This window comes from Heloderma suspectum, chromosome 13 (genome assembly GCF_057233095.1).
Source record: "Heloderma suspectum isolate Gila_16-S chromosome 13, 16-S_ref, whole genome shotgun sequence".
NCBI lineage: Eukaryota > Metazoa > Chordata > Lepidosauria > Squamata > Helodermatidae > Heloderma > Heloderma suspectum.
Genome location: NC_139470.1, coordinates 30,310,271 through 30,425,249, shown reverse-complemented (window position 1 = coordinate 30,425,249; position 114,979 = coordinate 30,310,271). Strand labels below are relative to the sequence as shown.

At 52.3% G+C, this 114,979-nt stretch overlaps 2 protein-coding genes across 3 annotated transcripts; both read right to left on the bottom strand.

Annotated features, from left to right (window-relative positions):
• Window positions 1-340: 340 nt before the first annotated feature.
• On the bottom strand, window positions 341-70,476 carry SCARF2 (scavenger receptor class F member 2). 2 transcript variants are annotated; one of them, XM_084819705.1, is made up of 11 exons: window positions 70,139-70,476; window positions 57,223-57,275; window positions 49,542-49,643; window positions 44,914-45,433; window positions 42,519-42,737; window positions 40,449-40,577; window positions 26,304-26,407; window positions 25,992-26,109; window positions 23,962-24,074; window positions 7,126-7,278; window positions 341-3,297 (listed from the first exon to the last, which is right to left on the bottom strand). In XM_084819705.1, exons 1-11 carry the CDS (start codon window positions 70,474-70,476, stop codon window positions 2,108-2,110), a joined length of 3,039 nt encoding a protein of 1,012 aa, XP_084675831.1. In that variant the 3' UTR covers window positions 341-2,107. The 2 variants fall into 2 exon arrangements, with proteins under 2 accessions (XP_084675831.1, XP_084675832.1); XM_084819706.1 differs by lacking the exons at window positions 57,223-57,275; window positions 70,139-70,476 and adding exons at window positions 51,389-51,689; window positions 52,546-52,619.
• Window positions 70,477-79,807: 9,331 nt separating this feature from the next.
• PRODH (proline dehydrogenase 1) lies at window positions 79,808-107,606 on the bottom strand. The gene is made up of 14 exons (XM_084819704.1): window positions 106,973-107,606; window positions 104,468-104,676; window positions 97,070-97,104; window positions 95,795-95,938; window positions 93,660-93,724; window positions 91,961-92,077; window positions 90,791-90,870; window positions 89,786-89,867; window positions 87,578-87,670; window positions 85,863-86,009; window positions 84,387-84,562; window positions 83,879-83,977; window positions 83,616-83,704; window positions 79,808-81,826 (listed from the first exon to the last, which is right to left on the bottom strand). The coding sequence occupies exons 1-14, from the start codon at window positions 107,294-107,296 to the stop codon at window positions 81,633-81,635; spliced, it is 1,854 nt and encodes a 617-aa protein (XP_084675830.1). The 5' UTR covers window positions 107,297-107,606; the 3' UTR covers window positions 79,808-81,632.
• Between the last annotated feature and the right edge of the window lie 7,373 nt (window positions 107,607-114,979).

Below are 114,979 nucleotides of genomic sequence, written 5' to 3'. Positions count from 1 at the left end.
GCCGAACAACGACGACTGCTTTATTCCGCTAGTGTTGCTGACAGACCCCACTAAGGAAAGCTTCTCTTCCCTCAGCTATCACCACTGTAACGGAGGGAGATGGGAGGGGAAGCAGGCCCATCCCACCAGCCCTGCTGAAAGGCTGCTCCATTTCCTCCCCCTTTTCTCCCCAACCTTTTCTTCCTTTAGTGTCGTGTCGTAAGCTTGCAGGCAGGGACCACTCTGGGAGCCTTTTTGGCTGAGGAGCGGCATAAAAACACTTGAAATAAATAAATATGGCACCCTGCAAAGGATCGTGTACATTTAAGCAGCTGTAAGAAGCGACTGAATACCAATTCATGCCTTCAAGATTATGTAAAATTTATGGGGGGGGGGAGGAAATCTCTCTTCGATTGCTGAAAGAACCGATGCAGCCCTTCTATGAGGCGGAGATCAGGTGCTGTTAAAGGTGGCAGAGTTGGAGACTGTCCCAACCTGACTCGAGGGACCAAAACCCACTAGGACGTTCTCCTGCACAAGGGACACTGAAATCCGTGGGAGCTACACCATTCTGGTTGATTTCAGTGGCCACTGTGCAAGAGAACTTCCCGGTGGACTGTGGCTCATGTCAGCGAGAGGAAAGGAAGCGCATACCCCGCCTTTTCCTTGAAAACCCTCCCTTCCGTGAAGACTCTGGCCTAACCCTTCACCCCTACAGAAACTCACCCTATGTTTAATTACGTGCACACATTTTCATGGTGTCACTGTTGCCTTGCTTCTCCTCCCTCTGGCAAATTAAGATTACAGCCTCCTCAAGGCAGAGACCTGCCCATTTGTGTTACTCTGTAAGGCACAGGAGGGGGAAATACAGATCAGTTTCTGCTGGGGGTGGAGATGGCCGAGTTGCTTGCTGTTTCTTTGAATGAAGGCAACTTTCGCAAACGCGTCTCCTTGAAGGCAGAGCTGGCTCTGGGTTGAGGGGCCTCGGCAAAGTGCTCTCTGGGGGCCCCTTCCTGGCCACAGGGCTCGCCTGGCAGTGGCGGTGGGCAGCTGTGAGGCTCCATTTTAAGCTTCCCCAAATGCCCCCGACACGCTGTCCCCCAGAGCCCTGTGGGGAATTTAAAATGGCAGCTCACCAACCCAGGCGGCCGGCCCGGAGGACTCAAGGCACACTGCGGAGGGTACCAGGTGCCCACGCCTGGCTGACGCGAAGGCCAGCAGGCTCTGTTCGGGTCAGGACACAGAGCAGGGCCCTGGTGCCTTGGAGGGGAGCAGGATCGGTGGGGACAGGGGATAGCGGTCAAAAGGCAAACAGCAACGAGGAAAGGCGCAGAAACCACACACAATCCGAGATAGAAATACATTTTTTTCTAATTGAGGGAGCTTTCAGTGGAGATGCTAGACTTGCGTACCAAACTGCCCTTGTCACAGCCAGGACCTGTGGGCTCCGTGGCGGCCATCCCGCCAGTGCCCAAAGGGGCATCTGTCGGAGCCAGCTCAAGGCAGCGCGGCTGCTTGGGAGGACAGTGCCCACACCTCCACCACAGGGAGAGGCTCTGGCCTAGGCGGGCCTGTCCGCTATGGGCTGGCAGGTGAGGCCTGGTGTGCTGGCTCTCCAGCCCAGGGCAAGGCCGGAACATGTGGGCCGGCGACAAAGCGCGGTCACCTCGCACCTCGAGGCGTATGGAGCCATTGCCACGGCCTGTTGCGGCCCCAGACTTGACAAGGACATAGACATCCAGCTAACTCCATTCTGCGGATTTTAACAATTCGGACATTCCTAGGGAGAGAAGCATGGTGTATGCAATTATAATACTGGTACAAATAAGGCCCAACCCGCCTGCTAATCCCTCCCCCGCCCCCCCGCCCACGCCCAGGCGCCAGCGCTTGGTCCACAAAATCCCCTGCCCACCCCACTCCATAAAGGGGGAATGAAACCAGAAGTGCTTTGGGTCTTTCGTTGGGGGAGAAGGCCTCCTTTGGCATCAAGGCCCATGTCTCAGTGTGGGAGACACACTCTCGGTCTTCTCCAGAGCCTGGCCTTGCGCCCAGATGGATCCTGCCCTTCCCTCTCCATCCCGTGGGCCCATTTCCTCTTCGTAGGACTCTGTCCCCTACGAGTCCCCCCTTACGGCACAGTCTGACTTGGCGTCATGGCTGCTTTGGGCTGGTCCATGGCGACCTCTCTGGTCTTCTTTCTGGGTGGCTTTTTAATGGGAGTTTTCTTGACCACTTGGTCACCGGTGACGGGTGCTGGCTCTTGGCCACTAGGGGAATTCGGCTTCTCCAGCCTTCTGGGGTCACCAGCTGGGGCCTCTGCAATGGGGCTGATCAGTTTCTGCAGGTTGGGGGAGGTGGGCAGCACTGGCTTGCTGGACTTCTGGCTGCTGGTTGCCACAGAGCGCTTGGCCTTCTGCGGGGGTGTCGGTTTCTCCCTCTGGGCTGGCAGGGAGCTCACCCCATTCTGCCTCACCCCCCCGTCAGCCCTGTTAAGGCTCTGAGTCTTTTCCTTCAGTTGCGCAGCCAGCAGTGTGGCTGCTTCCAAAGACAAGTGCGGGTGGATGACTTCGGAGCGGGGCTTGCTGTGACTGGGGCTCTTGGGGGCCTCGCCCCCTTTCCTGTCTGGGGGATAGCTTCCCATCTTTTTGATCACGTTCTGGACAGCCCCGTTGATGTTCTCCATGTGCTCGGAGCCGTTCTTGTGCCTCTGCTTGGGCTTGGATGGTGACGGCTGGTCCCCAGAGGTGGAGCAGGCCTTGCCTTCAGGGGAGCTCGGCTCTTTCGGGTGCTTTGGGGCCTTCTCTTTGCCCCGCAGGGCTGCCTTGTCATCGCATTTGCCATGAAGCCCGGCCGACGTCTCACTGGGACTCCTCTTCCTCTTGGCCAGGCCTTGCTTGTGCTCGGACAGATCGGCCATTCCAATGGCAGGTAAAGAGTTGGATTGGTTTGAGTTGTATCTGCTGTGGATCCAAGAGATCTTGGGCTTTGTTGAGGGGTCTGGAGGGGGGGGCTTGGCTCTCTCCGGGGACGGGGGCTTGGCACTCTTGCTTTCCACAGCACTTTCATCATCATCTCTGGGCTGTTTGGAGAGGCGAGCAATCCTGGCGTAGAGAGCCCCGCTGACGGAGCCTGAGCCGCATGAGGAGTGCTCGCTGTCGGAGGACTTCAGTAAGGGCACCTCGCTGCTGTCGGCCTGGATGGAGCTGCTCTCTTTTAAGACGGTGTACTCCCCAGCTTCCTCCTCGCTAATGGGTGGTGCCACCTTCTCCACTGGGTTGCAAGGGGCAGAGACTCTGTCTTTGCTGTCGTTTACGCTCTCTGGAGAGGGAAAGCAGACAGATCCGTTGCGTAGTAAGAACAGGATTTGACGGCAAGCCCACATTTCAGAATGCCGTAATGCGGTAAACAAAGCCAAGCGCAAGAGATGGAGAAGTCAGACACCTCCCCGCACATCCACTTGAGTAAATGGGTCCTCGAGCCACCTGACCATATTGCCGGATGGGTCAATGTGTCACAGTCTTTCATCAGAAGCTTAACAGGATCTATAGAAAGACTGGGACCATCTCATTTAGAAATGCATTCCCTTTGGCTGGCTTGCCATTTTGGTTATCAGTAATCCACGGGGATCCTGATGCTCTTTGCTTCACCAGTTAGCATTTAGTAGCCCTTAACAGCAACCCTGTTGGGTAGGTCAGTATAATCATCGCCCTATGCAATATGGGACTGAGGTTGAAAAAGAGCGGTTGTCCACGTCACACCGTGTGGGACTGAGTGCATCCTGTGATTCTGTGGAAATGTTTTCAAAAAGCACAGAATGTGATGCTAGGTGCATAATTTACTTTCCTGAGAATCTTAACTTTCATTAAAAAAAAGGGTAGGGGCTTGAAGGTGTGTGACCAATACCTGTTGAAATCTTAAGAGATGGCCTGCATAAAGTTTTGAGGGATTATGGGTCTTATGCCTTGTTTTTTTTTTTTTTAAGAGATTTTGCTTCTCTGCCTAGCAAAAACAAGACTTTGCAAAATAGCAAATGCTGCATAATAAATTATGCAGAATAAGGGAGCTGGGACCAATCTGGACAATGCGTACAGAACAAAGAATTTAGCCTACACTGGCATTAAACAGAATAAATAGAATGTATTGTCCCCCCTGCACTCATGGCTCTCAAGGCGTCTTATAGATGAAAATGTAAAACACAATGACATCTACAAAAGACAAATCAGACAGTCATGGAGCATAGAGATAATGCTTACATATTTCCCAAAATTGGCCATGTTCACATAGAACTGTAAGCTGATATTCCTGGAGTATCATGAGCTAGCTGTGTGCTGGTGAATGCTCCTGTTTGGTTCCTCCCACTAGTGCAAGCAAACCAGAAATTATTTGTTTAATGTGTCATCAAACCAGGGATCCTTGTTCGGCTCCCAGACAAGCCCAGAACTGTAAACCAAGAAAAATCCTTGGTCTACGATCTTGGCTTGTAAGTGGCATAACAAACCAGGATCCCCAGTTCCAAGGGGGTTTGTTTCTGGTTTGCTTAGACACTTGTGTTTGCAGGAAGAGCTAAGTGTGAGCAAACAGACTGCATGCATTAGCATGCAGTTCATTCACAGGAATCCTGGCTTACCATTCCATGCGAATACGGCCTGTCCGTTTTGGATTGTGACCTCTGCTTTTTCTTTTCACAGGAAAATTATTGCGTATTTTCATGCGTATTTTTCTAAATGTATGCATCAGTTGTGCATATCCTTGAAATATCTCCCTTTGATTAAAGCATATTTGTACACATTTTTTTAAAAGCACACATTTTTCAAATGTACACATGCTGTTGAACTCATTTGCTTTGGTCCAAAAGTCATAATGCAAGCTCAGAAATGTATGGACCTCAACTACAGTTGCGTTCAAGTCCACGTTTGGTCTGTGAACTGTGAACTGGGTAAATCCTGATCCAAACTGAATTGAAATGAATTTCTCATACATCTGTAGGTGCCATGTGCATTAGATTCAGTACCGCAATCATGGAATACCAAAACCATGTGGCTATGGAGCCCAGGTCACCAACTAGTTTTCCCAGGGGGCTTCTGAAGGGTGGTGCCTCAAAGTTCCAGCCCCAACATGGACTACCAGCTCTCTTACCGCAAATGTTCCCTTCTCCACATCTCTTTTGCCTCTAACTTGGCACTTGGGGGTTGCACACAGTACCTCTTGGGGGCCATATTTGTCCAGTTGCTGACAGAACTGAATGGATTTCGTAGTGAATTTACAAATAAGAGGGTTTGGGGGTTTTTTGTTTGCTTTTTCCACCTGTGGAAATAATACACTGGGATTACAGGAGTTAACTTCCAGCGGTGGGAGACTTTCTGCATCATAATTATGGTTTTGTTTTTTTCTTTCAGAGTCATGCATGTGTGGCCTTAGAATTCTTTAGTCATTACAGGGCTATTTTGCGAAAGCCTGTTATTTGCTACAGAGGGGTTGTGGTGCAGCTGGGTTTGCGCCAAATTCCTTTGCTCCGTAATGATTGCCAGAAGTACAGAAGAGGAGGAATAAGGAGCCGAACTGCTGCGACAGCTTTTACCGCATGGCTGCAATCAGTCCGCAAAATGGAAACTCCGGCTTCCAGCACTGCAACTGCTGATGCCTGACAAATCTAATCCCTGACAACCCCAGCGTTCATTTCTTTAAGTGTTCTAGTCCTCAGTGTTGCAAATGAATGCTTACAGGTGACAGCAGTTTCTGCAGAAGACAGGATTTTTGGGAGGATCTTTCAGTAGTCCAAGTGAGAGACTTCTTTTCACTCTGCCTGATCTCAAATGAAATGCCTATAGACCAGGGTTGGTTGGGTGATTTGTGGCCCTCCAGATGTTTTGGCATACAACTCCCATCATCCCTCCCCATTGGCTGTGCTAGCTAGGACTGATGGGAGTTGTATGTCAAACATCTGGAGGGCCAAAAGTGGCCCATCCCTGCAACAGAACAAGGCCCTGATCCAGCCATTTGTGCATGCAGAAGAAGTCTGCCTACCTATTATCACGCACATCATAAAAAATGGCCTTGCTGGATCAGACTAATGTGACTCCATCTGCACTGAGTGTGGGGAACCAGTGGCCCCCAAGATGTCGTGGGACTCCAGCTCCTGTCAGGCCCAGCCGGCATGGCCAATAGTCATGGATGACGGGGACTGTAGTCCAACAACTTCTTGAGGGCCAAAAGTTCCCCACCCTGATTTGGTCCAGTGTTCCACTTCCAGCGACTGCTGTCAACAGGTCAGGGAATGGAAGTGACAGCCATCCCCTGCTTGATCTTAGCATCTGTATCCTCAGGTACACTGCTTCTGAGCATGGAAGCTCCATTTTGCTATTGTAGTTAAGAGGCATGGATAAACCTCCATGGATTTTATCATTGGCAAATAGAGGATTGACACTCTTGAGTACCCCGGTTCCCAACAGGCAATTTGTGCTATCAGCATGTGCACTCTAATCCTGGCTTCCTGAACTTGGTGCCCTCTGGATGTGTTGGACTGCAATTCCCATAATCCCTAGTTGCGGTCCCGCACATCTGGAGGGCACCAGGTTGGGGAAGGCTGCTCTGATGCATGTGGAACTCAAACCCAGAAGCATGAGATGCAGACATAGCTCACATGAAAGTTGGCTGCTAAACCTCAGTGGTGGAGCCTCTGTTTTGCATGCAGAAAGTCCCTGGCAACATCTCCAGGTAGGGCTGAAAAAACTCCTGCCTGAAACCCTGGAGAACCCTTGCTGCCGGTCAGCGTCAGCACTACTGTGCTAGATGGAGTTGGACTCGATGGCCTTGTGGGCCCCTTCCAACCCTACTATTCTATGATGGGCAGAGGCCTGACTCGGTACAAAGCAGCTTCCTATCTTCCTAGTCTAAGCTCTTTTATGTGACTACTTGACTGTTGCTGGTGTAGTTGTTTTCTCCTGTGCTGTTGAATTGTTAACTGCTATGTTTTCATTGCTTTAATCTGGCTTTATCATGTATGTCATGTAAAAGTGATGAACGCTAATAAAACAGTAAATAAAGATAAAAATGCTGTGTAGGTCTGCGGGGAAGACATGCCCTTGAGGCTAGGAAGCCCAGACTGCAGCTCTGGTGGGTTCACCGGACCTTGCTGTTCCCACTGACCTTCGTGCGGTACGCAGTAAACGGGCCCCTCGTCTGTGGTGTCGAAGGAGGAGAAGGAACCCCGGGAGGACCAGGAGGGGGACGGCTGCTCCACCACGGAAGGGGGCTCGATGAAGCTGCAGTTCATAGTGTTCTCCAGGTCATGGTGGGCTACTGCAAGACACAAAGCGGGCTAAGAACGCAGGCCTGTCTGCGGGGATGAGCCATGCCGGTGCAAGGGGAGCTCTGTGCCCGGGGGCACAGTGCCAGTTGCTGGAAAGGGGTCTGGATTTCACGGGCTGCTTGTGGGGCCCCTGGTCAGCCGCTGTGAGAAACAGAATGCTATACTAGATGGCCTGAATTTGGTCCAATTCAGAAGGGTTGCTCTGTTGGCTGGGGATGATGGGAGGCTCATTCCAGCACATTGGTGTGGGGGATCAGGTTGGGGAGGCTACCTTGAAGCAACTGAGATATGGAGTAACTGCACTGCATGAACCACAGCATGAGGTCAAATCAGACAGAGCGAGAACCTCTTTCAACTCGTTTGCCTCCTTCCCCTTCTAAAGCCAATTAAGCACATCGCCATCACCAGGTGGGGTGGCAGTGAATTCATTACCAGTTGTGTGAGGAAGTTCTTTTTTCTTTCTTTTGAGCTGTCATAGAATCAGAGTTGGAAGGGATCTTGGAGGTCATGTAGTCTAACCCCCCTCCGCCCAGTCAGTGCAGGGCCAGCTCCTTTAGAGTTCTGACTGGTTCGGACTAAAACTTGGAGCGGATTCACCGTCCCACCGGCATCGGAACTGCACTGCAGGGTGAAGCTACAGCGTCTGTGACAGATGGCTGTCCAACCTCTGCTCAAACACCTCCAGCAAAAGACAGCCCCTTTCTTCCGCTGTCAAACATCCCCTCCGCAGGACGTTTTTCCTAACCATTAGCCAAAATTTGCGTTCTCTGCAACCCATCTGTCCTGAATGTTGCGATTGATTTCAACAGGTGAGCCCATATTCTAGTGTTAGGGAGTGAAACCTTGAGCACACTATGCATGATTTTATGAGCCCCCACCACTTGTCATCACCCCCTAAACCAAAAAATTCCAAATGGTGCTGGGCAAAGACGCTTTTGCTGCCTGAAGTGAAGACCAAATTGGGATCTTCCCTCCCAGGGACAGCACATGAAGGTTCTTGCTACATAATTCAGAAATCAATTCCCACCCTCTTCTATTTCCTCCACCCCACAGAAGCCACCTGAACCTGGCTGGGGACGACAGGAGTTGTAGTCCAAAGGTCAGGGAAGGCTGCCCTACTGCATGGCAGGGCTGGCCCTGGGCCCAAACGTGGCAGCTTTCATAGAGGAAGGTGCTCTAACCTCCCCTAACTTTGGCTGCCCTTCTCTGCACCCTTTTTCAAGTTGGCAATACCATTTTTGTGATGGGTGATCCAAACTGTATACAGCATTGCAAAAGCAGCCACACTGGGTTTATTCCTTCCCTGTACTGTGCACTAAGAAGTACAGGGCTGTTCTATTTGAGGCTGAGGTGAGAGGGAGAGCAGGGCCACTCCACCAGCCCTGCTGAAAGAATATTTTTTTTCCTTTTCCCTCTCCATTCCCTTTTCCTCATGTGTTGTGTCTTTTCAGATTGTAAGCCTGTCTGCAGGGGATGTCTTGTTTTAATTGGTCATATGTAAGCTGGTCTGGGAGGCTTTTTTGAGCGGCATAAAAATACTTCAAATAAATAAATAAATATTCCAAACTCACAGGAACTATGGCATATGCTGTGCTTGATAAAAATGCAAGTGGCTATTAAAAATTAATAGCCCACAACAATCTCCAGAAGCTCACCCCCCACCCCTCGTGTAATGCATCTGGGGCGGATCAATAGCCAGAGCGAGAGAGCGCTAGTGTGCACCCAATATACAAAAAAACAAAACACAAACCCTAACCCTCCCTTGCTCGTCTGGAGGCAATTGTCAGACACCACAGGCGAGCAACTCGTTTGGATCTCCCAGCAGTTAACAGCACAGACAATAGTTTTTAAGAGAGTTGAAAGTGGTTCAAGAGACGCCTGGTTTACCATAGTGTGGTCAAACACAGACCCATTTCTTTTGTCCGCTGTTGCTTCTGATCAAACAGGTTTTGCAGATTTTTGAAACAATACTTAAACCTATTTAAACAGAGGCAGAAGAGAGACAAGTGTACCTAATACCATGAATAGCAATCTGTCTTTCAAACTGCTGGGAAAAAACAAAGCAAACTACTTTTGTCTCCAGCTAAAACTGGATTTAACAAGCACTGGAAACTCGGTGTTTCTGGCTAAAGAGGATATAGAAATTAGAAGCAGAAAGTGGGGTCCAATAGGTTTTTAATTATTACAGTTATATCCCACCTTTTTCCCCCTTGCAAGGGAATCCAAGGCGGCTTACATTATCCTCCTCCTCTCCATTCTATCCTCACAACAACCCTGTGAGGTAGGTTAGGCTGCACGTCAGTGACTGGCCCAAAGTCACCCAGTGAGCTTCATGGCCAAGTGGGGACTAGGACCCGGGTCTACTGCGTTCCAGTCTAACGCTCCAACTACTACATCACACTGGCTCTTTTTAAAGGCCATTTTGTCCCTTTCACCTTACACCAGCAATTATTCCCAGCAATGTTCTCTGGGTCTCGCCCTCCTTCCTACACCGTAAGAGACAAAACTCATCCCTTGATGAAACTGATGAAAAGAGGCCCAGCAGGCTCCAGAAAGAAAGAAAGAAAGAAAGAAAGAAAGAAAGAAAGAACAAATGAAAGGAACAGCAAAATAAAAAAATGAGTTAATTTCTTCTAACAGCAGAGGGTGCCCAGTCTCTTCCGGGCTAAAGATCACCTCAAGAGGTTTGCGTTGCCTTTTGGAACAGATGGAAGGAAGAGGCCGAGGAAGGGATGAACCATGAATGAAACAAGGCAGGCTAGAGAGTGAGGGATCCTGCCAGTGCAACGGAATGTTTGGACTGGGGAGACCGGGTTCAAATCTCCCCTCAGCCATGAATCTCCCTACGTGACCTTGGGCCAGACACCCTCTCTCTCAGCCTAACCTACCTCACAGGGTTGTTGTGAGCATAAAATGAGATGAGTTTCATGAGCTCCTTGGATAAAGGACAAGATACAAACACAAGTAGGTTGCAAATTTGCAAACAGGGCTGGGAATCTTTGTTTTTTAAAACTGCATATACACCCTTGTTGTGCAGACAAAAATAATTATGTAGCTAGCCATGTTGGTCCTTGAGAAAATAGAATCACAAGCCACAGTATGGCAATACTTTTACCAGGACTAACAAAAATATCACCCCCAAAGTGAGCAAGATTTTGAATTCTCCAAAACGCTTCATCGGGTTGGACATTAAGTGAAACAACACGAAAAAGAGGCAAGGCGGGGCAGGGCGAAACAGCACGCATGGCATGCTCAAAACGCCAGAGCAGCCTTCCGTGCCTGCAATTCCCAGAATGCTGGATGGGGGATTCTGGGAATTGTAGTCCAACACCTCTGGAGGGCACCAGGTTAGGGAAGGCTACTCTAGGGTCTGCAATCTTTCACAGCCTTAAAATGGAGTGCAGGTGGTTTGGGGAAGACTTAGATTAGATCAGGCCCATTCACTGACTTGTTTGGTAATCATATTTTCATGTTTTGTTTGATTGTCATCTAAGATACTGATGTGTATGCATCATACCCTTATCACGATTTGCTTTTTGTATTTGTCTGTATCAGGGTGGGCAACCTGTGGTCCTCCAGATGTTGTTGGACTGCAAATCCCATCAGCCCCAGCCAGCATAGGCAATGGTGAGGGATGATAGGCATTGCTGCCCAACATCAATGGAGCTGCCTAGCCCAGTTCTCTCTGTATATTACGATATTGCAGATTCATTGATTTTGCTGTTGATTTTTGTACTACTGTTGTATTTTGTCAGTTTTTTTCAGGAACCTCCCTTGAGCATTCTATGGAAAGGCAGGATATAAATAAATTGCCATTGACTCTCATAGGTGCAAATTTCAGTTAAAAGCAGCTAGCAATAATAACTATGATGACTGTATAAAATTAACGATAATCAGTTGTTGCCAGGAACTCAGCGTCCACACACTCTCTTCTCTCTCCTACTTTAGGAATACCTATGCTACAGCCGCATGCAGTCAAGGCTGAAGGCTACGATGTCAGTGGGGTGGCGAATCCCCTTCGGGTTTCAGTCAGAACTCTAAAGGAGCTATCCAAGGTGCAGAGCAACTTTAGAGTTCTGACTGAAACCCGGAGGGGATTCGCCGCCCCACTGACATCGCAGCCACCAGCCTCCACTGGCCTTATGTAGATTTGATGTCTCTTCCTTCCATACAGTCCTGAGGACTGTAGCTTGGGGGTGGGGGCACCGAAACTCAGTTAGGGAACCATTGTCCCTCAGGGCAGCATTACACGTTCAGACTGGCACAGTTAGGCAATTTTTAGACCCTGGACTTAAATGGTCTCATGGGATCCTGTGGCCAGCTGTGTGCGAAGCTTCAGTTGCGGAGCGCACAACTCGCCTCTCTTCCTCCCCTGCCCCGACCACCATGCCAGGCTTTACAACGGCTGCTATGCTGTTGACATCGGAATGCTTGCCAACCCTGATGACAGTAATACTCTGATCATGTGCACGTGTGCGTTTTGGGGGGCCAGACCCTTGTCCCCAGGCTCCGGTCCTGGCTGCGCCACTCCAGGTGCCCCCGGCAAGTGTGTTCCTGATGTATATCTAGGAGGGGGATTTTCAGGGAAGCAATGGCAGATGCGAGGGGGTGCCTAGGATGCCCCAAGCCGGATGATTCCCCCTGACCCCGCGGGCCAACGCTCGTCTTCCTGCACAGGCAGGTTTCTTTTTGTCTTGGAGCCAGCTGGGCGGAAAACAGTGCAAAACAACTCCCCCTCAGCCTCTCGCAAAAACATAGAGCCGAGGGGGCCGTGCATGTGTGTGTCGGGTGTGTGTGTGTCCATGACAATCCCCCCTGCAAATACTGCTCCCTCCCACGTAAGGAGGGAATCAGAGTCTGGAAACACCGAGTTTGTTCTGTACGGTGATTTTGCATTTCCCTGTTTTAGTATTTACAATTTTTATAACATGCGAAAGACATGTTACTTTTAAAGAAAACTCTATCCAAGTGTCTTTTACCAACGCCCTCCCCACCCGCCCCAGCACACGAAGCCAAGCAAGCCCCAAATACTTGCCAATTTAGAGAGGTACCGTTTCCAGGATCCCTCAGGAAGAAGGAATGGTGGTTCCACCAGGTTTAAGCCTGCAGGGTGAGCTTGCATTGCTCCCCCAGCAGCCCCTGCTTGACAGTGTGTCTGCTGCTCCCCATGAGAGAGGCCAAAATCAGGAATCCTCTCTTCAGCTGGAACAAAGCTTTTTTGAAATGCAAATAGCTGTTGCATCACGCTCTGTGGGGCAGCTGAGTTTAACCCTTTCTCCCTCTGCTGTGGCCGGACGAGGACCCTGCCTCGGCCTTCCAGCCCCTCCGCAAGCTGCTGTTTGCACTGGGAAGGAGGCTCCCATTGGTGCCAAGCGCCCTGCGCCACACGTTCGTGTCAGGTGCAGATGTGTGATGCAATCAGGAATGGTCAAACGGTTGTCTGTATCCACCTGGTCTGTATCCCCCTTTGCCAGGTGCTCTTTGCTGCAGGAGGGAGGGAGGGCTAGAGTATTCCCATCCACAGGTGGGAGGATGGAGCTGGCTTCTTTGCCTGCCACCCAGCACCAGCTTCCGAGCTGGCTTTTGAAAACAGCAGCTCAGCCACACGACTTGGGCCTGCAGTCCAGGGTTTGGAAGTGCCCTGGCTGATGGACTCGGCCCTTCTGCCTGGAGCTGGCGCCAGGTTTCAGAGGGCCCTTGGCCAAGGCCCCCTCCCGCAGCGAGCCGATCTTCTCACTGCCCTTGTCACCGCCCGCATCTCCTCCTCCTCCTCACCACTGCTGTCTGGGCCAGCGCGAGGGGCAGGCGAACAAGCAGCTGCGGTGGAGAAGAGGGGGAGCAAGCCTGGGGGGCTTTTGTCTGTGGGCCTGGGCGGGGGCGGGGGCCCTCAGCAGCTGCCCGGCCATGCCTGCCTTTGAGGCTGGCCTTGCTGCCGGTGTCTGCTTCCAAAGGCTCCATGCCTCAGGCTGGAGCCATGGTGCATGTCTGGAGTCCCTCTCCCTTTTGAGAGGGAGCAACTTTAAAATCAATATAAGGACAGAATGCCTTTGATGATGTGCAGAGTAGCAACTGTGAACCAGCACATTTTTTTTAATTTCCTCTAGAAAGCCCACACAACATTTTACACAACATGGGAAAATAACCACAAAGTCACTAGCACACATTGTATTCTCCTGCCACCCCCATGGGGCAAAGACCTGTTAATTCCTCCCCTCCCCCACTGAGGAGGGCAATTTTGATCTGGACAATAGTGTGGGCCAGAGGTTCAAATACCCCCTCACCCAGCACTGCTGCTCTGATAAAATTCAGAGCACCCCCCCCCCCCATGGCTGCCTTGAAGTAAAACATTGGGAGACCAAGTCTCCGAATATCCAGTGTAACGTGTCACAGTTTAGCTTTCAGCCGCCCCAGAATGCACTGCAAAAGGGGCTGGGGACTGCTGGTTTGGCAGCCCAGGGCCAAGAAGACCCCCAAACAGGATAGCTTCTGTGCAGAGCAAACCTCAAGGGATGCTGTGTTTCCTGTAGCTGCTCTACGCTCAGACATCTGGTTCTGGGTGATTCGTTGCCAAATAAATCACGCCAAGAGCGACTGCGAGAAAGCTGGGCCACTTCCTGTGGGCCTCTTGCTTTCCCCCTCCTCACCGGAGAGTTTCTGTCCCTGCTGCTCCACGTTCTCAATGGCCTGCCTTGTGGACCAGCTCTCATCAGGGAAGCCCCAGCCCTCGCTCCCTAGCGCTAGAGAAGGAGGCCAGACAACAGGGTGGAATGAAGAACCAAGGCTGTGGGTTGTGCACCTTTTGGGACAGCAAAAAATGCAGCTTGGTGGAATTGAGGCTCGGGGTGGGTAGATGGGGGGTCTCGGTGGAAAAATCATCATCTAGGAAGAATCCTCCAGTATTTCACAGATTAAAAGAGAGACACGTGTGTCTTGGACATCTGTGTTTGCACCTTGGGGAACTCCAGATTCACCACCCCACTGGCATGGAGCCACCAGCCTCCACTGCAAAAGACACTTCTGTGCCTCCTCTATGTGGTATTCATTACCCTGTAAAAGTCCAATTTAAAAGCCAAAGAGAGCCCTTTTCTGCTTGCATACATTAGAACAAGAGGACTGTCACAGAAGGTTGACAGCCATTCAAAAGGAACTTCAGCATACATGGTCCAGAGAGTTCATGCGCATGCATGCGCACTAGAGACAAGATGCTTGGAGATTTAACTTTTGAGATGGTGAGAAGGGGAAAAAGAATGGCAGCTCTCTAGAAATGCACTGCAGCAGCATTTTTGAAAGCCCCTTTCCCCAAATCTCCTTAACCCAGGGGCAGGGAACCTTTTTCAGCCCAAGGGCACAGTTGCAAAGGGAAAAGGTCTTGGGAGCCAAAGGCGGAGGGTGTGGGCCCAAGTGTGATTACCACCATTTAACGGTCCTTTCAGAAGCAGGCAGAGCTACATTGCTTGGCAGCACTTCCAAACAGCATCCTAAATATCAAGCCTCTGCATGTCTACTCACAAGTAAACAAAATGCTCAGCTCTAAATCTTTGCAACAGCTGGATCCTTTGTAGGGCATTTAAAGGTTAATTGCCTTTTAAATACTCTCTTACCTCATCGGAGATAACTGCACAAGTAGCTTGTTGGTGGATGGGGAACCCTGGAGGTGGGTCTCATCCAGCCCATGGGTTGGAGGTTCCTCATCCCCACCTTAAGGGATGAAACAAGGACAGCCTTTTCCCACGGACAAGGACAACCAGAGGTAAGAGGGAGCCATAATGGCAGCACATGAGAAAACCAGTGAATGAGCATTTTGCCTGGGCGAAGGGCCGTAGCTCAGGGGTGGAGCACGTGCTGTGCATGCAGAAGATCTCAGGTTCCATCCCCAGCATCTCCTGGTAGGGCTGGAAAAGACTTTTGTGTCACTTAGTGTAGAGCTAGATAGACTCTTTGACACGGCATATGGCAGCTTCTGATCTGTGACTTGGAAGGGTGAATGCAAGCCAGAAATGAGGGCTGGGGAGCCCAGTGCAAAAGAGGCCAGCAAGCGTGAGGCTCTGTAGAACCCCAGCACAAGGGGGAGAGAATTCCAACCGTGCAATGCAAAACCCAAAGTGGTTTTTTAGTGTTTGGTGAGACACAGGGATGGAAATGTTTGAAATGGACAACATCCAAATGCAAGGTTGCTCATTTGAAATTAATGATTCAAAAATTCTCCGACAAGTCTGGTACTAGCCTGTTTTAGTCTGGCACTAAACATCAAGCACAAAGCTGCATTTTGAGGTCAGCTGACAAAATGCAAGTCAAGATGAATTGTCTCTGTTTGCAGAATGTATTCTGACTTCGACGGCCACAAGGAACATAACAGCAGCCCTGCTGGACCAGACCAAAAGTTCCATCTAGCCTGGTATCCTGTTTCCAAGAGCACCCAGCCAGGTGCTTCCAGGAAGCCCAAAAGCTGGGTATAAGGGCAGGATCCCTTTCCTTCTGGTGGTTCCCAGCATCTGGTATTCAAGACACACTGCCTCTGTACATGGGGGCTCCATTTGGCTATGATGGTTAACAGCTACTGATAGGCTCACTTTCGCTACAAATGTAAGAAGAGCTCTGCTCGATCAGACCAGAGGCCCATCTAGTTTCCTGCTTCCAAGCGTGGCCAGTCAGGTGCCTCTGAGAAACCCACAAGTAGGGCATGAAGCCAAAGAGAGAGGGTCAAGGAGTTATGTGGCACACTGACACACACGCCCCGGGCCCACTGCACTGGGAATCTTGTTTGGCCACCCCTTTGGCTTCTCAGATCTCAGCAGGCATGGTCCACATGCTTTGAACCATATCTACAAAGCCATTAAGGAAACTAGAAACTGGTGTTTTTCAGAACGGATGTTGAGATTGTCAGGAAGTGGAATTCTGCGCCCAATACAAGATCGTGCACCTATTTCCCCGGCAGACCCCATGAAAAGAGAGGCTGGCTTGTCAAGATCATTAGTGTGCCTGATATCCCTGTCCAGTGTGGAGGGTACAGACAGACAGAGGCACGTGTGAGAGGCAAAGGGATCTAGGAAGACATAGAGTCATGGCAGCATCCGACCAGGCTAAGGTAGAGCAGTTGCCAGGGGAAGGGCCCACCCAAGGGTGCTGGCACTTCTCAGCACTGGGTCCCTGGCCCAACAGAAAGGGAGCCCTGGCAAGCCCTGCAATGGTGCAAGGGACCTGGGGGCAGCTCCCTAGTTCAAGAGCCCCCCTGCTTTCCACCACTCACTGGCCAGGTTACTCTTCCCTCCACCTCCAGATAGTAACCAATTCTGCTTGGAGGATGCTGGGAGTTGTAGTCCAACACCTCCAGAGGGCACCTGGTTGGAGGAGGCTGATATAGAGAGGAAAGGCGGCATCTGCATGGAGCCGGGGAGCTGCAGTATTGGCCAAAGGCGCTGGCCGCTCCCAGCCATGGAGAGCAGTTCCGCACTGCTCGCTCCCGAGACAGCTGGAGGGAAAGCCAGGGCCGGGAGGGGATCTGCCTCGCTCCTCATTTCCCTTGAGGCAGGATGGGAGCGGTGGGCTCTGGCCCACCGAGACGAACCTTCCGCCACCTGCAAGGAGGCTGCGACAGTCAGGCAGCTGCCATGGAAGGAATCGCTGGCCCGCTGCTGCCAGCCTGGTCCTGAGGCCTCACTGCTGCAGGAGCTCCTTGGGATTGCTGTGAAGACACGGGACGTGCCTTCGCCTCCCCTTCCTATTCAGGAGGAGGAGCTGGAGAGGGCCCAGGCGCCTTTCTCCTCCTGGGGAAGCCAAAATGCCTTGGCAGCAAGGAGGGCAGAGATCCCCATAGATCAAAAGGCGCTTGAACGGCCACAGAGGAGCCGGACGTCCCAGTGCAGAATGAATGACTTCCTCAGCTACTGCATAAACAGCGCCTTCTGCAGCCCGGAACAGAAAGGTTACGCCTGCTCAGAACCCCTGCTCGAGCCAGGGCGGGCAGGCGCGAGGGCCGGCAAGGAGTCCGGAAAAGAGCTCCCGTGCTCTGGGGCCAAGTCAAAATTGGCCTGGAGATTAAGCGCCTGTGCACGGGGCTATATTTAGCCCCCAGGTGCTTGCATGTCACACCTTTCTGCTTCCTACAAGCAATGGGGACCCCCCCACACACACACACTGATAGTTAACTGGAACCTCCATGGGCAGAAGCAATCTACCCCTAAGCCCCAGGTGCTGGGGGCAGACAACTGGGGCAGGGGAATCTGTTGCTTTTATCCTGTTTGTAGGCATCCTAGAGGATCTGGCTGGATGCGAAATTGCGCCCTTCTTTGCTGTGCTCACAAACACACTGAAAACCCACTTTCCCCGGCCTTGTGCCCTCCAGGTGTGTTGGACTACACTTCTCATCATGGCCACGCTGGCTGGGGGTGATGGGACTTGTAGTTCAGCACATCTGGTGGGCGCCACATTGGGGAAAGGTGCTGAAAGCGCACAGGCCCTGGGAGGCTGGCTTTCTCTATAATGCACCAGCACCTAGAACGAAAGAAAGTGAGTCAGACAGACAGACAGACAGACAACGGAAACCAAGACAGGAGGAGAGGGCACGCTGCCCTGGTTTGCTAACGGCTCCAGCCTGGGTCCCCCCCCTTTTCTCGCTGTGGCCGCGCAGGGCCCCAGCCCTCCGCAGCAAGGGCCGGATAATCAGAAGAACATATGGCAAGGCCTGCGTGCCAAGCCAAACAAAGGGGCCTGTGACCAAAGCATTTCATTCCAGTGAAATAACAGCCCTCTGGCAGTGGAGGAAGGCGGCGCAAGGCCTGCCTCCGAGGGGGCGCGCGCAGGCGGGAGAGCGCGCCCCGGCAAGAGCGCTAATCAGCTGCTTCACGGCACAGGCTGGGGCTGCCAAGTGTCGTCCTGGGGTGTGGGACCCGCTGAGGACGGCCTGCAAGGGCCTTTTGTGGGAGGCGGTGGCCAACGCGGGACGCTGCCACGCTGCTGTCAGATCGCCGGGCCATTGAGCCCTGGAGGGCCCACTCGGAGTGGTGGCAGCTGCCCAAGGCCTGGGGCGGGAAAAGGCCTTTCCCACCTTGCAGCGCGAGGTCAACCCACCGGAGGTCGAATCTGGGACCCTTCTGCAGGAAAACCAAGTGCCCCACCACTGAGTTATGTGCCCTGCTGGCCCCAAAACGCAGGGCTGGGCCGATGCCCCTTTCCTCCGCTGGAACCCCCGGGGCATCCCTGCCCCTGCTGCTGTGCCACTGAATTTGCTGCAGAAATGCAACGATGCAGCGCAGGGGCAGCCCCTCCCCCCATAAACTGCTTTGAAACAGGGTACGCGCTCCTGTTATGCCAGGTCTTTGCCACTGCTGCAGTAAATTTACCACCAGCAGCAGAGAAGTCCACAAAGAAGGCCAGGAGGGCCGCATCCAGCCCAGGGGGCACGTGTCGCTTACCGTGCCGTATCATGACGGGGCGGAGGCTACAGTTCTGCGTCCCGCTGATTACTGTCTGCAGGAGACGGTCAGGCCCTGCAGCCACCTGAGCGGGAACCCTTAATCCCACATCTAGCTGCGAGGAACAGGGCACTCTGCGCAGGGCTCAGAAGCACAGTTATCGCTGAGGCGCCAAGACCTGGGACCTGACATGCAATTCAGGTTCTGGGTCTGGGATCTGGCCTAATTTACTCATCAACCATCGGGCCAAACTGTACATTACATGCCAGATCTGTGATTAGATGTCCCGATACGTACATACTTATTTATTTATTTATTGAATGTCTTAATCACCCATCTGGCCGGTCACCCGGCCACTCTGGGCGATGTACAGCAATACAAACAGTTTTAAAACAATAAAATTCTACTTTAAAACATCATATTTCTAAAAATACCCTAACCCACCCCAAATGCCTGCCTGAACAACCATGTTTTAATGCATGGCGGAAGCTCATTAAAGAAGGGGCATGGCGGAGTTCCCTAGGGAGGGATTTCCACAGAGTGGGGGCCACCACAGAGAAGGCCCTCTCCCTTGTCCTCACCAGTCTAGCTGTCCTGCCTGATGGGACAGAGGGAAGGCCATCTGAGGCTTCTTTTTTCTTTGCCAAAAAGCAGACACAGGGGCCCAAACATGGACTGGTGCTGAGGCATGGGGGAAAGAGGGGGTTCATCCTTTCCGCCACTCTGCTCCGAGCTATTAGCCCCAGAGTGGAAAACATACAGGCACAGTCCAGGTGCCCATAGGTTTTGCCCTGTGCGACTAACAGCAACTCTTGGGGTGGGGTGTGTGTGTGGGGAGAGCTGTTCAGCCCCGATTTCCCCCTCCTTCCCCCCTTCCATGACTGCTGTAAGGAGACAGCTTATTCTTCTTTTTGTTGGGATGTTATCAGTGGTTAAAGGGAGGAGAAAATAACATACAACAACATGAATTACTTATGATAACGTATGCTGACAGTCAGCTAGACAGATGTATTTCTGTCTCTTTCAGTGTACTTGACCTGATCCTTGTTCTCTTTAGTTTTTGTTGCTTTTCATAAAAAAAATCAAAACAAAACAAAAAGAAATACATCGGGAGACCTTCCAGTCACGGATTCCCACGTAACGTGCAATTTTGCCCTTGCATAGCTTTTTTGGAACGTTGAAAATTCTTCACATTATTTCGGTAATCCTTGCAATGACATTGAAAGGTATGCCAGTGTTATTATCCCACAACTGCAGATTGAGGTTGTGGAGGCTGAGAGAGAGAGGGAGGGAGAGAAGGCATGGCTTACCTACGGCCACCTACTGAGGCGAGATTTGAACTGGCATCTTTCCAGCTATGCTGGGCAGCAACCCTACATCAGCTCTGAGTTTAAAGGTTCAATAGGCCCTCAGCTCAGGGGGACCCCCAAATGACATTTATCTCTCAAGGAACACTGAAATACAGCATCACACACACACACACACACACACACACAGCCTGCATGTAAGTGGAAAACGTATGCAGCAAGTTTAAAGTTTATTTTTGTTCATATTTTATATTTTTATTTTGTACTGTAGTTTTAAACTTCTATATTGTATCTTATCATGCTGTATTTCATAGTTTAAATTGTTGTGAACCGTCTGGAGAGCTTCGGCTATTGGGCTGGATAGAAATGCAATCAATCAATCAATCAATCATGTGCTCGGGGGGGGGGGGGGCTGCCTTCGGTGCAAAGCAAGGGCCACCTTTTCCAGAAAGCGACTTAGGGCCAAACTACAAATATCACATATAGCTGCATAAGTCTTTAAAAAAATCTGCATACAGTGCAATCTGGATTAGGACCATGGCATTTAACCCTTTCCGCCTGTGTCATGGCCTTGGCAAGACTGCCCCTCCCAAGAGCTCCTGCTTAGCACCGGGGAAAGGTTTCACTGGCACTAATGGGAGCGTCCCACGCATGCCAAATCGGAGCCGGGGGAGGGGACTTCGGGGGGTGCAGTGTGGGAGGAAAGTTTAAACTCCCTGCCCCCCCGCCCACCATGATCCAATCCTGATTGCTCCCCTGGCTGCGCTTTGCAGGTAGGAAAAGGATCCATGCAACGATACGTGAGATGTTAGTGTCATGAATAGTTTGGTCCTAATCCAGGGGTGGGCAACTTATGGCCCTCCAGATGTTGTTGGACTGCAGTGCCCATCAGCCAGCATAGCCATTGGTGAAGGATGATGGGAAGTGCAGTCCAACAACTTCTGGAAGGGCTCATGGCGCCCACCTCTGCCCTAAGTCATTACACAATGATTCTGGAAAGAAGAAGAGACGGGCGTGTTATTGTGCAAACCAGCAAAACACGAGATGTGGCCATGCCCTCTGGCTCAGATAGCCTTGGGCCGTTATTCACGCTCGGGGTTCCCGTTTGGATTCTTGCAATGTGTGATATGCGGGGCTGCCTTTGAAAACAGTCTGGAAACTTCTGTAAGTTCAAAATCGGGTGGCTAGACTGTGAACTGGGACTAGTCAATATGATCCTATTGTGCCAGTACATCTCCATCCGCATTGGCTGCCAGTCCGTTTCAGGGACCAATTCAAAGTGCTGTTTTTAAGCTTTACAGCCCTAAACAGCTTAGAGCCACGACATGATCTGATGGAGCATCTCCCCCTATATTTACCTACCCAGACAGTAAGGTCCAGGTGCCCCTGCCAAATGAGGAGAGGTGGGTGGCTACTAAGGAGAGGGCCTTTTCGGTGGCAGCACCATGGTTGTGGAGTGCCCTCCCCAGAGAGGCTTGCCTGGCCACTGCCAGGTGAAGACCTTTTTATTCTCCCCGGCTTTTAAATAACTATTCTAGTACTTTTAGAACACTGCATGTTTTGCTGCTAGTTTTACTTTGGTCTTACGTGCCGGAGTGTTTTTACTCTTTGCCGTTCATTTTACCTTGGTTGTATTATGTGCTGTTTTTATTCATTGCTTGCATTTTATGTTTTTAGTGTATTGTACACTGCCCAGAGACTTGGAGGTTTAAAAGTATAGTGAGTAGTTAATGAAGCAAGTCAATAAATAAGTGTCTTTAAAAAGGAATTAGCCAAATTAATGGGGGAGGAGGGGTGGCGGAGGTCTCTCCATGGGTATGAGTCATGACAACTAAAATGAACTCTTGTGTACAGTATGGTTCGGGGTCCTAGGAGATGCCTGGAGACCCAGCCACAGGGAACCGTTGGTGGCTGTGAGTTTCCCCAACGGGGCATCTGGCTAGTAGGCACTGTCGGAAACAGGATCGTGGACTCTGGTCTGATCCTGCAATCTTATTTTCTTCCATGTGTCAGTCTGGAGGGGCAGGGGAAAGAGACAGCGTTATGAATGAGGACCCTGAATTTTCTCCTACGGCCCTGAGTGACTGTGCGAAGTACACACCGCACAACGCGCCCTCCTCTTCGGCACCCCCCGAGGAGGGAGCTGCCCGCCTCGGCCTTTAAGGCAACAGCGGCCAAGGGGAGAGCTCTCGCCACCCCTGTTTACATAAAACCTCCACGCAGCGGCAAGTGCCAGGAAACGGCCCATACACAGACCCATTCAGTCGGTGCCTTCGCTTCACAGAAGGAGCCTCTATTCTACGAGGGGAAAAACCCACTACCCAGCATGCTTCTGTAAACACAGCACTTGTTATTGTTTCATTGGGAAAACGGTTCCCGTTGCTCTCAGCTGCACTTTTCAGGGTCAGGGACGGACCCCCGTGCTTCGCCAGCCGGAGGGAGAGGAGGGAGTTGGAGAAGCTGAGCGCTAAAAATGCTGGCCACATCACAAATGCGTAACGAGAGAATGGCCTGGAATCAAGACTCCATTAGTGCTGCATAAAATTCTTCATGAAGTTTGGGATTTGGAGCACAGGCTGCAGGGCAGGTCTGCAAACCCCCATTATACTCTTTTGCCTATTTTTCTTCGCGGTTTTTGATTCCCCGATGTGCTGTTTTGTTGCCATTTTTTAAAACAACAACCCTGAAAGGACTTCTTCACTGGTAATCCCAGCCAATCAGGGATCACTCATTGATCATGATGACATCATGGTGCCATGCAGCCAATCAGTTTTTGCTCTATGACGTCACTGAGGGCAAAAAAGCATTTGCCTTCACTCAAAAGGGGGTGGGGAGGAAAAGACCTAGAGCCCTGTTAACCTTTCTGTTAGGAAGGATCCGGTCGCACCATGAAATCTGCATCGTCGTGACTAGAATTCTGAATCTTTGGCACATACATATCACCCATCCGTCTACAACAGCAACTTGATGTCATACAATTGGTGGGCAGCGATACAGACAAAGACTAGTGATGCTTCTCCTTTGGAAAGTCTTTCTGGGGGCTTCCCGCTCCCCCTCTGCTTTTTATCACTCAGGCCAGGTTAAGGCCACAAGAAAAGCCTCTCTAGTCCAGCATTCTGTTCCCACCATGGCCAACCAGATGCCCCAATGAGAAGCTCACAAGGATAGGAGTGCAACAGCACCCTCCTGCACATTTCCCCCAGCAAGCGGAATCCCTCTGATACTGGAAGCAGAGGTGTCACCAGGGTCAGACCACTGGGCAGAGGTTTGGGCCCTGCAGTCCAGGGGCCCCACAAAGGCAGCCCCCCCCAGTGCTTCATCCCCCCCCGGTGCTCCACTCGCTCTCCTCCCACCAGTGCTCTGCTCACTCGCTCTCTTTGGGCTGGCTTTCCTGGCAGACAGCGGCACCTTCTCTCTCTCTCTCTCTCCCTTTCACTTTTAGAAGAAGAGGTCAGGCGTACTGCAGAGGAAGATGCAGTTGCACGCAGCACCTTCGTTTCGCCAGATGATCTCCAGGCTGCCTGACATGGGCCCAGAGGCATGCTGGGACTGGGGAAATCAAGATGCAGGATGCAACTACAGCTTTGCGCTGCAGCACACCCACGCTCTTCTAGAAGTTAAAAGAGAGAAAGAGAGAGAGAAAGCGATGTTGCCTCGTAAAGGTGGGAGGGGAAAAGAAAGAGCAAAGAAAGAGCAAAAAGAGAGAAAGAGTGTGAAGGGGAGAGAAACTGGGAGATGGAAGTGCCCAGGCGTGGAGGGGGCCAGAGGGCATCTTTCTCAGTGCCCCCTCAACCCTGGCCATGCCAGTGACTGGAGATAATACCTAGCCATCGTGACTAGTAGCCACTGATAGCCTTGTCCTCCATGAATTTGTCTAATCCCCCATTAAAGCCACCCAAGCAGTCATTCACAGGATGGGCCCAGGACAGGGCTTGTGGGGAGGCATCTTCCTTACCTACAACTTTTGGCAGTTTCTGACGGCGAAGAGGAATCCGTGGCAGCTTCATACTGATGCGGCTGAACCTGCCGCAGAGACATCTTGGGGACTTCTTGTGGGCTGAGCTTGCGCTGCAAAAGAGGCCAGGCGCCCCGTTAAGACTTCGGGCGAGAGCAGGAGCATGGACGGGGAGCCTGTGGCCGGGGGCTGCGCGGTGGAGGTCATGCCACTCCTCTTTTCTGCCCCCTCCCCTCTTTCCCCCTGCCTTTGGCCTGGTCAGCAGAATGAGGTGGTAGAGTCTGGAAGTGGTGGGATGCACTGTTAGCACCTGCAGCTGAAGTGGGAGGGAACAGAGCTTTGAATGCCCCCCGTGTGAGATGTCCCGCAGGTAGGACTGGTGGAGGGATGCCGGAGAAATCCGCAACGGAATCAAATGGATTTGGATTTCCATGAATCCGACCCATGGATTCCGCAGCAGACTGCCTTTTCCCGAGTCTCATGAAGTCCATGGACTTGCAGACCTTTTTTTTTTTACTTTCCGGAATTTTACGCAAATTTTGGTGTAGAAATATGCATTAAAAAAACAAACACTGGTTGAAAATGCACATTTCCCCATAGGCTAGAGCATGAAAATGCATGGGTATGGCAGGCTGGTGTGGATCTATGCATTTTCGCAAGTGCAAATTTGTGCAAATTTGTGTAAATTTAGGCAGTTGGAAAAAATCCGATTCCACCCATGAGCAGACGATGGAATGAAAGGCACCTGCCTTTCCGCAGAAGGCAGGCGGAACGGATTTCACAAAATCCGTACATCTCTACTCTGGAGTGGTAGTCCTGTTTTGTTTTTATATGGGGAAACGTTAAAAAATGGCATCTCCCAACAGCTGCTTGGCTCTGAAGTGGGGCAGCCCATGTCGCCCTCTCACGCTGCTGCAGGTGAGTCCGAGCACCCCCTTGTCGGCATTTCAGGCCTCCCGTCTCTTGTGCCCACTTCTCTACCTGCTCTGCTCTCTGCCCCCCATGCCCCTTGGCTCTCTCTTTGCTCCTTTGGGACCCTTGTCCTCTGAAACACAAAACGACATCCTCTTGTCCCTAGACTGGTGCCCCAGCACCGGAACGCTGGCACTCTAGACCCCCGGCACTCGGCCTTCTTCCATTGGTGTGCTGAGACATCTGCTAAAAACCTGCCTCTTCCCTCTGGCAGTCCACGACTGATCTCCCCACCATCCCTCCTGCCCCTTCCATACTCGTAGACGGTAAGGGGGCTTGTGCTCATAACTCGGTCTGCGCACGGTATGTCGAAGTGAGAGGGGCCCCCATCAGCAGCTTCCCATGGGCATTAGCATCCCATGGTGCAGGGATTTGGGGGTCCAGACAATTTGCCTTAAATATGGCTGCCCATGCCCCATTGCAGGGGTCCCCAAGACGGAGTCTGTGAACACCTCCAATGGAGCCCACAAAGCTCTCCACCCCTTGCGTCCTTCAAAACGTTTTTTGAATAAAAGCCTTGGGAAATGTTAGGCAAGTCTTCTTTCTCTCCCTTTCTAGCCTCTAGCCTTGCTCTTTCTCTCCCCCCTACCTTGCTTCCCCCCTCCTGCCCAGCCTGCGGCCTCAGCATTTCTCTCCCCCTCCCGCACGAGCTCTTCAGCTCGCTTTTGACTAGCCAGGCCCCCATGGCAGCCATTATGGGGCTAGCCACACCCTCCGTGGGAACCACCCACAGCAGCTTCTCAAATTCCCAAATGTGCCTAGGGGTCCAAAAAGGTGGTGGATCCCTGCCCTGCAGTCTCTGGCCTTCCCAGCTGAGGAAGAGGGTACTCAGCATTCGGTCAGGAAGATGTCTAGCTTACCTGACAGCTGTGGCCAACCCAGAGTGCCTGGCAGCTGTCAGAACGGAGAATCCTATTGCCTCCACCCCCAGGCCTGGCACTTTGCTGCAGCCTGGTCACCCCAGCAGCCTTGTCCCTCTTGGGGGAAGACCAGGTTCCTCAGTGGCCCCCTCCCCAATCTTCAAGGGCATCCACCGAGGATTCGGCATCAGCACTTACTCCCGAGCGCAGTCCTTCTTGCGGCAAACGCAGCAGCAGCTCAGAAGCGACAGCAGCAGGATGAGCAGCAAAGCCAAGAGGGCCACCGCTCCGACGACTCCTATCCGCTGGTTGGCCTCTGAAAGGGCATCAAGAGAGCCACCCAGCCATGAGCATGCAGACAGAGTACTGCCACAGCTTTCTCCAGCACTCCCACATCCAAGCGGGGGGGGGGGGGGGGCTGGCAACTAGCAGCCCAGGAACTGAATAAGCCCCTGGACACTGAGGCAGGGCGGACCCGGGAATGTCACCTAGGTCCACATTTCCACTTACCCATGTGGCAGGTTCCAGTCAAGGGGTTGCATGAATCCTCGTGGCAGTTGCACGATTCTGCACAGTTGACACCATAATGGCCCACGGGGCACGTCAGGTTACAGCTGAGGAAAGAAGAGACGGGTAAGTGGCAAAAGGGGAGGGGGGCGATGCTCCAATGCTGGCCCTCCTCCCAAAACGGGAGCAGTGCTAATAAGCATAGGAGGTGTGGAATTATCCTACGGAAAGACACAATGCTGCGTTTAGCCGATGCCTTAAGGCATGAAGACAAATCTTCATCGTCATCTGACCTCTTCAGAAACGGCTTGACTCTATCTAAAAAGACCTTGAAGTGGTTCACAGCACGAATACAACATACCCACAGTTAAAACATTTAACAACAGAATACAAAATGTCTCAGTTAAAAACCATCGAAACAAACGAACAGCCCTATTCTCAAAGCACTTAAAATCACAGAACTAACAGGCAACGAACTGGGCCGCACAATCAGGCAGGCAAGGCCTGGGCGAAAAGACAGGCCTCCCACTGGCGCCTAAATCATGCCACAGGGGGCGCTCCCCGCATACCGAGGGGAAGGGCATCCCCCCAAGCGGAGGCCACCACGGAGAAGGCTCGTTTCCAGTTGTTGCCAGATGGCAATCTGCAGGTTGCGGTCCAACCGGCAAGGCCTCCTCCTGCCTTAGTGATCAAATGGATCTGTATTGGAGAAGGTCATCTGCCAGATAACAGTACAGGAAGGAGGAAACAGAGCAAGAAGGGCAGGGAGAGAGCCACCAAGGACCAGAGGGAGCAGATGAGGATCTCATGCACGGCCACAAAGGGTCCTTTTGGATGAGCAGTTCCTAGCACTACCAATTACGGATGCTGCCGAAATCTGAAAGTAGGAAGTTTGTTGGTAGGATCTGTTATGTTCATCATTCCCATATGTGTACCGAGCCTGAACAGCTATTTACAGCGCAATCCTATCGGGATTCCTGTCAGCCTCCGAACTTGGAGGAGGCTTGGAGGCTGACTGATTCCTGTCAGCCTCCGAACTCCGAACTATGCAGAGCAGGGGCAGCATGGAGATGATCCTTGCCTCCGCGCTCCTCTCGTCCTCCATTTTTGCTGGATGGGTGATTCTGCCCATCTACCTGGGGCTCTGCGGAGCGGGAGGGAAGGAGGCTGGGGCGTCCGGAGGATTCTTCATCAGCTGGCCGCCCCGCTTGGCACCCCTCCCCTCCCCTCCTCGCATGCATTTGTGAGTGTGCGGAGGCAGCCAGCGCAGTTCTCTCTGTGCCACCTGCGAGAGGGAGGGGAGCTTGGGCTCCTGAGTCCGCAGTCGGAGCACTGTCTCTGGCCTTGGACCCAGGAATCCGACTCTGTCTAGGGGCCACAGGATTGCTCTCCCCATGGACTTTCGTATTTTCGTCATTCAGACAAAGACTGACTACGAGTTCTGTCGTGCGCCTGCACGGCTCGCACGACTAATCATCTGCCGCCACCGCCTCTTCGAACGACCCTGTCAGATCCAGCCCTGTGGCAGTGACTCCATCTCCTTCAAAGGAGGTTCTCAGCCGGCTGGCATGGCAGAGAAGTTTCTTCCTCCGTGCCATGAGCTGTGACAAACGTGCAGTGAGCTGTGAGCGCTGCAGAGCAGACTGCTTGTGTGCTTGGGGAGAGACGGAGACTGTCCAAAGGGTGGCTTTGGACTACATCCATGCAACCTCACCTGTCTTTGCACCACAGACAACTACTGCCATAGAAGAGGTGCAGAACACCTTCGCCAACAGGTCCTACGCCTCCCGCACCATCTCCACACCCAGTAGTGGGAAGACTCAAGTTGAGTCTGGGGCAAACACTAGCTAGGAAGCAAACTGGGCATCCAAAGGATCCAAGAGCAACAGAACACAACAAACGTGGCTTCCCTGAGCAGGGAAGGCATCCCTTCTCCATCGCTGATGGGACACATTTCAGTGAGTTCATTCACCTCTCCCAGGCACCTCCCGCTGAGGGAGGAGCTGAGAGCAAGCACAGCCGTTACAGGAACACCTCAGAGTAACCGAAAGGCCTGCACAGGTGGAACTGTGCATCTGTCATCACCCAGGGTTCCGATTCCCTCTCCCCAGGAGGAGGGGAAGCCTCTAATATAGACCTCTCAGACCCAGAAATGATGTGGCCACGGGAGCATGGATTGGTGCTCCTCTCACCTCAGGGCTCCCAGCCCCACAAGAGCCCCTAGGACCAGCCCACCTGCACCCGGGAGAGGTTGTGTCGCCATCCTTGGATGCTGAGGACTCCGGTTCTGAAACCATCACCACACCCAAATTACGCCCATACTGTGGCAAAGGCTTCTAAAGCAGGCATGCTTTCAGGGAGGAGGTCCCATGCAGCATGTGGGCGAAGCTGGCAGCCTCTGGGAAACCCAAGTCCTCTTAAGGCTCAGGCTGAGTTTGCCAGCTGTTGGAGCAACAAAACAGACAAGCCTCTTTGGTATTTAGCACCACTTGGAGCTCTCTGTGGCGCTGCCCCGTTATTGATTGGGAAATAAATCTGACTTGCCTAAAACCCTGGTAAGGACCTGATCCATAGTGGAACTCTGTAACCCAGGCCTTACCAGCGCCCAGTGATGCTAATTCTTTGCCATGACAGAGGCAGAATAGAATGTCAACAGGACCTGCAGCCTAGAAGTGTACAGCATCTTACAATGGATACCTGGGCCAGCTGTTTGGTCCAGGACTACATGTCTGTAGGTGCGCATTGCTTTATGATAAAAGGTGGGGCCAGTCTAGTATGGCATCAGGCAGTTCTGGACATGTCTGGATTTGTCTGTGTACCAAATGTATACCCTTGTCCTTTTTTGCAGCCTCCTCTGCCCCCAAATCACTGCTGTGGCGGTGAGAAAAAACACACTCCCCCCTCTTACAAAATGGTGCGCGGGGAGCTTGTACCTTGTTTGCATGCAAAATTGTGCTCCTGGAAACCCCAGGGGGTCATGATTTTGCATTGAACAAGGCCCATGGTCCCAGCACATCTTGCAAATTTGAGTGGAAAGTGAGGCGTTCTTCTCATTGCCAAATTGGTGCGGAAAGTTGGCAGCCATTCGGCGGGAGCGATTTTGGAGGTGACGTGAGAGTGTGGCCAACAGGAGGTTCGAGGGGGTAGAAATTGGTCCTCCAACTTTGTCCTCCCCTGACTTAGCAGTTTTTTAATGGTTCTGCATAATACAACAAGACCTAGAAATTGCAAGTCTGCTCCATTATTAGACTTGGGGAAATGAGTGAAAGTGATTCCTCAAAGAACACCACAAGACAAGAAGCTACATCAGTAGGCAAGGAACTAGATGTATGACCCAAACATGGTGTTTCGGAGTTTAATAAAGCTCTTTAGTAACCCCGTGCTATCCTGGAAGCGCAAATGTCATGTGGGACCATTGCTATACTTCCTTGTGGTGGGATAGCTTGTAGGGAAGTACGAATCCCCTACCTGCCAGTCTGGGGGGAGGGGTCCGCAGGTGGGGGGAGGCGATCCGTTCCTTCCCCCGGAATCCTCGCCGGCCGGCTCCATGGCGATTCTGAAGAGCCGCCGGCTGGCTCCAAAGCACCAGCAATATGAGCGCCATGCCGTATCGTTGGCTGAAGAGGACTGACTGCGGATGCAAATGGCGTCTGGGATGCCATTTGCGGCCGTAAAGGCCTTAGTTTAAGGTAAATGCAGCTGTCCAGCGATACGGCATGGCGGCCGTAACGCTGGCAATCCGGAGCCAGAGGATCCAGCCGAAGAGGATTCTGCGTGGAGGCGGGGGTAAGTGTTCCGTTCTGCCATGGACTGGCGGAATTCTCCGCCATCTCTAATAGCTCGCATGCCCTCCAACAAGTTTCTATTCTGAGAGGCTGTTCAGCACAGCTGGAAGGATTGCAACGGACAGCAGAGATCGTCTTGCACCACAGAATGTACTTATGTTGCTGTTTGTCTGCATGAACCAAAAGAGGATACCAAAACACGTTCTCGGTGCAGTCCTTGGAACTGCGGGACTCTCCAAGAAAGACGAAGCATCCAGTATCAGCACACTTAGAAGACGAAGATGGAAGGCCAAAGAACCACAGCTTCCTCAAAGAGCTGTTTTTGAAGAAGATGCTTGCCAAAAGTGAGCTTAAGCTGCTTACGGTGCAATCCTATACAAGTCTACTCAGTGAGTCCCACTGAGTTTGCTGAGACCGACTCCCGCGTGGGTTACATGTAGAAGATGACATCGTCTAGACCCCCTGCAAAATTCTCTGAGTATGAACATGCTGGGAAGCCTGGCGAAGTCGACCATCTTCACCTCGATGCCAGGTGAGCATCTCTGGACATGACATTCCATACGTGGGGTGCCGTACTATACCTCCTCCATATTCCAAGGGAGTTGTAGTCCAACACATCTGGAGCGCAACAGTTGGGGGAGGCTGCACTACTTCATTTTAGCAATCCAAAGAGCTGTGCATGATATGCAGACAGCCGCTCGTCTGTTTCCACAGAGTTTGACTCTCTTCCGGTAAAATTGTTTGGGGCACCTTCAGTTTCGCGGTCTCTACTTCCATTTCACACTGAGACATAGATGTATTTCAAGGACATCTTTGTATTCTCTCACATACTTGCTAGGGATAATCACCTAAAAAACATTAATTACAACTTTGCCAAGTTGGCCTAATAGGGTATTTGCAACTGGCATCCATTGGTTGGAACTACTGAACTTGTGAAATGGAAAATTCGCTGTGAAAAATAAAGCACCGGAAAGTTATCCATTTTGGAAAATGTTCTGCCCCCTATCACTGCTCCTGGTATGCCAGAACTGACCTATAACCAAAGCTTCAATCAATTCAATGCACTGAGCAAGTGATCAGAGCTAGAGCCATCTTTGGTGGGGGGGGGGGGGCAATATTTCCACTGATAAGTTCAGCAAGAATCGAAGGCGTATTCAGGGTGCGGGCCTGCTGGGCGAGGTTCAGCTCGACGCAGTCAGTGGCAGCTGCTGCTCTCTTGCCATCGGATTCTCCCAGGGATCGTCATGCCTTTTGAACATCCAAAGCTTCTCCTTGGCACAGGCCCCTGCCTCCCCGGTGCCACGTGCTGGCTGGCAGAGAGAACACATCTCCCCAGCCGCTCACAGCAGCTGCAAGCAGCCGTGCTCTAAGGGCAATCAGGCTGGGTGGAGGCATTTGTGGTCGCTGCATCTTAAAAGCCTTTCATATCCTGTGGTTTTCCCGAATTTTGCACTGGGTGCAGAATCCTGCAAATCACCACTTTCACAGGACAGACTCTGCAAGCAGTGAGCCCTTAAGGCTGCAGGGAGAGGTGGAGTCCATGACAGTAACAGGCAGCAGATTCAGGGCATGCAAGGCTTCCCACCTTAGGCAGAGTGGTACGCTCGCGGGCAGGGGCTGTCTTGTTTCATGGATTATTTGTAAGCCGCTCTGGGAACCTGCTTGGCTGAGGAGTGGCATAAAAATACTTCAAATAAATAAACGAACAAACAAAGAAACCACTTCCGGAATTTGCTACTAGAAGATGTGGCAACGGCCGCTAGTTCAGACAGACAGCTTTAAAGCAGGTGAAACCTCAGAACTGTGGGCCACATCTGGCTGTCCAGGAGTCCCAATCGTGCCCTTCGGGGTTCTCCAGAAGGCCCTGCCCTGTTGCCCCCGACCACCAAGTGTTTGGTGGCTTCCTGGCTTCCGCAGTTTCCCCCGCGTTTCAAAAGGTTGGAATTCCTCTCCTAAGGATTAGCGGCTGGCAGGAAGCGCTTTAAGCTAACACATACCGTTATCTTTGGCTCCACCCCTTGTCAGGAATTAATCTGAGCCCGTGGAGATGCCTGGCACCTCAGATTCGGAATCAGAGTGGGAACAGCAAGAGCAGGGAGGCACCCTCCCTAGTGAGCCCAGATAGGGCAAGGCTTTCTTCCCAAGACCGTGACACACAGGTGGCCCAGCCTGAACACCCCCCCACTTTCCTCCACCATGAGAACCCAGGTTTCAGAGGGCAAAGGGAGTGACTTGAGGGATACTAGGGTCCGTCGCAGAGCGAAGCAGGAAAAGTCAGGGGCAGGGCTCAGACGTTCCGCCAGGTTGGCCACTCGTCGAAGCCTACGTAGGAGGGAGCCACCCTAAGGGAGGGGCATCCCTGCGAAGCTAGTCTGGCCGTGAAGCTCATGCCCGGACTGCTGGCAACTTCCCTAACTTCCTCTCCGTATCCTCTATTGGTATTCCCGGATGTGTGGATTAGCTGTTTCATTGCGGTCTAAGAGCTTCCTAGAATCTGCATTTGTAAAGAAGCTATTGGTTAACTAATAGTGTTGGCCTGAAGCTTTGTTTCCTGGAGTGCATTGATTGTGAAGGGGGAGGACAAAGGAACGTGACACCCCTTTTGCCTTCAGCCCCGCCCACCAATGGAATGCAGCCCCCGAGAGCTTCTCTGAAATTGAGTTTGGCCCTTGGGCTGAAAGAGGTTCGGCACCCCTGCTTTAAAGGGAGATTAGACACAGTCAGGACGGGGAGGCGTGCCGTGGGGTTGAGAGGCTGTCTGCCATCCAATTTCCATTGCTGTGGGGGGAGGAAGCAGTGGCAGGAGTGCGCGGGGGCCCTGCTGCCTTCATCCCTGCATGCAGCTTTTCTGGAGGCATCTGGTTGCTCATTGTGGGAAACAGACAGCTGGATCGAATGGGCCTTGTCATCACGTCAGGCCTCTCCCTGCATTCTGAATAGCACGTTGGCCATATTTGGGGCCATGTTCCAAAGCCAAAAGGGCCCCGCACGATTCCCAAAGCTAGAGGCAAGGTTTCAGAATCTCCCCACTACTTGTGATGGGCAGAAGTAGAAATGGTCTGAGGAGATCCACCAAGTGACATCTTGGGTTTCCTTCTGCAGATCCACCCACTTTTTTTGGCAAGCTTTCCCCGTCGCTGACCAATTGGAGTTTTTAATCCCTTCTGTCTGGTTCCGGTTCCAATTTATTTGTTGTTTGCTGTTTTGTATTTCACCTCAGCTCAGCGCAGTGTCATGTTTATTTACAGCACTGATGGGGATCTCTTTTTTACACATTGTCACCAACAGACCCTAGCTTGGTGTAGATCTTCACATCCAGGACTCAGAGCTGGCCTGGCCCCTCCACTCCCCGGTTCTACACCAGTTCAGCTTTTTCTCCCAGGCAAAGAGCGGCAACTCTGGCCTTGACCCAAACACAAGGGTCCTGCTTGAGAACCGCACCAATGGAGAGCGCTGGAGTTAAATATTTCGAAGTGTCTCCGAGGTGCAGGGAACCATCTCTGTGTTCCCTCCACCCACCCCTAATAGCCTGGGCAACTAGTTCTGTCGGAGGCTTCCCAGCTGAGCTTTAAGCTCCGCGGGCCTCCTCCCCCTTTTCCCCAATTGGCAAGACATCCGGGCTTTGTAGATAATTCACAACAGAGCGCCTCAGCCAGTACGTTCTTGGCAAGGCGTCGCTCACCATCTGCACTCCTTGCAGCCAAAGGACCTCTTTGCCAGAAGGAAACCGGAGTTACTCTGGTCTCCTTTCTTTGTTGACTGCCTGGGCTGAACCACTATTAAAAGAGCATTCATTGCCCCAGGAGGCACCAGTGTGGACTGCAGGGGACAAATAAAGTGCCAGCTACTTTGCAAGAAAAGTGGATACCACAGAGTTAGTGACAAACTGTTGCATCCCCAACTCTTCTCTGGCAACTGGGCAATCCTCTATGGTGCTGGTCAGAAGTTTCTTTCGCAAGAGGGGGCTGAACTGTGGTGGGCCAAAGGCGCTCTCTCTCTCTCTCTTACACACACACACACACTGCCAGAAACGCCCATTGCCAGAGTCACCAGTCCAAGCACAAACTTCTCTTGCCTTTGGGTTGGAAATGGGGGGAGGAGACAATGTCAGCAAGGGGACAGATTTGGCCCTGAGGCCTGTTGTGGCTGATGCTTTCTCCTCAGTAGTGGCAGAAAACAGGTGTGAGGAACCACTGTTTGGTGTCAGCAATTCTTCCCCAAATTTTACATACACATCAGGGGTCCCCCCTGCCCCGCCCCGCCCCGCCCGCCCAGATCTCAGGGTCTGGAACTCTGCATCAAAATCTCAGATACTGGGGCTGGACTAATCATGCAAATGTGCAACACTTACAAGGGGTCTTTTTTGGAGTTTTATGCAGGCTTTTGGGGAGGGATATCTGGACTAAAGGAGCAGCATGCATGGAAAAGGGGAATCAGGAGGAGAAAAAGGGCAGAGAAATGCCAGTGGTGAGTTGGTGGTGGTGGTGGGGAGCAGTTTGATTGATAATGGCTTTAGTTAACTTTTTTGATGGGCGGTTTTGATCTTTTACAGCGTGGATAATTCATGAAGGGAGTAAGTCACACGCCACTTGTCCATGCGAATCCAAACCCCCACTATTCTAACTGTTTTACAAAAATTGCCCATAGATGTACTGATTCCCCCTTTGCAATCCGTACAGCAGGCCTTCCCCAACCTGGTGCCCCGCAGGTGTGTTGGGCTACAACTCCCAGCATTCCCAGCCTGCTGCTGCTTCTCTAAGTAAGTCTGTGTATGTGAAGTTGAAACGCTTGCAATTATTCCACTGCCAAGCTATCCTTTGCCACAGATCAAGCTGCCTACAGATAAGCTGGAATCTCCTCCCTTAGAGGTCTTCTAGAACAGGGGTTCCCAACCTTCTTGGTTGGTGGGCACATCTGGAATTCTGAGAATGTCGTGGGTGCTCTCACAAAATGGCCGCCACAGGTGTGTTGTCCATTCATAGACTGGCTACTGTGGTGTGCACAGCCAGTCACAAAATACTCTGGTGGGATCTGAGCTCCAAAGCACAAAAACTACTATTTTGAACCAAAAAAAAGTTGGTGCAGGAGGGCAGAACTTTGCTTTGCAGCATGTCTGCCTCCCATTTTTTTTTTTAAGTTAAAAAAATCTTAAGAAATAAAAGTCAGGAGGGGCTGACAGGCACCTCAGGGAGCCTGGAGGGTGCCAAGACAGGTGTCTGTGGACACATTGAGGCCGACAGGCACCACGTTGGAGACCTCCACATCTAGAGGGTTAAGAACAGCTGTAAATTGATAAGATCTACTCTCGTGGCTCTGCTCTGGGCAAGGCCTTGCATCTGTTTCCCCCTCCTCCTGAGTAGACTGTCATGTGACTAGCCAGGCATTTTGCCAGTGGCCCTGAAGCTCCTGGCTGGCACAGTGTTTCTGCAGTCTGTGAATTATGAGGGGCAGTCCGAGAGCTGGCCAGGAACCCAGGCGACTGGCATGGTGTCCTCCAGTCCTGTGGCTGTCATGTTGGGCTGCAAAAACTCCTCAGGGCCACTGGAGGGGGGACTCTACTGGGGGTTCCTGCTCCCCCTGCTTAGCCTCCAGGAAGACCCCAAGTTCCAGATCCAGGCAGGGTTGAACCCAAACATTTTCCTTCTTGATCTCAGTTGGACTTGATGGTCTTATAGGCCCCTTCCAACCCTATGATTCTATGATCCCCTTCTCTTAAATTTAAACAGCAGCAGCAATGCTGTTGAGATGAGCCCCCAAATTTAGTTTCGGGTGCAATCTAGTTTTGGCTAGAAATAGGGGAGAAATTAATTCAGTTCACTTTTGAATATGACCTCACCTAATTCACATTTTACGAATCAATACACGTATCAAAACACAGTTATGTTTCGACAGTCACACTTTTCTGAATTTTGCAATGAAGTTCTCCAGTCAAGAAATTCATACAAAAATATGTATACTAGGTAAAAGTGTGCGCAAAAAAAGTGTATATTAGGGCAGAAAAGTACAAAAATGCATCATATTGGGGGCAATTACTTGTAAAAATACATGCACATTTTTGTGTGGACTTGAATAAAAATGTACATTGATGTGGAAACACTACAAAATTCATGGCTAAGGATGAACTTTATGTTGGAAAAATTATCAGATGAGTGAAACTCAAACTGGCATATCCATGCATCCCTGCTTTTGGTCCACATCCTCCCAGCTGAAATTCCCATTTTCGGGTTCCGATGCCACACTGCAATTAGGATTGTAACCATTGGCACCAGTTAACGTATTATTATATTTTCACCTGGCAGTAAAAAATAATAAATTAAAAAGGTATTTTAATTTTTTTTTACAAAATTTATAAACCACTCTATATCTTTAAAAGTGGTGAACTGCAAAGAAAAAAGAATCAAAATACAAATGGATAAAAATATTTAAAATCAGGTTATACTAATAAAACAGAGGCTGGTCATCCAGGAAAAGTTTGTTTGAATAAAAATATCTTTAGCAGATGCTGAAAACAAAGCAATGCTGGTGCCTGCATGTCATTAACTGGCAGGGAATTCCACAGAGAGGGAGCCAGGACACTAGAAGCTCTACTCTGAGTGGACTCTGTCCATGCGGAACCACCCGGAAGGCCTCATCTGATATGGAGAAGGTGCTCTCCCCCAAATATTCTCGTCCCTGGATACTTAGGGTTTTATACACCAATAACAAACTGATAATTTGCTGCCTTTCCATTTCTAATTTGCTGCTTAAAACCTGGAACCTGAGTTGGCTGGTCCTGCAGAGAAGCCTAAAGGAGCGTGGATGGGGTCAAGGGAACAGTGGCGTTTGCCTTACACCTTCCAACATGCCACCAGCATATGTCTCCTCGGTACAAAATCTATTAAATGCAACACTTGGATGGCAGGAGACCATCAAGCCATCTCTGGACGTTCTGATCTGTTCTTTAGCTTTTTGGATGGCAAAAAGAAAAACAAACACCTGCTCAAAGCAAACAGGGAGCTCCCTACTCTTGCTTCTTCCTGTGAACCCTATTCAGAAGCCCTCTCATTCTGCTAGGGAGGGAAAAAAAAGGACTGCAGATATTCTTCTGCTTTTGCAACAGTCATACCAAGAAGTCCCTTTGAACAAAGTCTGTCTTGAGAGCCAGCAAACAAAATGAGTAACTCCTGACCAAGCCTTATTTTTAGCATGCTTCAGGGGTTTCCTTCCATCTGCTTACAAAGCCCTGGAGCAGTTCAGATTTCTTGTTTTACCAGGGCCACTGTAGACGAGATGTGCCAAGACGTTTAGGTTCCAAAGGAGGAAAATCCAGATCCCTCCCTGAGTTAATTAATGTTGTCCTGCACAAGCGTCATGGAGCTGTACAACAGCACGGAGCAAGAGAAAGAAAGAAAGAAAGAAAGAAAGAAAGAGAGAGAGAGAGAAAGACAGACAGACAGACAGACATTTAAAAAATGCAAAACAGCTCAGGGGATTGATGGATTGGGGATGTCACAGGCGCCAGTCAATGGACACCTTCCACAGTTGCATTTTCCCCAGTCTGCTGGACATTTGCAGAACTGTGTTGTTTTTTGAGCTTTCTGGGGAAGAGCCAAAGGTACATTTGTTTAGGGAAGAGTGAAACTACACTTTTGCCATTCCTGCAACACTACGTCCATCTTCGTCTGCACTCTGTACCCTTTCCCTTTCCCAAACCATTCCAAGAGCCCACTCACACAACCGCTTCGCCACAAGTAACTTTCAGCCCATAGACTTGTGGTGACAATTTGGGCGTGTGAACCGGACCTCTCTCACATTCTGTGAATGGCAGAGAAGAGAATGCACGCGGAGCCAGGTTGTCACAGAGATGCACCTGCCTGTTCGGCTATACAGCGGGCTGGGGATCTGTTTTTAATATCAAATGGAGTATGTGGAGGAGGGGAGCTAACCCTGATCTCACCCTCCTCTGCTTTACCTTGCGGTGCCCAGATGCTTTCAGCTGTTTTCCCCAGCCTAGCTCCAGTGGAAAAAAGCTCCCCCCCCCGCCCCGTGTACTCCATTCAATATCAAAAGTCGCTCTCCCTCCAGGCCTGCTTTATAGCTCAACATCCTTGGAGAACGTCCATTGGCTCAACATCCTTGGAGAACGTCTCCCTAATGCAGCAGAAGTATTCCCATGCATCTGCTCAAGAGAATATTCCCTCTTCCACCTTATTCCTAGGTGTTGGACACGAGCACCAGCTCATACTGTCAAATGCTTCCTCACTCCGGTTTAACTCCTGATTAGAGACTTGAGCACAGACCCTGGCAGAAGACTCAGTGGCCGTTCAGAGCAGCGAAGGGTTTCATTGGTGTCGTTACTCAAAAGCCATGGCTCTGAGATTGACTTTTGCCTTCATTGTGCGGAGCGACTTATTCCTTCGAATAGCCTCCCCCAACATGGAGCCCTCTAGACATGTTGGATTACAACTCCCACCCCATGCTATCTGAGGATGATGGGAGTTAATACTCCAACATGCCTGGAGGGCCCCTGGTTGAGGTTGGTCTTAGAAGGTAACTTAAGATCAGTTGGAGATACGCAGGGGGTTGCTTCTGGAAGGAAGCAAACCAGGGTTACTACAAGCGAGCATGCAGGAGAACAGGACGCTGGCATCACATAGCAGAAGGAAGAGCTCTCATCTGGAGATATATGGATTCCTTTGCGCACGTATAATAAAGGAAAAAAGTCTCCATACACACTCCCAGAGAGATCTGCTTGCTCTGCTGAAAATATACCAAGCATTTGCTGAAACCAGGGTTACTACAAGCGAGCATGCAGGAGAACAGGACGCTGGCATCACATGGCAGAAGGAAGAGCTCTCATCTGGAGACATATGGATTCCTTTGCGCACGTATAATAAAGGAAAAAGTCTCCATACACACTCCCAGAGAGATCTGCTTGCTCTGCTGAAAATATACCAAGCATTTGCTGAAAAATGGGAAAATAAAACCCTTGTCCCATTACAGATTGGGGTTGAATAAGGAAATGATGACTAATGGTCCTGAGGCGGTGGCATCACTCTGCTGCTGAAACGAAGGAGGAAGGCAGGCAGAATGTCCGGATGCGGCATCAGAGCAGTTTTCCCCAGACCAGATATGGTTGACGTGGCCCAAATTGAGCTTAGAAACAGGATACCCAGCCAGACTGTGAGTGGGAGGGAGCCTTCTTCCAGGGTTGCGAGACTTGCAACAGTAATACAGAAGACTGTTTTCTCCCTTAATTTATTTTTAAATTACTGGGAGATGGTAAATGTAGTGCTAAAGAGACAGAACATGCTAGCTTCCCCAAAATGTTCTTTCAAAAATTCTGATCATCAAGACATGATGTATGTGGCAGTTACTGGGTAGCCTTGCATTAAAAAAACACCTTAAAAAACGGGTTACAAAACTCCTCCAGGGATTGGGGGAAGGGGAAGTCCATTCAGGGCCTGCACCTGGGCCTGGCACAGTTGAGCACCTGCCTGAGGGCTCAGCATGACGTTCCCCCAAGCCACCTTCCTCGGGCCCATAGGGAGCAAGCAAGCGGATAATGGCGGTGGTGAGGAGGAGATGTGGCATTGTCAAACTGCCTCTGTTGGTGCTAAAAGCTTTCTGCCTACGCAGCCCTGGTCCTGTAAGCGGTCTGGATGAGAGACCAACGGGGAGGCATACGTAAGCTTCTCTGAGTTCTTCAGAGGAAGGGCAGGGCCCACATGGAATAAGCACACAAAATTCGCGCCGCCCTAATGTTTTACACAGCAGACACAGATTGTCCCTCAAAAGAAAGCCCCTTTGGTGTGTTGGCAATGAGGTACATGCATGTTTTATAGCTGTATAGGAGCCTGCCCCAAGCTGAGGCCCTCCAGGTATCCTGGACTACAACTCCCAGTATTCCTGACCATCGGCCCTGCTGTCTAGGACTAATGGGAATTGAAGTCCAAAACGTCTAGAGAGCACCAAGTTGGGGGAAGGCTGCTGCAGAGTGGTACACAGTGATATATCAACATTGGCAGACTTTTGTACTTGGCCTTGAATTTAATTATCTCTAGAATCTCAGCTTTCATTTTAAAAGGAAAACAAGTTTCTAGTCCCCATTCAACTCTGAAAATGTGTGGGTGAGGCCTGAAGAAACCCCAGAAGCCAAAAGAGCAGGACTTCCAGTAGGCAGAGGAAGCAGCTTTGTGGCTCTTTCCCTATGCCTGGGCACAGCAGAGAAATTAGAGGAAGTCAATGTTGCTGAGTTTATTCCAGTCACTGAGTCGCCCTTTGCGAGTTCCAAAAGTGAGTTCATGTTTGTGCAAAACTGGGGCTACTTGCACACCCTGAACAAGGCTGACAGGACTACTGAGCCCGAGCGCAAGGCACTCACGAGATCCCATGGAAGCCCGCCCTGCAGAGGCACCGTCCCGTCTCAAAGTGGCACTCGCCGTTGAAGCAGTCGCTGCAGACAAAGGCGCAGTTTTCGCCGTAGGTCCCGTTGCGACACTTGGTCTCGCACCTAGAAAAGGGCCGAGAAGGGCCATTCAGAGGGCAGCAAGAAAAGGCGTGCGTGCGCAGGCTGGCACTTCCCTTGTGACCAGTGGCTGAGCTGTGCATTTTGAAGTGGAGGCGCTCAGCATGACAGTCTCCGCAGCCACGCCCCCAAGGAGGGCCCCCAAATGCAGGCAGCTGCATTCATCTCTCTCCGTATTATACGTGTCTTTTGTGAAGCCAGTGGGTCTTGATTACCCATTCAAGACCCAGCCACCCCAAAAGCCCTCACTTACAACAGGAATAGCTCCCAACGATATATTGCTGCTGGGAAAACCCATTTCCCCCCTGCCTGCCAGCAGCTACTGTGAGGACTGCAGCTAAGCTCAGAGGGAACAGGGAAGCCTGGGGGGTGGCAGATGATGTCAGGGTCCCTGCTGACCCAAGGTCCCAGTGCTTGGAGCCTCTGAGCCCTGGCTCTGCTTCAACACTGCTTACAGTCACAGAGTTGGACGGGGCCATCAAGTCCAACATTCTGCTCAGTGCAGAGGTCCAGTCGGTGGAGGCTCCGATGTCACTGGGGCGGAGAATCTCCTCTAGGTTTCAGTCAGAACTCTAACGGAACTTCACACCTCAGATTGCTCCTTTCGTGTTCTGACTGAAACCCGGAGCGGATTCACTGCCCCACTGACTTCGGCACCACCGGTCTCCACTGGATCCAGTTCAAAGCATCCCTGACAGATGGCTCTCTAGTCTCTCCTCCATCGATGGAGAGCCCAGCACCTCCCCAAGGAATTGGTGCCACGGTCTGGCTGCTACATTTTTCCTGATGCTCAACCAAAATCTGCCTTCGGGTAACTGAAGCCCGTTATTTCGTGTCCTGCACTCTTGGCTGACAGAGAGCAGGCTGCAGGTCTCTTCTGTGGGGCAACCCTTTAGGCACTTGGAAAATGCTCTCATATCCCCCACCCCCAGCCTTCTCTTCCAAGGCTAAACATACCCAGTCCCGTCCATCTTCCCTCGTAGGACTTAGTTCCTACTCCCCTGATCATCTGTGTTGCCCATCTCTGAACTCATTCCACCGTGATCATTGCTTTTCATATCATAATCTTCAGCAATTTACTTTTGGATGCAGGCTGTTGAAGAGGAAGTACAGCCTGCTGGGCGCCTTTGGACCCAGCCAAACAGGACCCAAATGGCAGAAGCTTGGGGCCCTAACCAGGAACCTTCTAGGACAGGGGTGGGCAATATGCAGCCCGCAGGACACATGCAGCCCCCTGCAGCCCCCCAGTGCAGTCCTCACAAAAAAATAATAAACAATGTTGCAAACAAAACAGTGTCCAGAACTGCTATGGAGGGCCAAAAGGATCAACATTAGCTGGTTCGCAAGCTAATTTTGACCCTTTGGGGACTCCACAGTAGCTCCAAACTCCATTTAATTTTAATTTCATTGTTAATTCCCCCCACCATTTTTGGCACTCGTGGTGGTGGTCTGGGGAGCGAAAAGGGCCCCTAGACCTCCTGAAGTTGCCAACCCCTGTTCTAGGCTGAGGCCTAGGGACTGTCAGGCAATGTGAATCCTCTGGGTTTTCCAGGCATGGTGCAAATGTGTTTATTACATTTTTATCCCATCCTCCCTCTAAGGAGCCCAGGATGGTATCCATGGTTCCCTCCGCCACCCATTTATTTATTTATTTATTTATTTAATTTAAGAAGAGCTTCAAGGCCAAGTCAGGATCTGAACGCGGGCCTCTTTGAGCCTTCGTCTCTAACTTTCAGCCACACTGCCTCTCCACTGAAGGCTCGAGCCTGCCAGTCACTGGAGCAGCAGCTTTTGCCTGCTGCCTGGCCAGCTACAGCTGCTGACTTCAGAGGCCTTGAGCCCTCGAGGTCTGGGACTCTCTGGGGCTCTCCCCGGCCTGGTCTACAGGCCGTGAGCGGCCCGTGTCCTCCGGCTTGCTGGGCTCACCTGTCTCCGATCCAGCCAGGGTTGCAGTGCGAACACTTGCCGTTGATGGGGTTGCAGGTGTGGCCGTCCTTGCAGGGGGGACAGATCTGGTCACAGCCCTCTCCGTAAAAGCCCGCAGAGCAGATCTGGTCGCACTTGGTGCCGTTCCAGCCCGCCTCGCATGCCAGGCAGCGGCCGTCCACAATCGTGCATGGCTGCAGCTCCTTGCACTGCCCACAGCTGGAAAAGCCACCGGGAGGCACAGACAGGGGTCACTGGCAATGCCAAGGCAGCCACCTGAAGCAACTGGGCCTTCTGCCTCCGCGGATGGCGAGCCTGTAGCAAGAACCCTGGCACCCACCGGGCCGGCCTGAGCCCCAGGGGCCCGGAAGCAGCCCCCTAGGCCTGAGAGGAGCAGGGGGCGGTGCGTCCGCTGCAGCAACCGATGCAACGGCTTTCCCCCTCCCCGGTGACGCATCGGGGCCTGCGCCTGCCCAGCAGCAAAGGACAGCAGCGCCGGGACTAGGCCGGTATATGCGAGGCCCGCAGGTCAGGGAGCCCAACCCACTTTTCTGCCTCAAGGGAGGACGAGCTCCCAAACATGTTCCAAATATTCTGCCAGAGTCCTGTTGATCGACTCCCCTAACATAAAGGTCAGGCTTAAAAAAGGATGACAACCGTTAACACTTCATTCCGCCCATTTCTCTGTGCTTTTAAGCACAAAATGCCACATTTAAACAGCTTTTGAAAAAAGTAATTCTAATACCACGAGAGCTAGAAACTTTTGTTTTTGTGTTTTAAAAAGGGAAAGAATCCCTAGGATTCCAACAGGAGTTCACAAGGAACTTCAGGCTCTATACAGACAGTAGCTTTCCAGAGAGCCGAAAAAAACCACGTATGACAGAACGACGTTTGCCTGCGGTCAGCTCATCTCTCTCGTGGAGACAGATTTTGCCAGTTTTTGAAGCACTACATTACTCCAGAACTTTCCACCCAGGAAGCTGCCCTATGCAACATTAGGCCACTGGCACACGGAGCCCAGAGCTGGCAAACCTGGCTGTCAGCAACTCTCCAAGGCCCGTGGAAAACTCTTCCCGTAGCCCTGCTGCCCGAGATCCTTTTAAATGGGAGATCCTGGTGACGGAACCTGGGGCTCGATGTAAAATTTGTTCTCTGCCACTGACCACCAGCCCCCCCCTAAAATATTCCCAGTTGTCCTTCTAGTGGGGCGGCGAGTGCTCATCACTAGAACAGATTAGCCCAAACCCAGCAGATCCGAGATTTGGCACGGGCAACGTGAAAACGGATGCCTGCAACGCACCACAGCCCTCACGCAGCCGACCTGCTTCTCCTGTGTTTCCAGCTTTTCAGGTGCTGCCGAAGGGCAAAAAGAAAACACACAGCGGCCCCCCCCAACCTGGCACCCCCCAGATGTGTTGGACTGGAGCTCCCATCATCACCAGCCAATGGCCAGGCTGGCTGGGAATGATGGGAGTTGTAGTCTGGCACATCTGGAAGGTGCCAGGATGGGGGGAGACTGACATATAGCAACGTTCACTCAAAACAGAGCACTGCTCAAATTGCCCGGGGGGGGGGGGGAGGGAGGCCGGGCCCCCTGGACTCTCATCTTAGAGGCCTCCAGGGGACATGATTTGGCCCCAGCCTCAATTCAAGCCCTGGCATCTGCCCAGGTTGCCCCACCACATCTCTCTGTGGCTCTGTGCCAAGCTAAGGGGGGCAGTGCAGCCCCAACTCTACACGGCTTGCTTTCTTCAGGCTCTCTATCCAGATCCACCCATCTTCCATGCTTGCATTACAGGGGGCCGGCTGGCCCCCTTACCTGTTCTGATAGTCCCCTTCAATAGACTGTAGATGGCTATCTGTAGATGGCTATAGGGGCATGTAGATGACTGTAGATGGCTATAGGGGCTTGTTTCTGCTGGGAGAAGTGGGGGAGGGGGGCTTCTGGATTTCCACTTCTCCCACCATCTGAGCAATGAAACAGAGCGGGGCTGTGGAACCCCAGGGTGAGGGGCCAAACTTGGTCCTCTGGGGGTCCCAATCCAGGCCTCCAGAAGGCCACATCCCCCCCGCTGCCCACCCATCATTTAGAGGTTTCCTGGCTCTTGTGCAGTCATTCCCCATTCTAAAATGCTGATGTGCCTCTCCTAAGACTGAGCCAGTGGCAAAAGTTAAGAGCTTTTTGCTAAAAGATGCTGGCGTTCTTGGCATTTTGGGCACAGGCCCTTTTGCCTTCAGCCTCACAGAGCCCTGAAAGCGCCTCCAAAATGGGATTTGTCCCTTGGGCAGAAAGAGGTTCTGAAATGCAACCATCAGAAAAGCCCCTGTTTCTATAGACACGGGAGCTTTCAGACCGTGTGATTTGGTTCGGACCGCTTCAGGGTGGTCTCCTTACCGCCTCCTGCAGCCCTGTCCGTAGAAGCCGGCCGGGCAAGGCTCCCGGCAGAACTTGCCCCGGTAGCCTGGCTCGCAGGCGCACGTGCCGTCGACCTGGTTGCACTTCCCCATGTGGCACTGGCAGTAGCGGTCGCAGCGGGGACCGAAGGTGCGCCCGCGGCACTGGCAGCGCCCGGTGAATTGCTCGCAGGGGGAGTTGTTGCAGGCGCACTGGTTGTTGCAGCTCCGGCCCCACCAGCCCGGCTGGCAGAGGCAGTTGCCAGTCTGCTGGTCGCACTGCGAGTTGAGGCTGCAGTAGCAGGCGCTGGAGCACTGGGGGCCCCACCAGTTGGGCTCGCACGAGCACTTGCCCGTCTTCTGGTCGCACTTGCCGTGCTTGCACAAGCAGGCGTTCTCGCACTTGGGGCCCCAGCGGTTGGCATTGCAGGTGCACTGCCCTGTCACGTCCTCGCACTGCCCGTTGGGGTGGCATCGGCACATCTCCTTGCAGTCGGGGCCCCAGAACTGGCGGGGACACTCTGCGGGGCGACAGCGAGGGCGCGTTAGCAGCACGGCTCCCATCTGGTGCTTGCCCAGCTCTGCGGAGGCCGCTGCCAAAGCCTCCAAACAGTCATCCGTTGAATTCATTTGTTCTATTTCTATACCGCCCCAAAGCTGGAGCTCTCTGGGCGGTTTGCAAAGATTCAGAACCATTAAAAACGCATGACACAAAGTGCAAAGCCAGTTACATAAAAACATATAAACAGACAGCACACACACAGACAACATGCATCTAAAAACAGCCTTTAAACCATCGACCAGAGACAATCCTGGACCTGATTAAAACTCATCAGATGCTGCCAAATGCCTCAGAGATGAAGGAGGTCTCAACCTGGCGCCGAAAAGATAACCATGTTGGCACCAGGCGGGCCTCATCGGGGAGATTGTGCCAGAATTGGGAGGCCGCCACCAAGAAGGCCCCCTCCCTTGTTGCCGAGCCTCCCTTGGAGGAGGGCCTTAGATGCTGAATGTAGTGTACAGGTCAGTACATTCCGGGAGAGGCACTCCCTCAGGTATTGTGGTCCTGAGCCATGTAAGGCTGTAAAGATCAAACCCAGCACCTTGAATTGGGCTCGGAAACATACAGGCAGCCAACGCAAACAGGCCAGAACCAGTGGTTTCTGTTTGGACCTTGTTGTCCCCCTTATCAATCCGGCTGCTGCATTTTGCACAAGCTGCAGCTTCTGACCCATCTTCAAAGGCAGCCCCACGTGGAGTGCATTGCAGTACTCTAACTTGGAGGTTACCAGAGCACAGACAACTGATAATCTGGGTTATCCCTGTCCAGATAGGGGCGTAGTGGGGCCACCGTCCAGAGTTGGTAGAAGGCACTCTGTGCCAACAGTCCCTGAATATTCAAGTGTATTGAGTGTTCACCCCTCCCTGCCAGAAGGCACTTGCAGCTCCAACCGTCAGTTTCCTAGGGTTGCAGCCTCTGGCCTCATCCCTCAGCCAGATTGCCCAGGGCCACTGGGAGGCGGCAACCCCGCCTCCCAGGAAGAACTTCACAGCAAGGGGCAACCTAGCCCAATACACTGGCCAGGGAAGGAACAGCTGGAGGGAGCTTGTTTCACCCTTCCCTGCCAGAAGGAACGCAATGAGAACTTTGAAACTAAGAAAAAGGTTTTTCCTCCTCCTTCCCAGCCCCTTCCCTTTTGTGTCGTGCCTTTTAGACAGTAAGCCTGAGGGCAGGCCCTGTCTCATTGTTCATCTTTGTAAGCTGCTCTGAGATCCTTTCTCCGCTGAAGACTGGGGTAAAAAATGCTGCAAATAATAAATAAATAAATACATATTCATGGAATGGCTGATATCTGTATTAGCATCCGATGATGAAAATAAATGTCTGGAGACGGTGAGTGGTTGGATGGGGAGGGATAAGCTGAAGCTGAACCCTGACAAGACTGAGATACTTTTGGTGGGAGACAAGAGGAGGCTGGGGGATGCTGACCTGTTGTTGAATGGGGTACGGCTACTCTTGAAAGACCAGGTCCGCAGCCTGGGGGTCGTTTTGGACTCCCAGCTGCCCATGGAGGCTCAGGTGTCAGCTGTGAGCCAGACAGCGCTGTATCAACTCCATCTGACACGGCGGCTGCGCCCCTTCCTTCCCGACCATCTGCTCCCATCGGTAGTACATGCCCTGGTCTCCTCTCGTTTAGACTACTGTAATGTGCTCTACGTGGGGTTACCCTTGAAGACGGTTCGGAAGCTGCAGCTGGTACAGAACGCGGCGGCTCGCCTGATTAAAGGCAGCCGCCAGCGAGATCACATCACTCCAGTGCTGAAGGAGTTGCATTGGTTACCAGTTGTTTTCCGGGCCAAATTCAAGGTGTTGGTTTTGACCTTTAAAACCCTATATGGTTCCGGCCCAGCCTATCTTAAGGAGCGCCTCCAGCAGCACCAGACAGGCCGCTTAACAAGGTCAGCCTCGGATGGCCTTCTCTCTGTCCCATCAGCCAGGACAGCTAGACTGGTGGGGACGAGGGAGAGGGCCTTTTCTGTGGTGGCCCCCACTCTGTGGAACTCCCTCCCTAGGGAACTCCGCCATGCCCCCTCTTTAATGAGCTTCCGCCGTGCGTGAAAAACGTGGTTGTTCAGGCAGGCATTTGGGGTGGGCTTGGGTATTTTTAGAAATATGATGTTTTTAATGTAGAATTTTATTATTTTAAACTGTTTCTATTATTGTATATCGCCCAGAGTGGCTGGGTGACCACTAAATGGGCGAGTAATTAATTAATTAATTAATTAATTAATTAAATTAAAACACAGCAGGATAAGGACCGATGTGTGGGACTGGACCACAGGTCCATGAAGCCCAGTGTCCTGTTTCTGACAAAAGCCTGCCAGATGCCTCTGGGAAGCCCATAAGCAGGGTGCGAAGGCAACCCCCCCCCATTATCCTTGGCATCTGGTGCGGAGAGGTAGACTCCTCCAGAACATTGAGGTTCCACCATGTTGTCATCACGTTGACATAGCTATCCTTGGTGAATCTGCCTACTCCTTTTCAAACGCTATTTTAAAAAATAAAATTGATTTCATTTTTATAATTTAGTTAGCAAACATTTCAAAATTAGAGGAGACAGGCAGACAAGGGTGTGCCTACGTTTGATGGCCCTTGATGACTGTAGCCGAGCCATCGGAGGCAGAGACCCTCAAAGTTTGGCGGGCTTCCCCTCAGGGGCTCTCCCTGGCCAATCAGATCCATTTCCCCTGGGGTTTGGATGGCAACATCTGGCACATGGCCGAAAGGAAGGCAAGCGGCATGTTCCTAGACACTCTGACACAGGTGGAACCTGAAATAAATGGATGAGCTATGCTGACCTCATGAGTGCCCTATAGGACAGGGGTGGGCAGAAAGTAGATCTCCAGATGTTTTGGACATCAGCTCCCAGCATACCTGACCACTGGGCATGCTGGCAGGGGCTTCTGGGAGCTGGCAGTCCAAAATGTCTGGAAATCTACCTTCTCCCCACCGGCCCCCAGCTGTAGGGAATCTGTCCTGTCCTCTGCTGCACCTGCTGGAGAAACTGACAGAAGAGTCGGCTAGGCCTGCCGCAGGAGCCTGCCAGCGCTGCCTGGCGCCGGCAGAGCAGCAGGGAGGGGGAGTCCCCGGGAAATCTGGAGCCCCCGCCCCTGAAGTTTACACCACCGAATGGGACCTTTTTTCCCCAAACCCCATCGTCAAGTGGGGTGGGAGCAATTTTCAGGGGGTGGTCAAAGCAGGAGAGGAGCTTTATCCCTTCTCTCCAACGGAGACTCTCTCGTCCCCTGGAAATCCCCCCCCCCCGTGTGCAGCAATTACTCTTTTACGCCAACGGAGCCAACGGAAGTGTTTTAAAACCCTGACTGCTGAACAGGTGTGCGTGAAGAGGGATCCAGACCACAGGCAGCTGGTGTCCCACCCACGGACGACTACAGGAAGGTCACGCAGCCCCCCTTTCCCCTCATGCATTAAAAGCATCCATGAAGGCGTTGCCGGTGCCCCTACCTGCCCACCCATGATGGGTCCAGCACCCACACAAAGGCCCTAGGCCTGTACCAGCACACGTGTGTGGCAATGTAGTGGTGGATGGTTCCTCCGTGCGAGGGCGCATCCTCGGCCAATCAGGATCTCCTCTTGTGCGGAGGAGCCCTTGTCTGTCTGTCTGTCTAGTATTTTATATCCTGCTCCTCAGCCAAAAAACGGCTCCCGGAGTGACTTACAATCAGTCAGTGAATTTACAATCTAAAAAAGGCACAACACACAAGGAAAAAGGGACGGGGAGGGAAAAGGGGGAAATTAAGCACATGGACGTGTGTTCAGCCCCTTCCCACAGCTGCTGAATCCATGGCTGCAGGTCATTATCAGGTGGCTGAAATAGCACAAGGGGATCCTGTGAACCTCCCTCGGGGCGTCTTGGAAGTGAAGCCACCGTGGGCCTCACTCAAAGAGATACTGAAATGGAGGGCAAGTTCTGCGTTTGGTAAACAGCATGGTTCAGAGCAACCCGGCAGGTTCAAGGGCGACAGGTCTCTGTGAAGGGAGCTTCCGAGGCACACAGGGTCCCCAGCGGCGAACAGAGCGTCCCTCCAGGGGCTCACTTTACTCACTGGTCTCGCAGTTGGCGCCAAAGTATCCATGGCGGCAGCGGCACTCATTGGGCCTCACGCACACCTCGTTGTCCTTGCAGGTGAAGTTCCCCTCGCACACCGCTGCAAGGGGAGAGAGAAAACGGCAGGGTGAGAAGATGGCGGGACGTCCACATCGTAGCCTCGCGCAAGGGGAATGGAAAACTCTGCCGCAGCCTTCTCCAACCTGCGGCCCTCCAGATGTGGTGGGGATCATGGGAGTTGCAGTCCAACACATCAAGAGGACCCAAGGTTGGGGAAGCCTGCCACTCCATTTTCCCCCAGAAGAGATGCGATTTGACCAGAGATCCCTCTTGGATGGCGGTAGGCAACTAACTAGTTTGGCGAGTCGAGGCAGACCACGGCACTAAGGGGTCTAGGAGAAATACAAATGACACTGGAAGCAGCTCCACAGAAAGGACATCTGGGTCCCATTAAGGGAACCTGCTGCAAATATAGTAACAAGTATCTGTTAAATAACAGCGCACTCCTCTGTGAGTTTACTTGGAATTAAGTCCCACCGTGTTCCATGGGGCTTACTCCCAGGTAATTGCACAATAGATGGCAGCCCTAGGGAACCACAACGAATTCCCCCGGGAGCGAATGGGGGAAACTGCCGCAGATTAAAATGGAGGTGGAATGCAATGTATAAATGTGACCTCTTTTGTGGTGTTTTAGATAAGACAGATCGCTTGAGGTTAGCTATTTTTAAAGAACTAAAAATAAAATTAGATGTAATCGTGCCTATTTCTGAACATTAGGGAACTTACAGTGTTCTTCTAAATTAACGAAAACTGTAAAAAAAATATAAATGTGAAAGCTGACACACTACAAATTTTGACCAACACGCCCCATTACAATTATATGTTACATAATTGAGAGCCAGTGTAGTGTAGTGGCTCGAGTGTCGGACTGGGAGCCGGGAGATCCGGGCTCTAGTCCCCACTCGGCCACGGGAGCTCGCTGGGTGACTTTGGGCCAGTCACAGACTCTCAGCCCAACCCACCTCACAGGGTTGTTGTTGTTGTGAGGATAAAATGGAGAAGGAGGACTATGTATGCCGCCTTGGGTTCCTTAAGGAGAAAAAAGGCGGGATATAAATGTTAATAATAATTGCTTTACACTGTATTTTAAACTACATGATACACAGTAGATCAGCCATCCCCAACCCGGTGCTGGAATACAACACTAATCATCCCCAGCCACCATGGACAATGGTCCTGCCAAGCTGGAGGATGATGGGCGTTCTAGTCCACCCATCTGGGCACAAGGTTGGAAAGGCGACAGTAGGCTGACCTATGTGGAGGCGGGTTACTTATATCTGCTATATAAAGGGCAGCTGACCACTTCTGCCTCCTCACCTAAAGCTCTGCAATTTGCTCAGTTCTCAGGCTGTTATCAATATGACCTCCCAATCGATCTGTTCCTGTTCAAACGTTTCCTTCCCATTCCACAAAAACACACAGTGTGCCTAACAATAACCAGCCTTTTCTTCTGGAAAGTTCTGGGCACCCACTCTGTGATGACATGGTCTTGCTCAGAATCCTTGGTTACTTAAATATTATGATTCCAGGAAATTGTACTGTCCTAGATAGAACAAAGGCTCAGTTTTGTTGCAAATCAATTGACATGCTTTAATGGTTAGATCAAACCGGTACGTACTTTTGTTTAGAAAATATCTGAGAACAAACAGGAAACTTAAATGTAAATCAGCTTTTTTCATGGGCAATGTAGCCCATTGGATGGGGATAAATGGATTTAAATCAACATGGGAAAGGAAATTGTTCAGTGATTTCCTGAGGGAGTTTTTATATCCAGTTGGGCCTCACCTTGACCTGTCACGAGTGGAGAGCATGACCTAGAACACACCCAGCTCTGTCTTCCAGCTGTGCATTGCTGGGGATGTTCGATGGTGGTGGGCAACATCATGACCCCCAGTCCTCAGGCCTCCCAGTGTGCAGCAGAGGATTCTGATGAGGACGAGGCACAGGCAACTTTCTCGGGGTAGGACTGCCAGTGCCTTTCTCAGGGCCCTCCTGGCCAGAGGACACAGCCCTGCCACCACCCTCTGGCTCAGAGGATGAGTCCCTGGCAGAAGCTCCATCTCTTCAGCCTTGCAGAAGCCTGAGACTACAAAATCAAAGAATAGCCCTTTGTCAGGGTTGCCTCTGAGCACAGGGAGTGGCCCAGTGGCTCAGGTTCTGAAGAGGAATTGCAGGAGGTGGAGGAGGAGATTTCCCAGGCTTGTCCAGAGATAGAGACACAGACTCCTCAGGCTTCAAAGGCCCGGCTGGAAGGAGAGGGCCTCTCTTCACACACCCCTGTGAGAGATAGCGAACAGGGAGAGGTGGGGCTTGGGGAGATTTCTTAGATGCCAGGCGCAGAGCCATGAGAGAGATGGCAGGGGCAGAGCTTAGAAAGTCTGCCCGACTGGCCCAGCATGAACAGTGGCCCTTAGAGGCCTCACGAGAGACAGGGAGATCCCCCACCCCACCCCTTAAGTTAGGACAGTAGCCTGCCTTTTCTTCAAATGGTGGGCAACTTTTGTAGCTTTCCTTTGAACTCCCTGAAGGCATTTCTTTTGTAGACTGTGAGTCACTGACCATTTGCATCTGTATGACCCATTGAAACAGGGAATTGAAGCCTCTTGTCTGTGTTTTGATTTGGGTTCTGAAGTTTACAGCAGGGGCAAAAGGGAATCCTGACACCCTTTAATAGTCCAGTCAGTTCCTGCAGGAGGGGCAGAACTGACCACACTATGGGTCTTGTCAGCTTTTATAAGGCTTCAGTTGGCTTTAGCTGCCTGCTGAGACAACATCCTCCTATTTTGTCCTGGTAGGAGAGAGTTCGAGCCAGTAGGAGTTACTTGGGAGTTATTCAAGGTCCTACTTTCTTCCTGCCTTGATCTTGCTACCAGCTTCCCCTGCAAGCCTCAAGGGACCACAGAATGGGATAGGTAGGCTCTTTTTCAGGGAAGCTCACTCACCATTACTGATCTTCTCACAGGAAAACCCCAGATAAGCTTCCGAGGAAGTGCCAGAGCCTCTCTGGAACACAGTCATAAACCATCTGGACTACAGGCATGCTGTCCATTTCTAGTCACATGCTCCAGTGGCATGGCAGATATGCCAGCATCCAGAGGCCCCATGGAGTACAGCATGGACCCCAAACATGCGCCCTTCACTCACAACATCAAACGTCCTTCATGAGAATGCGAGACAGTAGCAGGCTGCAAATTGGTGATTTCTGGACTGGGTTACTCGAGGGCAGGGTGGGGAAGGTTGACCGCAAGTAGAGCTCCCAAAGAATAGGCGTGGTCACGAGCACCATCCTTCCTCGGGTTCCCAGTTCAGGCCTGTGCTGAAGAGCAAGAAGAGCCAGTCCAAAACTGGGCAGCACCCTGGCCCAAATAGAAAATGTTTCCCTGGCAACCACCACTGAACAGACATCCATGCGTCCAGTCCCCACAAAGAAATGGTGAGGAAGCGAGTGGAAGGTTCCAGAAGCCCCAAGATGGACACCAGACAGAAATCTAGAAAAGCACAGAGACATCGTTAGATAACAGTAGGTTAGACAAGAGATGGAAACGGGGAGTTTAGTGTACTCAACAGGAAGGATCAACACCCAGGAGGCTTGGCACCCTATTCCCATCATGCACGAGATGCCAGGCGATGCACTTACTTACCCTGTTCATCTGTGGCACTCTTGCCCCCTGGGACACGTTTGGGTAGCATCCGACTGAGGCACTAAACACATGCAAAGGAGGAGCCGGGGGTGGGGCGGAATGGTTAGTGCTGAAATGGAGACCTCCGGCATATTAGTCTGTTATTCGGCCTTTAAATACGCAGGCAGATGAAGGAGCAAAGCTAACTTTTCGCCTGGGGAACCCCCGCAGCCTCAGAGGCTCCTGAACTGAGAGGCCGAGGGGTGACAAGGGTGGCTTAGGCAGGAAGGGGCTGCGGCGAGACCAACTCCCTGTGCTGTGAACTTCTGCAGTCTCAGAGGCTTTGGGCAGGTAGTAAAGTAACACACACAGCACGGCGGAGTTAGTCTCAGTGCGACAGGCTTGCGGACATTGCTGGACATCGATCCCAGCACAAAGGCAACAGCATGCCCATCTGCCCTCATATTCCGGCCTGTGACCTTCGGCTCTCCAGCTCCACGCCCCCCCGGCAGCCATCCTAAGGTCGCCTCCTTCTCTACATCTCCCTCCCGTTTCGCTCCCCTGCTCCTTACGCTCCTTGACCCCCCTTCCCAGAACAGCACTGTCATGTCTCGCCCTTCCTCCACGGACTGACTCAAAACCCACCTTTTCCATAAAGCCTTTGGAACGGCCCCTTAAGTCCATCTCCCCTACTGAATCACAGCCCATGTAAAACTGGACTGCATGCCTATTACTTCATCACATTTACTTCTGTCCTCTCCTTTATCAAATTCTAGACTGTAAACCAGCCTCCTCCAATCTGGCGCCCTCTGGATGGGCTGAACTGCAACTCCCATCATCCACAACCAGCATGATCATTGGGGGATGATGGGAGTGGTGGCCCAACACATCTGGAGGGCGCCAGGTTGGGGAAGGCTGCTGTATGCTCCTCAGGGAGATCAGAGATCTGTCTTTTCATTGTTGCTTTTTTACAGCCCCAGGAACATTAATGCCACTGTATACATAAACAGCAACATTCCCCCCCCTGCACCCTCCCCACCAAGCCAGGAAGCCTTGCAATGCTTTCCCAGAGGTGCTCATGCTTTGACAATGTCAAGTATATACAACAAGCGGGGAGAAACTGGATCTGGCAAATACACACGAATCATATACAGCATCCATAGAGGGGAGAGGGCCGTAGTTCAGTGGCAGAACCCCTGCTTTGTGTGCAGAGGGTCTCCAGTTTGATCCTCAGAGAAGGAACCCTGCCCGAAAACCTGGAAAGCCATTGCTGCCGGTCAGTGTCGACAGTACTGGGCTAGATGGACCCAGGGTCTGACTCGGTATAAGGCAGCTTCCGACATCTCTAATGACACTCTCTCTCATTTGAAGGCCAAGATCAGCTGCGGCTCCCAAGGACTGCTTCCGTGGCAAGCCCATGCCACTGTGTCATGCAGCCTTCTGCAATGTGCTGCTTTTCAGATGTGCTGCTTTCCAGATGTTCTGGACTACAACTCTCATCAGCCGCAGCTGGTCTGGCCAATGATGAGGGGTGGCGGGAACTACAGTCCAAAGCATCGGGAGGTCACCATGTTGGGGACGGCTGGTGTAAGGTGTGAAAAGGCCCAAAGACTGCGCTCTCAGTCGGTCTGTGAGACCGCAAGAATACAGGAAGCTTCTGTCTACCGAGTCAGAACCTTGGTCCATGCGGTTGAGTGGTGTCCAGCTGCCAGTGGGTCTCCAGGAGTCTTTTTTGCCCTACCTGGGGATGTAGCTGCCCCCAAGGACCGTGGGCCGATCCGGATGCAGGCCCCACCCCCCAACCTGTCTCGCTCTGTCCAAGTATTTCGGTGCTCGAGATGATGCTCCTGCCACGAGGAGCCAAGGGGCCCAATATATTTGGAACACTGGTCCTCCAGATGCCCCACTGAAAAACAGATGGGTGCTGTGCAGGAGCTGCAGTCTTGTGCAGCTCCTGGATGGGGCTGGGTCAGAGTGTCTAGATCCACCCACAGTCCCTAGGGGCAGTTGCCGGAGGCTTGAACTGGTGTCTGCAGTGCATAAGGTCCTGGTCCGTTGAGCTGGCAAGGGCAGAAAGACCGGCTCCTGGTACAGAGCAGAGGATGGATGGCCACCAGTCAGTGATGCTGTGGCTGCATCCTGCATCATGCAGGGGGTGGATCTCCAAGGTTCCTCCCAATCAGTGGAGGCTGGGGGCTCCGATGTCAGTGGGGTGGTGCATCCGCTCTGGGCTTCAGTCAGAACCAGTCAGAACTCTAACGGAGCTCTTCACGGTGCAAAGCTATAGAGTTCCGACTGGTTCTCGCTGAAACCCGGAGCGGAGTCACCGCCCCACTGACATCGGAGTCCCCAGCCTCCACTGCTTCCGACTCCCTCCATATGCGCCAGGCCTGGCCAATCCTGCGGTTCCATACCGGCTTGATGCTGCTCATCCATTTCCCCTTCTGTGCCTCAAGAGAACCCTGAAGCTCAACCGCTCTGAGGCCCAACAAGAGACAGTCCCAGGTCACAAGGATCCTGGCTAACCAAAATCCCTGGAAATCCTGTTCATTTCAGCGGGGCCCAGCATCCCAGCGGGCTGCCTTTCCATGGGTCAGATCTCTCCATCTCCTGCTCACCTTCCCTGAGGGAGCCCCACTGAGCCTGCCCTGGGAGGCAGGATCCTTTGCTCGGCTTGAAGGAGGATCCACTGCCACCCAGCAACTTCAGAGCCCGAGCTCCACTTCATCTGTGGCAGCCTGGCCATTTTCGCAGACATGCTGGCTGCTCGAGAGGCCAAGTGTGGCCGCTGTTGATCAGCACGGAGAAATATTACTCCACAGGAAAGGAAGAGGCCTTCGCCAACTGGGACGGCCGTGAATTTAACAGCGTCTAAAAATAACTTCTCCGAGCTTCCCATCAGCGCCTTGGGACTCCAAGTCCCGAGAACTCGCAGCCCTCCACCCCCTCTCTGTAAAACGCTACTAAAACGATCCTAACCAGAACCTTGGGCTGCCAAGTTCCAGAGTCAGCATCTGGCCACCGACAGCAGAGAACAGCAAGAGATGGTGAACAGCAAGAGACTGCATCTAGCCCTGCGCCTGCATAAAAAGAACACCATTCCCCACACTGCGGCTATTTTATTTATTTGATTTATTAGCTGCCCATCTGGCTGGCTACCCGGCCACTCTAGGCAGCGTACAATACTAATAACAGATTTACATAACCAACTGAACAAAAAATAACAAAACAACACTGCTCTAAAAAACCCTAACCCACCCCAAATGCCCGCCTGAACAGCCAGGTTTTTAAAGCCTGGCGGAAGCTCATCGCCTGTGGGTGCCCTCGCGCCAATACTCAACCTGGCAATATGTGGTCATACTGAAGTTGGGACCACCTTGAGCATGAGCAGAGCTCTCTCCCTGTGCCACTGAATGACCGTAGTAACCAGATTGGTAGGGAGACGAACCCCATGAAAGTCCCGTCAGCCCTGGAGAGGCAAGGGGATAGCAGCGGGGTCTGTGTGGCTGCCTTCTTGGAACAGCGACCGCTGCCTCACCCCAGAAAGGCCCATCTGAGCAGAGGGTCAGGGCACAGTCAGCCCTTCCTGGCACAGATATACCTGAGATGCTTCCAGGTGAGGCTTTTCTAGCACCATTGCCCTGCCCCATTCACAGAACCTTACAGAGGTCCAGAGGTGGTTGTCTCCCTCTCATTACCCTCCTGCGCTTTCCCACCGCTTCTTCCGTCTTTTTTTCTTACTGCAAAAAATCCATCACGGAAGAAGAGACGGAACAGGGGCACGAGGCCTTCTGACTGGAAACACCCCTGGTTTCTTGGCTCCTAACACACAGTGTTAGCCGTGCTTACCACGAAGCTGCCAATGCAGAGGGAAATGGATGGGAAAGAGGCTCCTCCCTGTCCCAAGATGGGAAATGGTGCGTTTGGGGTAGTCGCTAATCTGCTTAGGGGAGGGACAGAGCGGAGGAGGAGGAAGGACAAGAAAAAGCTCGCTCTTACGTATCAAACACTCCTCGCCTTGTTGCCTCCATCCTGGACAGCAGGCGGACCCACTGCAAAAGGAAAGACAGAGAGCGAGTCAGAAAAGGTCTGTGAGGCAGAAAGTGCCCCGTATTCAAATCTCACCATTGCCATGAGCTCACGTGGCAGCCTTAGAGCAAGACACAATCTCTCCAGCTGTGACAGGGTGATAATAAGACCACCACGTGCCTACTTTACGTGGCTGTTGTAAGAATGACAAAAGATAATGTATACAAAGCTTGCTGAACACTCGGAGTGCCAAATAAACACTATGTATTCCTGTTCTTGCCTCCCTTTGCCATTGGGAGACTGGCAGGATTATGAATCCATATCAGCGATGATTAACTGAGGAACGTATTTTATTAACTGAGGAATTCATTTTATTCGAGATTATTTGGATGTGAAATTAGTTGGCTCACTTTGCCTCCAGTGAAATTTGAATAAATCCTAGTAATTATATTTACATTAGCATATACAGATATAAATCAACATATACAAAAACACTATGCAGAAAAGGCACCTTCAATTCAGTCAAATACTGTGCAGCTCCAAGAGGTGTTTTAATAAAGGGACAGACAACAACAAAAGGATGGTGACCTAATATTTTCTTAAGTCTTGAGCAACGTAATATGGGCTCCGCCTCTTCCTCCCCCCATGCTTCCTATTTTGATCAACTCCCCAAGTTAGCAAAATCTTCAGATCTAATCTGAAAGCTCTTCAGGGTCAGCCTAAGACATTTTGCTGCCTGAGGCAAACAGCAAGAGGGCACCCCTCCAATCCATGTACAAAAACACCAGCTAGACTGGTAGTGGAACACGGGTGATGGAATGGCCTCCTCCGCCACACCTGGATGCAGCAGGCTGGCTGAGGGGTGCAGGGCAGGCCGCGTGGCCACAGTTCTCTCCTCCCAGACCTTGGTGCCGCCTCCCAGCATCTGCCACCTGAAGTGACCACCTCACTCTGCCTGATGGTAGGGTTGGCCCTGAAGCTGTTAATGAGGCTTCTTTGCGTGAATCCAGTCAATTCATGACTGAGGACTCTGCTCCTTAATTCCTCCAAACAGTTGGTAGATATAACATTTTCTGATCTTTTAAGTAATTTGTAAGAGTGGAGAAGAATGACCTTATGAGTATACTATCCCATTGGCAAAAAACTGACCTCTGCCCTAAGGTGAGCAGTTGATGCATCTAACAAAGCTCTCAGAAATCTGAGCCATGTAAGTCACCTGGGGTAGAACCTTGCCTAGAAACACCTTCACAACTGGGGCAGTAAGACCCCCTCCTTTGACTCGGCTCCAGTTTAAGTTGGCCTGTGCCAGTCTTTCACTCAGTGCCATAATTTGGTTTGTCCAGGCTGTATTTTGGGCAAAACAAATGTGCACGTTGGTTAAACTCCACACATGCCCAACCTGCTGGCTACTGAAGCTAAGGTTTGGCTTAGGATCCAAAGACAACCACCCTGGACCTTTAAGTGCTTTATGGAGAGAGCAGACCCTCCTGAATACATATCAGAAGCGACCCAACACTATCTGGGTCTATGAGATTCTATGAGAACTGCATCATTGGCATATGGGAAAATAAACAATTCCAAGAGAGGTGATCTCTCTTCCTGGTCCTGGAAAGAAAGGCTGATGCTGCAGCTGTGAGACCAAGCTTGCAATCCAATGCACCCTTGCCTGGGGGTAAACTCCACTGAATACTGACTGCACGGCAAGCTATTTACATATTTGTTAAGTCCAACGGGGCCCAAAAGACATTCCTGCCTCACAGAACTTCAGGTATGAAGTTTGCGGCTCTTCCTTTAGGGCAGCCTTCCCCAACATTGTGCCCTCCAGATGTGTCGGACTGCAACTTCCAGCATTCCCAGCCAGCATAGCCACATCTGGAGGGCTCCAGGCTGGGGAAGACTGTTTTAGGGCAATGTCAGCATATCCATTTTTTTATTCAGCAGAGTCACCAGCCAAGCATCTGTCTGGTTTAACCCTGGCAATTAATGCTGCCTAGCAATATTGCCTACCAACTTTGCAATACTTATCAGGTAGTTTAAGACAAAGCACTTTTCTGGGATTGAGCGCCTTGCCCTAAATCCAGCTTGCTTTTCTATAATATTGTGGAACAACAGTTGGAATGCTGCATGCCATTCTGGCTGCCCCATCTCAAAAAAGGGCAGCACAGAGCTGGCCAAAGGTCAGAAAAGGGCAACCAAAATGATCAGGAGGTTAGAACACTTTCCTTATGAGGAAAGGCTAAAAGCACTGGGGTCATTTTAGCTTGGAGAACAAGACTGTAGCGAAGTGGCACAATACAAGTTGAGAAATGTAGAAATGCCGTGACGAAACTGGGAAGAGAAAACCAGGGATGGATGAATTAGTCTATTTATGGCCCATGTCTGTTTCACATGTATTCAGCCCTAGGTCTATCCCGTCCAATTTCCGCATTAGTCTGCAGTTTTCATGCATCAGTCTGCAGTTTTCATGCATAAAAACTGCATGAAAACGGCATTTATTTTTATTTGCCCTAATATATGCATTTTTGCATGCACCTTTCCCTAATTTAAGCATTTCTGGACACAATTTGAGTCGAGACCCGCCTCACAACATTTGGAGAAGTGCACAATCCAGTGCGTAACTGTGTTCCGAACCACATATCAATGGGAAGTGTGAATTCAGCCAGTTCACTCAAAGATGTGGACTGAATTAAAATTTTCCGTCCATCCCTAGAGAAAACTCATCCTTCCTCTCCTGCTGAGAACACTCACAGGGCCAATTTGCACGTAACCCATCGGCTGTCAGGCTGTCAGGAATGAGCAGAATTGAGCAGCATGACAGCCACTTCTGCTTTCGATGAACAACCTACAGTTGGCCCATTTGCAGGTTGTTGAGCGTGATAGTGCTGGATTGTTCAGGGGCAAAACAACCCAGCAGTCAACTCAACAAAAAACCTTGAGTTAGCTGCTGGGTTGTTTAGCCCTGGAGGGAGCAATCCTATGCTGCTAGACAGCGGCTAGACGGCTACAGGATAGGCTGTTATCCGGGAACTGACCCTGGAGCCCGTGCTCTGAGGTCGGTTCCCGGAGAACCGACTTCCCCCCATTTCTGCGCTGCCTCGGAGGCACGTCAGCCCTATTTTCTCCTAATTAAATAGGAGGTTCAAAACAACTTTGAGCGATGATTAAGCTCTGGGGGACTAGCCCCAGAGTTCAGCCCCCCTGCTACTACGCAGAGAGAGCTATTCTTCCAAAGCTTCATCCAGATGCTGCTCCTGCCTCCCCTTTTTCATTCCAGGGGAGAGATAAAAAGGTTTTTCAACCTTTTAAAGAGCTGTCTGAGATAGCGTCCTGTGGAGGCTCCGCGAAATGGTGCAAGAACGACATTGGCTCCGACCGGAAGTCTAAAATATCACATTATTAAGGAATAACAATCCATCTGGATATTGAGTCAAACTCTGTAATTTAACTACAGAGTAACATCATCATAAAGTAAGTGACTTAAACAAAATGTTGGAGGGAGCAATCCTATGGTCGCCAGACAGCGGCTAGATGGCCATAGAATATGATGTTTTCCAGGAGCCGACCTCGGAGCCCGTGCTCTGAGGTCGCTTCCCGGAGAACTGACCTCCCCCCACTTCTGCACTGCCTTGGAGGCAGCACAGAACAGCTCCGTCCTCCGCACTCGCAAGAGGAGTGCGGAGCGGCCAGAAAGGGGCATTGCTGGGGGCGGTCCAGGGCGAGGACAGTGTAGCTGCCTGTACGAACACATCCTATGTCGTACAGCAGCCTCCTTCCCCGTTCCGTGCTCCTGCAGCTAGACAGCCGCAATCGGCTGTCTAGCCGAAAAAGCAGGAGGAGGAGCGTGGAGGGAACGATCCAGGGCAGGGAGATAATGACTGATGGTACGACACATCCTACGTGTCATACAGCAGCCTCCTCCCTTTGTCTCACCGAAAAAGCCGGGCAGGAGAAGCATGGAGAGAACGATCCCCCCGTGCTTCTCCTGCCCTGCTTTGGATAAGTTGTTGCCTCCGAGTTCAGAGGCGGCCGCCTATCTAGATAGGATTGCGCTCTAAGTCCTCCTAGCTCCAGGTTCACACATCATGCTCAACAACCTCTGAAGAGCCTGATCATAGGTTGTCGATTAAAAGTGGAAATTGTGGGCACAAGGGAAGCAGCATGCTGTTTAAACCATGGGCTGTTGTTCATGCGAACCAAGTCACAGGGTCACCCTGTGAAATGGACTGGGAGTAGATTAAACAGGACAGGCAAAAGGCAGGACAGCTCCTCAAAATGCATCATTAACTTAAAGAACTCATTGTCGCATGATGCAGTGATGGCCACTAACATAGATGGCTTGAAAAGGGAATTGGATCTATTCAGGCAGGATGCAATTTAATGGCGACTAGACGGGGAAGCTAAGTGGAACGTCCCTGTTCAGAGGTAGCATGCCACTGAATGCCTGTTGCAGGGGCAGCAACAGCAGAAGAGGGTTGTTGTCTTATGACTTGCTTGTGGGGTTCCCAGACGTATAGTTGGATACAGTGGTAAGTAGGTAGGGTGCCGGAATAGAGGGAACTTTGATCTGATCCAGCACAGCTCTTCTCAGTGCCAGACAAATCCCTTACTAACTGGTCTGCGTGCGTCCATGCGCGCCCCACCCTAAACACACTTTGACACTGGAAGAACAAGGCAGAAGTTCACTGTAGCTCAGTGGCTTTGCCTGCGGAAGATCCCTGGCTCAGTTCCTGGCATCTTCAGGATGGACTGGGGAATGGAGGTCAGGTGGTAAATTTTGAAGTACAGGCGCTGATCATGACAGTCCCCACAGCCACACCCTCAAGGAGAGTCCAAAAATCCAGGCAGCTCTGTTGAGCCATAGCAACAAACTACTTCAAGCAGTTTTCATCTCCACCAGAAGTGGGTTTTTTGTAAAGCTAAGGGGTCTTAATGGCCCATTCCAGAGCAAGCCACCCCCAAATAGATTGCACTGCAACAGGGAACAATGTATTGTTGCCGGGAAAATCATCCTGCCCCCATCCCCAGCTACCATGAGGACTGCAGTGAAGCTGAGAGGGAACAGGGAACTTGAGTGGGGTGGGGAAGGCAGAAGACATCAGCGTCCCTATTGATCCCTGTCTGAAGCCTTGGGAGAGCTGCGGTTGCCAGTCAGTGTACACACTACTGAGCGAGGCGGACCAAGGATTTGACTCGGTAGGAGGCTGCTCCCTATGTTCTTCCTAAGACAGCCCTCCCAACCCTGGCTGGGAATGATGGCGGTTGCAACAGTGGAGGCAAGGTGCTTCTGTACCTTGGAGAGCTCCTTGAGAGTTCTGACTGGGTTTGACTGAAACCCGGAGAGGATTCACTGTCCCACTGACATCGGAGCCACCAGCCTCCACAGGGTTGCAGTCCAGCACATCTGGAGGGCACCAGGTTGGAGAAGGCTATCCGAAGGTGTTGAAGGCCTGAGAAGGGGGAGGGGCCCGGAGTTGTGGCGCACCCCTCCCCCTCTGCTAAATTGGACCAGCTTCCAGCACAAGGCATGGCTTGGAGCGGAGGGGTTGCTCTGCTCCATAAAGTGTCCTATTAGGAAATGCACGCTGTAATTTGAGGAAGGGGCACAAAGCGGAGCCATTTTTCTGAATGGAGCCATTATCCGGAGGCCTGCACAAGCTCCCCTCCTCAGAAGGGGCTTTAGCGTGGAGGGAAGGGGAGGAAGCAGAGCGGGGAAAACTGGTCTGATCCGCGCAGGGCACAGTCCACCAAGGCAATGCTCATTCACAAGCCCGACTGCTCTCGGGCCTCTCTTATCCATTTCAGTGTGCCCTGGGCAGGAGGGCTGCCACAGTGGGTCAGGACCAGGGAGGCATGAGCTCTGCATTTTTTTTAAGGATTAAAATTCTGCAGTAAAGTAATCCAAATGGCACATACTTAGACAGATTTCTTCCTGGAGGAGAAGGCTATTGATGGCTACTAGTCCGGAGGGCTGTGTGCTACCTCCAGTATCAGAGCCAGTGAGCCTATGTGCACCAGTTGCTGGGGAACATGGGTGGGAGGGTGCTGTTGCACTCATGTCCTGCTTGTGGGTTTCCTGTGGGCCGCAGGTTGGCCACTGTGTGAACAGAATGCTGAACTAGGTGGACCCTTGGTCTGATCCAGCAGGGCTCTTCTTATGTTCTCTAACCTTGCATGATTTATTCCACATTTTTAAGAACTTTGGGGATTTGGGGGGATCCAGGCAATTGCAGGCCAGTTAGCTTAATGTCTGCTCTGGCTAAATTGGTTGGAGGCATTATTAAAGATAAAAATAGTAAGCATATAGAAGGGCAAGCCCCGCTGAAAAAGAATCAACATGGCTTTCATAAAGGCAAGTCCTGTCTCACTAACCTTTTAAAGTTTGTTGAGAATGTCAGTAAACATGTAGACAGGGGGATCCGGTAGACACTGTTTACTTGGACTTCCAAAAGGCTTTTGACAAAGTCCCTCACCAAAGACTCCTGAGCAAGCTTAGCGGTCATGGAATAAGAGGAGAGGTCCTCTTATGGATCAGTAACAGGTTAAATAACAGAAAGGAGAGAGTAGGAATAAATGGTAAATTCTCCCAATGGAAGGATGTAACTGTGGGGTCCCACAATGATCTGTGTTGGGGACCAATGCTTTTCAACGTATTCATAAATGAACTGGAATTAGGAGTGAGCAGTGGGGTGACCAAGTTTGCTGATGACACCAAATCATTTAGGGTGGTTAAAACAAAAAGGGATAGCCAAGAGCTCCGAAAGGCTCTCTCCAAACTGGGAGAATGGGCATCCAAATGGCAAATGCAGTTCAGTGTAAGCGAGTGTATAGTGATGCCCACTGGGGCAAAAAATCCCAACTTCAGGTATAAGCTGATGGGATCTGAGCTAGCGGTGACCGACCAAGAAAGAGATCTTGCGGTTGTGGTGGACAGCTCAATGAAGATGTCAACCCAGTGTGTGGCAGCTGTGAAAAAGGCAAATTCCATGTTAGGTATAATTAGAAAAAGAACTGAGAATAAAACTGCCAATATCATACTGCCCCTATACAAATCTATAGTGTGGCCACACTTGGAATACTGTGTACAGTTCTGGTCACCACACCTAAAAAAGGGTACTGTAGAACTGGAAAAAGTGCAGAAAAGGGCAAGTAAAATGATCCAGGGGCTGGAGCATCTCCCCTATGAGAGAAGGTTACAACAACTGGAATTGTTTAGCTTGGGAAAAAAGGAAGGTAAGCGGAGACATGATGGAGGTCTACAAAATGAGGCATGGTGTGGAGAATGTGGATAGGGAGACATTTTTCTCCCTCTCTCAAAATACGAGAACCCAGTGGGGCCATCCCATGAAGCTGATTGGTGGGAGATTCAGGACAGACAAAAGGAAGGGCTTCTTCATGCAGTGCAGAGTTAAACTATGGAATTTGCTCCCAAAAGATGTAGCAATGGCCACTAATTTGGATGGCTTTAAAAGGGGGTTGGACAAATTCCTGGAGGAGAAGGCTATTGATGGCTACTAGTCCTGATGCCTCTATGCTATCTTCAGTCTCAGAGGCAATACGCCTGTGTACACCAGATGCTGGGGAACATGGGCAGGAGGGTGCTGTTGCACTCGTGTCCTGCTTCTGGCTTCCTGGTCTAGAGCTGGTTGGCCACTGCGTGAACAGAATGCTGGACTAGACAGACCCTTGGTCTGATCCATCAGGGCTCTTCTGTTGTTCTTATGGTATAATTAACAGCCTAGGTGTGTTTACTCAGAAGACTGGCATTCAGCGAGGCTTACTCCTGAGCAAGTGTGCGCATAGGAAGCCATCTTTGTTCTGTCTTTGCAAATCACGAGGAGGGGCAAGGAGTTACACTGAAGCCCCCCTCCCCACTACTGGGAATCTTCTTTGTCCTGCCCCCCAGTCTGGCAACTGAGATTGTTGCTAGCATTGCCATGCACTTTCAACTCACAAGGCCTGGGTGTCCACGGCTCATCCCAAGAGGGCTCAGGCTTTTGCAAGTGCTCCATTTGATGCTCAAAAAGACTTGCTTCTTGTCAGAGTGCTTGGAAAATAAACTCGATAGCAGTTGCCAACGTGCCTGTCTCCACATTCCCCTGCCCCCCCGGCCGCCCCCCAAGAACCTTCTTTTGGGACAGGGGAAGAGGAAGGCAGGGCTGGCAGGCACTTCCAGCGCCTCACCGGAGCCCGTTTCCTGCCAGGGATGGGACTACCAATCCCAGAGATCCTGGTGAGGAAAATGACCCAACTACCATCATTTCCCTGCTAATGTTCTTGGAGCTGGTAGTCCCATCCCTGGTGAAGAAAGATGAGAGCACCTACTGCCTTCCTATGTACTACCGAGGTACACAGGAACATCAGATGCGGCCTTAACCTGATCATTGGTCCATCTAGCCCAGTACTGCGAACACTGACTGGCAGCAGCAGCTCTCCAGGGGTTCAAAACAAATGAATCGATGCTAAAAAGCATACAACCACACAAAAAATGGGAGAAGTGATGATATAATTAGTAACAACAAAAAGGGGTAAACAGATGAACACAGTATCAAAAATGCTATAATGTGAACTCTAGTGATTACATTATAAGATAAACCGACCAGGAGTGAAGCATACTGGTTACAAAGGCACGCATGAATTATATAATTAGTTGTTACTAATTATATTATTAGTTCTCTCATTGTTTGTGCAGTTGTATACTTTTTCGCATTGATTCATTTGTTTGCACTGAACTGTTGCCCTGGGTTTGTGGTTTTCTCCAGGGGTTCAGGCAGGAAATTTTTCCCACCCTACCTGCAGACACCAGGGACTGAACCTGGGACGTTCTGCATGCAAAGCAGGGCCTCTGCCACTGAGCTATGGCCCCTGGACCTTGGGATAGAGCAGGGCTGGGGAACCTTGGGCCCTCCAGATGTTGCTGGACTGCAGTTCCCATCAGCCCTGACCTCTGGCCAAGCTGGCTGGGGCTGATGGGAACTGCAGTCCAACAACATCTGCAGGGCCACAGATTCCCCAGCTCTGAGGTAGGGGGCGGCAGCGGTGGTAAAAACATGTGCAGGATCAAGGCAAGCCAGATGCTCTATCCTCGGCTCGCAACAGGCTGAGCATGGGGCCCTGTCCACCTGGATTTGAACAGGGGAGTCCCCTTTTGCAAGTGCCCCCTGTGCAAATGTCTGTGACAGCTCTACATAAGGACTCTACATAAGGTCCACGTAAGGGCCATAAGGACTAGAAACATCCTCTTTTTTAAAAAAACTGAAAGCTAAGCTTCTCCGGGAGCTGAAGTTCTAAAAAAATATATGCTGCCATCTGCTGATCTTCTGAACTGTGGCAGCCCTGCTAATTTTATTTTTGTTTAAAAAGATACCACTAGTGATTACATTTCACAGCAATTCACAAAACAGAACAATAAGCATGACACCCCCAAAGAAACAGTAAACACAAACCAAACCATACATAAGTCAATAAAACAATCTCAGCGAACAGCAGCATATGAAACAAAACAAGAATGGGGAACATCGAGAATGAAAGGCTTTCCGGAGAAGCAAAAAAGCACCTTTGGAAATACACACTCTCTCAGCATAGAGTTCCAGAGCAAGGGGGCACCCACAGAAAAGGTCATACTGCTTGAAGAGGCAGATCTAGGCTGCCCACAGGACTGAATTTGGAGCAGGACTGCAAGCCAAAACAGCATCTTTCAAATCAGAACTGGAAGCAAAATGAGCGCCAGCACGATGGCTTTGCAATAGAGGAAATGTGCCCCTGGGCCTACACCCTTCAGACTCCCCTTCCTAACTGCCCACTGTGACCATGTGAATGTGGTCACCGGGGTGCCCCAGGGCTGGGCAGCCTCCTGCCTTATGAATCTCCTTTGCATTTTACTAAAAGAGCCAGGTCCCCCCAGCCAGAGCCTTGTGCAAAACCTACACATTTAGAATCCAGGAACGAGGTGCCTCTGAGCATGTGCGCTGCCCAGGATTTTGTTTTCAGTACCATAATGGAGCTTGCAGTCCTTTCACACAAAAACCCACACATGGTTTCTCCCCAAGCTATCTTCCTTTCCGCAGCCTAATTTTTGGCATTGGGGGTGTGTGTGTGTCTCTTGTCACTATGATTAAATTGGGCATTAGAAAACTTTGTCCGTCTACTACAAACAGCACATTTCCTCTATTATAAGCGTGCTATAAACCTCCTGCCCTCCCCTAGAGCACAGGCAGGCAGACGTCAGGCTCGCAGGACCAACACTTTTCACTAGAACCCTGACAGAAGCCTGGTCAAAAGACGTGCTCTTAGAATTCAAGAATTCTGAACGCAGGGATTTGCTGAGCACCAGAACGGAGTGGAACCCCTAGTCCAAGCAAAAGCCCACTCCTGGTTACCCCAAGCTCTCTTCATTTCTGCAGTATAATTTAAGGGGTGTGTGTGTGTGTGCGTGCACGTGTGTGCACAGGCGTCGCTGCGTTGCTGCTACTGTTACCCAACTGAGAGTCAGAAATCCTTGCCAAACTACTGCAAAACACCCAGAGATCTGCCCATCTACCTTCTGCCTACTCCTATCCTAGAGTATTCTATAGTTGCAAGCAAATTTCTTCAGGGTTTGAGATGGAGAGGGAAGAATGCTTTGGGTCAAGCCCTCCAAATTGGGGGTCGGGGGGAGGAGATCCAAGCTAATCTAAGTCTGCCGTGAAGCCACTGGCTAATTGATGACACCAGCTGAGCTCAGAGGAAGCCCACCCAAGTGCCCTCCAAAAGCTAAAGCACATTGTATCCCACCCCCATTTCTATGAGCTTTCTTACATCACAAAACAGACTTTGTCTGGTAGGAAAAACATGGATCAGAGCACTTCTTTGGGGGGTGGGAGAAACCTCGTCCAGAAATTCCACAGCAGAAACTGCAAAGCCTTCTCGTCTAAGAGATCTTGTTTGCAAGACTTTAAATCGAAAACAGATGTATCGTCTCTTTCCATTGGGTTTTAAGTTACACTTGGAAGGAGGGATGGCGGGTGTTTGGGCTTTTTGTTGTTGTTCTTTGAACCTCATGGAAAAAATGGGGGGACACCTGTTGGGAAGGGGGTCCCCTCAAATGTCAGTACATTTTAGAGCTCATGTTTCCATTTTGAAAGCTGTGATCTATGGCACAATATGGCTGTCAGTGGGCAAACGGGTGGGAAGGGGGTGTTACTATGGCCAGAGGGGGAAGGGAACCCCCCTCCACATCTTGAGACGGTTAAGTACAGGATGGGGTTAATGCTCTACAAAGTGGTTTTAGCTTGAGAGAGAGAGGAAACCAGAGGCTTCCAAGAGCTAGTTGCTGCTGGCATCCTCCAGAGTTTAAATACAGGGTTCCAAGAGAAGTTGCAATTAAGGCCCACCAGCCGCAGGCCCTTTCTTCCTGGTGCGATTGCGAGGGGGGCATTCAAGTGACCCACGGGGGCTGCAGGGCCCTTCTGTTTAACAGCCAAGTTCAGAATCACTAGTGGAGACTGGACACACACACACACACACACGAGGAAGGGATGTCTACACAAGAAAAAGCCCCCCCCCCCAGCTCCCAAGGGGCCCCATCATGGGAGGTCATCAGGCAAGGAGGGAAGAGACTGGAAAGAGGGGCGAACAGGAGCACGCCCCAAATCCCTAGAGGAAAGCTACAGTGGGAAAAAGTTGGCCCTGCCATTAAGAGGGCCACGACAAAATGGCGGTGCATTCAGCAAGGGCCACTATTGTGAGAGCCCACAGTCTAGCTGACATGATGAAAGGAGTCCCAAACGCCAAATCTCTCCTTGCAGCCAAGATCGGGGGTGCTTCCAGCCAGAGAGCTCCTAGCGCTGGCAGGGAGAAGCCCCTGTGCGCCTCTCCTGCCTTCTTTTTCTTCATGGATGATCGGGGTGCTTCCGGGCGAGTCTTACAACCTGCCACTGTCCTGCCTCATGCACGGGATTTCACACGTGCGTGTCCGGGCATCGCGGCCTTCCGCTCGAAATGCCCCCATGTTTTCTCACGGCTTCTTTTTTCTTACCACCAAACCATCCATTAAGAAAAAGAGACTGAGCGGCCGCACAAGGCCTGCGGATCAGCAGCGCTGGGCGCCCCCCATCCGGGAGCAGGCCCTGGGCCCCGGAGGGTGAGCGAAGCAAGGGGGAAACCCAGGAAGGCCACGAGTTGAGGATGGGGGCGCCTGGACCCCCAGAAGGGTCCGCGACGGAGGCGGGGCAGCGGCGCTGCGACAGCCTCGTCTGGAAGCGCCCCCGGGGCCCCGCAAAGAGCTCTGGGCAGACGGGAGGCCGAGATGCCTGCCCGCGCGTTACCGCACAATCGCCCGTCGGGTCCCGCGGCAAAGGAGGCGCAGGGAGGCTGCGGCGGAAGGAGAGGCGGCGCCCCCAGGTTGCGCCTGGGCATCCTCCCCGGGCGGGCGGGCGGGCGGGCTGAGGCGCATCTTTCAGAAAAGCCCGAGCAGGAGCGGGAGGCGGGCGCGGCGGGATGTCTGGACGCGCGCTGACGGCGCGGCACCCTCCCCCCTCCCCCCTCCCCCAGCCCTGGGCCACATTAGGGAGGGCCCCCCTCCCTTCAAAGTAAATGTGCACCTCCCTTCGTGCGCCGGAAGGGGGGCGACAGCAAACGATGCCCCGAGGCCGGGCATCCCCACGGCGCAGAGCCTTCCCAAGCGCGCCCCTGCGCCTGCGGGCAACCCACGAAACCCACCTTTCGCTCGCCGGCTTCATCCCGGACGGGGCGGGGGGAGAGCGGGAGGGGGCGGCGGGAGAAGCGCGCTCCCGAGAGCGCCCCAGCGGCGCCCACGAGCGGGCGGGGGCGCCGTCCCCAAGCGCGGCGCGCACGGAGGGGTTCCCGGCGCGCCCCCCAGCGGCGGGGCGGCGGCGCCGGCGGCTCTCACCTAGACGCCGGGCAGACGTTCCTCCCGTGGGGGCTCAGCTCCTGGGCGGCCCCGCGGCCGAGCAGGAGCAGCAGCGGCGGCAGCAGGGCGAGAGGGAGGAGCGCGCCGGCGCGCCGGGCCCTCGGCGGCGCCTCCATGCGCGGGGCGCGCGGCTCTCCGGCCCTGCGCGGGCAGCCCGGCTCCCCGGCGGCGGCGGCGGCGGCGGCGGCTCCTCCCGGCTGCTGGCTGCTGCCGGGTCCCGGCCGGAAGCTGCAGTGCGAGCGCCGCCGCCGCCGCCTCCCCCTCGCCCCTCTCGGCGGCAGCGGGAGGGGCGCCCGGCCAGCCAGGAAATGCCGCATTGGTTCCCCCCGCGCCGCCTGGTCCCGGGCCAGGCGCATCTCGCGCCGGACGGGCGGAGGCGCCGCGGCCCGCGCCCCGGGGCCTCCTCCGCGCCCCCGCACCCGCCCGGGGCCGGCGTCCTCCGAAATCGCTCCCCGCGGCGGGGCTTCAGTCCTGGGGACGCGCCAAAGGGGGAGGCAGGGGCGCCCGAGCGCCGGGCTGCCGGCGAGGGCTCCGGCCAACCCCGCTCCCCGGCAGTCCTCGGCGCCAGTTCGAGCGCCTCCAGGTCAGTGGGGCTTCGTCTTGAGGACTGGAGCCTTAGCCCCACGCCGAAACTGTTGCTTTCTTCGCTTTGCGTTATGGTCCTGGAAAGGACGGCGCTCCCTCCCCTTACGCTGCCCTCCGATCCCAAATGGTGTCGCTTGGAAGGAACAGCCCGATCCCGCACGCGCTGGCCGAGAAGGAAGCCCCACTGAGTTCAATGCCGGGACACGCTGTCGTGGGAATCGGCTCCACTGAACGCGGCGGGGCTGGCTTCCGAGTCAATCGGGCTGGAAACGCGCCAGGCCGAGTTTCACGGAAATCAGTGGGGCTTCGCTTCAAGACCACGAGCCCAGAGGGCCGGGATCCCAGACGTGTGCTCCGGCTATCCCGTGGAATGGTGTAGAGGCCGCGTACAGGCCAGTCCGAGGTGTTTCTGCTCGGAACGAAGCCTCTTCGTCAGTAGCACTCCTCAGGAGTAAGTGCCTCCAAGTTCAGTGGGATTCATGGAGCAATCCTATGCACGTTCAGACAGTAAAGAGTCATGGAATTGCGCCCTTAGTCTCCAATACCTCTGTTTTTTTCTTACCCGAAAAAATCTGTTAGGGTGCGATCCTATGCACCCTTAGTCTCTAGTATGGTGTTCTCCAACCTGGTGCCCTCTAGATGTGTTGAATGACAACGTGACAACTCGCAGCATCCTCCAGTCAGGGGGTTGTAGTCCGACACATCTGGAGGGCACCAGGTTGTGGCCTGGGTGGGGGGCTGCTCTGCTCTAGCATGCGTATTTAGGATTGCAGCCCTAAACACATCCCTGTGGCACGCAAGCAAGCTCTCTTGGGTTGCTCCTGCAGCTGGACTAGTTTCATTCCCGGATGAAAAAGGCTCAGAACCCCCGAGTTCAGAGCTCACGCCCTGGCCAGCCGCATGAAGGAGAAGTGAGCACCTTGACGCGTGGGCAAACGGTCTTCTCACCACCACTTGGGGCGGACGGGGGGGGGGGGAGCCCTGTTCCAGCACATCCTCGCCTCCCTTGCTAAATAGCAGCGGCAGACAAGTGACCCTGAGACTGCGTGGTCGAGGTCGACTGATGTTACTGCTGCACTTCCCCTGGAAGGTGGAGCTGCAGGAGAGCATCGGCATGTTCTCGGGTTGTGTTGCATGCACAGCAGCACCACTAAAGCATCTGCTTGCTGCTGCACATGACATGCCCCGGAGAATGCCCGCCTGAACGCTGGTCATGGCCTAACCAGCCAAGTGGCCAAGTGGTCATGGCCTAACTCCACGTTACATTAATTGCATTCGTTATGTGCTTTCAGCAGAAATATCCTGCATGGAACCTCAGAAGCTGTGTCACATCTGAACTGTTGCCTGTTTCTGCAGTGGCTTGCTGTTCCTGGTCTCCTGTGCTGGGCTGCAGCTCGGGCAACTGGCTGCGAGAGGAATGTCTACTGCAACCCCCTCACAATGGAGAAGACCTGCAGCTGTCTCAGGCAACTGATTCTCTTTTCCGTGGTGTGATCAGTTGCTTGGTGGTACGTCTTTTCCTCAGTGAAAGCATGCAGGATGGAGAGCTTAGCAAAATATTTCACCCGCACTCATCTCATAGCTTAGAGTATCAGTCTCGTGCAGCCTCCGCCAGCCTTTCACCTTCCAGGTGTGTGGGACTGCAACTCCCATCATTCCCAGCCAGCATGGCCAAGGGGAGTTGCAGCTCAACACATCTGAGGGCACCAGGTTGGGGAAGGCTCTACCAGTGCTATAAGACAAGGCAGCAGAAGGCCAGCCTGCATATCAAGGACCGCTGGACAGCTGCACCTAAAGCACAACAGGGAGAAGAGCCCCGCTGGATCAGCCCAAGGGTCCATCTAGTCCAGCATTCTCTTCCCACAGTGGCTGACCAGCTGTTGACCGGACATGAGCGCAACAGTGCCCCAGCAACTGGTGTACATAGGTTTCCTGCCTCTGATACTGGAGGTAGCACATAGCCATCAGGACTAGTAACCATCAATAGCCTTTTCCTCCAGGAATTTGACTAACTCCCCTTTAAAACCCTCCAAATTGGTGGCCATCAATGTGAAGAAGCCCTTCCTTTTACTTGTCCTGAATCTCCCACCCATAAGCTTCATGAGGTGACCCCCTTGGGTTCTAGTACTTAGAGAGAAAAATGTCTCCCTGTCCACATTCTCCACACCAGGCGTCATTTTGTACACCTCTGTCATGGCTCCCCTTAGCCTCCTTTTTTCCAAGCTAACCAATCCCAGCTATTGCATCTCCCTCCTAGGAGAGATGCTCCAGCCCCTTGATCATTTGTTGCCCTTTTCTGCACTTCTTCCAACTCTACAATAAAATAGACCATTAGTGATTGGGGGGACGACCCCCAACAGGGGTAGAGCAAAGGAATGGAAAAGTACCTTGGGCTGCTGCATCTGACCTTGGCAGAGGCTCTGTGCCAGCCCTCCCCAACCTGGTGTCCTCCAAAGCTTTGGGATGACACTCCCCATCATTCCTGACCTTTGCCCATGCTGGCAGGGGCTAATGGGAGCTGTACTCCAAAACCTCTGGAGGGCACCAGGTTGGGGAAGGCCTGTGTTGGCAAAGGCCTGGCCTCCCCCACTCCTGGAGCCTGCCCTGCTGAAAGTCTCCCTTGACCCTGCTGCGCAGCTGTGCTGTCTATGGCTATTCTTTCACAGTGGTGACGTGCTTCGAGCAACAAACATTTTTTGCTGCGCTGACTTTCCTCCGGCGCGCTTGCTGATGTCTCTGGGCGGTCTTGAGTAGCCACCTGGTGGAAGCGCTTCAGAGTGCAGGCTGAAGCCGATCACCCTGAGGAGGAGGGGGAGCAAGGCACACCCCCAATTCATGTACCCAGCACACTTGCACAAGCACTTGGACTTGCCGCCTGGGCTGGCTCTGCTCACCTGGTTAAGGGCAGCCCCTGCGCCTGGCAGGATTAATACTTTGAGAAACAAATATGCCACCATGGGCCAATTTACACGTAAAGGTGCGTAGGACCCACAGTGTCGCAGGCCAAGTTCATCCTGCCCTGGGAAATGTATGATGTGACAAATAAAATTGCAGCATGAGCAGTGTTTTTACAGTGTGCTCAAGTTGACGTCCCAGAGGATATGGGGGAGGGAGAATGTACTAGCGCTGTGCACGGACCCCCCAATTTGCTTCAGAGGCCAATTTGCATCTTCTGAATCAGCCCCGATTCACTTTGGACCCGATCTGATTTGCTTGAGATTCGGATCCAAATTGAGAGTTGGATATCTAAATTATTTGCATTTTACATTTTCCCATTGACTTGCATTGGAAAACAAACAACCATAACATTTTTGGGTTTTATGATAAATACATGAAAGTTGGGGAGCTGGCAGCCCCAATCGAGCTGACTGACCCTGCTCAGACAGTTTGGTTTAGTAGTTTTTGCACTAGCCATGTATAAATTTTCTTCTTCTCAGAAACTAAAAATGTAAAAAAACCCACACCTGTCAGCCGCACAGGGGATTAGAGATCCTAAACAGAAGGTGTTTAAAGTGACAATTAGGAGGTCATTATCCCTAATCTCTGGTGTAGGTTTTTTTTGAAGTGCCAAAGTACTTTTCTTTTGTCTGCCCTGAAACTACCACTGACCTGAGGTTCTCTTTAAGGGAAGAAAGAAAACTTTAAGCATCTCTTTGGCTGCAAATTGTAATGCACATTACCTGGAAAAGTCACGTTGGCTGAACTCGGTGGGGTTTATTTATTAATTACACTGCTGCGCTTTCTCTGTTCCATATAATTTTACAAACCTTCCCCTTACTTGCCATACTTCTAAATAAAACAGCCCAAACACTGAAGCCTTTATTTGTAGAGGAGCTGTTCCAATCCCCTGATCCTTTGGGCAGCCCTTTTCCCCAGGAAGGGTAAGCTGAAGCAACCATTTTTAAAAAATGCATATGGCCTAGCCTGATTGTGTTCTTCTTATGGTCGTGTGATGCACACAAGGGAAAACAATTGACAGGCAAAGTGACTTGGAAAATCAGCGAAAGTGATGCTGCTTCATATTATGTGTGCTGCTTTGCCCCACAGTATATACCGGGCTGTGTATTAGTGAACAGCTTTGGCCAAACACTGTTCACTTGTGTACAGTTCTGTGCATGGTGCGCTCACGCTGCCAAAGGAAAAGCAGCTACAGAAAGAAAGAAAAAACTACCTAGAAGCTGAGGGGCGAGGGGAAGGGAAATAACACTAAAGCCTAACAGAAAAGTGTGTGGGTCTTTTTGTATTCTTTGGTTTTGTAATAAGAATATAGAGTTGGAAACGTGAAGGGAAGGAATAGTAATTGAGAACAAGCAGTACAAAGCAAGGAAACAAACTGCTGGGTTGAAAGTTCAGCCCTGTTAGCACCTAGAGATGTCCCTTTCCAAGGCTCAGTTCCCTCCTCCCAACTCCTCTCCCCTTCTCCAACAAATTGTTACATTTGCTCAGACAGGCTGGCTGGGCTTCAGAACTGTCCGCACGTCAGATCTCTCCGACCCACTTCGGATTCAGACTGAAGCGGTCCGAATCACCCTGATCCACTTTGGAATTCGGACAGGGGCGGTGCGCAGCCCTAGAATGCACAGCCCCGATGACAGCAGCAGTCTATCTTCCGTAAAACATGTCTTCTTTTCTGCATGGACCAGACATGTGTGCTTTGAAATTTGCTACATGAGGCTGCAAGGCTGGATGTCCCACCCTCCCATCAAAAGGGCACAACCTCTTCCACGAGTCCCGCGGCCGTGAGCGGGAGCTGTGCTGGCACGCGGAGGCCCCATTTTAACTCACCCTTACAGCAAGCTGTTCCCCTCCGCCGGTGCGAAGGCGTGCCGCGGTTCTTCTTGGCTCTGCTTCCTACAGTGGAGGAAGTCCGCTTCCACTGCAGGGCAGAGAAGCACCCGGGGGTGGGGGCAGCAGGGAGAGGCAAATCAGCCAATTTCTGGTCCATGTCGCCTTTGCATCTGTTCACCTATACACCAGTTCGATCTGTAACCTTTTTTAGAAAGCTACATAAACATTATTTTCTCAAAATAGGCATTTTTAAAATGTCTTTGGAAGCGCTTCTCAGCTCAATAAAGGTATCAGGACCTGTGGAAACCGGTGGATAACCAAGTTCCACTTTGCACGTCAACCTGGAGGATATGGGTCAATTTGTATCGGGATTCAAAGAGCGAACTCCTCACGCACCCCTTGTGCTGGCTGGTGCTGGACTTCCTTCAGCCCAAGGGCCAAATTCCGTCTCGGAGAAGCTCTCAGCAGCTGGACTTCAATGGTGGGCGGGGCTGAAGGCAAAAAGGGTGAGGCAAAATGCTGAAAAGGCCAGCATTTGGGGAGAGCAATCCTATGGGCCCTAGAGAGAATCTGGGGGGCCACTGGATAGCCCAGATTCCTGGATCCGAGGTCAGAGGCAGAGCTCCAACCTCCGAGTCAGAATCCAAGCTCCCCTTCCCCTCCCAGCTGGTGCGGAGAGAACCTCGCTGGCACCCTTGTAAGGAAGGGACGGGGGGGCGTGCCGGGGGGGAGGGCTTGTGCTGGGTCCCCAGGCCTCCTACAGCCTCCCTCCCTCCCCCTCCCCAACACCTAGGTGTCAGGAGCGCCCTGGCGGCCTCTTTCAGTAGACTCCAAAAGGCAACTTAAGACACAGACAAAAGGATTCTTTTCAAGGCTTTAATCCTTTTACAATTTAATGACTCTTTCAGATGCGAATCACCAGCGACTAAGCAATGAACAGCAGAGTAGCCTATGCTCCGGGTAGGCAGTTGGTGCCCATTTGAAGGAGAATCACTTGAAGACCCTGACCTTATGGGCTAGGGAGAGATCCTCCCTCTTTCTCTTGGGTCCAAGGGATGCGGCCGTTGCTTGCATGCCAAACGGGCGCTACGCCTCCTTTCCGCGCCTTCCATCGCTCATCGCTCCCTGCGTCTGCGTCGAGCAATCCCCCCTCCCGCAATTTCTCACTGCCAGGATCACTATCTCAGGAATGCCGGCAGGAGGAATCTCTGCTAGCTGCTATGCCTGTGAGGGATGAGCTGACTCCTCTCCCACGGATTGCTGATCCTCCTCAGAATCAGAACTGCTCTGGGGTTCTATCGGCTCAGTTTCCACCCTGACACTAGGATGGGCAAAAACGTGTCTGGCTCAACTGCAGAGCAGGAGGCCCGGCAGAGGTGAAGATGGTCTCCGCTGCACCTTCCGCTCTGCCCTGGATGCTCGTAAGCTTCTGAGTTCAGGGGCTTATGAGGATCACAAGCAGATCTGATGGGCCCTTTGTAACTAAGCCTTGGGAGTGGCATTTCAACCTTTTAGAATGGGGGGAAACTGCACAAATGTCTGGAAACCACCAAACTAGCGGTCAGGACAAGAGAGGCAAGGCCACCGGGGGAAACCCCAGAGGGCCAGGCAAGACTTAGGGCACAAGCTGAGATTCTGCGCTCCTGATCGATGGAACATAAAATGAAACCTGGATACCTGAAAGTTGGCCTGCACACTAAAGGAAGCCCAGGGGTGTGTATCTCAGGGTTATTGGGTTTTTACAATACATTCATTTAAATGCAAGCCTTTCGTACCATCTTCAATGACTTCCCACACATTTTTATTCTTTTTCATTTCTATACCACCCAATAGCCAAAGCCCTGTGGGTGCTTCACAAAAATTGAAAGCCACAAATGATAAAAACATAAAACCTGTAACAGAGAAAATTTAAATGTGATTTAAAACAGCTAAAAACAGTTAAAGCAAGATACTGGACCAGATAAAAACAACCGATATAAATGCCCCATCATACGCTGTTAAATGCCTGGGAGCAGAAGACAGTCGTAACCTGGCACTGGAACAATGACCATGTTGGCACCAGGCAAACCTCAGCAGGGAAAGTATTTCATAGTTGGGGGGGCCACCAGCAAGAAGGCCCTCTCCCTTGTTGCCACCTTCTGAGCCTTCCTCAGAGGCGGCACTCAAAGGAAGGCTTCAGATGTTGATTGTAGCATTTGGGTAGGTTCATGGTGGGAGAGGCACTCCATCAAACATTGCTGCCGTGAGCCAGGTAAGGCTTTATAGGCTAAAACGGCAACTTGAACTGGGCTCGGAAACAAACAGGCAGCCAATGCAAGGGGGCCAGAATGAGTGTTATATTCTCAGTCATGCTAGTCCCTGTTATTAATCTGGCTGCTGCATTTTGCACAAGCTGAACAGTCTGCAAGGGCAGCCCCATGTAGAGCACATTGCAGTAATCTAACTTGAAGGTTACCAGAGCATAGATTACTGAAAATAGATTATCCCTGTCCAGTTAGGGCCATAGCTGGGCCACCAATCAAAGCTGCTAAAAGTCATTCTGTGCCACTGAGGCCACCTGGAGAACCCTCAAGGAGAACCTGCTCCTTCAGTGGGAGTGCAACCCCATCTGGAACAGGTTGAGCATCCTCCATTTGGTCAGAAGACACACCCACTAACAGCATCTCAGTCTTGTCTGGATTAAGCTTCAATGCATTATTCCTCTTCCAGTCCATTGTTGCAGAAAGCCACTGCTTTAGCACATCCACACCTTCACCTGATGAGGATGAAAAGGACAAATAGAGCAGTGTGTCATCAGCATTCTGATGGCAACACACTCCAACCTCGGGATGACCCCACTCAACAGTTTCATGCAGATGTTAAATAGCATGGGGGATAAAACTGCTCCCATGCTGGAGAATTCATGGAGCCAAGCAATATTCCCCAAGTACCACCATCTGGAGCAGCCATCCAAGTGGGAGCAGAAACACTGCAATGCAAGAATCCCAAATTCCCAGCTCAGTCTGCCCAGAGGGTACCATGGTTGATGGTACTGAGAGATCAAGGAGATTCAACAAGGTTACACACCCCTCTCTCTCCCAACATAGGTCATCATACAGAGCAGCCGAGGCTGTTTCCATGCCAAAACCTGGCCCAAACCCCAATTGAGATGGATCCAGGTCTCATCCAAGGGTGTCTGGAGCTGTCTGGCAACCACCTGCTCAAGGACCTTGCCCAGGAAAGGAACGTTTGCCACCGGCCTAAAGTTGAGAAGATCTTCCAGGTCCAGGGAGAACGTCTTCAGAAGTGGCCTCACTGCTGCCTTTCAGGCGGCCCAGGGCCACTCCCTCTTGCAAAGAGGCATTGCTCATTTCCCCGGCCCAACTGGCTGTTCCCTCCCTCCGTTTTTAGCAGCAAACAGGGCTTTGCAGTCAATACACTCTGAAGTCTGAGGGGGTGGGCGCGGGAGGCAAACATGATCTGAGGGAGAGTTATACAGGTGCCTCTCCTTTGGGGCAGATCCATCTCTCTTGGGGCTCTCTTGCACCATGACAGAGTACCTAAACCACTGCCTCCCCTATCATCCTGCCTGCAACCCAAGACTCAACAGAGGCCCTTTGCATCCTGACATGGGTGGCCGCTGGGGTAGTTGAGAGGGCTTCTTTGTACACCAGTTACAGCACTCTCCCACATGGGTCATTTGACCCACTCATTTTAGCTTTCACCACCCGCTGAAGATAATCATGCCTATAGAATCATAGAATAGTGGGGTTGGAAAGGGCCTATAAGACCATCAAGTCCAACCCCCTGCTCAATGCAGGAATCCAAGTCAGAGCATCCCCGACACATGGCTGTCCAGTCTCATCTTGAATGCCCCCAGTGTGGGAGAGCCCGCCACCTCCCTAGGGAATTGGCTCCATTGTCGTATTGCTCTAACAGTCAGGGAGTTTCTCCTGATGTTCAGCCACAATCTGGCTTCCTGTCACTTGAGCCCATCATTCCATGTCCTGCACTCTGGGGTGATCGAGAAGAGATCCTGGCCTTGTGACAACCTTTCAAGGACTTGAAGAGCGCTATCCTATCTCCCCTCGGTCTTCTCTTCTCAAGGATAAACATGCCCAGTTCTTTCAGCCTCTCCTCATAGGGCTTTGTTTCCAGTCCCCTGATCATCTTCGCTGCCCTCCTCTGAACCCTCTCCAGTTTGTCTGCATCTTTCTTAAAATGTGGTGCCCAGACCTGGACACAGTGCTCAAATGAGTTTGTGAATATAAAACTTTATTAACCATAGAAGCCATGCTGTTTTATGACTGCTTTATTGTTCTTTGGACGGTGTTAGGCATTTTTGTGCTCCGGTGTGCTCTGCTCGTGGGAAAGCAGGCCCACACCACATTCTAACAATGGAAAGACACACATCAGTGTTTCCTCCAGAGCCAGTGTCCGAATATCAGTGCTCTTAGAAAGGGTGCACACCAGGTCAGGCCTCATTTTAGACGCCCACTGAATGGTATATACCGGTCTTCTCCAACCGTGTGCCTTCCAGTTGTGTTGGACTACAACACCCCTCGTTCCCAGCAATAATGGGAAGAGGAGATGCCAGGGCAGGGAGCTTGTGCTATCAGCTCCTGAAGAGACCTGCAATCAGCCTGAGAGAATGATGTTCTGATGGGGGCTTTGTTTGGGGTTTTTGTTTCTGCGCTCAAAAATCGTAAGCTGCCTTTGTGGAAAGGCGACAGAGAAATGTATTAAACCAATAAAATAAAAATGGGAGTTAGCCTAAGAAGCTGAGAAGAGCCCCGCTGGATCAGACCAAGGATCCACTGTAGTCCAGCATTCTGTTCCCACAGTGTGCCTGCAAGAGGCCCACAAGCAGGACAGGCGTGCAACAGCGCCCTCCCGCCCATCTTCCCCAGCAACTGGTGCATATCTGCAGGGCTCCAGGTTGGGGAAGCCTGCATACAGCGGAGGCCGTGGCGCCTTGATGTTACTACAGGACCAATTCGTGCTACAGATAAGTTGAAAACACTGGACCCCCTCTGCCCTCTAGCGAGGAAAAGGTGTTTTTTAAAATAAAAAAGATGGGTTTCTCTCACTGTTCTAAAACTGCCAACTGGAGAGCGAATGGTTTTCCAACACTCATCATTCTTGGCCTGGAAACACACATAATACTGCAGCGTAGTCTCAAAGCCCATCACTCAGTGGTTCTTATTATCAACCCTCTGAAATCAGCCGGAATTACCGAATAATACAGGACCCAACACAGCCGTCTTGAAGACAGAGGCATTTTTGCCTGGTGCAAAAAGTTCTGCTCAGACTGCAGGGCACGGCTAGCTAGCACGCGCAGTCCAACACGTCTGCAGGGCTCCAAGTTGGGGAAGGCTGCCGTGAGCAGATACAGTTGTTCCCAGAGCACAGGAAGTACTACCCCCCAAATCCTTCCTTGCAGGAGCTGCAGTGGTGAAGGATGCCCGACACTGGGGAGAAAGGGTTTTATCCAATGCTAGTTGAAGTCCAATTCATTTCAGTGGGTCTACTGTAAGTAGGACTAACATGAGATACAACCCAGGGTTCACTCTTTGCAGCTGATTCCTTTCTGTGCTTCTGCAGTGGGGGGGCAGAGGCTAAGAGATGTGCCCAAGGCCACCACGGAGTTCATGGGAAACGTGAAGCACGGAGTAACCAGCTCCCGACACCAAGCTCCCGGGGCAAACCCAGGCTCACATCCAGCTTGGGACTGGAGGGCTTTCCACCACATGGCTATTGCCCATTATGTAGCATGCGACTAATGCCGACGCTTCTGTAAGGAAATTTTATTTGCAACTCGATCCCTAGATACTGACACATCTAAGAAACACAGCAACAACTGGGGGCCCTTCTGCAGAGGGTGTCCCTATCCACGTAAGCTGGGCATGGCCCTGGAGTGGGCAGTGGAGACGTTGGCAGACGCTTTGCCCCCGGAATGCAAAGCGTCAAAGACCCAGACAACTGTGGTGGCCCGTGTCAAGGGGCCATGTGAGGTTAAAGCAAGGAGGCGCCGGACGCTTGCCGCCCTCCCCGGTGAGCCGGGATGTTTGCTTTCAACAGTCCTACTCTAACCCAGAAGTGGGGGGCCTGGAGTGCTGGACTACGGTGGGCTGGGAGCGGAGAGGAGGGTGCCCGAAAACAGCCGCCTCTTCAGCTCGATCCAGAGAAGTTCCTGCTCCTCTTTGGCTCTCGCCATGAAGCCACGATTCTCCTGGGCTCTCCTGGACAGGTAAGGCAGCACTTCGCTCACAGGTCCGTAGGGAACGTATTTGTATACGGGGAACCCGGCTTGACCTGGAGGGGAGGTTGGGAACAAAAATACAAGTTGGTCTCACGATTCTTCTTAATATAGGGCTCTGTGGAGGGCCCAGCCTGTCCACGGTGCAGGAGAAACACAAGCCAGATCTCTCTCTTGCACACACATACACACAAATGGGAGTGCTGCATTTCTGGAAGCAGGGGCACAGAAATAGACAAAGTGTTGACAACTTAAGAGGACTGAGGAAAGAAAAAAACACAGTGGTATAGGGCAGGAGTATACAACCTGCAGGCCCCAAGGTGTTATTTACTGCCCCGCCAAATCACCGTCTCATTTTGTACTGCTGCCAAGGATGTTCTAGGAACCAGCACTCAGGGCCTGCTTTCTGGATCCGAGCCAAAGAAGTTGTGCACTCCCTACAGATATATGCTTGCACGCGCTTGTATGGCCCCTGGACTCACAACGGCCACTGCATGTGGCCCTCGGGGCAAGAAAGGTTGTGCTCCCCTGAAAGAAGGGGTGGCATCTCAGCTTACTGGTGGGGAACCTGCTTTGCAAGCAAAAGGTCTCCAGTTCAGTCTTGGAAATCTGCAAGCAGGGATGGAGAACGCTCCGTCTGAAGCCCTGGAAAGGCGCTGCCCAGCAATGCAGATGATACCGAGCTATGTTATAGTTGTAAGCTTTTACATTTTATGTTGTATTTTATGATGCATTTTGTGGTTTTAATTGCTGCGAACCGCCCAGAGAGCTTCGGCTATTGGGCAGTAGAGAAATGAAAATAAACAAAACGAAAGAGACAGACCAGCTCTGCACAAAGGCAGCTTCCCACATTCCTGATGGCAAAAAGGCAAATCCCAGAGAGGGGGAGCGGCAAACGGAGGTTGCCAGAGAGCAGGCGCCACTGAACAGAGACGGGCACACAGCCTCCCGCTCGCCCCCAGAAATGCTGAGGCCCACGGCCTGGGAAGCCAGCAGCGGGCCCAAGGGTTTGGCTTCACAGGCGAAGGGGGCAAATGCCTGCCCTCCTAGGGCTGCTGGCCTCACCTCGGGGGAAGGGTGGCTGGGTTTTTCGTCCTGGGGGGGCAGCTGGGGGGGGCAGCTGGGGGAGGGCTAGGCCGGTGAGCAGAATCTGGTGGGCAGATTCTGCTGGGAAAAGGGTGCTTGCAGAGTTGAGCGGCCCTGCGTCAAACGTTCGCCCCACCCGTTGCGTGCACGGGAACGTTCCCCTGAGCGGCTCTGCATAGGAGAGCTGCTCGTTGTGCTCATGCTGAGGGCCGGCTGCCTCGGTGCGCCCCAAGAGAGGACGCCATGGGTGTGCGAGGGTGCAGTCACCTGTCACAAGGCAGCAGCGCGGCCAGCCGGCCCAGCCAGCTGTCTGGGCACTTTCCAGAGCAGCCATCCCCGACCTGGCACCCTCTGGATGTTTTGGGCTACACATCATTGCTCAGCTGCGGCCACCGGCACCGCCAGTCGGGCCGGCTGCCGCAGAGCGAGGCGAGGTGGGAAGCAGGCCCATTCCCGAGCCCTGAAAGACCACTTGCTCCCCCCCCCCGCCGCCTCCCCATCCCCTTTTCCTTTCCTTGCATCTCTTTTTAGGTAATAGGCCTCAGGCCACGTTGGCTGGGGAGGATGGGAGTTGCAGTCCAAAACATCTGGAGGGTACTAGGTTGGGGAAGGCTGAGCTAAGCTTTCCGAAATTCCCCAGAACATCTAAGGAGGAAGGGATCAATACGTCACGCCAGGAGCAGAGCTCGTATCAATGGTTCTGGACAAGGGGGCGACGCTTCTGGGTCAGGGCGCTCTCTCCCAGGCGCACAGACTCACCCAGAGGGAAGGTGATCTGGTCGCACATGCCCAGGAGCTGCCCAAAGTAGATCTTGTTCTCCAAGGGGTGGATGCCAAGGTTCGCCATCCTACAGAACAAAGGGGGGACGTCAGGGCCCCCCACCAACGACCACAGGGCACGCCTGCTGCCTTCCCCCAAAGCCCGGCTTTCCAGCGACCCTCCCACGGCCCTCTATACTCTGTCAGCCCAGGAGCTCCCCGCTGCCCAGGAGCAGTGGACGGGTCAGTGCCCCCCAGCCTACCTGTCAAGCGTGAATTTGACCGTGTCTTTGTTGTGGGAGGCCACCATCACATTGGCCTTCCGGCTGTGCCGAATCTCTTCAAGGATGTAGTCCAGGCACCTGCAGGAAAATGGTGTACTATGTGATTTATTATTGCCTTTTATATACTGCCTTATTTGCTAAGAAGCCAACAAGGCAGCGCACAATTAAAAACAATAAAACCTTAAGAACAATGCAGAACAGGAACACCTTGAATTGTGCCCAGGAAGCGACTGGCAACCCATGCAGGTCTTTCAAAGCTGGTGTAATATGGTCCCAGTGCTGGGCACCAGGTAGCAGCCTCGCTGCTGCATTTTGCACCAACTGACGCTTCTGGACACTCTTCAGGGGCAGCCCCATGTAGTGCACACTGTAGTAGCCTAAGCATGACAGAAGAGGATGGCGACGACACTGCCCAGTTGACCTTGCACTGCCAGCCCCCTTCCTCTTCTGAAGCCTCCGATGCTATGAGCGGCCAGCTCCTCCCCACCTGTGGTACGTCTCGCTGGTCTTCTCGTAAGTCGGGTTGATGGGATCGTCGTAGCCCACGTCGGCTGCCCGGCTCCGCTCCTGCTCCATGTAGGCCCCTCTCACCAGCTTGGCTCCAAAATGCCAGCCTTCCCGGCGTGAGAGCTCCAAGTCCACCGTCACGTTATCGTAGGCGTCCTGTGTGGAGAGGGACAAAATGGAGACCCTGCTGGGTGCTGCGGGGAGGCAGGAGCTCAAGGGAACTGACCAGAGGCCCCAAGAAGAGTCTGGGAGCAGCCCTGATGCCGAGCCCTTGTGGACCGGTTCCTTCCAACCCCCCGAGGCACCTGAAGCCTTCCGGCCCTCCTCCTCTTGTGGAAGGGGACTAGAAAGGATCCCCAGTGCAAAGCAGGAATTCTAGCAGAGCAGCCTTCCCCAACCTGGTGTCCTCCAGATGTTTTAGATTACAACTCCCAGCACTCCCGATCATTGGCCATGCTGGCTGGGGCTGATGGGAGTTGGCGTCCAAAACATCTGGAGGACACCAGGTTGGGGAAGGATGTAACAGAGCTTTGCTGGTCAAGAACCAACACTTTAGCTCTCTTCTGCTCTCTGCCTTCTGAAAAGGGACCTGCGAGTAATTACTACCAATATTTACACTGAAAAAACTATAAAGATGTAAGGGGGTCGGGGAAGGGACAGTCTCCATTTCATCTGTGTAACCTGAGCTTAAGATTTTAGACAAATCTTAACATGGTAATTGAAGAAGCCCTTCAGATTTATACCCCCTTCCTTTAGTCAGACCCCCCCCCACGTTCCTAAAAAAGGTAGAGACACTTCCAATTTTATAATGACTGTAATTACAGAGTGTTCTAACACAATGCCGAAGGCTTCGATTTCTCTGCAAGCTCTATGGAAGCAGAAAAAAACATTTTTTCATCCATGTTGTCTGTTAGCGTGCCCATTTTGCGTATGTCCAAAACTATAGCTATCCCATAACAGCCACGCTCCGACGCTGCCTTCTGATCACTTCTCTCTCCTGTTCTTTGAATGGTAAGTCCCGGGCCTCAGTCCAGTATCTCTGGACCTGCAGAACTCGCTCCAGCTGGAGCACAACAAAGAACGCAGAATAAAACACACCGCCTGTGCCACTGGCATTAAATCGGCTACTTCGAATGTCAACAGAGCCTACGGCTGAGCACACACAGGGCCAAACAGCTTTCCTCTGCCAGGCACACTGCCCTTCCCCCAGGAGTCCAGCTTAGACCTGCCAGGGAAGGAAGAATGGTGGCATCCCTGTGTGGCCGCCTGGGCCGGCCCAGCTGCACAAGCAATGCCAACCGCCGCCGCGGGCGCCGCATCTCTGGGAGTGACAGCGAAGCCACCCCATGTCACCCCGGAGACGCATTTTGCAGCTGCACGGGATCCAAGGGCTGGTGCCTCAGCAGCTGCTGCAGCCCAGCACAACGTCCCGATCGCCTCCGGCCCGTTGTCTCACCTTCAGGTAGCACTGGTATGTGTTGAAGATGGCCGCCCTCTCCTGGTTGAACTTGCGCTGCATCTCAAGGGTGAGGCGGCTGATGGCTGGCTGGAAGTAGGTCTGTTCTGCGTCCACCATCAGCCTCACACCCGTCCCGACAGCTTTCTGGAAGCAGCAAGGCAGGGCGGGTCACTGAGGCCATGAGCAGCTTGCCCAGGACCAGCTCCACCACCCACGCCAAGCCAGCAGCCGCAGTGGCGCAGGTCAAGCGGCTCATGCGCAAGGGCCACAAGCAGAGCCAAGGCGCCCCTTGCTGCTTTCCAGCCACCTCGAGCACCAGTTTTTTGGTGGAAAAGCAGGGTATAAATAAATACTCAGGAGCAAGCAGGACAAGCCAGGATTTAACTCAGCAGCACTTTCAAATAGCATCTCAAGGGAGCCTATTGTCGATCTGACTTTCCCCATTCATTCATTCATTCATTCTCTGCCTTATTTGCTAAAAAGCCATCAAGGCCGTGCACAAGCTCGTAGATCAGCCTCGCCCAACCTGGTTCCCTGCAGATGTGGCCATGCTGGCCAGGAATTACGGGTGTCGCAGTCCAGTATCTGGAGGACACAGGGCAGCCCTACCATGAAGTAACCTGATGCAGGCGCATCAGGCAGCGGAATATGAGAAGGGCGGCGAATTGTGCCGCTCTCCCCCTTCAAAGGGCCCGCTGCTTCTTGGTCCTGCTGGCTGTCTGCGTGGCTGTCCGGCCAGCCCGCCCAGCCCGCCTAAGAAGTGGTTGCCTACTCACCCGCCTCCTGCCCACCCAACTTGCTTGGGCAGCCAGTCAGCCATGCCTCCCCGCCTGCTTGCTTTTGTAGCACACGCGTATGTGTACCCCCCGCAGTGCCACCCCCACCTGCCAGCTGCTTCCGCCTTGTGCAGCGCCTGCGGGGCGCCTGCAACACAAGAGGTCCCGGAACTCTCGCGGCACTTCGGCCGGCCTCTGGCAGGCGCCTCGTGGCTTCTGCACAAGGTGGAAGCAGCTGGCGGGCAGAGTGGCGGGCGCGGGCACGCGCATGCCGAAAAAAGGGAGCACGGGGTGGGTGCAGCCAGCTGAGTTAGCTGGCTGCCAAACAGACAGGGTGGGAGTGGTGGCACAGCCACCCCACCCCCAAAGAAAAAGAAGTGGGCCAGCGGTGGCAGGTGCTCGCTCAGGGGGCCACCTGCCTTGGGCTGGGCCTGAGAGGGCACCAGGCTGCGGGAGGTGGGTTGCCACGCTGCGTTTGGTGGAGGAAGGCAACCCCGTCCCCATAAGTTGCTGGCCAATCTGACCTTCAGGGAGGGAGGGGGAAGAATGCAAACATCCTCCCCGTCTCCACTATGATTTCCCAGAAATATAATTTCATGGGGCACTTGCTTCTCCATGCCAGACTGGCCCAAGACAATCTGCTGCTTGCGGCAAAAGGCAAGATGGTGCCCCCTCCCCAATTCCACAGATGGAAGCTGGGTAATGGGACAGCATTGGCCGCCACACCAGAGGGCACCAGGGCTGGCTTCGGGGCGCACAGCCAGCCTCCTGGCGCACAGCCAGCTCTGTTCTATCACATTACTTCTGCTTCTGCCCCTTTTATCTGCTGCCTGAGCCGGCCGCCTCCCTGTCTCCGCCTCACCCAACAGCCGGCCTCTCTCAGAAGCAGCCCCTGGCATCTCAGGGAGAGGGAGAGCTGCCCCGCCAAGCTCTCACCTTAGCCAGAACGTCCATGCGCTGCAGCATGCGCTTCATTTGCTTCTCCTCTTCCTCGGTGAAGCGAGAGAGTAGCGGCTCCAGCTGCCCTGTCTGGAAGGAGAGACGACACAGAGGGTTTGGATGGGGACACCACGGGGACCTCCCCACGCTTTGCCCGTAGGAGCCAGCAGCAGTGGGTCAGCCTGGGGCAGTGGGTCAGCCTGGGGCGCTGGCCCCCCTTACAGGAATTACTCTCCCCTCCCTCAGCAGCTGGCTGGTGTTAGCAGGTGGACTAGCCCATGGTTTATTTAATCTCTATGTTTTTGAATTCTGGGTTGTCATGCTCTGTGAACACAACCATCCTAACAAACCATGGTCTGTTAACTGTGAACAACCCAGAAAGAGAACTCATGGTTTGATGTTGGGATGTAAACTCTGGATTGTTTAAACCACGGGTTGTCATCATGTATGAACCCAGAACTGTGGGTTGTTCGTGCCAAACCATGGGTGGGTCAACAAACCATGGGTTAAATAAACCACGGGTTAGTATTATGTGTAAACCAGGTCCTACTCTTATGCTTTTAACCACAGACTGATCTGCAGAGATCAGCAGTTGGAGTTTTTCAGGGCATGCAGAGAGGCTGCTGATCGTCACTTGCTCACTGGCAAAGGCCATGGTTAGAGACCATGACGGGATGGTTCAAATGTTGGCAATGTGAGTTGCCTATCACTAATGATATAAGACACAACTGACAGGTGCTGCGGTTGGGTGAGGGAACGGAAAACAGCATCTTATCTTCTTTGTGCCACAAGCATTGTGCTTTGGAGCGCTGAGGAAATGAGATCCCCCCCAGGACAGAAGCACAACCGTGCAGGCAGACATCGCAGGAAGATGCCTCATACCAAGGGAAGACTAATTCTCCTTCTGGCTCAGCACTGTCTACACCAGCCTTCCCCAACCTGGCGCCCTCCAGATGTGTTGGGACTACAACTCCCAGAATTCCACAGCCACCAGGTTCACTGTACACGGACTGCAGCAGCTCTCCAGGGTTACAGATAGAAGTCTCTGCCGAGGGTTGAGCCTGGTACTTTCTGCAGCCCAGCAGCTGTGCCCCTTGCTGTAGGACAGTGCGCAACAAGGGCAAATAAAAGCGCACACTCAGGCTAGGGAGATGTGATACTCCACACTGCGGCGGGTGGGTGAGTGATAGCAGCTCCCCCACCCTGCTCCTTTCTCCGCTGGAGAGGAGAGATTACAGCCGTAACTGAGCCACTGTTATCAAAAACAACACAAAGTACTGATGGTGGCAATTGCATTATTTCTAATTACTCTTATGCCAGAATAAATGTGTTAGTTAAATGTGAGACTATGACGGATGGGTACTATATTTCTTGTTGTCTTTTAGCATTTTGATATTTTATACAATTTTAATATTATTGATGATCTAATTATATTTTTAATTCTTGTATACTTCTATTTATAGGTTTTCATTGTACAAGTTTTAACGTTGTAAAGCTGCCTTGTGTCCCACCCAGTATTGGGGGAAAAGGCAGGATATAAGTAGAAGAAGAAGAAGAAGAGAAGACTGAGGGGAGATATGATAGCGCTCTTCAAGTCCTTGAAAGGTTGAAAGGAAGAGAGGAACGCCAGGATCTCTTCTCCATCATCCCAGAGTGCAGGACATGGACTAATGGACTCAGCTTACAGGAAGCCAGATTCCGGCTGAACATCAGGAGAAACTTCCTGACTGCTAGAGCAATATGACAATGGAACCCATTCCCTAGGGAGGCGGTGGGCTCTCCCACACTGGAGGCATTCAAGACGAGGCTGGACAGCCATCTGCCAGGGATGCTTTGACTTGGATTTCTGCATTGAGCAGGGGGTTGGACTCGATGGTCTTGTAGGCCCCTTCCAGCCCTACTATTCTATGATTTGAAGTAGTAGTAGTAGCAGTCTGCAGGGTGCCACAAGACTGAGTTGTTTTTGCTGCAGTAGACGAGCACCGCTACCCCTCTGGAAACTGTTATCAAAGGTAGCCAGATTTTATTTATCCAATACCATCAAATGGACGCAACTCTCAGAGCTATGTAGCCACTGTTGCCATTCCTGGCCCTGTTGCCATTTAAACTTTGATGGTGGGGGAGGCGAGGGGGTGAGATCCCCACAGCCACCAGACTGGGGCCTTAGGAGGCAAACTTCTCCTCCAGCCTCGCTGGCCTGTTCACCTTTATGTTTGGGATGAGCAGGAGTTTGGAGATCTCAGTCCGGGCATCGATCAAGCTGTTCCAGTCCAGCAAGTCCACAGTTCTAGGGGCCAGAAAAGAAGAGAGAAGGCAACCATTTCAGGTCCAAGTCTTGGTGAGCAGCAGCGATGGGTTAACGCAACCCCAAATTGCACCCAAGAATGCCTAGATCCACCTGCTGGAGATCTGAGCGCCGCAAACCAAGGCCATGGATAATCCCCCCCCCCCATTCTCTGCCATTTTCTGAACTCAGAATTATGAGATTTATAAGGACAGCAAAGCCCCCATTTCCACAATACCTGGTTTCCAGGTGGCTCTTGCACTGTTCTGGCAAACTTTCCCAAGCATGCTTGCAAACACTCCGCCATCCCTCCCTTTCTCTGGTCCTGCCTTCTGTTCACACAGCAGCCAACCAGATGCCCCAATGGGAAGCCCACATGAGCACAACAGCACCCTCCCACACATGTCCCCCAGCAACTGGTGTATGCCGGCCTGCTTCCCTGGATACTGGCGGTAACATCACACTCGCATGACTATTGGCCATGGATCGCTTTATCCTCCTTGAAGTTGTCTAATCCCCCTTTAAAAAAAGTAAAGGTGTCCCCAACCAGTCGTGTCCGACTCTAGGGTGTGGTGCTCATCTCCATTTCTAAGCCGAAGAGCCAGCGCTGTCCGAAGACGCTTCCGTGGTCATGTGGCCGGCATGACTGGACACCGAGGTGCACGGAACGCTGTTACCTTTCCCGCCGAGGCGGTACCTATTTATCTACTTGCAATTTCTTGCTTTTGAACTGCTAGGTTGGCAGAAGCTGGGACTGAAGACGGGAGCTCACTCCGTCACGCGGCACTCGGGTCTCGAACTGCTGTCCTGCCGACCTTCCGGTCTGCAGTTCAGCGTCTTAACCACTAAGCCACCGCGGCCCATTAATCCCCCTTTAGAGCCCCCCAAATTGGTGGCTGTCACTACAACTGCCCAAGTGCGCTTACCCAGACACGCCCAGCTTCTCGCCCGTGAACCAGTGCTGGCTCTCTGCCTTGGTGGCGATCCCCAGCTTGGCCAGCGCCTCCTGCCAAGAATCAGAATGAGTCAGTCCTGAATTCGGGAGCACCTGTTACCATGCACGCCATTGCTCTCCTGCCCACGATAGCTTCCTGGGGGTGGTGTTTTGTTCAGGGAAATGGCACCAACAAAAGAAGCAGACCCTGAGGGAACGTGCTACCCAGCCAGTTTGTGATTAAGGTGTTGCATTGCCTTTAATTCATTTTAACGTTTCAGCATTTTTAACGTATTTTAGTTGCATTTCAATGTATATTACAATGCATTTGGATGTACTTGGGATTTTCTTGTGAACCGCTTCGAGGTCTTTCAAAATATGTTCCGCGGTATACAAGTCTGTTACGTCTTCGTTGTCATAATCATCAGTGGAGAACAGCTCCACGGAGCAAGACAGAGGAATGGGAAAGCCAGCTGTGTAGAGCAGAAAGAGGCTCCCCCCCCCACTGTTGATACAAAAGAGGAAAGCTAGGGAGGCCACTCCTGGACCAGACCAAAGGTCCTCTAGCCTTTTTGGGTGGGGGATCAATTGCCAGCCACCAGGCCCCTCCACCGGTCAGATGACATCAGTGGTCACCGCACCCTCCCCATTTTGTCTTCCCCCCTGCTGGGAGAGGCACAGAGTTGCTCTGCGCTCCTCTGAGCGCCGGCCAAGTCCCCCAGATGGTGGAGCGGGGCTGGCATGGTAGGCATGGTCAATGGCAGGCATGGTCAGGCACTTGCCAGAAGGGGCCCACTGACAAGAGCCCCCAGCCTTGCTCCTCCTCTACATCACTGCAACCCGCTTCTTCCCCTTCCTCTGGCCCAGACAAGCACGGTGGGGAGAAGCAGTCACTACGCCCTCCTTGGCTCTCTGCCTATCAAGCAAGCACGCGGCGGCAGCTAAGAGAGGACAAGGAGAAGGGGCAGCTGGGGGGGGCAGCTGGGGAGGGCAGACTCACTGAGGGAGGGACCCACGGAGGGTGTCTTGCCCAAGGGCCCTCAAAAGCCTGGAACTGGACCGGGGTGGAGGCTGGACTCAGAACCCAGGTGCTGCCCCTGATCCAGCCCCCGGCTGGACTCAGAACCCAGGAGGACCCCCAGCAACCTCCAGCAAGACTCACCTGCAGCTTCTCCACTTCCAGCTTGGTCTCCAGCGCTGCCAGACCAACCTTGCCCTGCTCTGCAGCCAGCTGGTGGAAGAACCGGCGCCATTTCACCAGCACCTCCGAGAACTGCAGCTGGAGACAAGCAGAGAGAGAGAGTTAATGTGCACATGAGTCCCTTGCATCGCTGAGCCTGGAAAGCAAAGCCAATCCAGAGGGGACCTCCCCACAGGGCTGTCTGCCTGGCCACTGTCCTTGCTGATCAAGCAAAGGGTCTGCCCAGTTTAGCATCTGGCTCCCAACAGCAGCCAACCAGATGCCACTGGGAAGGCCACAAGGGGGGCATGAAGGTGGCAGCAGCCCTCCTCCACTGTAGCCCCCCACCTCCAGGAATGGGTCATCCCAGACACGCTGCCTCTGAACATGGATACAGCCACCATACAGCTCTCAGACCAGGTCCTTTAGGAACAGAAGAGCCCTGCTGGATTGAACCATGCCGTTTTTCTACAGCAGCCTTCCCCAACCTGGCGCCCTCCAGATGTATTGGACTCCTCCACCCAGCATTTTCTGACCCTGCTGGTTGGGGCTGCTGGAAGGTGAAGTCCAAAAGATCTGGAGGGCACTGAGTTGCGGGGAGGCCATTTTACATGAAAGCCCATTGCTACATTTCTTGCCTACTTTTTAAACACAAGACAGATATCAGAGCCAAATTGCAAGCCAGCCATAACAATGGTACAGCATAAAGGGCCCAAGGACTGGGCCAGGAAAGCCTCCTGTGGAGGGAGTTCCACAGGTATGGTGGCCCTGCTGAAAAAGCGCTGTCCCCTGCAGGCGTCAGCCTAATCGCCAGAGGTGGGGGCATGGAAAACAAGGCTCCCCCAGAAGATCCAGGAGTGCGAGAGGGTTCACACAGGAGCAGGACACCCCTGACAGTCGCAAAGGCTTCTGATGGCTCAGAAGAGGAGACAAGACTGGCACCGGGCACAGATCAAAAACTGGCTTTTAGAAAATGATTTTAAAAAAAGGTTTGAGCGACATTTTTTTCTAAAACATTTGTTCAAAATGAAATCTGAACTTCAAGCAAACGTAACTTCAGAGCGGAAGTTATGACCCCCTCCTAGGATGTGAATTTGAGGAGCTGATGCTTTTGTAGCTTGTTTAAATGTTTGCGTTTCATGTGAGAGGGACTACTCTTGTGCAGCTTGACCTGCTCGTGAGGCTTAAACTACCTAAAAATAGCAATGCACATTTTTACTATTTAAGCTAAACATTTGAAATTGGTTAGGCTCTAGGACTGTAAACAGACGCCACCCAGTTTTAAAACCAATCCTTTTCATTGTTATAGCAACCATTATGCACTCTTATTTAGTGAGTACCTAATAATAAAATCAGGATCTCCAATTTAAATTGCTTTGGGTCACCAATAAAAAAGCCCAATTTAAGCTTACTTTAAATCATGTTTTCCATTTATTACTTAGGCACGGCCTAAATCAAAATGCATGCTAATTGGCTGCTCTGATCTAAGTTCCAGTCACCCTGCTGGAGCAGCCTGCCCTGCCCTGCCCCACCCTGCGACTTCCTGCAGCCCCCACCGTGCAGCTGTGTTTGCCCCGCCTTCACGCCCCGCAGGCTGCAAAGGAGACCCGTGTCAGACTGGGGGGGGGGGGGAGCCAAGGAGCAAGCGTCAGGCTTCCGTCCAGGGAGTGGCTTTCCTTACCAGGAACTGAGGCCTTCCCAGCGCTGTCAGTTTAATGGCAGAGAAGCCGTCTTCTGAGCTGCCACCTGCAAAGAACACAGCGTATGTTCTGAGAGCCTGCGTGGTGTAGCAGCGAGAGTGCTGGACTGGGAGATGGGAGATCCGGGTTCTAGTCCCCGCTCAGCCATGGAGGCTCACTGGGTGACTTTGGGCCCATCACAGACTCTCGGCCCAGCCTCCCTCACAGGGTTGTTGTTGTAAGGATAAAATGGAGAGGAGGAGGATTATGTATGCCGCCTTGGTTCCTTGCAAGAGGAAAAAAGGCGGGATGTAAATGCAATCCATCCATCCATCCATCCATCCATCCATCATATGCTGCCCACCTCTCTCTGATGCTGCAAAAGCCCCAGCAGCCTGTCAGGAGAAGGGGCCCAGCAGCACACGGGGGATGCTTGCCTAGGGTGGCTTCGCAACAGTCCTGAGAGGCAGGAATTTGAACCCAGGCGAGCCTCAGCATTCGAAGTCAAGACGCTCAGTTCAGCGGAGGCTGGGCTTCAGGCAGGACCAGCCAGAACTCTGAAGAAGCTCTGCACCTTGGGTAGCTCTTTCAGAGTTCTGCCTGGTTCTGTTCTGCCTGAAGCCCGGGGCGGAATCACCGCCCCACTGACATCGGAGCCACCAGCCTCCCCTGACTCAGTCCCTGACACCACATTTATTTATTTAATTAATTTATTTATTATTAAATTTATTAATCGCCCATCTGGCTGGTCACCCAGCCACTCTGGGTGATGTACAACATACAATAAAAACAGTTTAAAACAATAAAATTCTGCAATAAAAACATTTTCTAAAATACCCTAACCCACATTGGCTCTCAAGCATGCTGCCATGAGGCAGAGAGATTCTGGGGCAGGCCCCCCCCCCCCCCGTTTGGCCGAGTAGTTTCCCTTCTGATGAATGGAGGGTCTCCGAGGACTTCCCTATCCCCCTTTCCCCCCAGAGCACCAACCATCCACCAATCATCTGGTGGTTTCCTGGCTTTCTGCACAGCCGCCCTCCATCTAAAGGTTGAAAGGCCCAGTTACGGGGAACTAAGAGCTTTAAGCTACAATATGCGAGTATTTGGCCATTTCTGGCCCCGCCCCTGTTGTCTTTGGCCCTACCCGCCACTGGAATGTGGTCCCCAAGAGCTTCTCTGAAATTGAGTCTGGCCCTCAGGCTGAAAGAGGCTTACTTATTTATTACATTTATATCCCAGCTTTCTTCCATCGTGGAACTCCAGGTGGCTACATATGGCTCCCAGGTAGTCGCCCCTCCAAGCACTGACCAGACCCAGGCCTGCTCAGCTTCAGCACCATGGCTGCCTCACGGGCCTTCAGACTAGGCCCTGGGACCCCGCTTTATGCTGGGGGCTGAGCCTGGAACCTGCTGCCTCTCCCCTGCAGAAAGAGGCCCCTTTGCTTTCTGCCTGGATGCTGCTACTGATGCCAGGGCGGCCAGCGAGGCTTCGCGTTGGTGGGGCCAATTTCTTTCTTTGGCTTGTGCACGGTGCGGATGGCTGCAACAGCTGCAGTCGCGCACGTGCACAACACATATGCTGCTTTTGTGTGCGGATGCACACTTTTGGGTAAACCAGGGGTTCTCTAGCTTTCTATCCCAGGGCCTGCTTGAGAGAGCTGAAAAGGACTGAGGCCTGCCAGTCACAAAATATCTTGTCTCTGCTCTGCAGGCCTCTCCCCAGTGCAGGATCGGAGCAGCCTGAATGAAAAGCCAGCTTGAAACTAGAGACTCAGACGCGAGAGAGAAGCAGCGGGACCGGACCACCAAAAGAAAAGCAGGATTAAGGAGTCAGTGACATAGTCTAGGTCACTCAGAAACATTCAGCTGATGAATTTAATGCACTTAAGCCTTTAATGGCGCAATCCTATGCCTGTTTAGACAGAAAGAAACCTCACAGCTCCCAGGGGGTTGTAGGACTTTTTGCTATCTAGACAGGCACAGGATTGCACCCTAGTTGCATTTTTTCTTCTTCCCGGGGGGATGGAGGGCGAGTCCCCCTCGGCCCTACGGATCAGCCTCCGCTGGTGGCTGCAGTGCTTTGGAAGGGGCCGATGCCTGGGAGGCGGCAGGCTTCCCGGAGAGGCTGCCAAGCCTACCTGAGGCTTCGATGCATTTCAGAAAGGTCTCCATGTGCCGGTCACATTTGGCTTCATCTGCATAGAAGTAGGTGCGGGCACTGATGACGCCATCCCGGCGGTCGCCAAACTTACGCTGCACGCTGTAGCGTTTCTCTCTCTGCTCTGTGGGAGAGACAGGCTGGGAGTGAGCAATGGGCCCAGCCTCAGAACCCAAGACCACTTTGCACCATAAACCGCTTTGCATCCAGGCCTCCCGAGGGTTTCTGAACCCCATCCAAGTCTCCTGGAAGCGCCCCAGATCCTGGGATGGATGCAGGTGCTGTTGGGTGATCTCTCTGTTGATCCTCGTGGCATTAGTTCTGTGGCAGTTTCAGGGTGTATGAGCCTCTGCACTCGTCGAACTCCTCTGATCTGGCCAGCTCCATTTATCCTCATTGCGCAGGGTGCAATCAGCTGGGGGGCAGGGCCTTAACTGCAATGGCCCCCAGATTCTCAAATGACTTCCCTATTGCGGTCAGGGTGAGCCTCTTCCTTCTGGCCTTCCACAGGGGCCACAAGACTTGCCTGTTTTTGGAGGCTGATCTGATGAGGGACTATCCTGAGCACTTACTTATTTCCAGGTGCTAAATTGTTGCCAGTTTTATATTATTCTATTGCAAGCCACTGTAAGCCCAGGAAAGGCAGTATATACGTATTTAAAATAAATAAAATGTTAGGGGGGTGGAGAGGAGACATCATGGGTTTGTGCCCAACCCCACTCTCTCATGGGATAGCAGCACCTCCTCGACCGCCTAGATTTGTGAGTTCAGCCCCGCAGCTGCTGCTAGTAGGCTCTGTCCCAAATCTTGGACCAGCATTTGGGTCGAAACCCATTTGTACAACCATGGCAGAAAAGATGCCAAGAGCTGCTTACCTCAGGAACCCACCCAAGTGAACACCAACATTCGGCTTGCAGCCAGAGCCAAAACCACTACAGCCTGAACTTAAATGTTGCAGGTCGCCATGCCCTGGAAAGGTTTTGCATGTGTCTCGAAAGACCTGGAACCATTCACAAGACCAGTTCCCATGCTAGAGAGATGGCTTACAGCAACTTAACAACAGTTGTGCATTGTCGTAAAAGCAAGCAAGCAAAGTTTTCTCCGTTTTACATATGGATGACCATGAATGTGCTGCACAAGAATGAAAAGCAGAGGTGTGTGTGCGTGCGGCAGCCGTGATGCACCAAGAACGATGGTGGGGGAAGACGAGGGGGCAGATGTTGGGGAGTACTGCAGACATGAAAGCATTACTTACTGCCTGTCTCCTTCTCAAATGCGGAGGTGCAGGAGCTGAAACGAAAGGCGAACAGAAGCCTTAGTCACCACCATGCCTCTCTCATGCTGATTCAACCCAAGTGACGCTGGGGTGTTGCTCTGCAAGCCCAGAGTACAGCTGAACCACACGGGGTGGAACTTGCCACGTCCCCCGAATGGCACAGCGGCAGCAAGTGCCTTGGCGGGGTCATCAGCAATGGCGGAATTTGGCAGTCTCTGGGGGTGTCCAGAGCATGGGACAAGTAGGAAGCAGGTCCCTCTGGCCTTGCAGTCCCGATAATGCTCTGTGAAGTACCCCATTTGGTGCCACCACTTCCAACTAATCCATGCATGCTCCTGCTTTGAAAGTACTGTATCGAAACACCTGAGCATGTACAGAGTACTTTCTCCTCACAAAGCAGTAACTACACACTCTCCCTGAACCAAGATTTAGGAGCAAAGATTTTTTTCAGGGCACATGGCAGGGATCCCATGCACCTCTCTTTTTAGATGTTACGCCTGGCCAAGGACTCACAAATCTAAGCTTGGCTCACATATTGTTAACAAAACTTCCACCCACTTTTCTCCTTAGCTTTGCTTCCACTACTACCAACATAAAAACTCACGTTACGAAGGATTTAGAATCCCAGAGGCAAGCTGGAGATGCAAACAGCTTATCCCACCCACAATCTGCTATCAAGCCATGCAAGAGAACAGGGAGACCCACATTCCACCTTCCTAACCTCCCCCACTGGCATTAACACGACTAAAACGGAACAAGTTGCCTTGAGTTGCAACCCCAAAGTGACAGGATTAGGTGTGCCTGGGCACTCTGTGACTCTATAAACAGCCTTCCCCAACCTGGTGCCCTCCAGATGTGTAGGACTACAACTCCCAGCCCTGCTGGCTAGGGGATGCTGGGAGTTGTAGTCCAACACATCTGGAGGACACCAGGTTGGGGAAGGATGCTTTAAAAGCACCATTCCCTAAAATGGTTTAATGATTACACTAGACGTGTAGGCTTTGATTGTAATATAGGACAATTTACACAGCAGATAATTTTATGAGACAGTATGTGAAGGTTTGAGGCCTAAAGAGGCAAGGAAAGGAAAAAGGTCAGGCCTAGAGGCCTGGGTTTTTTTGTTGGGAGGCGGTATCCCTGAGAGGAGTAGTTTCATTTCCCCAGTTAAATTTCATTTCTTCAGGTTTGAAACAGTACTTTCAGTTTTCAGGGAGGAGGGTATATAATGAGAGAGAGAAAGGTCATAAGAGCAGAGTCCGGGAGACCAGAGCCTGAAAAGGAAGCAAGAGCAGCAGACTAGAGAAGCCCAAGTGCAGCTAGGGTAAAAGAATTTGCATTTTGCAACTTTTATTTTCTCTTAAGGCCTTTTTTATCACTCAGCTCTATTGTGTAACACCTGTAGTTGTAATTTGCTTACTTTAATTTACCAGTAAACTGTTGTGGTTAAGCCCTGTGTCGGGAGCGTCAATCACCCCGCGTGGTAAAAAGAAGGAAGGTGGGACTCTTAAGGAGGCAAGAGATTCTTAAGGAGTTACTCAGGGGTTCCAGGTTCTAAGGCCTCCTGTGATGAGTTTGCAAAGCACTTTGCAGATAAAATCAACCGGATCAGGAGTGCTATTCTGTGTGCTGTGGATACAGTGAGTGAATGAGGGGCGGCCAGTGGCAGACCGGTTGTGTGGGATCGGTTCCAGCTTCTTCCTTCTGAGGAAGTGGACAAGGTGCACTTTAAGGCCGACCACCTGCTTACTCGATCCTTGCCCATCTTGGCTCATTATGAGCTGCAGGGAGAGACCTAGGGAGAGGATCAAGGCGGTGGTGAATGCCTGCCTCGAGGAGGGGGTGATGCCATCAGCCCCCAAGGAGGCAGTGATCAGACCACTGCTAAAGAAGCCCTCCTTGGATCCCCAGGACTCGAACAACTTTCGCCTGGTCTTGAATCTGCCATTTTGGGGCAAGGTGATTGAGCGGGTGGTGGCGTTGCAGTTGCAGACACACTTGGAAGAAGCCGGTTATCTGGATCCATTTCAGTCAGGCTTCAGGCATGGGAGAGAAACAGCCTTGGTCGCCTTTGTGGATGATATAGGGAGGGCTCTGGATAGGGGCAAATGCACCTTCCTTGTTCTCCTCGCTCTCTCAGCAGCTTTTGATACTATTGACCATGGTATCTGCCTGGAGGAGTTGGGCATAGGGGACTCTGTATTATGGTGGTTCCGTCCCTTCCTCTCTGGCAGGTACCAGAGGGTAGCACTCTGCAGAATTCCTGCCCTAGTGACCTCCGCCAAGCCCCCTCTTTGATGAGCTTCTGCCAGGCTTTAAAAACCTGGCTGTTCAGGAGGGATTTGGGGAGGGTGGTTAGGGCTTTTTTTTTTTTTTTTTACAGCAGTGTTGTGTAGTTCAGTTGATTGTGTATATTTATTATTAGTATTGTACGCCTCCTAGAGTGGCTGGGCAGCCAGCCAGATGGGCGGCTAAGAAATAAATGAAGCATCGAAGTTTTTAGCTGCCTGCCCAAGTTGTGGTTTTTTGTGTAAACCATAAGAGAAACTGCAAGGAGGGTTAATCTTGCCAGGAAGGAGAGAAGCTGATGGTGCACTGTGGTGTCTTACGATGAATGAATTCTACATCTTGGCCGCTAGCTGCCAAAATCAGCCCTCCTTTGATCTACTGAACCCCCTTTTAAAACCCTTTGAGTCAGTGCTCATAACTGCACCTCCTGCCCGCAAATTCCTTGAATTAGCTATGCACTGTGTGAAGGACTTTCAGCTGTTCGGAATTTCACTGGGTGACTCCAAGTTCCAGCACTATGAGAGAGGGAGAAAACCTCCACTGTACCATGAGCCATAGGGACTTCTTCAGCCTGCAGGAGAAGGATCACATTTGAATGATCTCACATGCAAAAAATATAAACACGTCCAGGATCAAAGCTCCAATCCAGCCCACTCCTTGCTGAAATGGTTTTCTACTTGCAGTAAGGACTGCAGTAAAAAGTTGTAGGACAGGGCTGGGGAACTTGGGCCCTCCAGATGTTGCACTACAACTCCTATCAGCCCTAGCTTGCAGTCCATCACCTGGACAGCCACACATTCCCCATCCCTGATGTAGGGAACCTTCAAAATGCTGCTCCCAATTTGCACTTTGACATGGAAGAAAGCCCTTTCTCCTGCCTCTTTCTGCTGACCAGGCTGTGTAGATCGCTTCAAAGGAGAGACATGCAAAATCCTTAAATGAATGTTCGCTAATAACTCCATCATTCAGTCAAGGGAAGAACACTGAGTAGCATAAACATACTTGACTGCAATTAGGGATGTCAGAGGAATCCGCAGTGGATTCAAATGAGTTTGGATTTTTATGTATCTGACCTGCAGATTCAGCAGTGGACCAGCTTTTTCTGAGTCACACAGACTTACGGCCATTTTTTGTTTTTAACAGACTAACACAGACTTTATTTTTTACTTTGGGGGGAGATTAGCACAAATGTGCACTAGTGCTAATGCAAATTAGTGCAAGTGGAATGAAATGCTCAAACGTTCCTAAAAAAAATTCTGATCCCGTCAATGAGTAGATGATGGAGTGAAAGACGCCTGACAATCAGCAAAACGCCGATGGAATGGATTTAACAAAATCCGCATATCCCAAACTACAATGCAAGAGATGTGTTGCTGATCAGGGATTTGAGCACAAAGCTGCTGGGCTCCAGTCTATCCCCTGGGCTGCACCCACTCAGGCTCCCCTTGAGTATTAGAAAGGCAGCTCCATTCAGATGCTCACAGAAGCCACGTGTGAAGTCTTAAGTCTGCATAACAAATACAGAAAGAACGTAGGAGAAGGCTGAGAAAGATGAAGCAGCTGCTGATGCAACAGCAAAGGGTTAAAGGAACTCAAGTTCATTGGACAAGAGCAGGTGCCAGAAGGAATAGCGCAACTGGAGCCTGCAACACAAGAACTCTGCAGAAACTGGATCCATCCAATTCTCGTAAGACAGTCCTGTGACATGGATTAGAGAGCCTGGCTGAGCTTGTAACCATGTGACTAAGCAGAATGGGAAAACGGGGGGGAGAAGGGAGGAAACTCCCCCCCCCCACAACAACAATTTGCAGTGTGCATCACTTGCTTTAGTAGAACAACGATATACAGGGGAGGAAAAACCATACTTCAGTGGGAAATCCCACGTGAAAGATCCCTGGTTCAGTCCCCAGCATCTCCTGGTAAGCCTGGGCAAGACTCCTGTCTGAACCGCTGGAGAACTGCTGCTGGTGTACTAGACCAGCCTTCCCCAACCAGGTGAGTTGGACTATAAAACCCACCATCCCCAACCAGCAGAGCCAGTGGCCATGGGAGTTGTAGTCCAACACATCTGGAGGACACCAGATTGGGGGAGGCTGTAGTAGACAGTACACAGACCAATCGCCTGACGCTGTCCAAAGCCGCTTCCTCTGGTATTCCTTTGGTATCCCTCATTGCCAAGGAGGCCTTCAACACACCAATGGTCTGGTGCAGTGGAGGCTGGCGGTTCCAATGTCACTGGGGTGGTGAGTCCCCTCCAGGTTTCAGTCAGAACTCCAACAGAGCTATCCCAGGTCACATCTTGGATAGCTCCTTTAGAGTTCTGACTGAAACCCCAGAGTGGATTTGCTGCCCCACTGACATCGGAGCCTCCCGCCTCCACTGCACCAGACCACTGCCCATGGAGGCACGGCCGTATCACTGCTGTGGCTTCTTATCCAGTTTGTGGGCCAAAAGCAAAGAAAAAGTTTGAAGACCTGTTCCAGCCTTCCCCAACCTGGTGCCCCCCAGGTTGGGGAAAGGCTGCTCTAAGCTACAGGTCAACACAGAGGCAACAGTGGCCAAGGTCTAAGTGAAATACCTAACCCTTGACAGCCCTGCCCCAGGTGGCAGGTGCTCGGTGTTAAGAAGTGTGACAAGCGGACACAGATTTCATCCTACAGCCTGCAATCCAGTAGAAGTTCTCCGCCAAAAGCCCCACTGAAACAAACAGAAGCGCTCTGAAGCACTAACAGAAGATGCCGGAGTCTGTCAAGCTCTTCCACCAGGAAATGCGAAGCAAGAAAAAAGCCTCCCTGTACACAGCCCGTCCTTCGCTCAGTGCCAGACTGGCTAGCAAGTTCTCCTGAGCAGCAGGAAAGGAAGGAAGGAAACCACAGCGGCTCCGCTGATAAGGCATCTCTCCGGTGCCGGCTTCAGCTTTCTGGCAGCTGGCCTGTTTGCATAAGGGACCTGCCTCCCCGGCAGCCCATCAGGCTCGGGGGGAAGGTTTCCTGCGACCAATCCTAGAGCCTCGGTGCCTGGGTGGTTTTCTTTTTTGGGCCAGTCACAAGTTGCACATTGTGTACCAAGCAAAGGGAACAATCCACCTTGTGACGCAAGGCAAGTTAAGTCCCGGCCTTCCTCCCACACTCCCACAGAAGGCGTAAGCAAGCGAATCTGGGCAGCTTCAAACAAGACAGCTTCCTTTGAGCAGATCTCACTTCTGGGTTCAGGAAACACATACTCAGCCATGGGCAACAAGAGGCGTACAACGTATTTCCTCATGCGGACATGCAGCGGCAAACTGGGACTAGCGGGTTCTCACTGCACACCCACGCGGTGGAACAGAGGAACAGCCGCACCATCCCCGCATGATTTAGCAACCACTTTGCATGGAGAATGTTGCGAGTCCATTCTCCAGCATATCTGGTTAAAGGACCTTGAGTAGCGCCGGCCAATTTCTTGGAAAGCGAGAAACATACTGGGCTAAATAGAGCAATGGCCCAGCACCAGATAAGTCATCGTCGTGGGCTCTCGTGTTTATTACACGTGTTTATTACACGGCATCTGCCATTTTCCCATATCAGTATTCAGCCCTTCCTTGCCTGGGGCCAATCTTTGGCCCTTATCCGGAACTCTCCCAACCCATCCGCTCCAAGACCTGAAGCACCAAGTAGGACAGCGATCCCCAACTTGGTGACCTCCAGATTTGTCGGACTGCAACTTCCATCATTCCCAGCCAGCATGGTTACAGACCAAACATGGGATCAGGCCTGACAGAGCATTGGAGATACAGAGTGCGTGTGTGTGTGCGCACACACGCGTGCATATGAGAGAGAGAGAGAGAGAGAGAGAGAGAGAGAGAGAAAGGTGTTCTGTTTGCAAGTGAGTTTTGGTTGCAAATGGTTTTTAGCCATCAGTTCTTGTTCACTAAAGGACTTTGTTCCCTGGTATAACTAGTGGCACAAATTATACTAAATTATACTATATTATGGACTGCAGCCTTGACCTGTCAACACCCTAAATGGTGCTACTTTAAAACAGGGAGGGCCTTTGGAAGCAGGCCAAAGGCACATAAGACCAGCACTTTTCCATTTGGCCCTTCTCTCTCTCTCTCTCTCTCTCTCTCACACACACACACACACTAAGAACATTAGCCAGCAGGGATGTTTTTCCCTTCCCTCAAGGAACTCTCAGAGGTGGCTTTCTGGAGGTGCTGCAAACTCTGCCTGAGATGCCTGGCGCTCTCTGATGTAACCCACAGGGCTTGTGTGCGTCTGTGCATATCCTTGATAAACCTGTTGAAAATTCTCACGTGAACATCCCTTTGGGATGTCACAGGGGGCCATGGTGAGATGCAACAATTGAATAAGGCCCCAGTGAACTTGGTTAACCGCCTCTTCCACTCCACCTGAAACCTTAAGACTAGTTTGCGAGGAAGAGATAGCAGATAACGCACAGCGTTGCCACAAGAAAGGGCAAGTATGAACTTGACCATTACACGTTGCTGCAATATTTCTCGTGTGTGGAGAAATCCGCCCGGACAGCACTTGCATCAGCCAAAACCCCCTACCCGCCGCTCCCTTTCTACCCTATGTCCTCATTGGCCAAACATCCCCCAAACCAGTCCTCCTCCTTGCTAAAGGGGAAGTCCTGACTGGCTTCAGCTGCCTCTGCCTCGAGGAAGGAAGCTGTTGCTATGAATCAGACACCTTGATCCCACATTCCATCCAGCACAAGTTGGGCAGGGGAGGAGCAAAGCAGCTGACATCACCTGCTGCGTACAGCCAAGCCAGCAGTCGCTCGTCAGGGAATTACATACGCCAAGACCTCCCCCCACTCCGAGTCCCCCAACACACATGTCTTTCATAGGCAATTCAACAGCCAACGCAATTCAATAGAGGAAACTCCTTTCTCCAAAACAGCCTTACCCAACCCAGTGTAATGGACTACAGTGGCTGGCTGGGGATACTGGGCATTGTAGTCCAATGCAGGGGGAGGGCACCAGGTTGGGAAGGCTGCTTTAAACTATTGCATCAGCAGTTGCAGCCATTCCAAGACCAGCAGGCGGGCAGACATACACCCTCCACCCACAACGAAACAGCCTCTTACTCCAGTTCCTTCCTCTCCGCCTCCTCTGTGGTCAGATCCTCCTCCACGCTGTAGTCAAGCACTGAGCCCACGCCGTAGGCACGGTAGCGCTGGATGAGGGGCTTGATGGCTTCTTGGTCTTCCCCGGCCACAAACTGTCCGTAAAAGGTCATCTTCATCAGCTGCTCAAAAAGCCACCGGCCCAGCAGCTTCTGGCCAAGATGCATCAGCTGCAGGGAAGCAGAGTCAGGCCCTAAGTCAGCCGCTCTCCCCCCACCTGCCCTGGAAGCAGGGCAGGCAGCTGGCTCGGAAAGCCCCGGCTCAGCTTGGAAGGCTTGCGACAGAGTCCTCGGGGCTGTACAGCACAGGTGGGGAGAGGCGGAGGGAGAAGACACGTGGACCCCTGCTTATATTGAACAAGCAAGTGCACATATCTAGTCCTCCCACTTGTCAAAATATGCAGAAGTACAGGCAGTATTTCTCCAAAATTGCGCAAGTATTTTCAGGATTTCAAGCGTTTTGTTTTTTTTAAGACCTCAGCCAATTTAGGATTTATTTATTAATTAAATTTCTTAATCGCCCATCTGGCCGGTCACTCAGCCACTCTGGGCGATGTACAACAATACAACAGTTTTAAAACAATACAATTCTACATTAAAACATCATATTTCTAAAAAACACCCTAACCCACCCCAAATGCCTGCCTGAACAACCACGTTTTTAATGCACAGCGGAAGCTCATTAAAGAGGGGGCATGGCGGAGTTCCCTAGGGAGGGAGTTCCATAGAGTGGGGGCCACCACAGGGAAGGCCCTCTCCCTCGTCCTCACCAGCCTAGCTGTCCTGGCTGATGGGACAGAGAGAAGGCCATGCGAGGCTGATCTTGTTGAGCGACCTATCTGATGTTGCTGGAGGCGCTCCTTGACATAGGCTGGGCCGGAAGATAGGATTTCTGCTGCTGCCCATTAACATGCTCCCAGAACATTTCTCCAAACCCTCCTGTAGGCGGCTTGCAACGGGTACCCAGGCCAGGGGTGAGGCAGAACACTTCGGGCAAGTGACGCTCTGCAGCCTCACCTCAAGGGCTCCTCTAGGAGGGGATCGGAGGGGTAATGCCTGTTGTATACAGAGTGGGATAGAAAGGACAGCCAGCAATAGGCACCCTGTCAGTGATGCATTTGCCATGGAGACCTCAGAGTGACCCAAACACGGTCCAAAGCAACATGCAAGCAATTCTGTTCCAGCATCCTCCGCCACAGATCTCTCTCAGAAACTCAAGCCAGACAGGAAGCTGAGGTGGCTTGTTATACATGCCCGGGAAATTCTGGATGGCAGGGCAGCATAGGAAGGAAAGGAAAGGTTCCTCCTGTGCAAGCACGGAGTCACTGCTGACTCCTAGAGGGATAACAATGCTTTAAAGAAGTAAATACAAATTGCCTCTGCTTGCCTGATCCTGAGGGGCACAGCCTCTGAAGACTGAGGTTTTATTTAGCCCTGACAGCCAGTAGATCTGTTCTCCGCTGGTCTGTCCAAATCAGCCGTCCCCAACTTGGGGAAGTTGTTTTGGATTTCACCTCTGAGCATCTTGCACCATTTGCTATGCTGGCTGGGGCAGATGGGAGCTGTAGTCCAAAACAAATGGAAGGCACTGGGTTGGGGGAGGCTGGTAACTACCTGCACGCCTTCTGGCTAATAGATTACAGTGATAAGTAAGCCTGTAGGTTGACCAGCTCCTCTGAGAAGGCAGAGAACAGGGTTGAAGTTGGTGGGGGAAGGAAGAGCATCTTCCATGGATGGCTACCAATCTGGATGGCTTTAAAAGGGGACTGGGCAAATTCCTGGAGAAGGCTATCAATGGCCACTAGCCCTGATGGCCGTGTGCTACCTCCAGTCCCAGAGGCAGTGAGCCTATGTGCACCAGTTGCTGGGGAACATGGGCGGCAGGGTGCAGTTGCACTCGTGTCCTGCTTGTGGGTTTCCCATGGCAGCTGGTTGGCCACTGTGTGAACAGAGGGGGTCCCTAGGTGGTCGCTCGGTCTGATCCAGGGGAGCTGTTCAGTTAGGAATGGGTGAAAGTTTGAAAACGGGAGGGATCCCTCCCACCGCCCCGGGGGTTGGTCATGGGCAGGTCGCAATGGGCGCAAGGGAGCGGGAGATGAAGGGGGGGGCAGAAAACAAAGCACCCGCGAGAGTGGGGGGCGGGGCCCACGGCTCGGCTTTGAAAAGGGGGCCGCAGTCACCGCCACGAATAACATCGAAGCGCGGCGACTGGTTCGACGCCCACCAAGCAGAAAACCGCCGCACCTGCGCCGCTTCGGAAGCGGCCCCGGCTCCAGCCACACGCAAGCACGCGTTCGGCGCGGCCCCCCCAGACTCAGACACCCCCCCGCCCGGCGGCCCCCAGATGCGCCGGGCGCCGCCCTCCCTGGCTGGGGACCCCGGGGCCGGGGCGCGGGGGGCCGGCCGGCCGGCTGACAGCTGCCGCCGCGGCGCCACAAAAGGCGCGCAGCCCGGGCGCGTCGCTCACCTGCTCGGCGCGCTGCACCAGCGGCCGGACGGAGCAGAGGCGCAGCACCAGGAGGCCGCGCGCCAGCTCGCCGCTGCTCTTGCTCCGGAACGCCTCCCGCGCGTCCGCGAAGTCCACCGCGCGGGGCGGCGGCGGCGGCTGGCGCAGAGGCGCGCCGGGCGGCAGGGCGGCGGCGGGCGGCGGAGACGGGGCAGCCAGGGGCTCCGGGGCCGCGGCGGGGGCGGCCGCGGCGGCGGAGCGCGGGCGGCTCCGCAGGACGAAGGGCTGGGCTGCGCGCAGCGCCAGCCGCGCGCCCCGGAGGCTGCCGCGGTGCCGCCCGGCCATGGCTGCGGAGAGAGCAGCGCGCTCGCCCGCGGACGCTGAAATAGGCGCCGCTGGCCTGAGCCACGCCCACGCGCGGCCCCGGCCGCGCCCCTTCGCGCAGGGCCGCGCCCGCTGCCCCGCCCCCGGCGCCCGCGGCCGTGCCGCGCGGGGCTGCGGAGGGGCGCCGCGCTCCGCGGAAGGCCCGGGGCGCAGCGAGGGGCGCGGCCGGGATGCCCGCCGCGCTCTTCCCTGGCACCGCGCTGCTTCCGGGCGCCGCCCCCCGCGCGCCTCCGCCGGCGCTCCCCGCAGCCCGCGATGTATCTTCAGCGTCCGCGGACGCCTCTGCCGGGGCAGCTTGCTGGGCGTGTGGGCGGCGCAAGACTCTGCGTCGGTGTGACGCGTCTGTAGTAGTCTTGCGCGCTCGCAGCCCTTACAAGGATCACCTTGTTAGTGCTTACAACCGCCTTGTAAGGTAGCCCTCCCCAACTTGCTGCCTTCCAGGTTGGGGAAGGCTATTGTGAGGCGGGCCAGCGTTCTTTTCCTGCACGTCGCAGATGTGGGGTTGAGAGAGGAAAGGGAGGCTTGCCTAAAGTCACCTTTCAGCTTCATGGTCGAGGTGCGATTCGGGGCCGTAATTTAGGGCAGGGGTCCCCAACCCCCAGGCTGCGGACCGGTCCCGGTCCGTGGTCTGTCAGCAACCGAGCCGCAGGGGTGTGCGAAACCCCCTCACCTTGGGTCCGCAGAGCGGGGGGAGACGATCTGCCCCCCCCCGGAATCCTCACTGGCCCTGGCCGGCTCCGCTCTGCGGCGACTCGGTGGAGCTGCCGGCCGGCTCCGGCCGCTGGCGGACTTCTGGCCGCTGGGACGCAAATGGCATCCACTATGCGGACGCCATTTGTGTTCCTGTTCTACAAGTAATAGGCTACGTAAATCTTTATGTAGCTGATTACTGCAAAGAATAGAGATGCAAATGGCGTCCGCATAGCGGACGCTATTTGTGTCCCAGTGGCCAGAAGTCCGCCAGCGGAACCCCCCCCCCCCCGGTCCGTGGAAAAATTGGACTGGTCCCTGGCGCCAAAAAGGTTGGGGACTGCTGATTTAGGGATTGCCTCCCTCCCAACGCACATGCGTCTCAGGGCTGCAGCTTGAGATGTGATCCTTCCTGAGTGTCGTTTCTTGGCCACCTGCTAAGGTCAGCACAAGAACCCTGAACCCAACCATGTGAAGTTCTCTGAAATTTCTTCTCCTTTGATTTTTTTTCTAAAGCAATTTCTTTTCTCTCAAATTGGATGGGAGTGGTAAAAAAAAAATGGGAGAAATTTTTGGCACAGCGCTAATATTTTCTTTTGCCAGTCTTGGGGTGGGGTGGGGTGGGAAAGCTATGCAATCGAATAAATTAACCATCGTACCAGAAGACTGCAATAGCAAAATGGAACCTCCATCTAATACTATTACAATTACTACTGCTACTGATGATGACGTGCAATCTTATGTCCACAGCACTTCACAGAGAATGAATGGATAGATTCCAAGGGCGTACAATCTAAACGTAGACACAGAGACCGTAATGGAAGCTGGGAAATGGAGGCAGCAGGAGTAAGAAACTGAACAGGAGCATCTCAGGACAAAAAAGAGTGTGGCTGTTGTTTTTGTAACCTGCTTGTAAGGCAGCCTTCCCCAACATGGTGTCTTCCAGATGTGTTGGACTGCAGTTCCCATCAGCCCCACCCACTATGGTCAATGGTTGGGAATGCTGGGAGTTGTAATCCAACGCATGGCACCAGGTTAGAGGAAGCTGTTGTAGGCATTCTGACAGAACCCAGTTTGATGGTCTGCAAACCCTCTTCCTCCATATCATCTTAAGACTCTGACTACACAGACATCCTGACCACAACATCCACTCACCCCTTTGCCTCTCCTATCCCCTCCCCTGTGGCCACCATCCTGCTTTTTGTAACGTTTTGCCTGATGAAGAGATCTGGAGATCTAAAAGCTTGCACATTGTGATCTTTGAGTTGGCCTAATAAAGGTACTACATTTTACTAATTTTTGATGTTTTTTCTTATGGCCAACATGGCCACTTTTTTTTTTTTTTTTGTATATCTTTTGCCACCGTAACATTACACCAATAAAGAGGTTATTGAGATATTGCCCTTTTAAACATTTTAAGATGTATTTTATTTTATTATGTGAATGTCGCATTTGTGTTAACTGTTTGTGTTCTGCCTTCAAGGGCTTTTCTTTCCCCAAAGTGGCACAGCAGTAAGTCACAAGACAACAACACCATCGGAGCAGGAGGGTGGCACTGACTGGAAGGCAAAGGATGCAGACAACGCCTGATTCCACCCCACTAAGCCCTGGTTCTACCTCTATGCCTCCCCACTGGGTTTGTTTGTTTACTCCTTGCACTAGTGGGTCTCTGCTACATTGGGTTCTGCCAGTGGTATTATTTCACCAGTGCAAGGGTATTTCTACTTCACTGTGGATCCCTCATGCTTCGTATCTTGGGACGAGGGGTCAACAACTCTTGGGTTCATTTTGTAGACAACCAGACGTTTGTGTTCATAGGAACGTAGGGAGCCACCTTCTGCCAGCTCAAACTATGGATCCATTTAGCCCAGTATTGCCAATACTGACTGGCAGCGATGGCCCTCTAGGGTTTCAGACAGGTCTCTCTCCCAGTCCTACCTGAAGATGCTGGGGACTGAACCTGGGGCGTTCTGCAGGTGAAGAAGGTTCCAAAACAAACTGGCTTCTGCCCATGTTTGGAGGTGGGAATTTCTCCTCCCTTTGGAGAAATTAGGTGAAAATGCCCCCAGTTTCTCTGCCAACAAATACTCTGGAGAATTTTGAGAGGCCATTTGTGCACAGCTCTAGAAAATATGACCATATTTCAGTTACAAGTTATCTGTCCTCCCACTTTGCTATCGCAGTGCCCTTGTGAGGCTGACAACAGATAAGGCAAGTATCACTGCATGAGCTTAAGCTGAAGGTCAGTTTGTGAGGCAATCCAGTTAGGTCATAACACCATAGAATCAATACAGATTGTTTGAAGCTTTGTCTGGGGAAGTGTCTTTCGGAGCGTTGACTTCCTAAGCTGGAAAAGTGCTTCCAGAGTTGTACCATTCCAGACGATGCCCATGGCAGCTCGGGGGAAGGTGCAGCCAGGTGTCACCCGAAACAGGGCTGTGTCCTTGTGCCTCCAGTGTGATATACCAAAGAGAAATGCATCAGTCACGATAACATGCCCAGATGGCAGACTTTGGGTCATATTTTGGGGCATTTCAAAGTGACCCGTTTTGTAATGGTGCCAGACACGTTCCCCAGACACATGAAATTGTGGGAGATAGATGAGACGCCTTGCTTCTGATTGGTGGGCAAATGCTCTAACCACGTGCACCCCATTCCTGTTGGAGGCTGATCATCTCATTGCTCCTTGAGCCCCACCTTTGACCAGAGCAGGGAATGGGAGCTCCGGGGTGGTGCTTGCGTTCCGGTTGCTCCGGTTCCTGCTGCTGCTTCACCCTTTCTGCCGTGCCACCAGACCCAAGGATTTGGGTAACTATGGACCTCTTTAGACTCTTAGGCTAAGGTGTTTTCTGAAAGTAGAACTTAGAATTATTTCTGAGTTTAGGACTTAGGGTGCTTTCTGAGTGTGTGACTTGGAGGTTATTTCTGAGGAGGGATTTGGAATCCCATCTTCAGAGGTGACAAATGGAATTATTTCCAGGTCTTGGGTTTTCCGTTCGCTCTGACTCCTGTCTCTATTCTTCATGTGCCTAGAGGAACTTAGTAATGCTTTAGCATAGCTGTTGTATTCAACTAAGAAGCAGGAGGAGGTCACGGGAGGGTTGACACTTAGTTTAGGTTGTTTTGGTTTAGCTTTGAACCGCAAGTAGTAAACAAGAGTAAGTGGGAAAGAGGAGTCATCACAACGTTAGACGCTCAAGCCGTTATCTTATTGGCCAAGTTCATAGTACCAGCTTTGGCAATTGCAATTCTTTTGATTTATCTTCTATTTTTGTTGCATTCTCTTTCCCTGTAATTGTAGAGAAGTTTCTAACACTCATACAACCACCATGCCATTGTCTTTCTTTTGTATTTTCCCTAAAATAAAGCCTTGAATAGATTTCAATCTACGCTTTTGTCTGTAGTGATGTTTGTCCATTGGGATTAGCTTGCTTACCCGCTGGGGTGCTCTGGACCCATTTGGTGCAGGTTCCGAGGTTAAACGGGACCGAATTTACAGATGACACTCCGGATCGTTACTTTTGGCTGCGCAGCAGAGATAAAATGGTCCTGTGATCTTGCTGTGCCGTGGTTAAGCTGGCACTTTGCCACCATGATCTCAAGCCAGCTGTCCCTGACTTGTTGCCCTCCAGAAGGCGCTGGACTACAGCTCTTCTCCTCCAGCCTCCAAGACACCTGAAGCCTGCTCCACGCAAAGTCAACAAGAAGCAGTAGAACCAAGGATTCCGGAGCAGCCCTGGCAAGGCTGACACCGCTCCTGCCACACGACTGTCCTCTGCCAACATCCTCACAAAGTGCGTCTAAGGCAGGAAGAAGGCACCCATCAATGTGCGGCTGTGTTGCACCAGCACCTTATGGTGTCACTCTGCCTACGCCAAAAATCACACAAATATTCTCCGCGTTTGCCATGTGCCACCAGGCAGGGCCAGCTCTCATTTTGGGGGCTCCCTCGGCAGGGTGCTGGCCTGTGCCCCTCTTCCCTGGCCATCTGAGTGGGGGGTCCCTCCGAGGCTGCATCTGCAGCCACCGTCTTTGTTTCCCTGAAAGGCGGTTCACTGTACATTCTGGTTCTTCTGGCACATAGCAAGGAAAAAGCCACGGCCACTGCCACAGAAAACACGGTGATGCATGCCATCTAGGGTTGCAATTGCGGAGGAAGGACTTTGAGGGATGGGGGGGTGAGGAAGCAGGCAGCTGGCCATGGTGCATGGTGGTGCTGTGCCTGGTCCGCAGCACCTCTACCTGCACCTGTCTTCTGAGAAAGGCCACCGCAAACTCTTATGTATGTATGTATGACATTTATATCCCGCCTTTTTTCCTCTTTGAGGAACCCAAGGTGGCGTACATAATCCTCCTCCTCTCCGTCTTAGCCTCCCAACAACAACCCTGTGAGGTAGGTTGGGCTGAGAGTCTGCGACTGGCCCAAAGTCACCCAGTGAGCTTCCACGGCCTAGTGGGGACTAGAAGCCGGATCTCCTGGTTCCCAGTCCAACACTCGAGCCACTACACCACACTGGCTTATGACCACAAGGCCCCCTCTCAGCAGTCTGAATCCTCTCACGGCACTTGTAGCATCAGCCAGCTAAGAAGGATCCTTTTGTCAGTCAGACGGCGAAAGAAAGGCTGACATTCCAGTCCCAGAACGCACCCAGCCCTGTGATGTCCTGTCCTGCCCCCCCGCCTCTGCTCCCCTGGAGAAGGGTTTGAGTGATGCTGTGGGAAGAATGCTCCCACACAGCCCAATGTCGGAAGATGCTGGAAGCGTGGGTGCAATTTGGCTAGCTCCAAAGGAAAAAAAAAAAGGCTGATGTGTCTGCGCAGAAAGAGAAGAGAGAGAGAGGAACTCCAGGTTTCCTAGACTGTCCTCTGATGTGTGCTGACCTGATGCTAGACCGATACCGTTAGGGTTGCTGACCTCACTTCCTACATCTTCCACCTCCATGCTCTTGCCTCTCGGAGAAGAGATGTCCTTTCAAGTCTCCCTCTGCCTTGAGTTGGGCACCCTCCTACACAACATGTATTTTCTGCAATAAATGCAAGCATCATTCCTTTGACCCAGAGTCTCCCGTGGGATCTATCCAACCTAAACTAAGTGTCAACCCTCCCGTGACCTCCTCCTGCTTCTTACTTGAATACAACAGCTATGCTAAAGCATTACTAAGTTCCTCTAGGCACATGAAGAGTACAGATAGGAGTTAGAGTGAACGGAAAACCCAAGACCTGGAAATAATTCCATTTGCCTATCTCCTTCAGTTAGGATGCCACACAGCTCAGCTCTTGCCAGGTTCTTGCAGTTCTCCCAACAGAACATGCCGCCCAGCAGCGCGCCGGTGTCTGTGGGAGAGGAATGAGTATCTTGCAAGGGAGCAGGGCAGGTGCACGAAGAAGGGTGGGAGCTGCGCGAGGTGGCAGCATCAGGAATCTCCCCAGCACTCAGTGGGGAAGAGCAGCACACTGAGAAACAGAAGAGCAGGGCTCAAGCCCTGCCCTGGAGAGAGGGTGGCGCGATCGCTCCAAAGCAACCCCTCACGTTTTGGGCTAGCACTTGTCTGCTAGCAGTAATACTACAAAAAGGGCAGCTGGAGGAGTGCAGGAAGCCCAGATCTGCTAGTCCCACGAGCAAACGCATAGCCACAGGAGAAAGGCTTGTGACGAGGCCTTGGCAGTCTCCCAGGGGCTCCAGCGTTTGACAGGTGAGCTGCTGGGCCCACCTGATCGCCCTTCAGCAGCAAGGCTCTAGACCCATTGCTGGGAAGGTGGGCTCCCCCCCCCCCGTGTATGCCCATCCTAAGGACAGCAGAATGGAGTAACGAGTGGGGGGGAGCCCCCCTTCTGCTCTTGCTCCTTAGTCCAGCTGTTCTCTCTCAACACTCCCCCACAACCTGCATCCAAAACATGGGGGCTTAGGGGTCGGAAGGACGAACGCTCAGCAAGGGCTGTAATTCATTAACCAGCCTCAGCCCTCTAAAAGTGTCGTGCATACGCCTTACCGTGCATGCTGATGGTGGCAATTTCAGCCGACGTTGCACCTCCTTCTGCTAAAACTGGGTGCAGTCAGTGCTTCTTCCTGAAACCCCTTGACCTGTAGCCTCACATTTCTAACCTCCTAACCTTTTGTGTGATAAATGCCGCAGGCTAAGCTCTTTAATGTCTGCTGCTGAAAGAGATATGCACAACAGGCATTCGTGCATAGTTTGCACACCCACTGCCGCATGAGAGTTGCTGCCAGAGCAAACATCTCACAAATGTATAACATTGGGGAGCTGCCACCACGTAATAGTGCAGGGCGGCGGCATCAGATCTGGGGTGTGACTCATGTCTGGCAGCAGGGTGGGACGTGGAGCCAACCGTCCAGGGAGCACAATCTCTTCTCTGGCTTGTAGGTTATGTGGTGAATACAGAGGCATCATGTCCCAAGGGAAGGGTTCAAATCCTGCTACAGGGGCGATGTCTCCATGTAGACAGTTCTAACACCACACACCACACATTTGCATTGCTGTCTGTGTGAGGGGAGACACATCCCCAAGAAAGGATGGAGGCTACAACCGCAAGTGCATGACAGACCACATTGCAATGGGGAAATGGGAAGGAGATTTGGGTACCACTTCAGTGCAATGGAAATGCAGGTTCTGAAGGCAAAGTATACCTCTTCTGTGTGTGTGCATGGGGGGCGGGGGGAAGGCAGTGGCTAGAAACAATAACTTTAGAGGGAAATGGGGTAGGCAGCAAGAATAGAACCCACAGACTTGGTATTTGGATTCTCCTTGAAAATGCTGCTGAGTAATTTAATCCTGCTTACTTTTGAGTAGACTTGTACAAGCTACATGTAGAAGCTGTCAAACTTCCTGGTGAATAGACACACTGCTCATGCCTACTTCTGAGTAGACATGAAGAGGGTTTATATTTGAAATGCTACTTGAAAGTGATTCAAATAGGATCCCAAATACCACTGAG

What these genes read in the sequence shown, in the direction of transcription:
- SCARF2 (XM_084819705.1), bottom strand. Translation starts at nt 70,476, where the DNA reads ATGCGGCATTTCCTGGCTGGCCGGGCGCCCCTCCCGCTGCCGCCGAGA. An exon ending in AACGTCTGCCCGGCGTCTAG is followed by an intron (nt 57,276 to 70,138) that starts GTGAGAGCCGCC and finishes TTCCTTTTGCAG; the next exon opens with TGGGTCCGCCTGCTGTCCAG. An exon ending in TGGCGCCAACTGCGAGACCA is followed by an intron (nt 45,434 to 49,541) that starts GTGAGTAAAGTG and finishes GTCGCCCCGCAG; the next exon opens with AGTGTCCCCGCCAGTTCTGG.
- PRODH (XM_084819704.1), bottom strand. Translation starts at nt 107,296, where the DNA reads ATGGCCGGGCGGCACCGCGGCAGCCTCCGGGGCGCGCGGCTGGCGCTG. An exon ending in TGGTGCAGCGCGCCGAGCAG is followed by an intron (nt 104,677 to 106,972) that starts GTGAGCGACGCG and finishes GCTTCCCTGCAG; the next exon opens with CTGATGCATCTTGGCCAGAA. An exon ending in TGGAAGTGGAGAAGCTGCAG is followed by an intron (nt 90,871 to 91,960) that starts GTGAGTCTTGCT and finishes GATTCTTGGCAG; the next exon opens with GAGGCGCTGGCCAAGCTGGG.